Source organism: Narcine bancroftii, chromosome 1 (assembly GCF_036971445.1).
Source record: "Narcine bancroftii isolate sNarBan1 chromosome 1, sNarBan1.hap1, whole genome shotgun sequence".
NCBI lineage: Eukaryota > Metazoa > Chordata > Chondrichthyes > Torpediniformes > Narcinidae > Narcine > Narcine bancroftii.
This window is the reverse complement of record NC_091469.1, coordinates 341,388,800-341,519,961: the sequence shown is the minus strand read 5'-3', so window position 1 is coordinate 341,519,961 and position 131,162 is coordinate 341,388,800. Positions and strand designations below refer to the sequence as shown.

Below are 131,162 nucleotides of genomic sequence, written 5' to 3'. Positions count from 1 at the left end.
AATGAATGGTTCTACATTTTGGCAGTGGAAATAAACAGGCAGAGAACTATTTGGATGGGGAGAAAATTCAAACCTCGGAAGTGCAAAGGGACCTGGGCAGCCTCGTGCAGGGAGACCTAAAAGTTAATGACAAGGTGGAATTGGTAGTGAAGAAAGTGAATGCTATGTTGGCATTCATTTCAAGAAGAATAGTGTATAAGAATAAAGAGGTTTTGAGGCTCCATGGGGCACTGGTGAGTCATCATTTGGAGTACTGTGTGCAGTTTTGAGCCTCCCATCTTAGAAAGGATGTGATGTTATTGGAGAGGGTGCAGAGATTTATTAGGATGATTCCCGGAATACAAGGGCTAATGTATGAGGAACATTTGGCAGCTCTTGGATTGTATTCATTGGAACATAGATGAATAATAGGGGATCTCATGGAGATATTTTGAAAGGTTTTGACAGAGTGGATGTTTTGACAGATAAGATATTACCCTTGGTGGGTGAATCATGGACATGGGGTCACTGTCTTAAAATTAGAAATTATCCATTTTAAACAAAGATGAGGAAGAACTTCTTTACTCAGAGGGTCGTGGATCTGTGGAACTCACTGCTGTATACAGTGGTGGAGGCCAGATCATTGGAAGAATTTAAACAGGAAATTGATAATTATCTAATTATTAAGAGTATCAAGGGATATGGGGGAAAAGGCAGGAAATTGGAGTTCACCTTAGTGTAGAATCATGGAAAAGACTCAATGGGCCTTGTGGCCTGCTTCTGTTCCTTTATATTGTGACCTAAAGGTGCCAGACTTCAGGCTTCTGCATCTTCTGCCTGAAGATGTTGTGACCACGGTGAGGGGTCCTTCATGATGTTGGCTGCCTTATTAAGGCAGCACTTCACATAGGTATTCTGTCCATTGAAGGCATCTATGATGAACATGATTAGGTTTACCATTTTCTGCCATCTTCTGGTTTCCTGGGCACTCACATTTCCAAACTAAGCTATGATGCAACTAGTCTGAATACCTTCCACAGTGCACCTATTGAAGTTTAATGGAGTATTTGACGACATGCCAAATGTCCTCAGATTTCCAAGAAAGCAGAGGCATTTGTGTTGTTCCCTCACAGTTAATTCAGTGTGCTGACTCCAGGAGAGGATGCCCAGTACGTGGACTCTCAGAAGCCTGAAGGTACTGACCCTCTCCATTGCTGTCCCACCAAAAAGGTGTGTAGTCACTCAGCCTCCTCTTGCTCTTTGATTTTACTGATGTTGAGAGAAAAATTGTTGTTCTGTCACCACGCAACCAGATTCTCAAACTCTATTTTACATTCTGACTCATCATTATCCATTTTTCAGTTAACAGCAGTTGTGTCATTAGTGAGGTTATAGATTGGTTTGAACCTGAACTTGACTGCAATCATGAATGTAGGGGATTAAGAACACAGCCTTGAGATGCCCCTGTGATAATGTCAGTGACGAGAAGGAGGTGATGGTGCTGATCCAAACTGATTGAGGGATGCTGATGTGGCAGTCGAGGCTGGTATGTTTAAATAAAGTCATTCTTCTGAAATCTAAACAATATAGATTGAACTTGTCAGACCACTCTTAATAGGACAACCTTCTTATCTCTAGAATAAGCCTGGTGAACCTTCTTAAGACTGCCTTTAATGTTACTCTGGGTAAGACAACCAAAACTAGGTGCAGAATTCCTGTTGTGGGCTCACTAATGCCCTGTACAACTGCAATAAAATGTCAATATTTAAAACCTCTAACCTCTTTTTGCAATAAAGGCATAAATGCCAATTGCTTTCTTAACTACACTTTGGAGTTGCCTGTTATATTTTAAAGATTCATTCACTTGAACACCCAGATCTCTCTGCACTTCAGTCATTTGCTCTCTCTTCCATTTAGATAATAATCTGCCTTTTGATTCCTCTTTCCAAAGTGGTTGGCATCTCTCACTTCCTCACAATGAACTCCATTTGGCAGGTTTTTACTCCCTTAGTCTATCCACCCCGTGACAAAATCACAATGGCCTCATCACAACATGCTCATCTATCTATTTCTGTAACCGTGGCAAATTTGTATCCTTACATTTTGTTCCCCCTCCTGATCATTACTGTATGATTGCAAGTAAAGAACTATTCCCTAGGATACTCCAGTCCGAAAAGGAGCCATTTATTCCAGCACTTTGTGTTCAATGTGACAGTTTTCATTTCATTTTCTTGTGGTTGCAAATTCACCAGAAAATAGACACAAAAAAGATGCCAAATGTTTTTCATGGAAGATTTATGCCTCAAAATATGCAATATTGGATCCAATTAAATTGATATTCTTTTATTCTAGTGATATCTGTGGTATTAATTTTTTTTCAGGAATGACCATTACAATGTTATAGGTCTCTTTTTGAATCTGTTAGTGCTGTGAGTATGTTGTAACTTCTCATAAATTTTGCAATCTGGATGATTTACCTCCCGCTGCTGTGTTAAGTTGATGCTGCTTATGTTTATAGAACTCCCCACTGTGGCCCTTACACAACAAATAATAGGTAAACAATGAAAACAGTCAAAATGCAAGGACTGGTTATTTGACCAGCACGGAAATAATGTGCCACAAAGATATTGGATGTGATTGCTTCACAATGCAATAAAATTAATCATAAGCTCTAAATCAGTGGAGACTTGCAACACTTTATGGATGGATTGGATCTGATTTGCTGAGTAACTAGTTGCAATTTAACGAGGCACACCTAATCTGATGCTGAAACAAAAAGCTACATTGCTTTCAAAAATAAACAGACTTTCAGCATGCAATTTATGTTTGTGCAATGTGGATAATTATGTAACAGTCAGCATACAGTCACCAAAGACTATTGGGTAAAGGAAGAGGATTTTTCTCAATTAATGAATCAGCAAAAGTCAATAGGTAGGTTCAGAGAGTAGATATGAAGGCACGTGACATACTGGCCTTTCTTTGATGCAAGTAGCAAATGTTCAGGAAGGAGCAACCTTTTTCTAACTGCCTTACATCAGCTCAATAAATGCTGAAACTTTTGTCCATATCTTTGTTGTCCAAGGTCCTGAATATTCCAATCGATTTTTCACTGGCATCCTTCATTCCATTCTCTGTGAAATTAACCTCCTCCAAAATTCTGCTGCCTCTGACCTAATAGATATGTTCACTGAGTTCAACTGAAGCATAATCAAGCAAAAACTTGATTTTAGAGTCCCCATGTTTCGTTTCAATGTGTTTATTGCCTTGCACACCCATGCTTGTGATCTTCTAGAGCAGGGGTGTCAAACTCAAATTCACAGAGGGCCAAAATGAAAAACTTGGACTAAGTCATGGGCCAAACTAAATATTTATTGAAAATTTTCAACAACATCTGCATGTTTTCTCTTCTTTCAACATACGTAATGTTAAACTTTTTCTTATTAAAATAAATGTTTAATAATAGTTTTGGTTAAACTCTTTCCAGAAGAAGCATTAACAAATGAGAAATAAATTATAAAATAAAGTTTGCTGTAAAACCAGACTTCTTTTCATCTCCTCCACCTTCTGGAGCTTTTGCTTCTCGTTCAGATCCTTATACCTGTCCTGGTGTTTCGTTTCATAGTGTTGTCGTATGTTATATTCTTTAACTACAGACACACTGGTTCCACACACAAGACAAACAGGTTTGACTTTTAAAATGATGAACATATAGTCTGCCTCCCACCTGTCTTGAAAGGTCCTGTTTGTCTTTCGTTTGGCCATTTTTCGTAAGGGGTTTATTACCTGTGAGTTGGGCGACAAGTCGCAGATGCTAATGAAAGTAAAGAGAGGAGGTGGGGGCGATTAGCGGGCTGACGGGCCAGCGCCAATGCGTTTGCAAAGTATTCTGGGATTTGTAGTATTAGCTGTGCTTGCGCTCTACTGGCATGGTGGCCAGCGGGCCAGCTCTAATACATATTTGATATGATCTTGCGGGCCAAATATAATTATACCATGGGCCAAATTTGGCCCGCGGGCCTGAGTTTGACATGTGTGTTCTGGAGCCTGACAAAATTTATGCACTCTTCCCTTTGGATTCTTGCTTACTCTAGGTCTATTTGTGCTGTCACTAATAGCTGGAGAGCCCAAGGGAATAGTTTTCTCCAAGCCCCCTTTTATCATTTTTTCTCTCCTTAAATTGGTCTTTAATCTCTGACCTATTGATTAACTGTTATAATTGTTGACTACTTCACCTATGTTACTAGCAAGCCTCCTTTCTTGTGATAAGTTCAAGATCAGTACACTTAGGATGGCAAAATAATCCATCTTTCAATTTGTTCCTTTCAACTACAGCTTTCAGCGATGTTAAGCAGTGGGGTATAAGCAAGAGTCTTCAAGGTGATTGCATTCCATCAGGAAAGTAGTGTTTAAAGATTGCCCAAGGTACCCCATGTACTAAATAACTTTTTTCTGGTGATAGATACTGGTAATACTTAATCACATGCCATAGATGGGCACTCACTCCAAGTGTAGGCAGTATAGGGAGTGGGAATTGCTTTTTGGAGCTGATGCTATCTACAAATATCTCTATGATTGGCTGATAGCCATCTCTTGCACCAGCTGTTTTATGTTTTGATTATTTCAAAGCAGCTTTGAGTTCACCATTCAAATATCTGAAGCACAACTGAATAGGCTAAAATAGAAAGGAATTATTGTAATGTTTACAGCATCATAAGTACAGTTTAACAAGCATGCAATGTGTTAGAGAGGGCTTAAATTTAATTCTGAGCCAATCTTAGTCCGAAACAGCTGGAGATACATTGGAAAATATTTTCTCATCTTATCTCGTCTACCACTTTCAGTATTCAAAACATGAATTATATTTTGAAATTTCTTGCATCATCCTTCTGTTCCAATCAGAAAATGCATCAATTTTACTTCAAAACTGAAGTAAACAGGGCTACAATATAACTGCAAACCAGGAGTTGGGCAGATGAGCCACAAGACTCCAGGACAGAGTCATCAAAAAGTTTAAACATTTTGAAGATCAAGCCTCATTTTAACATATTTGGTGTCAAAGTTAATGGACATAGATAAAGTTTCAAGGATTAAAGGTCCAGGAGCAATGGGATGTGAAATTTTTCAAGAAATAGAAAGCACAGGTTGGTGAAGTTATTTTTCAGAATGGAGACCAAGAGACACTGGTTTAAACCCCACCTGATGAAAGCTCAGAACTGTATCCCATTTCCTCTCTATATAGAGATGTTATGCCATTTGGAGTCCCATTAGCAGGGAACATCCTCAATTCAGGATCAAGGAATGGCCATTCATGGGGGCGTGGCAAGATGGCCATTCCTTGATCCTGAATTGAGGATGTTCCCTGCTAATAGGACTCCAAATGTGCCTTCCAGTCCTCTCCTGAATCTATCTTATTGTTTTGTCTAGAAATGCCCGTTAAAATTCTTTAAAAGTTTAGATAATTTCAGTGCTGTTAATTTAACTTATGATGGTACAATTGGTGGAAAAGAGCAAAACAAAGATGACAACAGATCATCAAAAAACTACATTTTCCAAAAGTTCAAGTTTTGGAGCCTACCTACAGGAAAGACACCGGGACTCAGCGTGAAATGGATCCCAGGAGAGAGGTACAGTGTTCGGATGTAGAGCTCTATGTTATATCGGTAGAGCCCCCTAAAGAGGGCGCCAAACAGCCTTTAGAACTAAGAGTTACTCAAAGGCATTTGTCAACTGTAGAGATGGCGCTACAAACTGCATCTCTTGAGATAGAAAAACCTATACAACTTGATGTACTGGGAGAACTTAATACATTATGGACTGGGGAAAACCCCGGCCAGCGTCCTCCAGTCATTGCTGGAGAGGCTGTGGCTGGGGTTTCCACACGCAGTCATACTACAAGGAAGGCAACCAGAATGAAGGAAGGAACAGAAGATCCTTTGGTTATGCAGAAAAAGCAGGAATCTGTTGAGCCAAAATCTCTTCCAATTGAAAAGATTTTTGTGAATCTTGAATCTAAATTATCTTATACAATGCAGGGATTATCCAAGATTATGACCGAACTTGGTACTAGGTTTAATACTCTGGTGAAAATACATTCTCAACAGTTGGCTGAGTTTGGAGCTTTTAAGCTTGAAGTGAGAGAGAAATTTAATTTATGTGAAGAAGATATAGACGAAATACGGGATCAAGTTTTTGATGTGACCAAAATGGTTGAAGACTTACAAACTCAAAATAAAAATTTGGTGAAAAAGATTGATTATTTGGAAAACCAATCTAGATGGAACAATATAAAGATTATTGGTTTGCCGGAAGGTATGGAGGGACCAGACCCAAGAAAATTTTTTTACTGAATGGATTCCGCAGGTGCTGGGTCAAGAACATTTCCCGGAAGGTATAATACTGGAACGTGCTCACAGAGACTTGCGTAGAAGACCTATTTCAGGTCAAAGTCCAAGACCTGTTTTGGTTCGTTGCTTGAATTATTACGACAGAGAAATAATTTTACGAGTGGCTATTAGAAATGCACAACAGAGAAAATCACCCTTGATGATTCAAAATAATTGAGTTTTCTTCTATGCAGATTTGAGTCAAGAAGTTATGTTCCAACGACAGGAATTCAATCCTGCTAAAGAGTTGTCGTGGAAGAAAGGTTACAAGGCAACCTTTAGATATCCAGCTGTTTTGAAGGTTTTCCAAGATGGTTGCCAACCAAAGTTCTTTGATTCGCCAAAGGAAGCTATAGCATTTGCTCAAGAGCTGCCAATTACTCAGTTTCAACAGAGACATAGTCCGCTGCGATCTCTAAGGAGACAAGAGATGGAAGAAAAGAGCCGTGCTCCAAGAAGGAATGATTGTAATGGTGACTCGGCAGTTGGAGCTGATTAAAAGAAGAGTTGTCCTTTTTTTAAAATGTTTTTTTTTTTAAAAAGGGATATTAAATAATGATGATGTTAGTTTAAGATGAAGTGAGAGTTGGGGGAGAGAACTGGATAGGCACTATTTCCTGAAAGTCATCTGCTACGTGTGAGTTATCTCACACCCATTTTTTTTTTGGGAGTTACCGCATTGCGCGGTTTAGATGGGAGGGGGTATTTTTAACCTCCTACCCGTTTTTTTTCCCTTTTTTTTGTATTATTAGATTAAAAAGTGAAGTGTTTTTTTTTGTTTAAATATAAAAAAAAGCATAAGAAAGTATTTGATTGTTTAAAACACTAAAAATTGATGTGGTTTTTTTTGCAAAGTTTATTCAGTAGATAAGGAATATCTGAAATTTAAATGTGAATGGGATGGATAAGTTTTTTTTTATATTTTTTCTTTAACTTTAAGGTGAAGGAGTGGTAATTCTGGTGTATATTATTTTGCTATTTTAGAAGGGAATAATGGTGAAAGTTATAAATTGAATTGTATAATTCTTAATGAGGCTTGAATTTTGTTTGTGGTTTATGCTCCATTTGTTGAAGATATAGATTTCGTTGTAGATGTGTTTTTATTATTTGGATATCTGAATTTTAACATAATGATTGGGGATATTTAAATGTGGTATTGGAGCTTTTATTGGATAACTATTCAAGAGTAAAAGGGAAAAATGGTGGAAGAGTACTAAAATTGAATTGTACAATGCTTAATGAGGTTTGAATTTTGTTTTAAGATGGTGGTTTATGTGACTTATATGATGATAGATGTGAAGTTTGTTGATATTTGGTGAAGGTTTATCTTTATAGAGAAAGTTTTTTTTCATCTTTTTTTCATGCTATAATTTTTTTTAAGAATTGATTATTGTTTAAGAATTTTTGATAGATAATGTTACTAACTGTACTAATTTTTTATATTAAGTTTGAGTTAAATATATGTTTAATCTTAACTCCGTTTGTTAAATATATGCATTTAAGTTTGATTTAAATATATTTTTTAAGTCTGATATCTTAGTATTAATTACTTTTCTTTTTGTTAGTACTTTAATCGGTTATGTTTTTGTTTTTTTTTGTAAGTGGGTTTTTTTCTCATATATTATTAACTTTATTAATTCTTCATTATTTATTTGGGGGGAAGGGGGGATGAACTAATTTGAATTGAGTTATTAATGTGTAATAATTATTGGGCAGGGTATAGTTTATTTAGATTACTGATACTGTATTGTAATTTTATTATTTTATTCTTATTTTTTTAATGTAATCCTACATGTTATTCATGTTATAAAATCTTAAATAAAGTTTAAAAAAAAGGAATGGCCATTCATGAAGAAGATGAAAGCGAACAGACTTAGGACACATCTCTAAGGAAATCTTCAATGAGCTAGAGCTCAGTTGAAAGCAGTCTACAGCCACAACCTTTCCAAACACTTAGAAAGGCTGGAGAGAAAGGAGAATTTTGTTCATGAGTATATTGTATTCGATACATGTATAAGCATACTGTGATCCTGTTTGGGAGGGGCTTGTGAAGTGTGAGAAATAATTAATATTTCAGGTCTGAGGGCCTTCATCTGACAAAGGGTACCAGAGCTGAAACATTAACCATTTCCTTTTCTACAAATGTGATATGACCTACTGAGTGTTTTCAGCAGTTGTTAATTTAACTAAAGCTTTCAGACATCATTTTTTTTTAAAATTCTTTGACTCATGTAATGTGCCTGATTTGTAATAATATAAGTGTCTGACCTTGAAAACTCAGGACATGAAAAAATGTTCTTATTAAGACATTCTACGGTGATGGTGATAAAAAGGATGTTACTGTATTTTCACTCATATAGTGTGCACACACATATAACACGCAGAAAATCTGAAATTATGTTTTTTTTTAAAAAAGAGTTCTCGTTATAGTGCACACACACTTATACCATGTACATTATATGGGAGGAATGGATGCAGAATGGCACTAAGGAGTTCACCCCATCCAGGTGCTTGTAAAGAGCAATCTATACTGAAATTTGAGAATGGATTGTCAGAGTGCGGGTAAGATAACACCTGAAACTATACACAGTTATTTCAGATGTTTTTTTTATATACTTCAATGTGTTTTCCAGCATTTTACTTGTTATTTCAGATGTTATGTGGTTTTTTCACTTTAGCATTTTTTAAAATATTTTTTAACGTAGAACCAGTTGATGCTCAAATAAATTCAATTTTATTAAATGTGTGAAAATAGGGTAGTTATTCTTCTGGCTGATTGAAGGGCATTGATAACCCAGCCTCCCTCTCTAACTGGATCTTGGACTCCTCCAACGGACATCAATCAGAGAAGATGGATAACAACATCTGCTCCATGATCATACTCAACACAGGCACTGTATAAAGGATGTGTACCCATTCCTCTGTTCCCTCTACACCCATGACTGTACAGCCAAATACCATTCAAACTCACTGATAACATTACAGTCATAGGCCTGGTATCAAATGATGATGAAATTGAATACAGAAAGAAGATTTGAAGTCTAGTGCTGTGATGCCAATAGAACAACCTCTCAATAACAACAAGACCAATGAGTTGATGATAGACTTCAGGAGAAGGGGGTAAAGATCACACATCTGTCTACAGTAATGGCAATGAAATGGATGACATAGATAACCTCAAGTTCTTAGGAGTAAATGGTTCCAATGACCTGACCTGGACAAGCATGTTGGTGTGATGGTCAAGAAAGGTCTTCCACTTTTTTGAAGACAAAGGAATATTTTCATTTCCCTTTGTGGCTCAACAGCTTCTACAGATGCACCATCAATGGCTGAATGTATCACAGTGTGGGATGGGAGCTGTCTGCTCAAGATTGGAAGAAGCTGCAGAAGATAGTGAATGCAGCTCAGAACATCACACAAATCTTCCTCCTCTGTGAACTCCATCTAATCCACCTGTCTAGGAAAGGCAACCAACATACTGAAGGATCCATCACACCCTGGACACACTCTCTTCTCCTACCGGGGAGAAGATTCAAGGGTGTGAAATTGCACACCAACAGAAGAAACAACAGTGCTATCATGCAGGCTTTGGTTTGTACTAATTAATATTTCTCTCTGTAATTGTGCTTTATTCCATTATTTTGTCTGGCTGCATGAATATGAGAGATCACCTTGCAGCCAGCTCATGGAAGAACTCTTCTCACTGTACCAGGTATAACATGACAAAAAATCCTGAAACTTGAAAACTTTGCTTAAAAGTTTTTGCTGAGTATGTGGCATTAAAATTGATTATTTGCAATGATTTCCTGTACTTTTAAAAAATTTTAATGTAGACATGTTGCAGAGGAACAAGACCTTCCAATCCATGAAACTGGTACCCAAATGTACCTATTAATCTACAAACCTCATAGTGTTTTGGAGGGTGGGAAGGACCTGGAGCACCTAGAGGAAACCCACACAGCATGAAACTGTGGTACCCAAATGTACCTATTAATCTGCAAACCTCAGTGTTTTGGAGGGTGGGAGGGACCCGGAACACCTAGAGGAAACCCACACAGCATGAAACTGTGATACCCAAATGTACCTATTAATCTACAAACCTCATAGTGTTTTTGGAGGGTGGGAGGGACCTGGAGCGCTTAGAGAAAACCCACACAGACACAGGGAGATCTGCTTATTGACAGCAGTAGATTCAGACCCAGGTCCCTGGAGCTGTAATAGAATTGTACGAACTGCTACACTAACCCTTTTATTCTTGTAAGCGTTAGCATGAAGATTTGGTACAGATGAATTTCTTGCAAGGCCATTTTAGAGGAGTGTCAGCATCAACCTGAACCTGAAGTCACATTCAGATCAGACAAGGTAAGTTTCATTTCCTAAAAAATACATAATTAAATCGTATTTTATCGTGACAACATACTGATTTTGTACTCAGAGGATACTTGCTTATTATGTCAAGTCATTTAGTTAATTGAATTTAATTTTCACAGTTGCAGTGTGGAATTTGAAGTCATACCTTCAAATTATTAGTCCAAATCTCTCGATTACCTGGCAAAGAACAATCAACAGTTGAAAAACACGTGAATTTAAGCATACTTTAAAAATATTGATCATATTTATTTCTACTTCCTATTTAATTTTGTGTTTTCTTGTATGAGTGATCTGCTGATACAAATTAAATTTAAAAAGCGCTGATTTTTATTCTCCTTGCAGTAAAAGATGTGGGCTATAAAATTTAAATGAAGGTGGGGACTTAAATGATTTGCAATCTTTGTCTTACAGGATCAAATAAATCTAAATTGAGAATTCTTCTGATGTAATTGTACCTCAGAACAGTAATCTTCCAGGTGATAAAATGCATTAATAATTATCAAATTTTACCAGGATGGTTGAACATTCTGCTAACACATCAATTTGCAGCAAATACACCAACAGTTGATGGTGCTAAAGGTTCAGTATAAAAGCACATAATTAAAAATTGTGCCTTCCATTTTATTCAGACCCCCTTTCTGCTTCTCTGCTTCCAACGTGAGACAGCGTGAACTTCTGTTTCAAAACCATAATGCCAAAGTTCAGTCTCTCAAAACTCATTTTGCCAAATTCTGGTTTGGAAGATAGAATTCCTTCCTATGATGAGCTGGAGAAGAGAGAAAAAGAAGAATTGGATGATCGACCCAAATGGGACAACAAAGCTCAGTACCTGTTAACATGTGTTGGTTTTTGTGTGGGATTAGGAAATGTGTGGAGATTCCCCTATCTCTGTCAAAGCCATGGAGGAGGTATGTAATAAAGCAGTTTATTATCAATCAGCAAGTGATATAAAGAGAAAAATCTATATTTACTTTTTTTTCTATAATTCTTACTTTAAAAATCTAATTATTAGATGGAAATTAGAGTACAATTTAATATTTATCTCTCAAAGAATAGAATGGGTTCAAGGACAAGTGAATGCATGTCAGAGTAGTTCTTATAAGATCTAAGAACAATAACTTGTCTGATTAAATGTGATTCTTCATTGGTTTATTTATAATAGGATTATAATCTGAGAGTCTATGGGTTTCATCAATATACAGTCAGGTTTTTATGGAAATCCATTTGGATTGAACGAAGATATCTACTTGGATTGAACAAAGATATCCATTTGGATTGCAATTGTTGAAATAACTTTAACAAGTTCCAAATAATTGAAAGACTTTCAGGTGCAATCATTTTCACTTAATCTCCTTCAGTGTTTAAATATTGTCACAGGCAGTTTGTTATTTTACGAAGCACAATTTGATTACAAATAAAGAATGAATCTACATTGGCATCCTGCATTCTAATATGACTGTGATTTTTAGTTAGACTCTCAAAACAATTTTTTATTGTCCAACATCAAATACAGATTTTTTTAATAAATTGGAATTATCAGGTTACCATTCTAATTTTCTAATCCTGCCAAATTTTAATAAATTCTGATAATACTCAACTTCAATATGAACACTTTAGTTCTTCACCAGGTAGAGATAAGAATATTTTGATTTCTAAAAATCGAATAGGAAATATTCTTCTGTTTTATTCACTGTGTCTATGAAATAGTTTTGAACATGTTGAAATTCGGTTTCATATGTTATAATGAACTTTAGAAGTCAAGTTTGCCATGTAATTGGTTAAGTTGCGTTGATATTTACACTGCAGTTTCACAGGAAATAGCCAACTAGCTACATTGTTTGTATCAGGCGAGTAGCTCGGCTTCCACTTTCCCTCTGAGCTCCAAAATGAGTTTAATAGAAGTCCCATAATTTATCAAATGATGATGGAATATATTTAATTCTCTCAGCTTCTTGGCTGGCAGATCCATTGTGGACCATTTAATTTGAATGAGGCCAGTGACATTATAAAAATAGTACATTGTTTTTCTTATTACTAAATTAAAAAAATGTTTTAACAAATTTACAGGGGGTAAATTTATTTTGAATACTTTCTATTTTTAAATTAATTATTTTGATATATTTGAACCAGGCAGCACAGTGGTGCTCTGTATTCTTCTGCTGTCTCATGGCTGCAGTGACCCAGGTTTGATTCTGACATGAAGTTTACAAGTTCTTCCTGTTATCATGGGCATTTCCCCACCCCCCCCCCCCTCCCCGATGCTCCAGTTTACTTTTTCATCCCAATAATGCATTGAATTGGTTCCTCCTGTGCCATTTCAAAATATGATAAATATAAAACATGATACTTATTTTTCAGTGTTCTGATCATTTAGAAAGGGGTGAAAAGACAAAGCCAGCAGGATCGCCTCGGGCATGCCCACAGGATCTGATGCACCTTGCCATTTACCTTCCAAAATGACTATTTGAATGACCCTTCTAGGACATTAAAAGCCCCACAGCCACAAATGATTACTTTGGTCATGGAATTCACAGAGAGAGATATGGGTTACTTTCAACTTAATCCAAGCTACCACTACATCGCAGTCAGTGAATAGAAGGGAAGACAAACTTGAATCACGTGTGTTCTAAAATTACATTGAACAAAACTCTCGATATGCTTGCCTGGAATTCTCTCTGGTATTTTAGTGGTACAAGTACATGATCCTTTATCCGGACATCTAAAATCCAGAAAGGTCCAAAATCCGGCAAGTGGGAACCGGCAGTTGAGGGAGGTGGCCGATGGACCGGTGGTCGGGGGAGACTGCTGGGCGGCCAGCAACCAGTGGAGACTGTCAGGCGGCCGAGAGACCGGCGGTCGAGGGAGACAGCTGGGGTAGACTGCCGGGCGGCCGAGGAACGAGGTTGGGGGAGACTACGGGCGGCCGAGGAATGCGGTTGGGGGAGACTACCGGGCATCCAAGAGACCGGTGGTTGGGGGAGGCGGCCAAGGGACCGGTGGTCGGGGGAGGCGGCTGAAGGACCGCAGTTGGGGGAGGTGGCCAAGGGACCACGGTTGGGGGAGGCGGCCGAGGGACCGTGGTTCGGGGAGACATCCGGGTGGCGAGGGACCAGCGGTCGGGGGAGACGGCTGGGCGACTGGAAAGGGGTGGGGGTGGATACAATTCACGTGGGATTTCCGAAATCTGGAAAAATCTGAAATTCAGAACACACTGTCCCCCAAGGGTTCCAGATAAAGGATCGTGAACCTGTAATGTAAAAAAAAAGATTTCTGAATGATTGCTGCTTCTTTGGGGGAGCTAGGTAATGTACTGAGGACAGGTTCTATGCTCCAGTGTACTCAGATCATATACACTGCAGGAAATTGCATGTCCACATTATGAAATATTGACATTCCCAATGGACAGAGATTGCCATTTGAAAGGAGTAAATCACCCTTTTGAGCACAATTTGCTATTACTTCACAATGGTGTTTTAGCACCCTGTTAGAAGCATTAAAAGCTTATAAATGAGCCAGTTAGTGCTTTTTTTGGCTTCAAATAGTAGGTTTTCAAAATTATGAGGGGTTTAGGTCAAGTAAATGCAAGCAGGCCTTTTTCAAGAAGGTCTGGTGAGACGAGAATTGGATAACATGGGTTAAAGATGAAAGATTAAATATTTAAGGGGATAATTAGAGGGAAATTTCTTCATGCAAAGAGTGGTGAAAGTGTGGAATGAGCTCCCAGCTGAAGTGGTGAATGCGGGCTCAATTCTGACCTTTATGAAAAAATTGGATATGTGCATGGGTATGGAGGTCCAGGTGCAGGTCAATGGCGCTAGGTAGAAAAAGTGTTAGGCATGGATTAAATAGGCCAAAGGGCTGTTTTTGTGCTGTCGTTCTAAGGTTTCAATGATCTCTTAACAATTCAGTTCTAAACATCATGACAAAGCAGACATACTCTTCTGCTCTATTTCCTCTTTTGAAGGCATGAATTCATGTTTGGACTTGAATAGAGTTACAAATATTTTGCGGTCGGTGTCCGGGGCAATGACACCATGTGCCACGATGCATCCGAGAAGGGCCAGACGGTCTGTGTTAAACACATACTTGTCCTTATTGTACGTCAAGTTGAGAGACTTGGCCGTACAAAAGAACTTTGCAAGGTTCACGTCGTGCTCCTGCTGGTCATGGCCGCAGATAGTGACATTGTCAAGGTATGGAACATCGTCGTCAGCTTGTGCTCCTCCACCATCTGATCCATAACCCTCTGAAAAGCAGAGACACCATTAGTAACACCAAAAGGCACCCGCAGGAAGTGAAAAAGTTTGCTGTCGGCCTCGAAGCCCATGTAGAGCCAATCGCTCGGGCAAAGGGGGAGTTGATGATAACCCAACTTGAGGTCAATGGTCGAAAACACTGTATTGTGTGACCTTGACCAAGTCGGCTATCCGGGGTAGAGGGTACGCATCCAACTGGGTGAAGCGGTTGATGGTTTGACTATAGTCAATCACCATCCGGGGCTTGCCTTCCCCTCTGACCACGAGGACATGAGCCCTCTAGGGGCTAGAGCTAGGGGCTATGATCCCCTCCGCCAAGAGTTGCTGAACTTTGGCCCAGATGAATGCCAAATCTCCATGCTGTAGCACCTACTCTTGGTGGTGATCAGTTTACAGTCCGGGGTGAGGTTTGCAAATAGTGACGGAGGGGCCATCCGCAGGGTGGTGAGGCTGCAGGATGGTGCCAGAGGCTGGGTGCTCGGTTGGGGGGGTGTCCCGTAAGCTGTGGGCTGCAAATGGTGAGCAGCAGTTGGAGGGCCCCAGAACACCATCGTCACACTCCTGAACTGACTCTGGAAGTTGAGGCCCAGGAGGATCGGAATGCAAAAGTCAGAGACGTCACACAGTACCCCCGGATACAAGTCGGCTGGTCTTTCGCCGCCTTTGACACCAATCCGGTCATCAGCCAAATGGGGATCAAATGTCTATGGGCCACCTTGGGGTGGATAAAACTTTTGGTACTGCCACTGTCGAAGAGGCAGTTTGACTTGTGCCCATTCACCTCTTCATCATGGAGTTCATGATTGGGTGAGGGTTGGCTTGGTTCAAGGTGATCGATGCCAGGATGGGTGCATCGTATTCGTCATCGGTGGGAGGCCCAATTCCCAAGATGACGTCCTCTACGCAGCGGCAGCCCTCGTCGACGACGTCACTTCCACCCCTGACGACGCCACTTCCGTCGCCTTCATCGACGTTGGCAGCGTGGTCAATATGGAAGAGTCCAGGGGAGAGTGTCATCAGGGGGGTGGGACAGCCCATGCTTTTACCTGCCAATGACTATATACAATCCATACCATTATACCAAATTAAACTAATCTCATCTGCCTGAACATGATCTATCCTACTCTATTCCCTGCTTGTTCACGCGCTTCTCTAAATGTATCTTAAACATTGCTGTTGCAACATCCCATTGTTAGTCTTGCATAATCACAGCCCACATCCTTGCTCCTGTCCCTTGAATTTTCACAGCCCATTTACCACCTTCACTGCTTGCATTTTCTGCATGATTGTTTTCAGTGACCAGTAATCTGTAGTTAAACCACCCCCTCTTTATTTGTCTTAATAACAAAAAAAGGGGGGGGGGGGGAATGTATCCCTACTAATCTATCTCCTCACTCTAAACAAGGTTATCTGTATATATTGTAAATATGAATCGAATAACAGCCCACAGACACCAGACAGGGAGTCCCCCGATTACCAACTTCTGTTCCTTGTTTTGTGTTCTCGAACCACCCTGCAAAAGACCATTTATTTTTACACCTATTTATTCAAACTCTGTTTTCTGTTTCTCAGCCAACGTTCAATTCCCCAAATGATTTTTCTTCTTCATAGGAAAAGGAGTTTGAGTTCAATTACCCTGAAACAAATTACATACTTCAATATAAACCAGAATTAATCGTGCTACATTCTTGATTCGCAGATGTGCACATGCCCCTATAGTTTATCCACTAAGCTTTCCAAATGGTCTGCCTGTAGATGTTTCTTTTCTAATATTTAAATGAATATGTTGTTCATTTAACTGATGGAATACTTTTCAATTTTAAAATCATTCAGTTAAATGGATGAAATATTGGTGATCCTTTGGCAACAATGGTACACTTCTAGGTGGAAGACAAGTACAAGAAATGGAGCCCAGTGCCTTCGATTTCCTGTCTGTACAGATTTTGCTCAAATCTCCAGTGTTTCCAGTATTCTGTTGTACCATCGTTGTTAATGCAATGAAATACAATGGTTTAGGCAGGCAAAGTTCATATTAAATTTCTGGTCAAGTTACAGTGACTGCTGAAGGGGGCGAAGATCAGCAAAGTTATCAATTAAATGTCATGTTGAGGTTCCAGGATGGGACTATTAAATTAAACCATACACATTTGTTAGCTCAAGGTTTCTTTTTCATTTCTATGATTTTTAGTGTTTAGATAACTAATTCTGAACATTTATATTTTATTCAATGGAGTACTGAATATAATTATAATTTGTACATACTATTCAACACTCAAGGAAACCAAAATAAGATGTGGAATGTGGTAGTAAAAATGCAGCGAGATACTAAAACTGGAGATGTTGGAATCTTGAGTGAACAGAGAGAAACTGGAGGAAATCAACAGGTCAGACAGGATCCATGGAAAGAAACGGGTCAGACAATGTCTCAGGTTAGGACCCTTTATTGAGACTTCCACCATTTCAGCTTGGGATCCTTTATTCAGACAGTCTCAATGAAGAATCCTGACGTCATCAGATACAGCCTGACCTGTTGAGTCACTCCACCTTCTCCTTGTTCACATATGAAATAGAGATTAGATTGCTGTTGTGAAAAGTAAAATTCAGTGATAGATAGTGAAAGAAGTCAAGAACATAAAATAATAAACTGATGACAGTAAGTCACTCACTCTTGGACTTCAATTAGATAACTTTTATACATGCCATCACAGAAATATTACTGAAATACTCTGGAATAGACAAAATATAGAAGGTTAAAGTGTTTAGTTTATCTACAACATAAATGGAACAATTCTTCTTTGCATTGGTAACGCAGGATGGTGGTAAAATAGTATCTGGAGAGAAACTCGGGATTTCTGAAATGGAATATAGTGCAGAGATGCTTTTATGTGAAGTTTTTAGCCCTAATGACTTGAAGACAGTCCTTTCCCCTGCATCAATAACTGACAAACTCAAGCTGGGAATAGAGCAGAGAAAGTTTGTGAAGATGTTCAGATTGTTAAAGGGTTCAATAGGTAAGTAAGGAGAAGCTATTCCCACTGCCAGGACTGTTAGTAATTGGAGGACACAAATGTATTAATTGACAAGAGAAAAGCTTTGTAGTGAGTACATGAAAATGAGAGAGATATCTCCAGGCGACTTAATTATAGAATTTTAAAAAAAGCTAATATGCAGAAGGAAGTTGTTCTGCCCATCAAACCCATATAGGCTTCAAGTGGCACAATCCTCTCTGTATCCTTATTGCCTTGTAAATTATTCTGCTTCAACAGAACTCCAACAAGTCAGTTACCACCATTGTCAATAATCAGAAGCATGGGAAAATATGAATAAAAAAATAACTTAAAAGTGAGAGAGGTATATACCCTTTAAAAAAAACTGAACAAAACTGCATATTGCTATTTAATGTATCTTCAGGTAAGAGATGTTTATACTGAAAACATTATGGGTTACATCTCTGAGGTAAATAAAGATTTTCATTGTTGTTTTCTTCCTGTTCTTGCACTGATACAAATAACAACATTGAACTGAATGCATTTTCAGAGTATTTACTTTTGAGGTAAAAACAAATTATCTCAAAAAATTGAAACTAAATTCATCTCTGAACAAAGATCGATAATACATTAAAAGAGAAGTCTACAGATCCTGCGATATGCTGAACATTAAGAACAATCTGTGCAGCATTTTAGACACATGAAATGTGCGCGCGCACGCATACCCATGTTTTGGGGAAATTGATGCTCAGTTAACTTGAAATTCATTGCTCATGTTCAAAATAGACGAACTATCAAGCAAACAAATAAATGTTCAAGCAGAATCTGATCATTTTTCTATTTGTATTTCCAGCCATTTCTATGGTTGATTTAAAAACAAAAGATCTCTTATTGGGGAGGGGGGGTGTGGCAAGACGGCGTAGAGGGCAGACGTGCGATCCCACCCTTCCTCAGCCAGTTTTTTAAGCACCCATCTTTAAAGTTTATCTAAGTGATTAAAAGTTGTATCTTTATTTTTGGGACCATTAATGGGTCATAATGGTGACTAATGTTTAAAAAAAAAACGAAAGTTCAATTACAGAAGAAATTACCTTTTAAAAGTGCTGAAGAATTGAAGTCTACCTGTTCAACTGAAGCCTTGGAATTGTCATTTGGAACCTCCAAGGCACAGAGAACTCCTGCTAGGCTGAGTATTACACCAGCGCCGACCTTGTCTCCACAAGATGGCGCCGGCATTGTGACAAGCTCGGCCAGAGTTGATCCACGCATTCGCGATGTCGGGCGCGTGGGTGACCCAGCTGAGAGAAGAGCCCTTGAGCCCAAGCTGCCGTCTGAAGCTACTGGACCGCATGTGGGCTGTGGGGGAGGGCCCGAGCGGTGCCATCCCGACCACATCGGGATGCCGCCATTGGGTGTGCAGACCCGCGGCTGCACCAGGAAGGGCCCAACAACGCTGGAAGTAGAGGAAGACTTACCTTTAACGAGCAGTTCACGGGAACAATTGGAGGTGGAGTCTAGAGAAGGTAGGCCTCAAAATGTGGAACTGGAATCTGGAATGGAGTCTGTTTGCACAGTTTTGGAAGGGATTGCCTATCAAATGGACAATGTGTTTAAACAAATGACTCAAGGATTTCTGGATGTAACAACTAAAATATCTAATATATCTGAAGATATATCTACAGTTAAGAGGGATGTCAGTAAATGTATTAAATCAGTGGATACAGTGCAAGAAATTTTTTTTAATTGAAACAGCTTTTTCTGAGTGTAAAATTCAAGTTGGACGTAACAAGGAAAAAATAGAGAAAGTGGAAGATTCGTTTGTGGATTGGGGAATCCAGAAGAAAGACTTATTAAAAAAAATTGATTCATTGAAAAATCAAAGTCGGAGAAACAATGTGAAAATTGTGGGTCTTCCAGAAGACACTGAAGGGTCTGATCCAATAAAATATTTCAAGAATTGGATTCCCGAAGTGTTGGGCAAAGAGTTTTTTTCAGAAGGTTTAGTATTGGAGAAGGCACATAGAGTGTTACGAAAGAAACCGTTACTGGGACAAACACCAAGAGCGGTCTTAGTTCAGTGCCTGAACTATCAGGACAGAGAAATTATATTACAGTTGGCGGGACAGAAGGGACGACAAAGTCAATCTCCTATGATGATCCAAAGTAACAGTATTTTTTTTACGCAGATCTGAGTCAAGAAATTATTAGGCGATGATGGGAATTTAATTCAGCTAAAGAAGAACTGTGGCGGAAGGGTTATAAATTTGCATTTTGATACCCTGCTGTGTTAAAAGTCTTTTATGGCAATTTTCAATCTCAATTTTTTGAGAATGTTCATGATGCATTAATTTTTGTTAATTAATTACCGGATTTATGAGGACATGGAAGAGTTTCGCCATTGTCGCCTAAAAAGAGGGGAAATGGAAATGGGCAGAATGGGAAAAATGGAAAAAAAGAAGTTTTAACACAAAGTCTTATTGACATTGAAGATCTGGAACAATCATTGGGAATGGAGACATTGGGTTGAATATATTTACAGTACTGGATTGTATTGATGTGAATGATGTATTTCTGGCTGGGGGGGGGGGTGGATAGCACTGAAATCTTTGATAGTCATCTGCCACTAGTGGGGTTTACCACACCCAGTTGTTTAGGGCATTACTACCTTTGGGTAGTTGTTTTTGGGGGGGGATAATTAAAAAAAAAATTTATATACTTTCTTTTAAAAAAATATTTAGGGAAAGGAGAGTGGTTTTAAGTTACTAGAAGGGGAAAGATATTTTGTAGTAAGTGATTATATTGTTAATTTATAAGGATGTCTAATTTGAAATTGGCAGCTTTTAAAGTTCAGGAGTTAAATAACCTGATTAAGCGAAAGCGAGTTTTGGCTTATATCAAGAAAATTAAAATTGATATTACCTTTTTACAAGAAACACATTTAACTGAAAAATAACATTTGAAATTGAAGAGAGATTGGGTTGGGCATGTGTTTTTTTTTCTTCATTTAATTCTAAGGCAAGGGGTGTAGCAATTTTAATTCATAAGAATTTGCCTTTTGAATTACAAACTATGGAAGGGAATGCTGGAAGGGTTTTAAGGGTAAATTGTAAAATTTTTACTGAATCTTGGACTTTGCTTAATGTTTACGCACCTAATGTGGACAATGAGTGTTTTATTTCAGATGATTTTTTGTTATTAATTCAAGCTAATTAAAATATTTTAGTTGGGGGAGATTTTAATTGTGTCTTGGATCCTTTGTTGGATAGATCCCCAAAAAGTATAAAGAAATCAAAGAAGGTGATACAAATTGGAGCCTTGATGAAGGATTTAAATTTGGTGGATATTTGGAGAAGGGTTAATCCTACAGAGAAGGATTTTTCCTTTTATTCGTCTCGACATGATTCATTTTCTAGAATAGATTTTTTTTGTGTGTCAGCACATTTACAAGGAAGGGTACTACAGGCAGAATATAAAAGCAGGGTTATATCAGATCATTCTTTATTATTTTTTTCTTGCGTAAGTTCAGAAATGGTACGTTCATCTTATAGATGGAGATTTAACACAATGTTGTTGAAAAAACCAGAGTTCGTTACTTTTGTTAAAGAACAGATTACTTTCTTTTTGTTTGAGAATGCTCATTCAGTAGAAAGTCATTTTGTGTTATGGGATGCATTAAAAGCTTATTAAAGAGGACAGATTATTAGCTATACCACTAAAGTTAAGAAGCAGTATATGGTAGAAAGTTTAGAATTAGAAAAGCAAATTGATGAATTGGAGAAGGAATTTCAGAAGGAAATGACAGAAGATTTTAAAAAAAAGTGGCTTTGACTAAACTGAAAGTGCGATATAATACATTGCAGACTTATCAATTTGAATGTTTAATTAATTGATCTAAGCAGCGTTATTATGAGTTGGGTGAGAGGACACATAAGGTACTTGCATGGCAGTTAAAAAGATGGAACAGGTTTCACGGACTATTAATGCTGTAAAAAAGAATTCAACAGTTACCTATAAACCTCAGGAAATTAATGACCAGTTTTATTCATTTTATAAAAAATTATATACTTCTGAGGGGAAACAGGATAGTGATTCTATGATTCTTATTTATCTAAGTTAACATAATCATCATTAGAAGAGAAGGATGTTATGGATCTGGAAGCTCCGTTTACAGAATTAGAGATTAAGGCGGCTATGTTGGAGATGCCCAATGGGAAGTCACCAGGTGATGACGGGTTTTCGGTGGAATTTTATAAAACTTTTTATGAAGATCTATCTTCAGTGTTTGAGGAGGTATTACAACAAGTGACTGAACAGCATGGGTTACCAGAATCTTGCTCTAGTGCTTTCATTACTGTAATCCCAAAAAAAGATAGAGACCCGTTGAAAGTGTCTTCGTATAGACCTATTTCTTTATTGAATGTTGATTATAAAATTTTAGCAAAAGTGATAGCAAATCGACTTGCCAAGTATTTACCTAAATTGATACATGTTGATCAAACAAGTTTTATTAAAAATAGAAATGCTTCAGATAATATTCTTCGATTGATTAGTTTGGTCAATGCATATCGACAACAGCCCAACGTGGTTGCGCTTGATGCGGAAAAAACCTTTGATAGGGTCGAATGGGATTTTTATTTAAAGTACTGGAGAAGTTTAAATTTGGCCTTTTTTTATTGGTTGGTTTAAAGCTTTATATACTTTATATACTCTAGCTTTATATAAGCTAGGGTGGTGACAAATGGTAAAGTTTCATCATCATTTAAATTGACACGTTCAACTCGACAAGGCTGTCCATTGTCACCAGATCTCTCTGCATTGGCTATTGAACTATTAGCTCAAACAATAAGGCAGAATGAACAGAAAAGAGGGATGAGAGTTATGGATGAAGAGTATAAGATTAATTTATTTGAAGATGATGTTTTGATATATTTAACTAACCCAGAACAATCGTTGCCACATTTGTGGGAATGTTTATTACAATACAGAACATTATCTGGATATAAAGTTAACTGGGACAAGAGTGAAATTTTGCCAGTCGGAGAAGGAGACTATTCAGAGTGTAAAACATTATAAAACTAAAATGGTCTGATAAAATTAAATACTTAGGAATAATTGTAAATACTGAGTATCAATCTTTATACAAGTTAAATTATGTTCCTTTATTAAAAAAGATTAAAGCAGATTTAATTAAGTGGAAAGATCTTCCGTTAACTTTAATTGGTAGAGTTAATTGTATTAAGATGAATATTTTTCCTCGTATTCAATATTTATTTCAATCAATACTGTGTTCTCTTTCAAAAGGTTTTTTTCAGGATTTAAATAAAGTCACGAGAGAATTTTTATGGAAAAGTAAATTACCATGGGTAGCATAATATAAACTTACTTGGAAGTATGTGTTAGGTGGGCTCCAATTACCCCATTTTCAAAATTATTATGAAGCAGCCCAGTTGAAATTTATTAGTAGACTGATGGATTTGGACCAATCCCCAAGTTGGGCTAAAGTTGAGAAGGCTTATATTTCTGAAGTCGAGGTGTATCAATTTATATTCTGATGGAATGTAAATTTGTTGAGGGAATATAATATACCAATATTAAAACATCTATTAAAGCTATGGACTAAAAAAATAAGATTTTAGGATCAAAAGGTAAATTATCAATTTTAACTCCATTATATAACAATCAGCTTATTTATTTTTCAATGTTTAATAGTCATTTAAAGAGCTGGGATTCTAAGGGTATAAAAATGTTACAGGATTATTTTGTAGGACAGTTTCTTTCTTTTAATCAATTGAAAGACCATTTTGATATTGCTGATAATTCTTTATTTGTTTACTATCAACTTCGAGCTTTGGTGAAAAATATGTATGGGAGAGAGATGATTTTACCTGTATTGACGGAATTCGAGTCTTTGATTTCTTCTATACCAAGGAAGTGTTATATATCTGTTATATACCAAGTATTACAAGACAATATGGATAAACCGGAATAGGAGAAGTCTAAGCTTAAATGGGAAAATTATTTAGCTTTTGTTTTTCCTGAAGACTATTGGGCAGATACGTGTCATGATAGTGTTACTAAATTGACGAATGTGTGGTATGGAATGGTTCATTATAACTTTCTACATCAGTTGTATTTAACCCAGAGAAATTGAAAAAATATGGTTTTAGTAATTCGGATTCTTGTTTTAGATGTGGTGAATGTACTGGAACTTTTTTACATGCTGTTTGGTCTTGTGTGCATGTACAACCATTCTGGGATGAAATTAAGTTAATTTTGGAAAAATTATATAATTTTAAGTTGCCATTAGATCCATCTATTTTTTTAATGGGTTATATGATTCCTTTAAAGGGATTAGGGTTGGATAAATTTCAAATTGCATTTGTATATTTACCATTGTCTGTAGCTCAAAAATGTGTAGCAAGTACATGGAAAGATAATATAGTGATTAATATAATGCGAAGGCATCATGAATTGAAAGCTTATATTGTTATGGAAAAAAATTACATATAATCTGCAAGATAATTATTCTTTTTTTCTTAATAAGTGGTTACCATATTTGGAATATATGCATTTAGATATATTTTGATTTATTATATATTCTTAGTATATATTTTTGGCACTCCTTAAGAGAGCTGGCTGATGGGGTGGGAAGCTGGGTGGGAATTTGATTTAACTTTTTGTTTTTTTAATAGTTTTTTTAATATATTCATATAAAATTTTCTTTATGGAATGTATTCAGTATTACTACTAATGATCCTTCAAATAAATAAAGTTTAATTTAAAAAAAAACCTTATTTTATGAATAACTCATTGTTATCATATCCTTTATAGTTTTTCCCTTTTCCTCCAGAGATGTCACACTCAAATTATGTTTTAAAACCACAACAGATTTATTGGGAAAGCTATTTGTTTTATTGAATACTTGTCAGTAAATTATTAACTCACATAATCATAAAATTGTTCCAAGTAACATTATATCTTGTATTAGTGCTTTGTAAACAGTTCCCATCTGTCTAAATATTGTCATAAATGCATTTTCAAATGATTTGAGGAGAGTTTCTTTTTTGACAATATCCAGCAAACTAAATGCAGCAAACATATCTTTAATAATCATAATTAGGATATAATAATTCTCACAAAGAATAACAAAACAAAATGGAGGGAAACTACCCCATCCAATTCTATAATTTCACTATTAGCATGTGATTTATGGAGAATTTAAATTAACTGGTGGCCCCATCTCCCTGTTGTCTTCATTCTTCAGACTTTAAAAGTTTTATTCACAACACGTGATTTTCTTCCCCCCTCCCCACCCCACCCCACATACACATCCTGTTTGTTTCATTTTTTAAAGTGAATACTGCCTTTTAGTTAAGTAGTATTCAAGATAGTTTTTTTAACCCAGGCTGAGGTTTATAGATTTTTAAAACACGAGAAGAAAAAATAAAACAATGGCTGTACCACATGGTACAGCCTGGGACATCCAAGTGAATTGCATTGAGTATGGCTTGATAGACCAATAATGGTTTGTTCATATCAACTTGAACTTTGGTTCTAGATTGGATTTTTTCAAAGTCCATTATGATTTAAGAGAGCAGTAGAATGAGATCTAGGTAAACAACAATGTTAAGACAAATAATTAACTGTTGAGCCACCACTCTTCCCATAGGCAGTGAGAATGCTGAATGACAAAAGGTACTGCTCACATTAATCGATCAAGACTCTCATATTCACAAAACAATATTTATTTGTATATATGAAGACATGTCCTGCATGTGTAATGTTTGTCTGTACATGTGTTATATCTGGTTGTGTGTCTGCGTGTTTTGCACCTAGGATCACGGAACACTGTTTCCTTGGGTTATACTTGTGCAATCAAGTGACGATAAAACTTGACTTGAGGTTTATAAACAAGTGCAAATGCCTAAAATTGGAAAATATAACCAGAAAGTGTTGGAAAAGCAAAGAAATGAAAAATGAGGATAAAGCAATGTTCAGCAATAGTTGGGTGCATCTTTCCCAGAGAAAAAAAAACATCCATTACATTAAGACTGAGATGGACAAACTTGAGTATGAGCCAAAAAGCATTTCCCCCAGAACTCGGGAACATAACTTTAAAATTCAGGAAAGTAGAATTAAGTCATAGATAAGAAGGAATTGTTTCTCTCAAAAAGCAGTGAATCTGTGGAATTATCTGCTCAAGGAAGCAGAACAGACTGTCTCATTAAGTAGATTCAAGACACAGATAGATAGATTTGTGCTTAGTAGGAGAATTGAGGGTTATGGGGAGCAGGTGGGTATGTGGAGCTGAGTCCACTGCTAGATAAGCCATGATCTTGTTTAATGGCAGAGCAAACACAAACTCAACCAGCCAGATGGCCTACTCTGTTCCTGTCTTTTATGCTTTTATTTTAAATACTGCTCACCAGTCCTTGGTCAAAATGTGAACAGAGGGTCTAGTTCAGGATTGCTCAGTCATAGTCACCATCAATCCTCAAGCTAATATTATCCTGTCTTGCACAAAGAATGCTTACTTTAGTGCTTTTAGGGAGTATGATGACATGTGCCCAGAAAATGGACTGAACAATTCTGATGTGTTAAATGGGTGCTACACGTTATGCTAAGAGTAAATCAGAACTTGCAGAAATTGAGTGGTTCTTGCTTAACAAATAATTATTGCAGTTTACTCTCTTGAGGTGTTAAATACACTGCTGTTTGTTGGACTTTGCGTAGTAACAGAATTCGCATGCCAACCAGTGAAAAATGGATGAAGTGGTGTCAAAAGCCTCTCTCCATTGGGAACATTAGATACCATGGCAAATAGAGCAAAAGAGGTCAGATTGAGGATATGGGAGAAAGGAAGAAGGTGTAAAGAGATCTTTGGCCTTGTGAACTGAAGCAATCCAATCGTGTAGGGTTAAGTATCATAGTAATTTCAAGGATGACCTGGAACTGCGATCAGGATGGGACTGAGCTGGGGCTGTGATCAGGATGGGACTGAGCTAGGGCTCCAGTCAGGATGGGACTGAGCTGGGGCTGCGGTCAGGATGGGACTGAGCTGGGGCTGCGGTCAGGATGGGACTGAGCTGAGGCTGCGGTCAGGTCGGGAAGGAGCTGGGGCTGTGGCCGGGTCAATGAGACCAGAGATTAGCCAGACCTTTGGTCAAACAGTATAGGCTTGGCCTGAAATCAGGTGGGGAATGTGTCTGTGACTGACATTCTCTGTAGAGTAAAAAGCCTCAGGAGGACAGTGGGTGATTTATTACTGGAAGAATGACATCTCCGTTATATCTTTTTAAGATCAGACATGAATCATCCCTCATTTTATTGTAAGTAAATTACAAAGATAATAGGTTGTGAATTTTGCATCCAATTTCTGCTAAGTACTGAAAATGAGCTGTACTGATTGATGATATCATACGTGGAAAATAAAATGAGGAAATAAAATTCATTAGGATGAAGCGTGACTGGAATTTCCCCAATCCAGTTAACCCATGGGTGTGCCTTGAGTTGATGATGGGCCCATACACATAAAAACAAGTAAATGTTGCTTCTTTATGAATGATTTACACCTTAAAAAAAAAACAAATGGGTTCTGTTTCTAGGAAGTCGTAGTTTTGTTATTTGATTGGTAATTTAGATGTATGGACTCATCAATAAGAGTCATGAGTTTAAATCATGCCACAGATGACAGCTGAGTATCTTAAATTCAGATAACTCATGAGATAAATCTGGAATGGAAACCCTAATGATTCTCTCCACATTATTACTGTATATTTTTATAAAGTCCATCTTGTTCTCTGTTATTCTTTAGTGCAGTAACTTGCCATGTTCGTCCAGTCTGTCCTATTTGTGACACCAGATCTTTTCCAGCCCGCTGATAAAGGCCCAACCAGCTACCTATCTTCAGGCAGCCAAGAATCAGGCAGCCCACATCCTTTGAAAAAAAATGCTATATGTGGAAACATAGCAGTTGAAGAAACCATATTCTGCAAAACAAGTAACTGCAAACTTTGGAAGCCCTTTCAATCCTAAAGCACACTTTTCATCTCCACTTAGCAAGGTCTATACATAATTTATAGCTGAATTCTTTGAGCTAGATCATGTATTCTATACTTTGAACCATAAATGAGAACTTCTTTGATCCAAAGCAGATACTCTGATATTTTGCAAAATATTCTAGCTATTAATTTCTATAATTCCATTCACATCCACTTTTTCCCTCCATTGATAAAATTTATCCATGTGAACATAAAGTTCTATCACATCTTGCAGAACAATGTCTATGAAAATGTCAGAATCCTTCCATTAAAATGTGCAGAAGTGAAAATTGATATAAATTCATCCCTGGTACCTACTTTAACTTACAAGACTCTTTAAAATAAATATTTAACTGAACTGAAAAAAAGCTTTTTGAAGCACCTTGGAGCACTGGTGACCTTTGAAAGGAATGTGTGCTTATTATCCATTAATGCACATGCTTTAGATGTCTCAGAAATATTTATTATCAACTAGTGTAAAAAAAAGATTTAACGAGCAACTGGGGTTGTGTTTGATGCCACATTGTGGTGTTGTGTTGAACTACAAAATGTATGTATATGTGTGTAACTAATTAATTTAGTGAATTATTGAGTTTATCTGCAAACTTCACCCAGAGATGTATGAATACATAGAACATAAAATAGAGCTGCACATTACAGGTCCTTCAGTCCACGTATAAACCTATTCCATGATTTCCCTTCCTCATAGTCCCGGTCCATAGTCCCCTATTTTCTTACAGCCAAGTGCGAATCTTTTTTTTTTTTTTTTAAATTTTTTATTTTTCACACCATAAATCACAATAGCCATGATATACACTTTTTCTTTTCCACACATTTACAGTGACAATGCCCCTATTGTGTCAGCCTTCACCACCACCTCTGGCAATGGATTCCAGCTACCTATCATTCTCCGTTTAAGAAACATATTTCTGACATCTTAGCTAAATTAAAGGCGATGGCTGTCATAAGCTCATGCGTCTATAAAGTCATCTCTCATCCTCTAACCCTCCAAAGAGCAAATTCTTTTTTTGCTCATCCTTTCCTCTTAAGACATGTTTTCTAATCCAGGCAACATCTAAGTAAATTTCTTCTGCACACTTTCTAGAAATTCCACATCCTTTCTATAATGAGGTGACCAGAACTGAACACAATACCCTGTGTGGTCTAACCAGAGTTTTATAGAGCAGCAATGTTACCTCTCAGCTCTTGAACTCAATCCCCTGACCAATGAAGGTCAACGCACTATATTTTCTGATGGACATTGGACTGTATTTTTCTGTGAACACTGTTACAGTTCCTTGTGGACTTCAATGGGCTTTTGATAACATCTGAGTATCATGGCACACCCTAGTGTGCATTGGACCCAGAGGGTACCTTACTGTGCCTACTTAACCAATCCAATTTAATGAGCTGAGCTGAGTCTAAATGTAGATGTTTATGCAAGAGTAATAAATTCAATATCAAATCAAGTGCACAAAGTAAAAAGTAAAGAGGGGATCATTTGAATTGGGTGTGTGTGTGAGAGAGAGAGAAAGAGATGTGAAGGAAAAAGGAAAATGAAACAAATCAAAATAATTATTTTCAAGTTCAGCAAGATTAATTGAAATTAAAATAGAATACGTGATCTCTTCCTCTCTATATTTCTGCTTTTACCAATCTCCCTGGACCATTTATCACCAGCTAGTCAGAACACCACCTTTAAAAAGTGAGGTGGGTAAAGGGCTGGGGAAAGGCAAAGTAATAATAAGATTCCAGACAAAAGTATCCAGCCATGCAAAGCAAGCATGGGAATGGACAGTTGAGGAACTGTTTTTGAAATGTTCACGGCATTAGACAGTGAGTGGATCCATAAGCCCACTCACACTCCAAGGTACACTGGCCCTTTTTGAGAGACCGTTCTTCAGACTGGCATCAAAGGACTTGGAGATATTCAGTTGTCAGACCCTGCCAGCTGACGCTATAAACTGAGGTTCCAATACGATAGCTATGGAAAAAAGAGCTTGATTGTTACTGTGCAATTGCCTGGGACTGTGGGGTGATGCACAGAACAGCATAGGAATGTGATACTTACTCACAGCTCTCTCCATCAGACAGATGTTGACATGATGGCACAGGTACACCTTTCCAACAGAATTGACAGCAGGTACATCTGATGAGAAATGATACAACTTGGGCAAGAAATCAAATCAAATTGTTAAAACACACAATATTCTTGAGAGACCATAAGGCAGTGGTTTGCCCCAAGCATGCAGATGTTGAACATTAAAGAACCCTAAAGGAAGTTGTGTGGCATAGACCCAACAGTTGTAGTAAATTAGACTAGTTTGAGGTGTCCTAGAGGAAATGATGTTCTGTATCCATCATGAGTCAAATGCAACTTTCAATGAAGAGTTCATGAAAGAGATGACAAAGTGACTGGATGAATTTACAGCTGGTTGAATTGATAATTTTATATTGCTACATTGATATAAATAGTTAAATTGTGCAAGAAGTTGATGATTTGTATGAGTTTACATATTTCTCAGTGGGAAAAATACATGCCATTAAATATATCTTTAAGAACAGAATGTTCCATTTAATGTGACTTTGATAATTATTTTACACCAGCCCTACTGTTCACTTAAGAGTTATCTCAACGTAGGACATTCAGTTTAAAGCTTAACTCTATTTGCTTTAAAGATGTTTTACAAGCAGCACAGCAGAACTGGTTTATTGTGGCATTCATGTCAATGTAAACATGCATCAGTTTTAAATTGGTACTTATGGCTCATTTGTATCTCAGAATTATCAATGGCTTTTCCTGCTTTGTTTTGTCTACTTTGTTTCCTAGACTGTAGCACTATGACACATTCAGGGTGGTCAGTGGGAAAACTGTACTCCAGCCACTTGGTTAACTGGCACTGTATGATATCTCCCACTTAACATTTCACGCTAAATTGCTGATTAGTGCAATCACGAAGATCCATCGTCAAAAGACAGAATGAGCTTCTATTAATTTTTGTGCTCAAAGATTTTGTTCTGAGATTAAGCATGAAACAAAGCATAAAGAAATGGTAATATTGTGGTAAACCATTGTATGTATATTTAATTGCCTGGACATGTTCCTTTGGCTGACGGTAACTGTGGCTCCTCCCACAGACTCCTGAATAAAGGTTCCACTGCCCCCTTCCCAGTTCAGGACAGTTGACCAGCGTGGATGTGCCTCCATTCTATTGCTAATAAAAAGCCTGTCAGTTTTACTTTACCTTCTAGTCTTTTGGAGTTATTGATGATGCATCAAATATCATAATTGTTTCAGTCAATTGGCCATTACAGAATTGATATGAGCAGCAGTTGTACTGGGGACCTCTGCCTGTCCACATTGTGATGTTTGGTGTGTGGTTGCCTCCTCATCTGTGCACTGCATTGTGGGTGTCAGAAATGTGCTGGCGGGTCATACACGTGTGTGTATCATTTCCACATTCCTGAGGAAGGGCCCAGGCCTGAAACATTGATCACTACGTGACCTGCCTGAGCTTCTCCATCAATCTTGTTCATTCTTTTTGTATGACTGGTAGTTAGCTACTCAACAGTCTACTGGCAAAGTATTCTGCTTTCATTTATTTACTAGCAAGTACTAGAAGGTCAATTCCTGAAATGAGTAAAGTTAATTTCACAGAGCTGTTTGGTAGGGAGTGACAAAGGAACAGTAATGTATTCCACAAGGTTGTGTAATTTAGAGGAGAGATTGAATGTAGAGGGCACTCTTGCTTTTTCAATTATTGAGTTTTAAAGACAGCTGTCAAAGAAACTCACAAAATGCTAAGTGAATTTATACATTGTTGTTCAGTGCTAACTGATCTCTTGATGCAATATCTTCCTTAATTAGAGACACCCCCGAGACAGTTTTGTGTATATTTGCACTCTAAGTCAATTAGCCCTGCTCTTCACATTTGCAGCAAAATGCAAAGCTGCAGTAAAGTATCTATCGACATTGTCAGCCAATATGTGAACAAAATAACGAGTGGAAATTGAAATCCAGTCCTTTTACCATGGTCTTAAATTTGAGTAACGCATTATTTGAATGATTGGGCTCTGCTAATGGTGAATTATAAGATGATCTCTCAAATGTGAATTTTTTGATTAAGCACATACAATATTTTCTGTGCAAGTAGTTAAGATCCATGAGCAAACTATATAGGGAGCCTCAATCCAATTCATGAGAACAGAGTTTCAATATTGCAAAACATCTGTCTTCATTAACCCATTTTACTTGCAGAGGAAAATTGGTTTGAATACAAATAAAATGCTGCATTGATAAATTAATGAGCTTTATTTCAAAGGTTAAAGTTGAAGTAAATTTATTGGACAGACTGAATTCCCTCTGACTGATGCAAGCTGAAATGAAAAATACAGTAAACCCCCATGTATATGGCAGCTATGGGGATTTGTAAATGCCACATAAGTGAATTTTCCAGTCATTTGATACTGTGTATTGTGTGATTGATAAACTAACCATTAGGGGCACCAATTTTAAACATTCGTATTTTTTACCTATATATTTTCTGCGATTTTTGCTGGTTGCTTTAACTCTAGATAATTGGGATGTTATTGTATTCCATCCCCCACCCCTAAATATTTTTAGTGAGCACAGAATTATTAAGGAGGAACACACATACACGATCTATTAATTGTATCAATCCGTCTTCCTTCTCTTCCAGGTGCATTCATGATTCCCTTCCTCATCCTTTTGGTGCTTGAGGGTATCCCACTGTTGCACCTGGAGTTTGCCATTGGCCAGCGATTGCGGAAGGGAAGTGTGGGAGTATGGAGTTCCATTCATCCTTACCTAAAAGGAGTGGGTAAGTTACATGCATTCCAATCATCAGTGATCTGATTGAAATGATCAGCCTTCCTAAATGTAAGTCTTTAACTAGATTTGAATAAAACATGAAGCAGTACAGAATAGAAACAGGCACTTCGGCCCATGATGTCTGCACCAAATGCAATGCCAAATTAAACTAAATCTCTCTGCCAGTACATGATCTGTACCCCTCCATTCCCTGTGTAACAGGTTTGCATAGGGCAGGGGTCTCAAGCTTGCATCCCGCGGGCCAACTGCGGCCCTCGGGACGATAGTTTGTGGCCCCACCTTAATATGAAAGTTTAATGTTAGTGCGGCCCGCGAGTTTAATATGATTGGCACTTTTCAGTGTTGTGTGCGGAGCTGAACGAACCTACCAATCATGGTGGGGTATATTGCTCTCGGGGGCGGGACATCGGCTGGACTTATTGTGAATGTAAGCATATTTGTGTGCATTTTCTATTTGTCATTATATGCACACGGTACATGCACAATTTCCGCGGTCGCTCCCGCTTCACGCGCTTCGGCGTCCAGTCTGAACCCGAAGTTGTTGCTCAGTGGGACAGAAAAAGAAGCGGAAAAGACGCATCAGCTAAACACTGAAACAGAGCCACATTTCAAATTTTTGCGGACCCCTTCTCCTTTGATGTGCAAGATGCCCCTCCTGTGCTTCAAATGGAGCTCATTGACCTGCAGTGCAACTCTGAACTCAAAACCAAGTTCAGGGAGGTGAGTGGAAAAGCAGACAAGCTTGGGCAATTTTTGAGAGAATTGCCCCCCCCAGCTTCCCTGAGCTTTCCCGAATGTTCAAGCAGACCATGTGTCTTTTTGGGAGCACATACTTGTGCGAAAAGCTCTTCTCTGCCTTGAACTTCAATAAGTTCAAGTACAGGTCCAGACTTACTGATGAGCATCCTCAAACCCTACTGAGGGTCTCAACTGCCTCCTCCCTTAAGCCAAATGTGGCTCGGCTATGCGAGAGGAAGCGCTGCCAGATCTCTAGCAGTAAGAAGTAGGCAAAAGAAGACATGTTCATAACAGTTTATGTTCAATGTTCCATTCATGTTCAGAAAGTTAAAGGTTAAAGAACTGTTAATACAGACATTTGAATCTGAATAATAATAATTACATTTCTCAAGTCAGCAACTATATATGGTTTCTTCAGTCTTCTATATCTGCTGTATTATTATTATTTTCATTTTATTTATTTATTACTGATTGATTTTATTTTTTTCTTATGAATTGTTAATTTATTTATTTTTTCATCTTATTTTGTGTTAAAAAATAAAAATAAAGACATTTGATAACATTGGAATGTTTTTGTAAGAGCTTTTCTTGTGGAAAACCTGATGCGGCCCAGCCTCACCCAGACTCTACCTCCAGCGGCCCCCGGATAAATTGATTTTGAGACCCCTGGCACAGGGCGTAGAAGAAGAGACGACTCATGGGATTATTTTCCAGCTTTTATTCACAGACTTTAGAAGTCAAAATAATACAACCATCCTTCTGGGTTTTCTTCCTTTTTTTTTAACCCTTTTGCTCCTTTAGCAAGGCAACAGCAGTGTCTATCCCATTCCTCCTTTTCTTCAACTGCACACATTATTACACTTTATTACATTTTAATATGTACTCAACTCAGCGGACATGGCATTAGCTGAGAGCTTTTAAGATTTGCCCAGGAAAATATTTTGCATTTTAAAATATTTTCAAACTATTTAAAAAGGTGAAAATTGTGGCACCTGGTGGTCTAGTTAAAAACTGCATAGAAAAATTAACTTGCTAGAATCATACATTTAACAAGGAAAATCTGTACCTTTAGAAGACAAAATAATGCAACCAACTTTGTCTTCTGAATTGTCTTCCTTTTTTTTAAATCCCTTTGCTCCTAAGCATGCAAAATAACAGAATTTACATTGAAATCTCAGCAAAGCTATGTTGATCACATGACCAGAACAGGGTAATGGAGTCAAAACACCAGTAAGATAAAAAATATCCATAAAACTTACATTAATGATTAAAACAATATAAAACCAACTGTAGAGTATAATAGTTTTAGAAATGAACAATATACATTAAGACTGACATGACCAATTCATTTTCAAAGGAAAACATTTCAAATAGCCCAGTAGCAATCTTCTCCCCTACTTACCCTTAGCAAGGTAACAGATGTGTGAGAGACAGGAAAGGAATGCTTTAGAAGCGCACAAGAGATGTGCACCGCCGAACTCATTCCCACCGGAAACATTATTAAAATGACAGTAAATACAAGTAACTCATTGAAACAAAAATTCACAAAAATAGAATTGAGAATAGAAATTATTAAAACCTATTTTTAACTTTGTTACATCTGCATATTCATGTGACTCTCAACCTCTATTATCATACAGCTACAATATCATTACAAGTTGTTGAGTATCATTCTATGGCATCTTTTGCACATGTAAAAGCAGAAAAAAATTCAGAAGCAAGGTTTGTGATGAATTTGAAAAAAAGAAAACATGTTCAGCAAATCAGCTAGCATCAGTTGAGAAGTTAGAAATGAAGCAAAGTTGCATAAAATATTGGGGTGGGTGGGCAGCAGTGAGAAGCAAAGGAAAGGTCAGTGGTAGGGTGGAGACCAAGAGAAACTGAATGGCGTGATAGTTGTGCAAGCTGAAAGGAGGTGGTGAAGGGTGTTGGGTAACAAAATGCTTGCTTGAAAAAGATGCAAGGAGCAGAAGATCAATGAAAAAGTAGAAAAAGAATGGCATGATATGTGATGCAAGTCCAGAGTCGTTGATCTTTCAAAATTATTGAATTCAATGAAAGCATGATGTGGCAAGTTCGAAGATGAGATGCTCTCTTCCTCGAATGTGTGTGAGATTCCAAATGCTAAAATTTTAAGAGAATTCAGAGAAGTGGGAGGAGGAGAATTCAAGTGACACTTAATTACAAATGTAATTTGTAAGGCTGATTCTGCATTCTTATTAAATGGTTTAATTACAGAACGCAAGGCTGCATTATCTGCTTCAAGAAATGCCAGTTGAATAAATACATTTTGTGTTTATTTATTTACTTTTTTTTAAGCATCTAAATTTTTCAAAAGCAAATTTTGATTCTGTACCCCAGATTTTGTGGTAGTGATCTGTGAAGTCTTGTAAGGCCAAATTTTCCAAGACCCAAATTGTCATAACGAGGGAGTCTATCTGATTCCTGGAACCATCAGGAAATACCACATTCTGAAGCTGAATTGCCATCTGTTGGCTTTGCAGTATTTGTATCTGTGGTGATATGTAATTACACCACTAGGTCACCAGGGGTCATCCCTGTGACCTTGTATATAAAGCAGTCCAGAGCTACAGTCTAGCCTTCCAGGTTCATCTTGCAGAGAGACAAGACCTCTTAGTGTACATATTAGTTTATCAAAGCTGTCTTATACTCGTACTGCTGGTGTGGTTATTGTCAGTACAATATCATTTCTATTACTCTTGTCTTCTTAGGTATCGCATCAATGCTGGTTTCATTCCTGGTGGGTTTATACTACAACAGCATAATAGCATTGGTTCTGTGGTACATCTTTAATTCATTCCAAGAGCCATTACCTTGGAGCAATTGCCCGAGGACAGAAAACGGTACAGGTACAGATGAAATTTACAAAAGGCCTTATATTGCCAATAGATTACCCGTACTCAATCTGCAGCAAATGATGCTTGTAGTTTGCTGTAAATGTTCACCAAGGAAACAACCCTGCTTGCTTGCCAGACTAGAACATATTGCTGTAAAAAAAAATAATCTGCTGGAGAAACTCTGGGTTGAGCAGCATCCACGGGGAGAGGAACTGTTGCTATTTTCGTCAAAACTCTGCATATGTCTCCATATTATTGTCACACTCTGATTTCAGGAATAATATTATTCTCAACCATTTTTATTCATGTTTTGATAGCATATGTGGAAGAATGTGCCAGGAGCTCTCCAGTAGATTATTATTGGTACAGAGAAACATTAAACATCTCGACCAGTATCAATGATTCAGGTACTATCCAGTGGTGGCTGCTACTCAGTCTTATATGTGCTTGGACTGTGCTTTATGTGTGCACAATCAGAGGCATTGAAACAACTGGCAAGGTACTGAACAAATTTATTTTACCTATGTTGTAAAAAGTTTTACAATGTAATTAAATAATCCTCAAGAGATGATGCAAGTGTCTTCGTTCAGAATTATCTTTAGGAATATTTAGTGACAGAAAGCAGAATATCTCAGAATTGTTCACTGTCATTCCATTTAATATTTTTAGTGAAACATATATTGTAATATCAAATAGTACTATGAAACACAATTAAAATAATACAAACGATGTTGTCTTACCCATGTACAAAGGCTGCCAAATGCTCTTTCTTGGATCACCATAATTTGAGAATAGGGTATCTTGCTTTAAAGAAAATAAAAATTAGAATCAGGTTTATTGTGATGAATATGCATAATGAAATTTGTGGTTTTGCAGCAGCAGGTAATTGTACAGGACAAGGTGCAGAATTACTAACAATTAAAATTCTGTAAATACAAGTTTTTTAAAAAAAAAACAAATAATGCAAAAAAGGACAATAGTGAGGTCGAGTCCATAGGCTCATTGTCCATTCAGAAATCTGACGGCGGATGGGAAGAAGCTGTTTTTGTAACATAGGGTGTGTGTCTCTAAGCTCTGGTTCATCCCCCCCCCCCAGATGGCAGCAGTGAGAAAAGGGCATCACCTTGGCAGAGAGGGTCCTTAATGAAAGAAAGTGTTTCTTGAGGCACCACCTCTTAAAAATAGCATGAATAAAGTGAAGACTAATGCCCATGATGGTGCTATAGTGAGTTTACAACACTCTGTAGCCTATTCCTTCCCTGTGCATTCTCACAGTGATGGAACCAGTCAAAATGCACTCCGTGGTACTCCTGTCGAAGTTTGCAAGGGTCTTTGGTGACATACCAAATCTCTTCAAACTTTTAATAAAATATATTGATGTTGGTGAGCCTTCCCTCATGATTGCATCGACATGATGGCCCCAGGATAAGTCTTCAGAGATATTGACGGCCAGAAATTTGCAGTTTCTCACCCTCTCCCTTGCTGACCCCTTGTTGAGGACTGGTTTGTGTTTTTCAGGCTTCCACATCCTGAAATCCGCAATCAATTCCTTAGTTTTGCTGATATGGAGTGCAAAGTTGTTGTTGTAACTTCTGGTTATTGAGAAATTGTTGATCCCTTCCTTGATGCTATTATTGTTTTCCCATGGATTGGATCATGCCTAAACTGGTTGCTGCCACTCCCTCTTTCCACCTCACCTCTGTTATTGCCTCGACATATTAATTTTCACCTTTACTTTCTCCTATTGTCCTCTTTGGTTTGTCCAATGAGGAAGATCAACCCACATGAGGTGACTAGACTTCAGGCAGTAGATCCTTAAACACTATCCTGAATTGCTCTGATGGCCTTATCTACCTGCTCCTGACCTTGAATGCTTTCAAACATCTTTAGTGGTGAGAATTGTAAACATTTTATTTCATCTGAATTTTTATCTGACCTCCAGCCCTTTCTGTATTGCATTATTTTAAAATTAATTAGTTTTTCAGACTGTGGATATCACTGATAAAGCCAGCATTTGTTAACCATTCTTCAGTCTCCCAGAGATATCAGTGAAGAGCGACCTATTAAATCTCTGTAGTCTTTCTCGTTGAGGGTACCTCCACAAACCTGTTGGTTCGCAAATTACAGGATTTAAAGACAATGAAGGAACAATGATGTGCATGGGTTGAGAACAGGTGGTGCAACCAGTTTTATGTCATAATTAGGAACAATGCAATCTTGGAAAATGCTGAAATCAGCCCTCAAAGTTCAGAGTGTGAGTTGTTTAACCTCGCACACAAGAAAGTTCATGTTGATATCAAACGTGCAATAAGTAATTCAATCAGGGCGTTGCAGTAAGTCTCAAAGCAGCTGAATATGGGAAGGGAAAAATATCTGTTTTGTGAATGTCATTTCAAATTAATATCAATATCCAAACAGGACAGTCAGGATAAATAATCAGCTGGTGCATATCCAATAATCCAATAAGAGCAAGCTAAAACATGCAGGATCCTTCCAGGGTTTGGAGGGGGGGAGGGTGAAGAAAGGAAACAATGAACAAAAATCTCAGAGTGAGTTAGAAGGATGCTTCTGAAAAATGTATTTCTAAGCCTCTTAGGTGACTAGAAACCCATGTTATAGCACAATTGACTACAATACATCTGTTTTATTTCTAATATTATGATGGAAATATTCTTTCTTTCTTTGGCTTGGCTTCGCGGACGAAGATTTATGGAGGGGGTAAAAAGTCCACGTCAGCTGCAGGCTTGTTTGTGGCTGACCAGTCCGATGCGGGACAGGCAGACACGATTGCAGCGGTTGCAAGGGAAAATTGGTTGGTTGGGGTTGGGTGTTGGGTTTTTCCTCCTTTGCCTTTTGTCAGTGAGGTGGGCTCTGCGGTCTTCTTCAAAGGAGGCTGCTGCCCGCCAAACTGTGAGGCGCCAAGATGCACGGTTTGAGGCGTTATCAGCCCACTGGCGGTGGTCAATGTGGCAGGCACCAAGAGATTTCTTTAGGCAGTCCTTGTACCTTTTCTTTGGTGCACCTCTGTCACGGTGGCCAGTGGAGAGCTCGCCATATAATACGATCTTGGGAAGGCGATGGTCCTCCATTCTGGAGACGTGACCCATCCAGCGCAGCTGGATCTTCAGCAGCGTGGACTCGATGCTGTCGACCTCTGCCATCTCGAGTACCTCGACGTTAGGGGTGTGAGCGCTCCAATGGATGTTGAGGATGGAGCGGAGACAACGCTGGTGGAAGCGTTCTAGGAGCCGTAGGTGGTGCCGGTAGAGGACCCATGATTCGGAGCCGAACAGGAGTGTGGGTATGACAACGGCTCTGTATACGCTTATCTTTGTGAGGTTTTTCAGTTGGTTGTTTTTCCAGACTCTTTTGTGTAGTCTTCCAAAGGCGCTATTTGCCTTGGCGAGTCTGTTGTCTATCTCATTGTCGATCCTTGCATCTGATGAAATGGTGCAGCCGAGATAGGTAAACTGGTTGACCGTTTTGAGTTTTGTGTGCCCGATGGATGTCCCCCAAAGTTCCTCAACATGATTATCCAACTGCACGAAAACCAACAAGGTCGGGTCAGATACAGCAATGAGCTCTCTGAACCCTTCTCCATTAACAATGGCGTGAAGCAAGGCTGTGTCCTCGCACCAACCCTCTTTTCAATCTTCTTCAGCATGATGCTGAACCAAGCCATGAAAGACCCCAACAATGAAGACGCTGTTTACATCCGGTACCGCACGGATGGCAGTCTCTTCAATCTGAGGCGCCTGCAAGCTCACACCAAGACACAAGAGAAACTTGTCCGTGAACTACTCTTTGCAGATGATGCCGCTTTAGTTGCCCATTCAGAGCCAGCTCTTCAGCGCTTGACGTCCTGCTTTGCGGAAACTGCCAAAATGTTTGGCCTGGAAGTCAGCCTGAAGAAAACTGAGGTCCTCCATCAGCCAGCTCCCCACCATGACTACCAGCCCCCCCACATCTCCATCGATGGAAATATTAATGTATTATTTACCCCACATTTTTAAGTTTCAGCTAACACAATAACTGCAATTTAAAATGTGGTGTGAGCAATGCATGATTTCCACCATATAACTATGACTAGAAACTACATGTGTTACAAGATCAAACCAGCAACCACAAAGAAGGCATATCACACAAGGGTAAAGATGAACAATTATTTTATTAACAAAAAATTCACCATCAAACTTTAATTCAAAATCCCCCCTTTTATAACAATGCCCACTGGTTACTATGCAAATTTCTATAACAGTGTAAAACTAATAAATTCCCCAGCCTAAATATAACATATGTAATTAAAGTCTAAGTTATATTTTCAACCAGCTCACAGAAAAACTTAGACACAAAACACACAAGACTCACAAAACTTCGATCTCAACTGAAGCAAAGAGTGGTAAACTGAAGCAAAAAGATCTTTGAGAGAGAGAGAGAGAGAGAGGGAGAGCACAAAATTCGAAATTGTCTGGCTGCCTTCGGAATGTTCATTCTTTTTGAAATCCCAACATTCTAAACTGTTCTCTAGACCATGACTCATGCTCTGGGCCTTCTTCCACTCCACAGCACCACCCAGTGGTGCTTTATCATCAAAGTCCAGAATTTTCTTTTCATTTTCTGCACATGCTCAATCCGTCTCCCACTCTCTCAGCAGTCCACCTTCACCATGGCTCTCTAAGGCAAACTGTCACTTTTTAACATAAAACCACACAACACATAGGCCAATACACAACACAGAACTCTGTAACACTTCCCTGCTAAAAATAATTGGTCCACAAGAACAAATTTTGAACAATTAATGGAAGTATTGCATAAATAAAATAAATACTCAATTTTTTTTTACAATAAGGATATGAATAGATTCATATCTACCCAGATTAACATCTTGACAAACAATCTGGTATTACATTATCCATCCCCTTTATGTGTGTAATAATTAAACCATACTCTTGTAATAGTAAGCTCCAATTCAATAACCATCTGTTCTTATTTTTTCATTTTAGACAGAAAAACTAATGGATTATGATTAGTATATATTATTAACAGTTTTTGAGCCGTACAAATATACACATCAAAATGTTGCAACGCTAAAACAAGTGCTAATAACTCCTTCTCAATGGCTGAATAATTTTGTTGATGGTCGTTAAAATTTTTCGAGAAGTACGAAATAGGAGGTTCTACTTCATCACCATCCTTCTTCTGTAACAGTACAGTACTAACTGCTTCATCATTGATGTCCACGGCTAAAGAGAATGGCTTTTCAAAGTTAGGGGACACAAATACAGGCTGATAGCATAAAATGGCCTTTAACTTCAGAAACGCTTCCTGGGATGCATCTGACCAGATAAATTTTTCTTTCTTTCCAAGTAGTTTTGTAATGGGAGTGCAATTTCTGCAAAGTTTTTACAAAATCTACGATAGTAGCCAATCATACCTAGGAATCTCCGAAGAGTTTTCTTATTACCGGGGATAGGGAACGCAGTGATAGCCAATACTTTTGCTCCAATTTGGTGCCACCTGTCCCTGTCCTGCCACATAATCCAGATAAATTACAGTGGCATGTCCAAACTCACTCTTGTGCAAATTCACTGTGAGATGTGCTTCCACTAGTCTCTGAAATAACTGCTCTAATTTAAGCATGTGTTCTTCCCATATATCCGTATTAATTACTAAATCATTGATATAGGCTCCTGCGTGCTCTAATCCCTGAATTGCTGCATTAATCATTCTCTAAAATAAGCCAGTTGCATTTTTCATCCCAAAAGGCATAACATTATACTCATACAATCCCAAAAGTGTAACAAATGCAGAAAACTCCCTGCCTCTCTTTGTCAGTATCCTTTTAAGAGATCAATCTTTGTAAGAAATTTAGCCTTCCCCACCTTATCTATGCAGTCATCTATTCTGGGAATAGGTAACATATCAGTCTTTGTCACCATGTTTAACTTTCGATAATCTGTACAAAACCTAATTGAGCCATCTGGTTTAGGCACCAGAACACAGGGTGAACTCCAATTTGAACTTGATTTTCAGATGATGTCATTTTTGAGCATATAATCCACCTCTTGATCCAACAATCTGCTCTTTTCCTGATTAACTCGGTAAGGATGCTGCTTAATAGGCTTAGCATCACTGACCTCCACATTATGACAAGCCACAGTAGTTCTTCTTGGAACATCTGGGAATATATCCTTAAATTTCATAAGTAATGTCTTCATTTCTTCCCTTTCTGATTTATTTGAATGCATTAACTTGGTGTCTAAGTTTTGCATAACTATATAATTTTCCAGCCTGGGGCTTATCACTTTCTGTGCTCCATGACCTTCCATGAAACTTATCTCTTCCTTACTTTCCTCTATAACTAGCACCTTGGTTGGAATCCTAGTCTCCTCCTCAGTCATTTTCTCAAAGTAAGGTTTAAGCATGTTCACGTGACAGACCTGTGTCTCCCTTCGACGATCAGGCATCTCAATGACATAGGTGACCTGGTTAATTTTTGATTTCACCTTATATGGTCCTGAAAACTGAGCTCTTAAAGGGTTTACTGCATTGGAAACAAAACCAATACTTTGTCACCAGGTTTAATGTCCCTAATTTTTGCTTTTTGATCATACCGAATTTTAATTTTTCCCTGAGCAGTTTTTAAATTTTTCCTTGCATCTCACAAGCCTGATGTTATCTGTTTTTAAATTTGAAAACATAATCCAACAGATTTGATTGTATATCATTATGTACCCACTGTTCCTTCAACAATGGACCCCTGACTTCATGACCAAACACTAACTCAAATGGACTAAAGCCAGGAGACTCCTGAGTTGCCTCTCTAACAGCAAACAATAACAAATGGATTCTTTCATCCCAATCCTTATTATTTTTCATGCAATAAATCCTCATCATATTTTTCACAGTTAAATGGAACCTTTCCAAGGCCCATTGATTTTCAGGATGATAGGCAGATGACACAATTTGATGGGTTCCCAATTCATACACCACCTGTTGAAATATTGCAGACATAAAATTGAATTTCCCTTGGTAAGCCAAACAGTGTGAAAAATTTTAGCATAGCCTTCACAATCATCTTCCCTTTAATGTTTCTCAGGGGAATAGCCTCTGGAAACCTTGAAGCTGTGCACAAGTGTTAACAAATATTTATTTCCCGCCTTGGTTTTTGGCAATGGGCCAACACAATCTGCTATCACTTTTGAGAAGGGCTCCCCGAAGGCAGGGATGGGTTGTAAAGGTTCCACTGGTGGACCTTGAGTAGGCTTGCCCATCAGTTGACAAGTGTGACAGGTTCTACAAAAGTTTATAACATCCATTCTTAATTTCAACCAATAAAACTGTTTCCTTATCTTTTCTACCATCTTCTTCACTCCAAGATGACCTCTTAAAGGTGTACTATGAGCCAACTTTAATATTTCATTCCTGTAAGTTTTGGGAATTACAACTTGCCTTACTTCCACCCAATTTTCACTGGCAGGTATCACTTGTGGTCTCCACTTTCTCATCAATATTCCATCTTGAATCTACTGGCACAGTTTAAATTTCCCGGTTAGACAGTATCTTATCTCTTCTCCCAGCAAGATCAGGATCATGCTTTTGTCTTGCTATTAATCTCTTGACAACAGCAAAGCTGGATCCTTAGGTTTGTCCTCAATGCTTGCCTCCACTGCAGGATCATCACAGACTTTCTCTACCTCTACCTTTTTTCTGGGCATGGCTCTAGTAATGGCACATGCAGGGTAGATTTCCAAATCCTTTTCAGACTCACAAACCAATGGCTTACTTGTGAGTTTCACCGCAAGTATGACTTTACCCTCTGCTTAATCATTCCCTAACAAAAGAGAAACTCCATCCACTGGTAGACTTGATCTTATCCCTATCGTAACCGGGCCATTAATTAAGTCTGGTTTCATCACTATTCTATGCAAAGGTATAGGCTCTGCTTCACCACTAATGCCTTTAATTAAATTCATATCTTCAGTATCGGTCTCCTCACCAAAATTGAAAATGTTGCTCCAGTATCTCGCAGGATTTTAGCTGGCACTTAATTGGATCCTTCTTTAACCAAAATGAAACCTTCAGTCATTAATGGTTTAAAAATATCCCTAACTTTCTCACTCTGAACACAGGCAGTTGGTACCACCCCTTTCTCTTTCTTCCTTTTCAGTACAGGACAATTTGCTATTATGTGTCCTGGCTTCTTACAATAGTGGCAAATAACACTCGAAAATTTTTCCTTCACCCATTTATTTTCCTCTCTTCCTTTTACCTCACTTCTAGATTTTCTTTCTACTCTAATTGGATTATGAGCAGTATTCCTTTGAAAGGTTTTCCCTGGTGTCCATTTAGACTTGTGGGTTAAAGCATATTCCTCTGTGAATTTAGCCAATTCTTGCCAAGTTTTTATATTTTTCTCTGCCAAGTACACTTGAATATTGTCAAGAACACAATTTTTAATCTCCTCAATCAGAATGATTTCTCTCAATAAATCAAAGTTATTTTCTACTTTCATCGTGGCACACCACCGATCAAAACACACAACTTTCCTATAAGCAAAATCCAGGTAAGATTGGGTTGCTGCTTTTTTTTAAACTCCTGTACTTTTGTCTATAAGCCTCTGGGACTAGTTCATAAGATCGGAGTATAGCCTGCTTTACAAATTCGTAATCAGCTGCTTGTTGTACTGTGAGACACGAATACACTTGTTGGGCTTTCCCTTTAAGAACACTTTGTAGCAGGAGTGACCACTGGACTGGTGGCCATTTTAAATTTACAGCTACTTTCTCAAAATGCAGAAAATACTGGTCTCTTTCAGTTTCCTCAAATGGAGGAACTAACCTCACTTCTCTACTGACCAGAACCCTCTCCTCCTGACCAGAATGTGGGTTTTGGGCTTCTCCCTCTCCTTACGTTACGGTCAGCTTTAATTTAGCTAGATCTAGCTCATGCTTCCATTCTTTCTCTCTCTCCTCCATTTCTGCCTGCCTTACTGCTTCCCATTTGGCTTTCCTTTCTGCCTCTCTTTTTTCTTCCAACTCTAGTTTTCTCAAAGCCAACTTTACTTCCTCTGAAGTTTTCTCCTTTGGAAACTGTTCTAATGCAGCTTCTTCAAATGCCCCCTTTCCTACATAGTGCTTAACAATCTTTTGGGCAATTTCATTTTTTTAAATCTCAGTTCTTATTGTAAGAAGCTTTAACTTGCCAATTATAACCATCAGTTCTGACTTTGTAGCCATTTTTTAATTAACCACTGAAGGGTTTGCTATGAACTGATCAATATTCATAGTTGCTGGTTTTTCTGCTGGTGATTTATATACTCACCATTTATTTTTAATTTCAAGCTGGAGTTTGAGTCAAACTCAGACGAATGATAACTAAGCACAAGTCAATCGCCCCTAAAGCTTCCAAATTGGTTTGATCCTGGACGATGCCCCTAAATTATGTCACAAGATCAAACTATATCACCCAGGGTTAAGATGAACAATTATTTTATTAACAAAAATTCACCTTCAAACTTTAATTCAAAAACCCCCCTTTTATAACAATGCCCACTGGTTACTATGCAAATTTCTATAACAGTGTAAAACTAATAAATTCTCCAGCCTAAATATAACATATGTAATTAAATTCTAAGTTATATTTTCAACCAGCCCAGAGAAAAAACTTAGACACAAAACACACAAGACTCACAAAACTTTAATCTCAACTGAAGCAAAGATCATAAACAAAATTCAGTTTGTTTTGTAAACTGAAGCCAAAAGATCTTTGTGTGTGTGTGTGTGTGTGTGAGAGAGAGAGAGAGAGAGAGAGAGAACAACATTCGAAGTTGTCTTGCACCACAGCACGTTTATCATCGAAGTCCAGAAATTTTTTTCATTTTCTGCACATGCTCAGTCCGTCTCCCACTCTCTCAGCAGTCCACCTTCACCTTGGCTCTCTAAGGCAAACTGTCACTTTTCAACATAAAACCACACAACACATAGGCCAATACACAACACAGAATGCTGTTTCACATGATATTAAAGAGAATGTGTAGCGCGATTTGAATTCACTAATGCACTAGAATAATCTTTTTCCTTTCCTTGCAGGCTGTGTACGTTACTTCTACCATGCCTTATCTGATACTTACTATCTTTTTAATACGAGGTCTGACATTAAAAGGATCAGTTAATGGAATAAAATTTCTCTTTACACCAAATGTAAGTATTGCTTTGTTTTTCACTTTCTTGTCTGATTTTGGCAACTCGGTAATTTCCAACCAAAAATAAAATTGCAATCGGGGTGGTTATTTTAACTCTCAAAAGTACATAGTTTGTGGTTGGGAGGATGAGAATGTTTTAAAAATCTCAAAGCTGACCCAAACCAAGATAAGAGTTGAGACAGATGAGGCAGATTTAACCCCAGCCAACATCTCATGTTTATTTTCTGAGTAGGATTAGTTAACTAGCTGGAATTTTTGTGACAATCTAATAGCTTCAAAGTCACATATATTTAGCTGATAACATTTTCATTTTCATGTGTAATTTAATTTGAATTCATTTTTTTCAAAATATCAAATTATTAGTCCAGCATCATAGCCTTTCTACCATCGCTTCCTGGACTGATTTACAGTTAGTGACCTATTGCCATGCTCCCTCATCAGGGTGCTACTGCTACCATGTAACCCAGTACTATCTGTCGCATGGTCAGGTGGTCGGCAACAATGCCGGCTCCCCCATCAGGCTTGCCTGGTGTGGACGGTGGGTAGACGCTATGCAGTATGAAAAGCAAGACCCGTGAAAGGATGGGCAAACCCTCTTGTGGAGTCATTGGCCATCAAGAAAACACGTGCCATTAAGCACGGAAAGGCCACACCTTGCATCGGTTTAGTCTGACCATTCACTGCATTCCCCAGGCATCTTGGACTTCACCCTCCCACTGGATCCAAGAGGGTGGGTCTGGACCTGTGCAAACCCATCTCAGCTGTTCCCTTCTGAAGAGTAGGGTTTCCTCATATCAAACCCCACAAACTGACTAAAAAGAACCATCATCATCCAATGGGATGGATAGCCAGAAGCCATATTCCCTTCAAAGTATTTCCATTAGTTTTATTACTTTTTCCCTTAATATCCTTTCAAAACATATTGCCTCCTTCCTGCGCATTCTGCTAAATTACACTAGACAATGAAGATTTTATTTCCTGAACACTTCTGGATATATTTTATAGATTTTGGACTGCTGATAATAAAAATCACCTTAAAATTTTCCTATCATGTACCTTTTTTTTTAATATAACCTATTTTGTGATTTCCTGCTACATTTTAAGTCTATTTGTATATTGCCCATAAAGCAAGATGTTTTGGTCAGTCCACACATGCCTGGGTCTGCATTCAATGCAGGTGCTATGCAAAAATGGTCTTAGGCCTGGATATGCATAGTCAGGATAGATGCAGAGAGGCTATAAAATCAACTCACATATCCAGATGCTGTGCATTACATTGATATAGATTGAATGCATAATTGATGCACATGTTCTTTAGGCAGTTGCATTTATTGTCTTCAGGAAGATTCAATACAGCAGAAATATCTCGTCAGCTGCAGAAGATTCTGTTACATTTGTAACGAGGATACGCTAAATTCTAAATTCAATAAAAGTTAATTTAATGTTTCTCCAACTTCTTTCATAGAAACATAGAAAAATAGAAACATAGAAGATAGGAACAGGAGTAGGTCATTCGACCCTTCGAGCCTGCTTCGCCATTCAACGAGATCATGGCTGATCTTAAAGTTCAGTACCCCGTCCCCGCCTTCTCTCCGTAACCTTTAATACCCTTATACTGAAGAAATATATCTAATTCCCTCTTAAATATATTTAATGAACCTGCCTCTACTGCCCTCTGTGGCAATGAATTCCACAGATTCACCACCCTCTGGGTAAAGAAATTCCTCCTCATCTCGGTCCTAAATGGTTTGCCTATTATCCTCAAACCATGGCCCCGGGTTCTGGATTTTCCCATCCTTGGAAACATCCCATCTGCATCCATTCTGTCCAGTCCTGCCAGAATTTTATATGTCTCTATGAGATCCCCTCTAAACTCCAGCGAGTACAATCCCAATTTGCACAATCTTTCCTCATAAGTCATTCCTGCCATTCCAGGTATCAGCCTGGTGAATTGCCTCTGCACTCCCTCCATTGCAAGAACATCCTTCCTTAGATAAGGTGACCAAAACTGCACACAATACTCCAGGTGTGGTCTCACCAAGGCCCTGTACAGCTGCAGTAAGGTATCCTTGTTCCTATACTCAAACCCTCTTGATATGAAGGCCAACATACCATTTGCCTTTTTAACCGCCTACTGTACCTGCATGCTCGCCTTCAGAGACTGGTGTACAAGTACCCCTAGGTCTCTCTGCACTTCCCCATCTCTTAATCTATTGCCATTCAAATAGTAATCTGCCCTCCGGTTTGTATGACCAAAGTGGATAACCTCACATTTATCCACATTGTACTGCATTTGCCATGGATCTGCCCAGTCCCTCAATTTATCCAAATCACACTGGAGCTTCCTGACCCCCTCTTCCGTGCACAAAACCCCTCCTAGCTTAGTGTCATCTGCAAATTTGGAGATATTACATCCAATCCCCTCATCCAGATCATTAATGTAAATTGTGAACAGCTGGGGTCCCAGTACAGATCCCTGTGGCACCCCACTGGTCACTGCCTGCCACTCAGAAAATGAGCCATTTATCCCAACTCTCTGTCTTCTTCCTGCCAGCCAGTTCTCAATCCACATCAATACTTTGCCCCCAATCCCATGAGCCTTGATTTTGGAAGCTAGTCATTTATGCGGGACCTTATCGAAGGCCTTTTGGAAGTCCAGGTACACCACATCCACTGGCTCTCCCCCATCTATTTTTACCTGTCACCATCTCAAAGAATTCCAATAGATTTGTCAAGCACCATTTACCTTTTGTAAATCCATGTTGACTCTGTCCAATCCCTTCTCTGCTAGTCATATGCTCCGCTATTACATCCTTAATAATGGATTCCATCATTTTGCCCACTACTGATGTAAGGCTCACCGGCCTATAATTCCCCGCTTTTTCTCTACCCCCCTTTTTAAATAGTGGGGTAACATTAGCTACCCTCCAATCCATGGGTACTGATCCTGAGTCTATCGAGTTCTGGAAAATAATTCTTAAAGCATCTGCTATCTGAATGCCCACTTCCTTAAGTACCCTCGGATGTAGATTATCAGGCCCTTGGGATTTATCTGCCTTCAATCCCATCAATTTCCCCAAGACCATGTCCTTAAAGATACTGATTTCTTTCAGTTCCTCCCTTGCATTAGTCTCTATGTTTCCCAACATCCTTGGGAGGTTATTTGTATCCTCGCTTGTAAAAACAGAACTAAAGTAAAAATTTAATTGGTCTGATGATACAGGAAATCAGAAATTATCTTTCAGCTTGAAGTTGTCTATCATAATCCCCAATTTTCTTTTTCAGAAAGCAAATCTTTTGAAAAAAAATGTTGTCCAGTATTATCTGCATGATGTTTTGACCTTCTTTCCAAAAGGCTCCACAGGTGATCCACAAGTGTCAGCAAAGACATTTCAAAAATATGTTTTGAAGAAATAAAGTTCTGGTGTTTTTGTGGTACACCTCTTTGTGCTCTGGTTTCTCCCACATTCCAAAGACGTACAGGGTTGGTAGGTTAATTAGTCACATGGATATATTTAGGAAGCACAAGGCTCATGGGCTGGAAGGGCCTGTTACTGTGTTGTATCTCTAAATTAAAATTAATTAAAAACCAAAATTTACTGTTGTCAAATCCTTCTTTGGTGAAGATAATGAGGCTTACTTTTCTTTAATTTCCAGATAACAGAGTTGGCAAATCCAACTACCTGGTTAGATGCTGGAGCCCAAGTATTTTATTCCTTCTCCTTGGCTTTTGGAGGACTTATATCCTTCTCCAGTTATAATTCTGTTCAGTAAGTAGCCTCTGCTATGAATTCATAAGTGAGAAAAAAAATTGCAATCCATGTAGCACATCAATAACTACAAGCAGAATCGAAGCAAGTGATTAAAGGCTTTAATATCCTGAAAGATCAGGCACGTCTCTACATGCTGCTGGCTCGGATCCAAGGCTAGTATGGAGGGAGGAGACTAGAGCTATCATCCTTTATTGTGAATCTACAGGGAGGAGTTACAGGGTGGGAGGCAGGCCTGCTTGTACAGTCTAATGAGGTCACACCTACACTACAATGTTCTACCACATTCACCCCTTCTTTTTAGATAGAGCCCAGCAGGGTGAAGTGGGACAGTGTCCATCATTACCAGTTGTGCAGTCTTTAATAATTCACAGATACAGCTGGTCTGTTGGCTTTATCGACCGCTATGATCGCTGCAGCACTCGTTGCGTCGTTATCAGTTCCTGCAGAACAGTGAACTGTATAGCGAGCTGAATGTCTGGGGGCTGAACTATGTTGGTCCAAATGAGTTCCAGGGAGTGTGGGGTGTTGGTGGTTCTGTTTGTGGTTGTCGGTGTTGAATGACTGACTGTATAACTCTTTCCCTTAGCAACAACTGTGAGCAAGATGCAGTGCTAATCTCCATCATCAATGGATTCACATCCGTGTATGCAGCCACAGTAATATATTCCATTATTGGCTTCCGAGCAACAGAGCAATTTGATACCTGTTTTGATAAGTAAGTTGTCTGTGAATAGCATTGCTTATGCACTAAATACTGTACTAATCTTTCTAGATTACATTACAATTCAAATTATTGAGTAATTCTAATATTTTACATTTAAAAACCAAGTCAGCAGACGATATTTGAAAAGAAATATCATTATAATTCTGAACATTTATTTTATAATGTTAATTGAGGTTGTGAAAATCAACTTTAATGCTTTTGTCTATATTTGAACGATGTACATTACTGGTTGTCACCCATCTATTTGCCTTTGGGTAAGCCTTTTCTATGAATCACGGCAGTATTTCTGGTGAAGTGCCTAATCTTGGGGGTGGGAGTTGCAGAATTTTGACCAAGCTACTCTGAAGGACCATCCATACCTGTCCAGATTTGGAAGGTGGGGAGGATTCTGGTGCTCGTATCCACCTGCTGTTTTTGCCCTTCTCATTGGACAAGGTGCCAGCTTTGGCGAGGTTAGTTCAGAGGTTACGTAAACTGGATTCATAATTGATTGTGTGGGAGAAGAAAACAGACACTGGTAGTGGATGATTGCTTCTCAGACTGAAGCCCTGTGACTAGTGGTGTGCCTCAGGAATGAGTGTTGGGACCATTGTCGTTTGTTGTATATATCAATGATTTGGATGATAATGTGGTAAATTGGATCAGCAAGTTTTCTGATGATACAAAGATAGAAGGTGCTGTGGACAACGAGGAAGATTTTCAAAGCTTGCAAAGGGATCTGGACCAACTGGGAAAATGGGCCAAAAAATGGCAAATGGTGCTTAATGCAGACAAGTGTGAGATGAAGCATTTTGGAAGAACAAACCAAGGTCGGACATGAACAGTAAATTATAGGGCACTGAGGAGTGTGGAGGAGCAGAGAGATCTGGGAATACAGATGCATTGCTCCCTGAAGGTGGTGTCACAGGTGGACAGGGTTGCAAAGAAAGCTTTTGGCATCTTACCCTTTGTAAATCAAAGTATTGAGTATAGGAGTTGGGATGTTATGTTGAAGTTGTTTAAGACATTGGTGAGGCCAAATTGGAATATTGTGTGCAGTTCTGGGTGCCTAACTACAGCAAGATTATCAATAAGAGTGAAAGAGGACAGCGAGGTCCACGATGTTGTGTCGACCAATGTAAACCTACTCTATAACAATCTAATCCCACACCCATAGCCCTTTATTTTTCTTGCATATGTAAAAATCTTTTGAATGTCTATTGTACCAACCTCCACCACCAGGCCTAGCATTGCATTCCAGGCACCCATTACTCTCTCTGTTTTAAAAAAAAAATACAAACTCTAACGTCTCCCCTAAACTTTGCTGCATTCTCCTTAAAATAGCCTTGGTATTTGCTACTGTCATCCCGAGGAAGAGGTGGTGATTCTCCACCGTTTAAATGGCCCTCTATTAAGTTGCTCCTCATACTTCATTGCCTCAAAGAACAATAAGAAATATGAGCAAGGGTAAGCCATCTGGCCCATCGAGCCTGCTCCGCCATGCTACGAGATCAAGGCTGATCTGATGATAGGCTCATCTCCACCTACCAGCCTTTTTCCCCTAGTTCTGCTTCTTAAGACAGGTATCCTATTGCAAGAATTTTCTATTGCACTCCTGAGTTGTGTCTTGTTGATGAAGTTTTGAGGGTTGAGTGATGAACAACATGTGACAATAGCCATAGTAATTACCTGCCTTGTCCTTCTGAGCTTGTGACCAGCAGTAATCTTTGGGTGTTGATGGTGGGAGAGTCAGCAACAGTAAAAGTTAAAGTAGTTGGGACTCTTTCTTCTTGGAACTTGTCACTGTACATCATGACTGTTTCTGCCCAATTTCACATTCTATTCTTCCCTCCTTCCTTTCATCCTTTCATCTTGGCGTGAAGAGAGAACCTGTACATCACGATCACTGATTTGATTTCCAGACAGTAGTGTACAAGTTAGGAGATATCTGTGAACACAGCAATCTGCTGGCAGTTGTGAAACTACAGGTCAGGTCCTATTTGTTGAATGGAAGGAAGTCTTAATTTCACAGTAATTTTTGACCTTCACAACCTGGTGTGAAGCCGAATTACAGCACTTATTTGGTGTGGCGTGCTAGCATTGGGTGAAATGTGATTTCTGGGACACTGTGAACCATGCAACTTTAAGTATTCATCATTTCTCTATCTTTAATCTTTTTGCAGGAATATCCTGAGTTTGACCAATGCTTTTGATCTGCCAGAGACAAATTTAACCCAAGAAAACTATGAAGAAATGCTTCAAATGTTAAACAACACATACCCACTAAAAGTATCTGCGCTGGATTTGAAAGAATGTAACCTGCAGACACTGTTGAGCCAGGTACGTCCCCTTCCACTGGATTGTGCAGTATATTACCTCATGACCCTGTTTCATCTCAGGGTGGGGCTGCAGTCACTGCAGAAAGGCTTTCTCCCACTTTGCTACCATCAGATGCCATTAACTGCATGCCTTGGTAGTGTCTCTTAATCTAGCAACATAGCACATTAATATACAGGTTCATTCACATCCACATGTTGTTCTAGCTTGCATGACCTGTTAGCAACCCCTTGTTAATTATAGAAAATTTTCATCATAACAGATTCAAACCTAAGCAAACAATATTGTTAGAAATTAATGTCATTAACTCAAGATTCCCATTTTTAATCTAAGTAAAAACTGTGAGGTTTTGTTGGTGCTATATGGCTCTATTAGAATTTACCCACATTACTTCTATAACTAGCACAGGAACCAAGATGTATATTCGTACTATAATGGAGATTCAGCCACTATTACCCTTGATCAATATTAGACTGTGGGGCTTCATGCTGGAGCATTTAATTCAACCCTATGTCCAACCTTTATTGAGGAAATTTTTGAGTGCTAGAGTTTGTATTCAAACCCATTGAGCTATTTTCAATCTCCTTTGATACAGGGCGTTGAAGGCACTGGATTGGCCTTTATCGTTTTTACTGAAGCTATTACAAAAATGCCTGCTTCTTTTATATGGTCCATTGCATTCTTCCTTATGTTGTTCTGTCTTGGACTTTCTTCAATGTTTGGCAATATCGAAGGTGTTTTGGTGCCACTGAATGATTTAGAATTAGTGCCAAAAAAATGGCCCAAGGAACTTGTAACTGGTAAGCATTTATTGAGTTATTAATATACTTAATATTAACCTGTGCTCTTAAAAAGATCTCTTTTTAGACACTCACCTAATAATCTTATGATTGAGCATATTCATCAAAAAAATTTTTTTAAATTTCCATATGAAAATTTCACAGCCTATTAGTATCAAATTTGTTCTGCCTTGTGAGAGAAAGAGGGTATTGTCATTTACATAAGTGCAACATATGTATTTTGTCCACACAATCATTGGGTGCTCTTACCCAAGGCAAGAAATATGGAACTGCTGCTACGACTATAACCAGCATTAACTAAAATTCTGCTACAAAACTGGGAGGTGAGTGGGTGGGTTATGGTGGTTTTTGAGGAATATACGTTCCAAGAGTTTGTAAGAGCATTTGGGGATGGGCTGTGCCTTTTGATTAGTGGACCAGGTTTGATCACACAAACTCTCTGGCTCCCAGTTAGGTGCTTTCTGCTCCACCGGCAGCACTGACTACAAGTAAGTGAGCTTGGGAGGTTTCCAAGTTTACAGCCATAGAATCCAAGGGCCATGCAGCATAGAACTGGGCTCTTTGGCTCATCATGCCAGTTTCTACCATCCATGGCTACTGGCGCGGGTTCTAGAACTAGGAGAGTTACAGCAATTACAGAGATCGCTCTTAGCGGGATTATGGCTAAAAACATGAACCTAGATGGCTGGGTGCACCAGATCCCCCATCCACCCACTAAATGACTGAGCAAGAAGCAGCTATGAGTGAATCTGATTTGTCTATGATGTCAAAATGCTTAAAATCCAGTTTGACCATTCTACATTTCTTTGCACCTAACATGCATCTGATCTCAGGTCTGACCCATTTCAAGCCTCAGTGGATAGACAATCTTGGGTTGTATGTGGGCCCCCAAACCTTAGTCTTCACGTTTCAGGTCCCAGGTTGTAATTGGACAGTATGAACCCAACTTTGTTAAAAGTAAAAATACATGGAAAAAGATAGAGATAATTAATATTCACAATTACTCTAATAATTGAGTAATGGGAGTGTATTAAAGAGCACTTAATGGAGTGAGGCAAATTTGTAAGAAGAAAGGATATATGTGTCATAAACATAAGGTGGTGATTATAGGAGATTTTAACTTTCCGCACATTGACTGGGATGCACATACTGCAAAAGGACTGGATGGATTGGAGTTTGTCAGATGTGTTCAGGAAAGTTTTCTAAATCAATACATAGAAGAAGTGACTAGAGAGTGGGCAGTATTGGATCTCCTGTTAGGGAACAAGATAGGTCAGGTGACAGAGGTTTGTGTTGGGTAACTCTTTGGGTTTAGTCATCATAATACTATTTGTTTTAGGTTATTATGGAGAAGGATAGGGCTGGGCCTAAGGTTGAGATTGTTGATTGGAATAAGGTAAATTTTGAGGAGATGCGAAAGGATTTTGAGGGTGTGGATTGGGATTATTTATTTACAGGGAACAATGTAACAGGTAAATTGAGGATATTCAAAGGGGAAATTTTGATAGTTCAGAGTCAGTTTGTCTCTGTGAGGATTAAAAGAAAGGTTAGAAAATTTAGGGAGCCTTGGTTTTCAAAGGATATTGGGAATTTGGCTCGGAGGAATAGGAATGTGTACAACAAGTAGAGACAGCAGAGAATAGATGATGTGCTTGAGGAATAAAATGAGTGTTTTAAAAAAATTTAAGAAATTAGAAAGGCTAAAAAGAGATATGAGGCTGCTTTGGCAGGCAAGATAAAAATAAATCCAAAGTGTTTCCACAGGTAAAAGAATCATGAGGGATAAAATTGGGCCCCTTAAGGATCAGAGGGGTAGGTAATGTGAGGAGTCAAAAGAGATGGGGGAAATTTTAAATGATTTTTTTTTCTTAGTATTCACTAAGAAAAGGAATATTGAGCCTGGTGAAGTAAGTAAATCTGGTAGTGAGGTCATGGATAATATACAGATTAAAAAGGAAATAGTATTAACTATTTTAAAGAGAATAAAGGTGGATAAATCTCTGGGTCCTGACAAGATATTCCCTAGGACCTTGAGGGAGGTTAGTGTACAAATAGTGGGGGCTCTTGCAGAAATATTTAAAATGTCACTGGCCACGGGGGAGGTGCCAGAGGATTGGAAGGTATCTCATGATGTTCTGTTGTTTAAAAAAGGCTCCAAAAGTAAACCTGGTAATTATAGGCCTGTGAGTCTGACATTGATGGTGGATAAATTAATGGAGAGTGTTCTTAGAGATGGTATGTGGCAAGATAGGGATTGATTAGGAGTAGTCAACGTGGTTGTGTATGTGGTAGATCATGTTTAACAAATTTTATAGTTTTCCAGAGGTGGTTACTAAGAAGGTTAATGAGGGGAGGGCTGTGGATGTTGCCTATATGGACTTGAGTAAGACCTTTGACAAGGTTCCATGTAAGAGATTAGTTAGGAAGGTTCAGGCATTAGTATTAATGTTGAAGTAGAAAAATTGATTCAACAGTGGTTGGATGGGAGATGCCAGAGAGTAGTGGTGGAAAATTGTTTGTCAAATTCAAGGCTGGTGACTAGTGGAGTGCCTCAGGGATCAGTACTGGGTCCATTGTTGTTAGTCATATATATTAATAATCTGGATGATAAGGTGGTAAATTGGATTAGTAAGTATGCAGATGCCACAAAAATTGGTGGTGTTGCAGACGGTGAAGAAGGCTATCAGACTTGCAGTGGGATATAGGATCATTAGAAAAGTGGGCTGAAAGATAGCCGATGGAATTTAATACTGCTAAATGTGAGGTGCTACATTTTGGTAGGACTAATTAACAAAGGTCATACATGTTAAAATGATATACAATTGAGGTGTGCAGTAGAACAAAGAGATTTAAGAATTATGGTACATAATTCCCTTAAAGTTGAGTCACATGTAGATAGGGTGGTGAAGAAAGCATTTGTTATGTTGGCCTTCATAAATCAGTGTATTGAATACAGGAGTTGGGATGTCATGTTGAAGTTGTGTAAGGCATTGGTAAGGCCAAATTTGGAATATTGTGTGCAATTTAGGTTGCCGAATTATAGGAAGGATATAAACAGAATTGAGAGAGTGCAGAGGAGATTTACAAGAAAGTTGCTTGGGTTTCAAGGTTTGAGTTACAGGGAAAGGTTAAACAGGCTGGGACTTTATTCCCTGGAGAGTAGAAGATTGAGGGGTGAATTAGTAGAGGTATTTAAAATTATGAGGGGGCCAGATAATAAATGTGGACAGGCAATTTCCATTGAGAGTGGGGGAGATTCAAACAAGGACATGGATTGAGATTGAAGGGGGGAAAAGTTAGGGGGAACAAGAGGAGAAATTTCTTCACTCAGAGGGTGGTGGGAGTGTGGAACAAGCTTCTGGCCGAAGTGGTAGATGCGGGCTCATTTTTAATATTTAAGGAAAAGTTGGATAGGTATATGAATGAGAGATGTGTGGAGGATTATGGACCAGGTGTGGGTCAATGGGACTAGGTGAGAGAAGGTGTTCAGCATGGACTAGAAGGACCGAACTGGCCTATTTCTGTGCTGTAATTGTTAGATGGTTTTACATGGTTTAAAAAGTGATTTTGCAAGAGTATAGGTAGTCCTTTAGTAGGAGCTAAGCAGTTTATGATTTGTGTACAAGAGGAGGATCAAGAACCCAGTAGTTGCTGGAAAGAAACTGTTCTCAAATCTATAGGTGCTGGTCTTTAGGTTTCTGTAGCTTCGATCTGAAGGTTGCAGCAAGAAGTTGTGACCAGTGTGATGGGGATCATTTATAATGTTGGCTCCTTCTTGAGGTAATGCCTCACATAGAGGCAATCAATGGATGGGTGGTTAGAGCCTGCGGTGGACCTGGCATGGCTTCCCACCTTCTGTACCTGGCATGGCTTCCCACCTTCTGTGACCTTCTGTCATTTGAATTATTGAATTGCTATTGTGACAAAGTATATAGAAATGTTTTTTGGGAGATAAATTGCGAAAGGTTTGTTAGAGTAGGTCACATGTAAACACTTTAAAACAGATCTTATTTGAAATACTGGAGGCATAGTGGCTTCTCACATTTTTTTTTTGCAAAAGCTTTGAAGAGTGCTCAAAAGACGTCACTAATGGATTATTGTTTATCAAGGCCACAGATGAAAGAGCAGGCTGGATCCGCTATTGTCTGCAGGAGAGTTTTGCTGTTGTAAGAGGGTCATGTGGTTTTACAAGTAGAGAGAGTCAAACAGGCTTTCTCTCAGTCTCAGTGTGAATGAGAGAGAGAAAAAGCAGAGATCACTTGACAGTGTCAGCCAGCAGAAGTTGCTGGCACTGGAACAGGACAAGCTGGCAAGCTTTTGGAAGACAGCCTGGTTGAAGCCCTTGTGGCTCATGCAAGAGGAGAGGACTGGCTGCCTAATGTTTCAATTGGAATAAGAGAAACAAAAAGGAACTCTGCAATGACCTGAAAGAAAGAGGTTATTATTTGGAGAACCCTGATGGGGCAAGTTTATTTGGCAAGACACTGAGGTGACTGATGGAAGTACATCAGTTGTGGATATCCTGGAATAACATGTTAAATTCTGTGCACAGTATAAGAATTGCCTGCAACCAGTGAACTTGGAGACATGAGAAGTGAGATTGGACTGTGAACCAAAGAACTTTTCTGAACTTACACACACATGCACTTAGAATTAGAAGGGGGTTAAGTTAGGTAAAGTAAGTTAATAATGATAAGTTAAAGTTTAATTCTGTTTTCATGTTTAAAGATAATTAAAATCAACTTTTGTTTAAGTAACCATTTGTCTTGGTGAATATCTATTGTAACTGGGTTTTGCAGTCCTCTGGGCTCATAACACTATTAACTACTGAACCCATATTTTATTAATTCATAAATTCAGTTACCCTTTTCTTGTGAGAGCTCTTTATCTGTTCCGTGAAACTGCGCAAAACAAATGCTTTTGTTTTCTTTTACAGGCCTTATTTGTCTGGTATGCTTTCTACTTGCTTTCATATTTATCTTAAATTCGGGCAACTATTGGCTGGCTCTGTTTGACAGTTATGCTGGCTCCATCCCTCTACTGATTATCGCTTTCTGTGAGATGGTGGGTGTAGTCTATATTTATGGAATTGACAGGTAATGACTTTAATCATTTGGATTTATTTTAAATGGGGACAGTAATTGGGCACTGAAAGGGAACACCTTCCTAATATTTCTGACAGGGAGTCTTGGTTTGTCTCTTTGCTCGCACTCTTGCCTTGTCAACCATTTCCTAAAAACAAATGGACAAACTTCTCTGCCACAGAGTAATTGAGCTGAACAGCTCAAAAACAGACCCTTTGGCCCACAATATCCATGCCATTCCTTGCACTATCTGCAGTGATTCCATGCCCTGAAAGTTAAACTACTTACTGGGGTCCATCTCTCCAGGCAATGGATTCCAGACTCCAACTACTTTACATGAAAAGAATTCCACTCCTCCCCCCACATCCCCTCACCTTCCCACCTCTCTCCTCAAATGCATGTTCTCTTGACTGTAACAATCCCACCTAGCCTATCTCTTCCCATCATCATTTTATGTATCTCTATCCAGTTACCCCTCAGCCTCTTCTGCTGCAAGAAAACCAAACCCAGCCATCCAGTCTCTCCTTGTCAATGAGCTCCTGGTCAATTTTCTCTGCACCATCTCCAGGGAAATCACATCCTTGCTGTAGTGAGATTGTCAGACCTGCATATAGTACCCCAAATCAATGCTATATAGTGGCAACATGATGTCCCGGCTCTTATGTTCCCTGCTACAGAGGATGAAGGCAAATGTCCCATGTGTCTTTATCACCAGCTTATCTATCAGGAACTTATAGACATCCTTATGTTACTCCCTTGTGGCTTTACCATTTACTCCCTATACATCCAGTCATTATTTTCATCACTTGTAACCTGTTAAGATTAAATTCCACTTGACTTTCTAGCTGATCTATATCCGGCTGTATACTTAGACAACCTTTCCTGCTTGCCACAGTACCACTAGCATTGGTCTCATCTTAAATTTATAAATTATATTTCCTAGATTATTAATGTACATCACAAACACCAAACTGATCCTCGTGGTACACCACTGGTCATAGGCTTCCAATCAAAAAACTACTCTCCACCACTACCTTTCTCTTACCAAGCCAATTTTGATCCAAATTTACTAGCCTGCCTCAGAATCCATTAGGCCCTTACTATTTAGACTAGTCTATCAAGTGAGATTTTGTCAAGTTCCTGTAGACAACATCTGTCCCTGATCAATATGCTAATTTCCCCCTTCAAAAGATGGAATCAACTTTCTGAGACAGGATTCCCCATGCACAAAGACATGCTGATATCCTAATTAATTCCCTGCCTTTCCAACTGAAGATAAATCATGTCCCTTCATAACTTTCCTCACACTCAGGTGAGACTCACTGGCCTGTAGTTACCTCGCTTATCCCTGCTGCTCTTCATGTATAAAGACACCACATTTGTTGTCCTTTAGTCAGCTGGTTCTTCACCTGTGGCTAACCAAGAAGCAAAATTCTCTGTCAGTGCCTATTCAGTCTCTTCCCTTACTTCCCATCATGGCCTAGATGAGATACTGGAAGACTGGAGAGTAATTAATTTTGTTTCCATATTCAAGAAGGGTGGTAGTAATTGAGCCAGGAAACTACAGCCCAGTGATCCTTTTGTCAGTAGTAGGGAAACAATTGGATGAAGATACTAAAGATAGAAATTTTGTTCACTTTGGAAAAATAGAGACTGATTTGGGGAAGTCAGCATGGTTTTGTGCATGGGAAACCCTGCCAAAATTGAAGAAGTCACTAAGGAAAACAGGCAAGGCAGTAGGCATAGATTTTATGAAATGGCTCAAGTCCAAAACGTTGGTTATGTATTTCTATCTTTTCTATATAAAGTGCATTGTTTGACCTGTTGAATTTCCCCAGCATTGTGTTTTTACTTCAATCGTGGTGTCTGCAGACTTTTGTGTCTTATACATGGGATTTTAGCTTTTGATAAGAATCCACATGTTAAGCTGTTCCAGATTGTTCGTGAACATTTGTCCAAGGTATTTTGACAAACGGGATCCAAAGTTAGTTTGGTGAAAGGAGACAGAGGGTCGTGATGAAGTGTTGGTGTCTGACTGGAATTCTGTAACCAACAGTGGACCACAGGGATTGGTGCATGGACCTTTGCGGTTTGTCAAATGACTTTTTATTTTTAATTTTATTTTTAATTCATGCTTTCTTCTTGTGTGGAGGCAGTGTTGTTTAAGCCAGAAAACTAAAATGCTATTCTTTGGCTGATTATGTGATTAAATACTTTTATTAATACACAACCAAATTAATGCTTCTATCATTTGCATCATTGAATTCACTAGAATGTAAGTCAGACAAATTATAACCAAGGCTCAACAAGCATCAAACTGTGTGGTGACCCACTTACCAGCAAGCAAACCAGCTCCCAGAATGGTTGCAGAAAAAATGGGCCAAATGACTTAAATGAGAATGCTGCTGGGCTGATGAGCAAGTTTGCTGATGACACAAAGATTGTTGGAGTTGTAGATCACAAAGATAGTTGTCTAAGGATAGAGAAAGACATAGATCATCTGGAAAGTTGGGCAGAACAATGACAGAAAGAACTTAATCCAGACAAGTGTGAGGTAATGCATTTATGCTTGTCTAATACCAGTTGAACAAGGGATGTCAGAATGTTGATGTAGAGAGGGACCTTGAGGTACAATGCCATAGCTTCCTGATAATGGTAACAAAAGTGGATTGAGTACATGGATAGGGGTATTAATAAGAGGAGTTGGGACATCAGGCTGCAGATGTACTAGACATTGCTTCAACCATGCTTGGAATATTGCGTGCAGTTCTAGTCACCTTACTGTTGTGATAGAAAGAGGTTGTAGAAGAGATTTGTCAAGGTTAGCTCAAATGGAGGCCTTTAGTTACAAGGAGAGATTGGACAGGCTAGGATTGATCTCACTGGAGTACAGTGACTTTAAAGAGATTGCAGTCCTTTTTCCAAGATGGAGGAGTCTAGCTTGCTTCGGGTTCATTCCCCAATTCCAGTGGAACCACTTCTCTATGGTATTAGCTCAAAAAACTCTCCTGAAGGTACTTCACAATCTTCTTCCCATCTAGGTCCTTCATTACTAAAGACAATGGTCATCAATATTCAGGAAGGAAGTTAACACCCCAAATGACTATAATCCTACTGTGCTCACACCTTTCTGTGAGTTGTCTGTACATCTGCTTCTTTATCTCCTGCTGACAGTGGGGAGGGGGGAGGGGGTGGTCCATAATCCCATCAAAGTGATTATCCCTTTGTTATTGCTGTGTTCTATCCATATGGCCTCATTAAATAGAAGTGCCTTCCTCCCAAAGCACTGCCATGATTCTCTTCCTAGTATCTTGTGCACGGCTCCTTCCTCTCTGGTTTCTTCGGGTTTAACAGAATTTTTTCAAATAATACAGTAAAATCCCTTTTATTCAGAATTCAAGGAACCAGCAGCTTCAAGCAACCAGCAAAAGAATTGCAGAAAATAAATAGTTTTTTTAAAATGAAAGTTTAAAATTGGCACCCCCTTGTGGTTAGTTTGCTATCCACACAACACATAGTCTCAAGCAATTCACTTATCCAGCATCAATCAGACCCCATCAATGCTGTATTAGTTTTAGCAATGCATTTAAGGTTATTGATTCTGGTGAACACAGTACAGGAGTTCACTTCACCGAACTTTCCAGTTCACTCATCCCTACACAGTCAAAAAGCTACTCCCTCCTGTTTCAAATACTGTATTCCAAAGTGTCATATTCAAGGAATATGAAAAAAAATATTCTATAGGTTTTTCTCCTGGGAATTTGGAATTATCGATGTAGAAATAAATTCATGATATCTCTATCTGGTTTATATTTGGGAAAATCACTTTAAATTGATGATATTTGTTTAGAGATTAACAGTTTCTCTATCTCTTCAACCTTCAGGAGCAAGATTCAAATCCATTAGTGAAAAAAGGAATATTATCAGCCACCTTTGCAATATGACATTTTGTTTCCATCTATTGAAATTCCCCAGTCCATGCACGGGAAGCTGAGCCAATAGACAAGATTACGGTTCATGTGCAACCAAATGTGCTGATTATATTGGGGTCTCCTTTAACTCCTGCCCTGTGGGAAGAATGACAAATGAATGAGTAACCTGATCTCAACTCACTTTTGGTTGACACCTTTTTATCTTTACCATCTTCCTGGGCTACTAAAGCTCTTGTATCTCTTAGGATGTGCAGTTGGTACCAACAGAAAATGTAATGGCTTGGCAGCCAATCTGCAATTAAACCGTATTGCATTGGAATAAAAATAAACTAATAGTTTATGGACAGTGATCACAAAATCTATTAGCAATTAGCCCTCTTGCCAGATACTGTTAAACACTTCTTGTATGCATACAGCTATGTTTCTGCATAATTTTAATCTCCAACTTTACAGATTCAACGAAGATATTAAATGGATGATTGGCCACAAGCCAAATATCTTCTGGCAAGTTTCCTGGCGACTTGTTAGCCCGCTCATAATGCTGGTTATATTTGTGTTTTATTTTGTAATAAAAGTGAGTGAGAAGCTGACATACATTATTTGGGATCCAGATTATGTAAGTAACTATAAAATGATATTGAGCAATGTTTCTTAATAGCATGTGCTATACCTTGCTCTCTCATTGCAGAGATAGAAAGGATAAAATAGCTCTAGACCAGCCATTCTCAACTTACGCTCCCCCCTTCACAGGACTCTGCTTAAGTTTGGGCCCACTTTCCTGTGAAGCCATCAGATTTTGGTTTCATTTATGTTTCTACTGACTACGAAAAAAAATCAAAAATATTTGTTACATGAGGCGAAAAGAAAACAATGCTTTTATATGTGCCATGCCCCTCCCCCCCAAAATGTATTGCAGGGGGGTAGGGGTGGAAGCCGTAGGGCCTCTGTTGAGAATGACTGTTCTAGACATTTGATTTCATATATACTTACTATCCAGTCATAATGTACTTCTTCTTGCAAGCCCTTTCAACATTTGTTGTTTGAATTTGTGATGCTAATTGTACCGCTGAGTTCCTCTAGCAGTTTGTTTTTTTTTTAACTTTATTTATTCGTTCAAAATACAGATAATAAGTAACATACATAACAATAAACTAAACATGAATGATATATTTTATATATATAAAAGAAAAAAGAAATGAAAAAAGAAAAAAGAAAAAAAGAGAACCCCCCTTTCAGCCAACTCTCCTAAGGAGAGTCATAAAGAGAAAAAAATAAAGAAAAATTAAGCATACATATTAAGATCTAATCAATGTAAATCAAAATGTAAATATTCTGAATATAACAACCACTTATTAATAAAAAAAACTATAGTTATCACGTGAAACATATGTGATTTTTTCCATTAAACAATATTTCATCTCATTATGCCATCTATTAATATCAATCATATTCGTATCTTTCCACGTACTGGCAATATATTTTTTCGCTATAGATAATGCTAAATACACAAAAGCAAGTTGAAATTTATCTAATCCCAGATCTTTCAAAGGTTGCAAACTACCCAATAAAAATACTGTCGGATCTAAAGGTATTTTAATCTTATACAAATATTCCAGAAACAATTGTACTTTCTTCCAAAAAGATTGTGTATATATATATATATATATGACCAAACTGCATGAAAAAAAAGTTCCAACAGCATTACCACATCTAAACCACAAATCTGATTCATGAAAACCATATTTTTTTTAGCTTTTCAGGTGTTAAATATAATTGATGTAAAAAATTATAATTAATCATTGCATAAAGTGCATTTATCAGTCTAGTTACACTATCATAACAAATATCTGACCAATCATCCTCGGAAAAAATAAAACCAATCTCTGCTTCCCATTTATCTTTAGAGTTATCCTAACCCTTTTTATCCATACCATCCTGTAATATCTGATACATAACTGAAATATAACCCTTCTCGGGTACTTCATAAGAAAAGTCTCAAATTTAGTCATATCAGGTAAAATCATATCTCTACCAAACACACGCTTTACCAAAGATCGAACTTGATAATAAAGAAACAAAGAATTCTTATCAATACCATAACTGTCCCTCGTCTGATCAAAAGATAAAAATTTACCTTCTTTAAAACAATCTCCCAAATTTTCCACACCTTTAAATCTCCAATGTAGTAAACTTTGATTATCTATTGAGAAAGAAATAAGTTGATTATTATACAATAGAGTCAAGGCCGACAATTCACCGCTAGAACCTATCATTTTATTTTTCTTTGTCCGTAACTTCATTAAATGTTTTAGTATAGGCACATGATGTTGCTGTAACAAATTTACATTCCATTTCAACAAAAATTGATGTATTTCAAATTCAAAAATACTTGCCATCTCAATTTTGGCCTAACTAGGCGGCCGTTCCAAATCCATCAACGAACTAATAAATTTAAGTTGGGCTGCTTCATAATGATTTTGAAAATGTGGTAAACGAAGTCCCCCTAGGTCATATTAGCAGTTTGTTTTTGTTAGCTCTTTATTTAGTACATCACTTAGAAATTCTGACACAAATCAAAAATTAGATTAAATATGTTTAATGAGCCTCCTAATCGCACCACCCAACCAACAGTGCAATCATATAGCAGTTCGCTGCAGAGCTGTCACATGGAAACAGGTAATTAAAGGGTTGAATGCCTCTGATTAGGAGTGGTTGCTGAGATCAAGTGCTCAGGGAGGGATCAGGACTTTTCAGCAGCAAGTCCAGAATTCTCACTGTCATGTCAGGAATCTATTGAAAAAACACTGGATGGGTTGAATCTGTGTCACTTACAGTACAGAAGTCCTGAAAAACATGGTGCTTCATAGTACCTTAATTATATACATCTTTCTGATTGATTCACAACAAGATAGATGACTCCGATCTTTTCACTAAATAACTTTATTAAAGTTGCAGGTTATCCCACCGATTAATGCACTTCCCTTTATTACAAAACAGCCACACTACTTCCAGCACAGTTAGCATAGCGGGTAGCACCAGTGACCGGGATTCGAATCCAGAGCTGTCTGTAAGGAGTTTGTACATTGTCCCCGTGTCTGTATGGGTTTCCTCTGGGTGCTCAATTTTCCTCCCACCTTCAAAACGCACCTGGTTTTAGGTTAATTGGGTGTAAATGAGCATCAAGGCACGTGGGTCGAAAGGGCCTCTTCCTGTGCTGTCGGGTTAATTTAAAAAAAAAAGAAAATAAGTTTTAAACATCACTTAGACGAACCTTATTTCAACTATGTTCCCCCCCACCCCCCCGCCCAGGACTCTGCTCAAAGTTTATGGGAAGCAGTCAAGTTTTGCTTTCTTCCATACCTGACTACAAAAATATCTAAAAATATGTTACACGAGGTGAAAAGGAAAGAAGGCTTTTACTTAAACATAGAAGATAGGAGCAGGAGTAGGTCATTCGAGCCTGCTCCGCCATTCAACGAGATCATGGCTGATCTTAAAGTTCAGTACCCCGTCCACGCCTTCTCTCCGTAACCTTTAATACCCTTATACTGAAGAAATATATCTAATTCCCTCTTAAATATATTTAATGAACCTGCCTCCACTGCCCTCTATGGCAATGAATTCCACAGATTCACCACCCTCTGGGTATAGAAATTCCTCCTCATCTCAGTCCTAAATGGTTTGCCTATTATCCTCAAATCATGGCCCCGGGTTCTGGATTTTCCCATCATTGGAAACATCCCATTTGCATCCACTCTGTCCAGTCCTGCCAGAATTTTATATGTCTCTGTGAGATCCCCTCTCAATCTTCTAAACTCCAGCGAGTACAATCCCAATTTGCCCAATTTTTCCACATAAGTCATTCCTGCCATTCCAAGTATCAGCCTGGTGAATTGCCTCTGCACTCCCTCCATTGCAAGAACATCCTTCCTTAGATAAGGTGACCAAGACTGCACACAATACTCCAGGTGTGGTCTCACCAAGGCCCTGTACAGCTGCAGTAAGGTATCCTTGTTCCTATACTCAAACCCTCTTGATATGAAGGCCAACATACCATTTGCCTTTTTAACCGCCTGCTGTACCTGCATGCTCGCCTTCAGAGACTGATGTACAAGTACCCCTAGGTCTCTCTGCACTTCCCCATCTCTTAATCTATTGCCTCCGGTTTGTATGACCAAAGTGGATAACCTCACATTTATCCACATTGTAGTGCATTTGCCATGTATCTGCCCAGTCCCTCAATTTATCCAAATCACACTGGAGCTTCCTGATCCCCTCTTCTGTGCGCACAACCTCTCCTAGCTTAGTGTCATCTGCAAATTTGGAGATATTACATCCAATCCCCTCATCCAGATCATTAATGTAAATTGTGAACAGCTGGGGTCCCAGTACAGATCCCTGTGGTATCCCACTGGTCACCGCCTGCCCAGCAGGGGATGTAGGGCCCCTGTTGAGAATGGTTAATATTCGACTATTCTACATGCCAACTTCTTTGATAGTTACTCCTCTAATTGTCAGCCTGGGACAAACATACTTTCATCAACTGACAGGAACAGTTCCTCCATCAGTTTCAGTGTTCACACTCACACATCCTGCTCTTTATCTTAATTGCCCACTAATGTCATCCCAGCTGGTTGGCTGCTGTGAAAAATCTATGGACCCTGCTTTATCAGTCTAAACTGTCCTTCATCAGTCATCACTGTTTCTTCTTAACATAACACGGAAGATTTAAGGAGGTAAACGAGAAGTCTGCAGATGCTGGAAAGCTGGGGCAGCACACAAAGTACTGGAGAGACTCATTGGGCAGCATCCATGGAAGGCAATAACAGACACTCGACATTTTGGGCCAAAAAGGAAGAAAAGTGTGGATGCCCAGATGAAAAGGGAGAGAGGAGAGGAGCATAGGCTGGCAGATGATAGGTGTACAGAGGTGGAAAGGAGAAGAAAATAAAGGAGCTAAGAGGTGATGGGCAGAGGGCTGACAAAGATGCACTCTGGTAAGAGGAAGGAAGTGAAAGGGATGGGGGCCTTGAGGAAGGAAGTGAAAGGGTTGGGGGCCTTGAGGAAGGAAGGTGTAGAAGACAGGTAGGGAGAGTGGAGGAGGTAAAGAGAAGGAAAAGGAGGAATGGGGCCAGCAACAATGGAAAGTAGAGTGGGGCGATGATCTGATAAAAGGGCATGAACATCAACCTCCAATATCTGATAGATTCTTTCCCCTTTCCCCTTCACGTTTTAATTCGGGTTCTTGCTATTCCTGATGAAGGTTTTAAACTCAAAATGTCCACTGTCAATTGCTTTCCATGGATGCTGCCTGACCTGCTAACCTCCTCCAGCAGTCTGTGTAATGCTACAGAATATCTAAAATCTCTTGTTGGGTAATTTTCAACAGAGGGCATGAGTTGAGAGTTAGGGGGCAAACGTTTAAAGGAAACATGAGGGGGGTCTTTACTCAGAGAGTGGTGGGTGTGTGGAATGAGCTTCCAGATGAAGTGGCAGAGGCAGGCTCAATATTAACATTTAAGCAGAAGTTGAATATGTATATGGATGGGAAAAGAATGGGTGGTTACGAGTTAGGTGGGAGAAAGTATTCGGCATGGACTACAAGGGCCAAGTTGACCTGTTTATTTGCTGTCATTGTTGTATAGTTTTATTTATATAAATATATATATATAAAAAATATATATATATTTTTATATATATATATATATATATATATATATGTACATCTAGACCGAGAGATACTTTATAACTTTTCTATTTAACCATTGTTTCCAAGAGGATAATTAACAAAAAAAAACTTCATCTGTGTTCTGTAGAACTTCTCTCCAGAACAGATAGCATTAGATAATATTTACTGATGTGACCAGTCACCCTTCAAAATAATGGTAGAATATTTCTGGAAAATCTTATACTGTAAGAGCCAGGATTGTATGCTCCTCTTGTAGCTAACAGATATATCTTTCTCCATCCTTGACAGGAATATTTTCCCCAACTTGCTAAAGTGCCTTATCCTGGTTGGGTGACAGTGATCATTGTAATTTTGGCTGGAGTACCCAGTTTATGCATACCTGGCACAGGAATCTACATGTTCATCAGAAGCAGATGCAGGAAGAAGGATGACAAGAAAGACCTTGTCTCGTCAGCATCTGTTGCCTCAGTGAATGGAATAGTCAATAATGACATATAAGAGAACTCTGCAGAACCACAGTGGCATTTTCCACTGCAAGAATTCAATTCAAGCAAACAAAACACAGGACAATTCTAGAACATGACAAATATCTAAATTTGTTCTTATTTTCTATTTTAATAAACTTTGGTTTGTTGTTTATATGTGGCAAATGTTTGGGAATTATTGCAGACTAATAATCCAGAAGCTCGAGCCAATAGCCCTGACTTTTGAGTTCAAATCCCATATAATCTGATATGGAATTTAAATTCAATTTATAATATGGAATAATAAATTGCTGGTAATAATAATCACAAACCTATTGGATTTTCATAAACAACTTACCTGCTTCACAATGATCTTTTGAAAGAGGAGATTTTCCAAATCTTACCTAGTTTATTCTGGCTTGCATGTCAATGTGTGCCTGACTTTTTAATGAAATGGTCAGCAAGCCACTTAAATCAAAATCGTTTTCGAATAGGCAATATGTAGTAGTCTGTATTTAAATATATATATTAAAGAAAAAGCTAACACGCATTTTTAAAACTTCATGGTTTATGTATGGCTTAAAGAGGAATTGTGATAGATGCAGACTTTAAATGTTCTGAAGGTTTTGATATGGCATTCGTGAAATGGATAACTTAATATTTTTTGTGCTCCAGCAGTCACTTTATGTTTGAAGTAGTAATTTCACACCCATGTCTGTTTTTTTTTGGGTTTTAACATCTACTGGCCATAAAGTCAGAAAAGCAAGAGATAAATCTTGAGCTAAGATATAAACATTCTTTTAAAATTTAATTGTTTCAAAGGTCATGAAAGGAATCGCTTCTGTTCTACATGTCAATTTTCTGTGATACTGAAGATCTATTGCTTTGAGGAGGAAGTCTTCACTGTGTAATTTACTGTTTACTTATTCTACTAGTTTGATATGAGGAGAAGAGGAGTTATTGGTAATTAGTTCACTCATACTGTACATACATGAGAGTAGACAGCTGGCTAATATACATTATACATGATCAATAAAAATTCGGCAGGTATTGGAATTAGGTTTTTTGAAAAAAACAGGAGATGCTGATCATATTCAAAAGGTCAGTCACCATCGGTGGGGAGAGAAACAGATTTAAAGTTTCAGGACCACAACCTTCCACCATGAAACATTTTGTGACCATTGCAGCCATTTGAGCTGATTATAAATTTCCATTAATTTAAAAAGGTAATCATAGGTGTTAATATTAAATCCCATATCATAATCTACTCCAGCAGAGAACCAACTTAATTCTGAAACTGCTGTACTCTTCTCACATTCCAGCTGATATCATTGGGCATTTAGGTCTATTAATTTTAGTGGAAAACTTCAGATGTGGGTGTTTCAAAGTGAAAATATGAAAAAAACAAATTTAAGGATACATGAACTGATTGATTAAATTCTTCCACTGCACTTGCCTAAAGTCTCTTCAAAATATCTCCATAAACGTCAGGGGAAAAAAAGACATGTGCACATCTGCATTTGCTTTTATATTTGCTGGTGAGTAATGAAATAATGTGGAACTTGAAAAATATGAAAGGAAATAGTTTTAAATAGCTCTGAAATGGAAATTTCAGAGCTATTAAAATTGTTAGCTAACTTTTTCTGCATGTGAAGAAATTTGCACATTTCTTTCTTTCATGTTTCACAAATGTTTAGATGAAATTTTGGGACAATGTATGTGAGGAACTTTAAATGCTGCTGAACATAAAATCTTTCCCTTTGGAAAATAAATAGGCAATAAAAAGAAAGTTGTATTTATCTTGCTTTACCCAAATTCAAATGATATTTTCCAAGCAGTTTCAAATGCATCCAACTTACTAGAAACTTGCATATTCTTTTTAAAAGGCTGTTCAAAAAAATATATTCTACATTTTGTCTGGGTACTTTAGTATCACCTTATGCTTCAATCAGAGAGCAGAACTCCATGGTTTCTATTTTGGGAAGCTATATTCCTTAATTTATTTTAATAACTGTCGTGATGTTTGTATACTGGCAAATAATTTAGCATTTATACAGTGGCAATAAATGATAACCAATAATCTGATCCAATTTCAAAGTTACCTCTCTAGTTAACTGATTAATCCATCCAAAATGGCGTGAGGATGTGGAGATATTGCTTTCCTTCCCTGTTCTGATGAAGGGACTTTGACCTGAAAAGTTAACTCTTGTTTCTTTTCCCATGAATGCACCCTTACCCGCCCAGTCTTTCCAACATTTTCTATCTTTATTTTAGATTTCCAGCATGTGCAGTTTCTTTTAACAGTGGTGATATCACCATGGTGATTGAAAGGCCTATTCATAAACATCAGTTTAATCTGCCATGAGCCAAATACTTGCCTGTGAGAAACATTATCTTCATGGAAATCCACTGAAGAAATCACAGCTGTTGACCAAATGGACAAAAGTTAATCTCAAATATAATGGGCTTGCCAATAACTAATTTTCAGTGGAAGATTCCAAGGAATTTCCATGGAAATTAATAGAAATTAAATCCAATGGCACTCGCAAATGACACTTGATCACTCCTGCATGTCTTCATTCCCCATTTCTCTGTTTTAAAATATAGTGGAAATAAGGAAAACCTAGCTAAATATTTGTAGAACAAACAAACAAACATGACAGACTCCTAGCCTATCCGCATTCAATATGATCTCTTCTGTGCAATTTCCCTGTAGCTCTCAATTCCCTGATCACTCAAAAATGTATCTACTTCCTCCGTAAATTCCCCTAATGATTCAGTTCCACAATCCAACTGGTTAGCGAATTCCAGATATTCCCCATCCTTTGTGAAAAGGACTTAAGAGAAGGTGTTAGACATTTAGTCTCTGATCTCTTGCCTCAGCACTGCATTCCCTTCATGTCCTAAATTCGACCAACCTTAGTCATGAACAATTCTTTAAGTGAACATCCAGACTCTTAACGGAATAGATAATTTGAAAATAAACTTTTCAGAAAATTATCCTCATCTGATTAACCCTTATTCCAAGGCAGAGTCTCTTCTTTTAAGATTGTGCCCTCTTTGCAGATAGCTTGTTGAGCCAAAGAATTTGGTGTCAATGAGATTAAATTGAAGTCTTCCAAATTCTAGACAGCTTAATCTTTCTGCATCCAATTATGATATAAAAATTTTACCTTATTTGCTCAGATCTGCAGTTAAAAGTAAGTGGTAAGTTTGGTCTGTTTTGGTGTTCCATTTTGAGAAAACATTATGAACTAAATGAATTATTGGTTCCGGATTTTTTTCCCCCTGAATTTAGATTGTGACATTGTGTCTTTCATTTAAGGTGGTTAAGGATTACTTAGATTTTAACTTGAAAGCTAACTACTCTAGTCTTGAATTGGTTTTCTGCATGGTGCCTTCTGTAAAAAAAAATTGAAAGCATTCATTTGTAACAGTGTTCAAATAAATTCCATCAAATAAAATATTCATACATAAACATATTCTATGTGACATTTGAGGAATGCTTGAGAAATTGGGAGAGCTTGCTGATGCATACTGTGAATGAACAGGAACTTCAGTGATGGATTTGGGGTCAATGACTGCTGATAAAGAGGATTTGGGCTTCAGTGACTCTCCTCAATTCACCACCCCACCCAACCCCCCACATATTGTGCACACATTGAAGTCAGCATGGAACCTCTCCCCCAGAGCTTCTCCAACATGTGCTGTACTGAGCAAGAGAGATTTGCTCCGAGCTCACCAGATTTGATCCCAGAGGTAGATAAACTCAACTAAGATGATGATGAGCCTTAAATATCCCGAGGTCAAAAGGAAAGGTTCAACCATGGGTTTCTGTCATTGCATTATGCTTGTTGTTGGAAGGTAAGGCTGAGTATGCAACATCCACTCCACTCGAAGACTCAGGCTTTTTTTACGCTTCTTGTTCAGATTTATCAAAAGACTGGTTAGTTGGGTGGGTTAAGGATGAGCTGTCATCACCTTTGCATCAATACAAGGTTAGGAAATGTGGAGAAAAAAATCCACTGTATGAACATGAATGGATTGATTGGTGTTATTGTTTTTAAAACATAGAGAATATTCGGGACATTTTTACTGTTAATTTTTTAAGGGATCATGAAAGCTAAGAATATCTTTCTGTCTTTATTAAATAATGTCTGCATCGTTTGCACTTCACTTTCAGTCGCAGGATTACTTTAAATTCCTGTCTCCTTGTTATCGATTAACAAAATAGGATGCATAATTCAGGCAGACTGCATCAATTCACGGTGTCTCACTTCTCTGTACTGGAGATCTGATCGAGTGGCCGTTGTCCTCCAATATCTGGCACGGCCCAGTTCCCCTTCAGCTGACCCTGACGTGGTTTCCCACAACACTAGATTATCCATTACGTTGTGTTAAGAAAATATATCACATATTAATTGAAGGGGTTATAGAAATCACAGGGAGACTCAGAAACTGAACATTTCCCTCCAAGTAATCCCAGCTAAATGATATGGCAGCAGGCAGAGTGAGGGCTTGTGCAGTGAGTGATGACAATGAATGTCAGGAGGAGAAGAGGGCAAAGTGGGACAATAAATTACAGTATGTCCTAAGTTGTACTGGATTTGCAGTGGGCCTTGGAAATGTGTGGAGATTCCCATACCTCTGCCAGACCTACGGAGGTGGTAAGTATATTTCACAGAGAACTCTTACATATGCCTGTAGTTTACCTTCATGGATTTCTCTGCGGTCTGAAAATTCCCTAGTTTGAGAATTATTATGCTACCAGAGAAAGAGCTTTAAATATATGCAATAATATACACCATTATATTAGCACAAGTATGGAAGTGTTTAACAATAAATAGTTTAATGTCTGCATGGAGATAAGTAATCAAAAAATGTTAATAGAACATATTCAATCTCTGAGCCATCACTTGCAGTGATCGTGAGTATAGTAGATGTCATTCATTGGTTGATTTGGGCACTGATTAAAAACTAAAATAAATCATTTCATTTCTACTTGAAGTGACACCAGTCATTATTGGAATGGAAGAACATGATTCAGTACTTCTGTCAATGAGCCCCAACTTCCTCAATTATTTCCCACTTTGGAGGAACACGAGCAGAGATTGATAGGTTCTTGATTAGCCAGGGCATCAAAGCTTATGGGGAGATGGCTAGGCAGTGGGGCTGAGTGGAGGGGTGGACTAGATGGGCTGAATTTCTGCTCCTATGTCTTCATATCTTACAGTCTTATATGACACTAAAGCATTATTATCGTGTCAACTGGGAGGTGAGTTGGTACAGAATTTTTAACCTTTCAACAAGATGAGGAATCTCCACAATAAAATGGGAGGAGAATGTCTGATTATGTAATGCTATGGGGGTACTGTCTCTCAATATGAGAGAGAACTCTTGCTCGACATGTCAGAAAGAGGACCCTAAGATAAAGTGAGGAACAGTATGATTATTTTTTTTTAAATAATTGTTATAACATCTCAATTTAAGTGTTACAAAGCATATTTGGATATGTCGCACATGTGAAGTCCCATTTCACTTTTGCCTGAGAGTTCAATTTCATGGTAATCCCACCCTTTCAGTTCTCCCAGCACGCTAAACACAAAGCAATCAGTAAGAAGAGCCCAGGGTTTTTCAATGCACACATTTTGTTTCATCGCCCACTTTCTGTCAGTAACAGTGCAATTCATGTCAACATTCTAGACCAGAATTTACAATTTTTTGAGCAGTGAAACTATTGGTATTCACTGCATTTATCTCACCAGCAGACATCATTTTCACTGCAACCCATCAGGAATTAAATTACAGGCCACCAAGGGTGAAGTCGGGCAGCACAGTTAGTGTTACGGATAGCGCAACACTGTTACAGCACCAGTGGCTCAGGTCCGAATCGAGCACTGTCTCTAAGGAGTTTGCGTGTTCTCCCAGTGTCTGTGTGGGTTTCCTCCCGGCATTCTGGTTTCTTTCCACCCTTCAAAATGTACGGGGGTTGAAGGTTAAATGGGGAATTTGGGCTCGTGGGCCACAAGGGCCTATTACTGTGCTGTATGTCTAATTTTTTTTTATTTAAAAATGCAGAGCAAGTAAAGGCAGTCTATTGTAAATTAAAACAAAAATCCTCAAGCTCCTTTGTTCTTTCCTTCGATCACAGGAGCCTTTTTAATTCCTTATTTTATTATGCTAATTATTGAGGGAATTCCACTGCTTCACCTTGAGTTAGCAATTGGTCAGCGCCTCCAGAGAGGTAGTATCGGTGTCTGGAAATTTATTTCTCCCTACCTGGGAGGTGTGGGTAAGATATTACTTTTGAAATTTAAAGAAATATGTTTCAATTTAGCAAATGGGCATCATTCATAGCCTAGAATATATTGCATTTATAATCTGCAGATCTTAAAGTTTCCAGTGAGAGGCTGTGTTGTAAAATAGAAATTGACTTTTGGTTTAATATCAGCCTATATGCCATGATATTGATTGTTGATATGAACAGTTTTTGTTTTAATTGGGTACAGGGAGTTCATTATTATAGTAATATTAACAAGCTGCTAATCGTGCAAATGATTATTAAAAAGTCTAAAATCAATTCTCATTTCAATCATAAGAAATATGAAGATAATGTAGTGTAAATTTGTGTCTGACATTTTTCTGATGTGGTTTTCACTGACACATGGTAGCTCCCTTGGTTGAGGAACAAATATCATCCAGTGATTTATCCTTCTCTATTATCCCTACCTGCTGCAAACTGCAGGGTTCTGAATGCATTAATAGCTTGCCCCAGCCATAAATTTTTAAATTATTTCTGACCCATCATTTGAAAATAATAAAATGGCATTGAAAGGTCGAACTGTGCAAGAAGTGATTCATCTGTTTTTCTTCCAAACTTGCTTGCTGACAATGAAGCAGATAATACCAGGGAACCTCATTTCACCTGGTGGTATTGACAACCGATCTGCCTTTCAAATCAACCCCTGAAATTTCAGATGCTTCTCCTTTCTGTCCACTTGGTTTAGATTTTGAACTCCATGTTCTAGGCTGTGTCAAGAAGAAGTGCTGTAGCACCCATACTTTTTACCTCTTCTTTCCTCAAATCCATTGGATCTCTTCATGAATATCAATTTATCTTCATCTAGCCTTTTTGAATGTGCATTTTGATTTGCCTTTTCAGTGTTTTTAACCATTCTTCGATGATTCTAATTTCATAATATTGTAAAATATTTTTCATAAATGAATAGATTGTCATTTCAATTCTTGTGCCTGGTAAATTATGAAATGTGAGCTCAAAATATACATATAAAGAATGTATATCTTTGTTTCTGGACCGTTTGCAACAGTAATGAGACACATAACTAGATATTCATTGCTCATTCATTGATATATTTTACAATCAAGTAACCATAGTAGGGCTGTAGAAGACCAGCTTCACATCTGCTGAAGTAAAAGGCAATTTTGTCCTCAGCATTCTTATATTTGTAGATTTAATTGTAAATTCCAACACAAACTCTTCTGTAACTTCATTATTTTATGACCTAAATTGGTTAACAATTCTGATCAATGTGCTTTTTTTTTGTTTTGTCCCAGGCATTGCTGCCATGTTGACTTCTTTCCAGCAAGGGCTATTCTACAACACCATCCTTGCGTGGACACTCTGGTACTTCTTTCATTCATTTGAGGAACCACTACCATGGAAAAATTGTCCTTTAAACAACAATCAAACAGGTTAAAGATAAAGAGTTCAATTGTCTTCTGACTGACTTGCTAACAATATCTCTTTCTCACCAGATGTAACCGGGGCAGCTGACCCACCTCCAGTCTATTTTTGCTTTTACTTCCTCTGCATTATCTACTTTTGCTCTTTACTTCCTTGGTTTAGCTGGTTAATGAAGGGTGGTTATGGGAAAGATAATACAATCTGGCCATATATTCGAAACCGGTCTTCTTCATCTTGAAGTCCAATGGTGAGATAAAAGTTCCCCTCTTCTTGCAATTTGCCTTATTAAATCATTTGACACAACTGCACCCCTAAAATGGTAACTCCACCAACGACAACAAATGCAGAAAAAACCCTTTTATCTAAAATGCAAGCAACCGACAGCCTCAAGCAACTGGCAAAAAAAAAACGAAGAAAGTAAATAGGTCAAAAACACACAAGTTTAAAATTGGCACACCTTGCCATTAGTTCACCAATCACGCAATATGCAATCTCAAACAACTGAAAATACATTTATCTGGCATCTACTAATCCCCATCAGCGCTGGATACCAGGGGTTTTTTGACTGTAGTAGGAGGTTTGATATCTGTCTCGAGATGAATGTTCACAAACAGCGGCAGCGTACATAGAACAACTATTCTCAACCTTTCTTTTTAGCTATGGCCTCCTTAGGACTCTTCTCAAAATTTATGGGCCCCCTTTCTGAGAAGCAGTCAAATTTTGATTCCTTTTGTATTTCTTTCCTATCAACTATATATAAAAAAAAACATAACAATATTTATGTTACGCAAGGTGAAAAGAAAGCAAGGACTTTGCTTAAAAGTGCTGCGGTCTCCATGGGTGGGGAGGGGGGGGGGGGCTGTAGGGCCAACATTGAGAAGGACTGCCTTAGAGGATAGCCTGACCTGGCTTTCACATGTCTGGTTGTTCATTCCTTTGCACTTCAAGACTCACTATCAAACCCTTCACTTCCAATAAAGGAAGCTTGCTGTTATATAAATGATTAATTTCACTGAAGGTCATGAAACTCTCACTGTTAACTGGAATAATAACTGAAAGAAGTTCTAAATTGCCAAATGTACTTTTCTTGATTTGTATTTTTTTGTAAAGTATTTTCTTTTACTCTCCAACTACTCAACATCTTATCTTTCACAGGTTTCACCTATGTGTTAATGATTAGTCACATTACATGTGATTGAGATCAAAAGCCACATATGACCTTCCCATGTCCCCTTCAGAAAGGCTTCAGAAACCAATTTTGGGTTTGGCTTGCTGAAAAGCTTATCTCCAACTTAATCTGAATCCAGTGAAACTAAATCTCACTGAAGTTGTTTGCTTTTATTCTTATCTGCAAATTTCAGCGGTATAATAAAACACTGGAATCCAAAACATATGTTGTTGGCTTGTCAGCGTTATATTCTTTGGAGCTGAATGTTGCCTTGTGAGAAACACTGAAAGTTGAGTGTGGCTAACCATTTCACAACTAGCCTTGCAGATCCCATGAGGGGAAAACTCTTTGGAAGTTGAGTTTGAATTACAATCAGGTCTCAATGATTAAAGTGAAGGATGGTTAACCAGTGTCCAGCCATTCCTTATGAGAAGTGAATATTTAACAGATGTTTAGGTTATTGCTCAGTTAGTCTATTGTTTGTAATGTGGAATACCTCTCAGCATTCTATGTCTAATTTAAACTCTTTCATAATTATCACCACAGAATTATTGTGGAATTATTTCTGGAACTGGCGCATTCCAGCCAAATCTTCAGGAAATATAATTGGAGTTGCTTACACTGTACAGTTCTAGTGTTTAAACCTTTCTGTGGAAGGTTCCCAAAGCAACAATAAATTGTCTTGATTATGGCAGAATCGGGGATCAGGGAGGGAGAGAGAGGCAAGGACCTGGCTTATATTAACTGAGAAGCTGTTCATAGTAATTGACTATGTCTCCTGTATTCCTCTCACCTTGGTTAGGCCTCTTCCTTTGCCCTCCACCAGAGATGTAACTACTGATACTCCCGTGGAACTTGGCGCTTCTGTGGCTGACTAACTTGCTTTTGGTGATGATTGTCTGGTGACTGCAGCTTCTGCTCTTGAATCGTTGGATTGTCTAAATGGGTAGCTAAAGGGCGGCAGGACTCTGGTGGTATCCTGTGGATTGTTCAATGCAACATCTGATATATTTTGCCTTAATCACATCAATTCTGTTCTGTGCCTTTAGAGGCTTTGGGATGGTCTAACGGCTAATTCTGTGCCTAGTCTGACAATCCATATTTCAATGAAAAAAAGAGAAATACAATCAGAGGAAAAACTTTATTCTGCAAGTTACTTCATTCCCTCATCAATGAAATTTTGTTTCATAATTTGAGCAACATCGCCAATTAGTCTGTGACTTTAACACCAAAGCCAACAGAAGCTAGATTGTGACATACATAAGCATGGCAACAGGCCCTTTTGGCCCACAAGCCTGAGCTGCCCAATTACACCCAATTGACCAGTACATTTTTGAACAGTGGGAGGAAACTGGAGGAAATCCATGCAGACTCCTTCTAGACAGCACAGGATTTGAAGCCCAGTCCCGATTGCTGGCACTATAACAGTATTGGGCTCACCACTATGTCAACCATGCCACACGATGAAATATTTCTGTGATATATCCACTCAAGATTATTAATGGTGTTTCAATCAATATTTATCTTCAAGTACAAACCATTAGTACTTCTTTTTATCAAACTAGATAAAACAATGACAGAAATGCATTCTAATATATTTCCTGAAAGTACACAGCATGTTAACATAAATGCTAAAAGTATATATGGATCTTCCTTGATTTTATCTGACTTGTCTTGCAATTTCAAAGACCTGTGATATTACTCAAATAAAGCTATGTTCCTCGTATATTTTATTAATGACATTAATTATATACTTCTGAGCTATCACTGCAGCATTCTTTAGATATTATGTAAGAAGTGATGATCAGCAGACCAATCAAGGACAACATCAAAGTTGGTCATTCAAGTTATTCAGGTTTATTCACATTTTCATAGAGTCGTAGAGTTAATAGTTCTGAGCAAGCCCAACTTATCCATGCTGACCCATTAGGCATTCTGGACTAGTCCCGTTTGCCTTTATTTGATCCATATCATTCTAAACCCTACCTATCCATATATCTATCCAAATATCTTCTGAATGTCATAGTTATACCCTTTCCTGTAGTTCCCTCTGACAGCTCATCCCAGAAATGGACCATCTTTTGAATGGAAAAGTAAACCCTCTTAAATCTCTCCCCTCTCATCTGAAAGCTATGCCCTCTACCGTCTACACTGGGAAAAAGACTCCACTATTGTTTCTACTCTTGAACTAGTCTTCTGAGCAGATATCAAGGATGCCACTCAAAATTGGCAGATCAGTGTCTGATGATGTCATAGAGCTTGACACGCAATTTTACTGAAAGTGCTCATGCAAGAAGATAGGGTGGTAAAGAAGGCGGAGTGAGTTGTTTACACTGCCAGTAAAAGAAGCACGTGTGAGGGTAGCATTCAAGAGGTTTCTAAATAAACATATAAAAATGAGGGGAATAGAGGGATGTGGATCATGTGCAGGCAGAAGAGATTTAGTATAAGTTGGCATCATGTTTGACGTAGACACTGTGGGCCAAAACCAGTACCCGTGCCGTACTGTTCAAAACTGTACGTCTAACTGGTGGCCTGAATAGACCACTAGCCTTTTACTTGTGGGAGGAAAGCAATAAATTGAAGCATTTTAAGTTTTTTGTTCTTTATCTTTCACTGTAAAGCAGAAAGATGAGGAAAATTAAGCTTTCTCTTGCCCAGGATCCTGGATTGCAAGGCCTTTCTCTATAGGTATCTGCTGGGGGAGAATTTCCTGAGTTCCAAAACTTCATTGCTGATGTCCAGACTTAAGCTCTTGTTCATCAACCAATAAGCACTCCTCAAAATTTTAGGTTAGTTGTCAGAGGAAATAAAGAAGGGGCAGAAGCGTCTCAGGCCTCATTCTCCCAAGATGGGGTAGGCTGATGTTTGTTGCCTTCTGTCTGGGAGATTCACACACCCATAAGTAAGGACTCGGAGAATTCTATGTTTAAACTAGAGAAAGAAGGGAGGGATCAATTAAAGGAATTTTTTCGATACAGTGAGCAATCATTCAAGTTATGTTTCGTAGGGTTGGCGAACAATGCAATATTAACTTATGTTACTTCTTTGAATTCCAGGATTATTCACACCAGTGAAATTCAAACAACCAAAATGCTCTAATTTGCTGGCACGTTAACACTTCTAATGACTTTGCATGTTAATTGTCCACTTTGTTCCACATCTAACCTTATTTGTTGTAATGCTTTCTACACATTGCATTTGTGATATTCTAATTACCATGTTTTGTTTTGTTTTTGTAGCCTTTGTTAAAGAGTGTGAGCAGAGTACTTCTGTAGATTACTTCTGGTACAGAGAGACCTTGAACATCAGCCCTGATATGAACATGAATGGAAGTGGACTGCAATGGTGGATAGTTTTGTGCCTCATTGCCGCTTGGTTGATTTTGTATATTTGCATTCTCAGAGGAATTGAAAGCTTTGGCAAGGTGAGTTTTAAATAAAATACTCTTTGGCATTTTTTATTTAATATTAATTAAAGGATATATAGTAAGAGTTATATTATATCCAGCTCATTCTTTTCTGAGTTTTGGTTTGATAGCAGTCTTCCAGGTAGCTTGAGGTGGTAGTGATCAGGATCCTATTTCAGAGCCTTGATCTCTGAGGGATTTAAATCCTACTAAATGGAGCAGCTAATAGCATTCACATCCTTGATGAAGGGATTGGCTCAAATCCCATGCTGGAGAAATTTAAATGTGTCATCTAAATTGCGGCTTCAGTGCTGTTTTTTGAGAGATGCTGCCCTTTGAGTGAGATGTCAATCTGAGAATTTGTCTTCTCTCAAATAAATACAGAAATAAGGAGGTGCTCTCTCAATGTCCTAATCAGCAGGTAACTCTCCAGTCAATTTAACGAAGACTGATTATCATGGTGTTGATATAGAGACTGGATGTTTACAAATCAGCTGCTGTGATAATAGTGCCCAGTGCTTTGGTAAATTGAGCTGCATTATATACTTTCCTTTAACCTGGGTTTCCTGAACTGTATCAGCAGTTTCTTCCAGGATTATTATCTTCTGTTGGCATGTTTTAAATCCATATGAAATTAAATGGGTGAAGTAGGATCTCAACGACTGTTACCTCAATTCCAAGTCAACACCAGGCCATCCGGATTAAAAGTCAGAGCTCTTCAAGTAGCTTCCTACATCAACAAAAAGCTATTATTTACCTAAGTATAGCAATTGGAAAGCTTTAAGTTATAGGGTAGCATGGTTAGCGCAACATTGTTAGAGTGCCAGAGATCCAGGTTCAAATCCGGCACTGTCAGTAAGGAGTTTGTATGTTCTCCTCGTGTCTGCATAGATGTCCTCTGGGTGCTCCGGTTTCCTCCCACCCTCTAAAACATGCAGGGTTGTAGGTTAATTAGGTGTATTGGGCAGCATGGGCTAATGAGCCGGAATGGCCGGTAACCATGTTTTATGATAGTGTATGTCTACATTCAAAAAAAAGTTTAGAAAAATAATAATTGCAACACCCCACATTTTCTACATTAATGTACATTTTTTGCATTGAAGTCCATCTAGAGTTCCACACAACTTTTTGCAGATTTCAAGCAGCATATTGATAAGCCCTCATTTAGCATTTCTGTCCAGGGTAAGAACTGAGACCTTTTCATGGCAAATAGCAAGCTGCAAGATGGAACTCACTGTGTGGATCTGCCAAACTACACCTTACTGCATGTTATTTATCTGCCCAATGAACCCAGACATCAAAGGTACACTAGAGTTGTAAAGCACAGAACCATGTCCTTCAACCCATTGTGTCCAATCAAACACTAATCCCATTTAAACGACAATAGATCCATGTTCAACTATACCTTAGAGCAGTGATTCTCAACCTTTTATTCCACTCACATTCTACTTTAAGTAATCCCTGTGGCATCAGTGCTCTGTGATTAGTAAAGGATTGCTTAAGGTGGGATGTGGGTGGGAAGGGAAGTTTGAGAATCACTGCTCTAGACCCAATTGTTACTGAAATAGTTTGCTTGAGAAAAATGATCATTGGCCCATTTCCTTTGGAGTTATGAAACCATGCACATAATGAGCCAGTTAGGTACAATTAAAACAGTGGTTTTCAAACATTTTCTTTCCACCCACATCGCTCCTTAAGCAATCCTTTACTAATCACAGAGCACCGATGGCACCGATGATACCTTGCTTTGGGAGGTGATTTTATAAATGTCTCTAAACATTGTGGTATCTGGCTCCAACAATCCCCTCTGCCAACACATTTCAGATACTGTGTGACAATCATTTCTCTCAGATCTCCTTAAAACTCTTTCCATTCACTTTAAAACTATGCCCTCTTGCTTTTTATATTCTTACCAGAGGAAAATAATTGTCCCTCTCTACCCAATCTATGCCTCTTATAATCTCTCCCCATAACTAAAGTCCTCCAATCCAGACTATCATCCTGATGAATCTCCAATTGATCCTCTTCCATGCAATGTTGGTCACAATTATCCATGGCCAGTAATCAAGTAGGTTCTAATGTCAAATGTAATTTTAATTATTTAAAATTCTGCTAATTTTGTATTGCAGGTTATTTACTTCACTGCAATCTTCCCTTATCTTGTACTTCTCATTCTTCTTGTACAAGGATTGACACTGCCTGGAGCCATTGATGGCTTGATATACCTCATCACTCCAGAGGTAAGTAAGCACACCGTGGATTACTAAAACTGATTGTTGTGGTGTTGATGTGGAGACTGGTTTTCTACAAATTGGCTGCAGTGGTAACAGGGTACAGTGCTTTGGCATATTGAGCTGCATTAATACTTTGCTTTAACCTGGGTTTCCTGGATTGTTTGTCTCAGCAGTGTCTTCTGGGATAATTATCTTGCTATGCTCCTATGAAACGTTTTAAGAGACTAAAGATATTATGAAAAATATAATTTGCTTTTATTACAGTGACTACCATAAAGTAGCAGTCTGAGGGAAATTTCAAGATTCCTTTATTGTCATGTAATGGTGCAGAACATGCAATATTACATGAAATTGCCTTTTGCCTGCCATAAGGCAGACAAAGGGTCACCGTTGGTATCACCCATTGCCTCTTACAATAAGAGAGAAAAAGAATCAAAAGAGAGTCCCTTCAGAGTCACTGTGTCCATGGATTCGCCTCCAGTGCTTCCGCAGCCTCTGCCGCTGCACAGACTCCTGTTTGATTCATCAGTAACTCGAGCTCCAGATCCAAATCTCCAACACAATCTGGAAGCCTTCAGCGCCCAAGGCCCTTGTTGCTCTCAGCATCCTCTCAAATCCCAGCTCTGGTACCTGGTTTATAAAAACAGCTGTCGAGGAGTATGTCCCCACCAAATCATTCAGGGATTTTCCCAACCAGAAACCCTAGATGAACAATGAAATCCAGGACCTGCTGAGAGCCAGATCACAGGCATTATGTACGTAGATCCAGATTTGTACAGAAGGGAGTGGTATGATCTGCAAAGCTATCTCCCGGCCGAAGTGGCGATTCCAGATGAAAATGGAAACAATAAGCGATATCCGAATTTTTTGGGAAAGAATTTTTTCCGAATGGTCAAACTCCATGTTCTATCCTGATTCGATGTTCACGCAAACAAGATAGAGAAGTGATTTTAAGATTTGCTGTTCAGAATGCGAGAAGTAATCAAGACCCTTTGGTAGTTAAGAATTATAGATTTTTTTCAATGCTGATTTGAGTCAAGCTGTTATTAAACGTTGTAAAGAATTTAATTCAGCTAAAGCTGTTTTGTGGAAGAAAGGATATAAATTTGTTTTCTGATATCCTGCTGTCCTTAAAGTTTTTTTATGGAGACTTTGAATCTCAGTTTTTCAGTGACGATGCTGAAGTTCTTACATTTGCTAATTCTCTACCATATAATAAAGAGATGGAAAGTCAAGAAAGGTTTCTTAAACAGCCCGTTCTAGTTCCAAAGAGGAAGAATGGAGGGTGAGAGAAGGAATCTCAGCAGTTGATTGATATTGACATTGATGATGATCAAGTTAATAGAGATCTGGAGGAAGCATATACTTGAAATGATTTGTTTATAAGGTGGTTATTGAAATGATTTGTAATTATGGCTAATTTAAATTTTGCTGCTTTTAATGTTAACGGGCTTAATAATCCAATTTAAGAAAGTGTTGACATATATTTAAAAATTGAAGGTTGATGTTGCTTTTTTGCAAGAGATGTATTTGTCTGTGTAGGAACATCAGAAATTGGAAAGAGATTGGGTTGGTCAAGTTATCGCTCCTTTGTTTAATTTGAAAGCAAGTGGAGTAGCTATTTTGATTAATAAAACATTATCTTTTAAATTGGAATCAATTATTGAGTCAGTTGGTTGACTTGTTAATTGTAATTTTTTTTCTGAGTGTTGAACTTTAATGAATATTTATGCTGCTAATATGGATGATGAGAAATTTATGGTGAATTCTGTTCTTAATTTAAATCAAGCATACAAAAAAAAATTATGGTAGGAGGTGATTTTAATTGTTGTTTGCATCCATTACTAGATAAATCTCCAAAAGCAGTAGTTAGGACTAAAATGGCAAAACAATTGATGGTGTATATGAAAGATATGAATTTAGTAGATATATGGAGAAGGTTAAATCCTAAAGAGAAGGATTTTGACATGATTCTTATTCTAGAATAGATTTATTTATAGTATCAGCACAAATACAAGGCTGGGTACTAAAGACTGAATATAAGAGTAGGATTCTTTGTTATAACATGGACTGGTCCTGAAAGAATTGATAATGTTTATCATTGGAGATTTAATTATTAGAGGTTAAAAAATCTTGAATTTTGTAATTTTATAAGGGATCAAGAGCAGCTTTTTTTGAAAATAAATATGGATTCAGTTGATAGTAAATTTGTTTTATGGGATGCTTTAAAAGCTTATTTGAGGAGACCAATCATTAGTTATACTGCTAAAATGAAGAAACAGCATGTGGCCGAAGTAAGAAGACTGGAGGAGATAGATTTTAGAAAACGATTTACAGTGAAATTTTACAGAAGCTAAGAAAGTACTTTTAGTTAATATGAAGTTATGATATATTTTGTTAGAAACTTATAAATTTGAGAAATTATTACAGAGAAACAGACAAAGGTATTATGAATTAGGGGAAAGAGCTCACAAAGTATTAGCTTGGCAGTTAAAAATGGAAAAAGCTTCAAGAACAATAAATGCTATTAGATATGATTCAATTATTACATACAAACCTCGGGAAATTAATGGCATGTTTCAAAAATTTTCTGAAAAATTGTACACTTCTGAAGTATTGGAGGCTGAGGATAATTTTTTTCTGATTTGGATTTACCTTTTATGAGTGATAAGGATATTAAGGATTTGGATGCTTCTTTTACTGCTAAAGAAGTAATAGATGCACTTCGATCTATGCCTAGTGGGAAGTCTCCAGGGGATGATGTTTTTACTTCAGAATTTTATTAAAAATTTCAGGATTTTTTAATCCCTTTATTGATGAATGTATTGAAGCAGGTGACAGAAGTTCATTGTTTTCCGGATTCTTTTTCCAAAGCAATTATTACAGCTATTCTAAAGAAAGATAGGGACCCATTGAAAGCAGGGTCTTATAGACCTATTTTTTTTATTAAATGTTGATTATAAAATTGTGGCGAAGGTTCTGGGTAATAGGTTAGCTAAATATTTACCAGATTTAATTCATTTGGATCAGGCGGGTTTTATTAAAAATCACTATTCGGCAGATAATATTGTGAAGTAGATTTCTTTAATTAATGTTTCTTGAGAGGAATATAACCTACAAAGAGTTGTTTCTTTGGATGCAGAAAAGGAGTTTGTTAGAGTAGAGTGGAGTTTTTTATTTAAAGTTTTGGAGAAATTAAAATTTGGCCCCTTTTTTATTGGTTGCATTAAGGTTTTATATAAAAGTCCCACTGCTAGAGTTGTGAAAAATGGACAGTTATCTTCACCTTTGATGTTGACCAGATTGACTAGGCAAGGCTGCCCTTTGTCACCAGCTCTATTTGCATTAGTTATTGAACCTTTGGCTCAGGTGATTAGACAAGATAGTAATATTAAATGTATTAAGGTGAAATCTGATGAATTTTTAAAAAATTTATTTGCAGATGATTTTTTTAATAGAACCTCTGAATTCTGTGAAGAATTTATATGATAGATTGGAACAGGATGATGAGGTATCAGGTTATAAAATTAATTGGGAAAAGAGTGAGATTATGCCTTTAACCATAACCATATAACCGTTTACAGCACAGAAATAGGCCATGTCGGCCCTTCAAGTCCGTACCGGTTCACTTGAACAACTCCACTAGCTCCTCCGCAAACCCCTGAGGAAGTAGAGGCTTTCTTCATGATGCCATTGGTGTGTTGGTCCAAGATGCTATATTATTTATTTGTATTTCTTTTTCTACTATATATAATTTTTATATGCATATATTAATTTTAAAAGGGGAGGGGTGCTGAGAGGTTGGGGGGCTGAGGGGTAGGGAGAGGGAGGGAAGGGGCTATAACCATCCAGTAATAAATTAAAATTTCTTTAGTATGAATACTTTATTGCATAATGATTTATTAATTGCATGTATGGAAACAATTTTCAATAAAATATTAAAAAAATGGATACACAAGGTTGTGATAATAGAAGATTTTAACTTTCCACATATTGACTGGGACTCCCATACTGTAAAAGGGCTGAAATTGATTATTTTTTTTGAAGGCATATTGTGAAATTTAAATGGTCAGATCAGATTAAGTATTTAGGTGTTAAGGTAGATTGTAATTATAGTCATTTATATAAAATGAATTATTTGCCTTTATTGTCTAAACTTAAATATGATTTGAATCGATGGATTTACTGATTACATTAATAGGATGAGTTAATTATAACAAAATGAATATTTTTTTCCTCAAATTCAATTTTTTTTTCAACCTATTCCTTGTAAGATTCCTCAAAAAAATTTAAGGATTTAAATGCTTTGGTGAGGAAATTTCTATGGAAGGATAAAATGGTAAGGGTATCATTACAGAAATTAACTTGGAAATATGAATTAGGAGGATTGCAACTTCCTAATGTTCAACATTATTATGATTCAGCACAGTTGAAATGTATTAATAGGATTTCTGATGTAGATAAACCTTTGATATGGGCTAATAGTGAACTATCTCAGATTGGCGAGAAGGAGATGGATAAATTTATTTACGGATGGAATCCTAAATTATTGAGTAATTATAATTTACCTGTTTTGAAACACTTAATGGATTTATGGTATATAAAAAAAATGAAGTCATAGGTACTCAAGGTAAGATTTCAGGTAAAACTCCTTTGTATCAAAATAAACTTTTCCCTTTTATACTTAAAAATCAACATTTGAAGTTATGGAATCAAAAGGGTATTAAATTTGTGCCAGATTGTTATGAAGTAGGTTATTTCATTTATTTTCAGGGAATGAAAGAGAAATATGATAGATCTTCAAATACTCTTTTTTCTCATTATCAAATTAAAGCCTTATTGTTGGATAATTTTAAATGTTCTCTACCATTTCCTAGATGATCTAAGTTTAAAATTTTACTTACTGAGGGTGGTAAGAAGGAATTTATATCTGAGATGTATGCTTTATTACAGGATAAAATGCTTAAGCTGGATTTTTTCATAAATCTAGATTGAAATGGGAGAAAGATTTAGGTTTATGTATTTCTCAGGTTGATTGGATGAATTTATGTAGGGATAGTATGACTAAAATTGTAATTGCAAGTTATCGATTGGTTCATTATAATTTTATTCATCAATTATATTTAACTCCAGAAAAATTAAGGAAATATAATTTTATTTCTTCAGATTTATATTTTAGGTGTCATAAGGAGGTAGGTTCTTTTTTACATTCTACTTGCTTCTGTGAGACGGTGAAACCCATTTGGAATAAACGTAAGGAATTTCTAGAAATTATTTTGAAAGTGAAATTTTTATTAGACCCTGTGGTGTTTTTATTGAGTAATATTAAGAGGATTAGTTTAGAACTGAAATTAAGTAGATTTCAAATCACTTTTTTGAGATTGGCTTTAGCTGTGGCTAGAAAATGATTGGCAATTACTTGGAAAAATGTGATGATTTGAGTATTCAGAAATGCCACATGGAGTTGAGGTATTCCATTGGAAAAGATAACATAACACATAATAATTATTCCTTTTTTTAAAAAAAACTTGGAACCCGTATTTGGACTATATGGGATTGAATTATTAAACCCCCTTTGTGCACGTTAGTAGTGTTGCTCCAAACTATGGTAATTAACTGACAAATTTTTATGTTATGTGATCGCCTCTTTCTTTCTTCTTTTCATATTTTTTGGGTTAGATTAGAGGGGGATGGGTGGGTTAAGGAAGGCGTGAGGGTTGCAGGGGATTTGGTTTCTAAAAAAAATATCTTCTATGTATTTTGTGTCTTTTTAAGTTTTATTCATTAATTGTATGTTTAGCATATGGATCATGATTTAATAAATAAATTTTTCAAAAAAATTTAAAGTTAATAAAAGAGGTAATTAGTGAACCAATTACATTTTTTTCTCTCACTTAGTTTCTTTTTATTTCAGTTGACTGTTTTGAACCAACCAAGAGTTTGGTTAGATGCAGCGACCCAGATCTTTTTCTCATTGTCTTTGGGTTATGGTGGACTAATTGCCTTCTCCAGCTATAACTCAGTGAAGTAAGAATGTTATTTCTCAAGTAAAGAACAAACAGAAATAAATGAAGAAAGTGAAGATGTAGTAAGAGTTTATAAAGGTGTATTAGATGAAAAGGAGATAATTAATTTATCAATGTTGCATACAATATTTCAAATGATTATTTTTGCTATGTTAACAGCTACTAGCCAAGCATTCAAAAGAGCAAGCATTAAAATTGTGTGCAAAACAATTAAATGTAACTGCATTAATCATCCTCATACTAAAGATTGCAATAAACTAGTACGTGAGGGGTTGTCTGTGAAAATAAGAGCAGGAGTAGCTATTTGATGTCCAGACACTGAATTCTTCAATGCGGCAACCCCTTTCTTGAGTACCTGGTTTCTATTTCTGCCCATATTCCTTGATCCTTTTAATATTAAGAAATATATCTTCCTCCTTCTTCTTGAAGAGCTGGGCCCATTCCCTTCTGTGATCGAGATTGTGACAGGTTCACCACATTCTGAGTCGAGAAATTTCTCCTAATCTTGGTTCTAAATTTCATACTGAGGTAATGACCCCCTGGTTCTGAATTCTCCAGAAATCAGGAACATTTTCCCTGTATCTAAACTATATAGCACAAGTAAAGTTTTAAGGGTTTCTATGAGATCCCCTCTTATTCCAAACACCAGTGAGTAACTGACCCAATATCACCTTGTATGTCAATTCTGCCATCCCAGGAATCAGTGTGGCAACAAACATTACATTCTTTGCATGGAACGAACATTTTTTTCTCAGATGAAGAGGTGAAAACTGCATTCAGACTTCCAGTTGAGGTTCACTGGAGCCCCCAAACAGTGAAAAGTTATCTTGGATTCCTCCTGATATTTCCACCATCAGAGGAACTCCTGTTAAACCACTCCAAATTACAATCTGGAAGCAGCCGAGGACAATGGTCGCAGTAAATGTTGTGGGACCAGACACTCTAGCTGCTGTACTGAAAATTTGCATTTCAGCAACAATTGTGCTCTAACTAAACTGTTCCAGAATACTGGCAATGCTAACATAGAGAAGTACTCAGCTGTGTGCTGTCACAAAAAGCAGTGCCAATCCAATTGGGCTAATCACCAACCTATCAGTGTACTCTCAACCACCAGCAATGTGATGGAAGCACATCATCGACAGTGTTAGCAAGTGGCATTTACCCACCAATAACCTACACACTAATACCCAGGTCAGATCTCGCAGGACTGCTTGGTTCCAAAAGGCATCACAACCCTTGGTCCAATGATAAGGTGTGAGTAACTGCCCTTGACATTGAGATCATGTTTGGCTAAGTGTGGCATTAACAGGCCCTGGTAAAATTTAACTCTCTATGGATCAAAGGAAAAGCACTCTTGCAAATGGCATCATACCTTGCATAAAGGAATATGGTTGTGGTTGTCAGAGGTTAATCATTCCCCCTCCCAGAATATCAGTGCATGGGTTCCTCAAAACTTTGTCCTAGACCTCATCATCTTCAACTGCTTCATCAATGACCTTTCCTCATGTTTATGGGCTGAACTAGATGTTTACTAATGATTATACAATATTCACTTTCATTTGCAACTCCAAAGCAAATGAAGCTGTTGTTGCGTGAATAAGGCAAGACCTAGTAGACCCTACAGGTGGCAAGTAATATTTGTACCACCTTCAAGCAAGAGAGTGCATCAGTGCATATTCTTGACACGAGTCATTATCATTGCTGAGTCCCCTACAAATATTATCCTCAAGGTCACCATTATCCAGAAACTCAATTAGACTAGCCGCATACTCTAACTACAAAAGCAGATAAAAGGTTGGGTATTCTGTGGTGATGACTTCCTTTCTGATTCCTCAAAACCTTTCCACCATCTCCAAGGCATGATGGACTACTCTCCATTTGCAAGATGAGTGCAAAGTTCATAAATCTGCACAGCAATCCAGGACAAAGCTAGCACCTTGCTCGATTGGCACCCTATTAACCACTAAATGCATATTCCCTCCATCACCAGTGGCCAGTGGCCACAGTGTTTACATGATTTAGAAGGAGCTGGGTGAAGAACTACACTGCATTTAGTAAAGACTGTGCCAGTTCCTCCCAAATCTGCATCCTCTACTACCAAGGACAAAGATAGAAGGTGAATGAGAACATAGTTCCACTGCAGCTCAACACCATCTATAACAGGTTCTCATTTTAACCTGCCCTTCATCCTGGAACTCCCTCCTCATTAGGATTGTGAGTGTACCTTCATTAGAAGGACTGCAGTCAAAAAGTCAGCTCACCGTCACTTTCCCAAAGGTAATTTAAATGCTGAATCTGGATCCCAGGAATGAATTTTATTTGAAATGGCAGCCAGCGTTTTACCCCAAGATGCTAAATGAAATTAGATTCAGAGATGAGGCTACTAGCTTTGCTGAATAAGATAAAGGAAGTACCTCTAAAATTAGATAATGACTTGCATAGCAAAAACATTTCTGCCAATTCTGAATTAGGATGCACGTATCAAGGGCTCAGAAAATTGAACAGGTGTTTTGAGATAAATGAATATATTGGTAACTTCTGGACTATTATTTGAACAGAAACCCCAATTCATTCACTAGTGGAACCATGACGAGAGATTATATATATATATATATATATATATATATTATATATATAAATTGAAATCATCAAATTGTTAAATTATATAGCTTGCAATTAGTCAGATAAATACAATACCCCTGCCACCTATCTTCCTGTCTAATAGCTTTAGTTATCCTCAGCTGGTATAAATCAACTGACTAATATAAAAAGTTCTGCTTTTTAGGAATGACTGTGAGGTGGATGCTGTGACAGTAGCTGTTATTAACAGCTTTACTTCGATCTTCGCTTCCATTCCCATCTTCTCCATACTTGGATTTAAGGCAACTATGGCTTATTGGGATTGCTTGGACAAGTAAGTGGAGTTCTACAAGCTGTTCTGCTCATTGTAATCTATGCTAGTTTAATAAAAAATGCACTGTATCTGGACGTAGTGTTATATATTTCACGACATATAAATAGATGTGTGTTGTGCACCTCTAAGAAGTTGCTGCTCTAGTCCCCCTTAAACCTCTTCCCTCTTATTACAAGCTCCTGTGTTTTAGTGAGTGTCAATTTAAAGGTTAACACAGGGTGAAAACCTTTCACAGCTCACAGACAGAAAGGCACAATTAAATATTGACTATAGATTAAATAATGCTCTGGTAGAAGACAAAACCGCAATGGTGTTTATTTAGGAGAAACCGATGGTGACTGCGATGTGATTGAAAGTCATGTGATTGGGAATCTTGAAGAATCATCTTTTCAATATTGATCAGAAAGTGATCTGAAAAAACAGAGGTGAATGACTCTGTGAAAATGGACAATTATGTTGATTCTCCTTTTTAGGGGAATTATTGTTGAACCACTGTGACCATTGTTATGGTCATTTTGATTGACCTATATCTGGGTAAATGAGCAGGATCATTCCTTCATTTGGATTGTAACCATTCTGATGGTCATTTTATTTGACCTATGCCTGGGTTTTGGAAGCATTGTGCAAGCCACATGTTTTGTATCCCCTTTGCAAGGAAGAGGGGAGTGGTGACAATCATTCATATGAAAAGACATTTCTCTGGAAGAAACTCAACAAGGATTTGTGAGTTTCCAGCAGACTAATCACACAATTTATCTCTCTCTCTCTCTCAATTCCTTTATGATTACTTCTGTACAACAGTTTAAAAGTCTGAGTTTCAAAATAGGATTTCTAAGACTGAACTTTGAATTGACTTTCCAGAATTATGCCAAAGCTGTAATGTTTTGGGGTATTACACACACACATAGGTATATTCGCGCATAGTTGGGGTCAAGTTTAGTTAAGTTGCTATATTGTTAATAAATATATTGTTTTTAAAATAATATTGTCTTGGTGAATTTCTATTGCTGCTGCTCTGTGAAGTAACACTCTCATCATAAATCTATGCTAGTTTGACAATCATCTACCTGGGAAAAAGACTGTGAACATTCACATTAGCCCATAGGATTCAAGTTCGACTGAGAGGAAGGATGTTCTAATTGGAGGCCTGTGATTAGTGGTGTGCTGCAGGAGTCAGTGTTTGTTCAGTGATGTTTGTTATCTAGTTTAATGATTTGGATGGCAGTGTAGTTAACATGATTTGTAAATTTATGGATGAAACCAAAATTGGTGATGTAGTAGACAGTGAGGAATGAACTTTATATGAGGATGTTGATCAGTTGGGAAGGGGGACCAGGGCACGACAAATGGGATTTTAACACTGACAATAACGTAAATTGGAGGTGCAAATCTGTAGAGAGATAATAGCTGCAGGAAACATAAGGGGATTTTAACTTTGCACATATTGACTGGACTCCCATGCCGTAAAAGGGCCAGATGGCTTGGAGTTTGTCATATGTGTTCAGGATCTCCTATTAGCGAATGACACAGAACAGGTGACAGAAGTATGCATAGGGGAATATTTTGGGTACAGAGAAGAATAGGTCTGAGCCTTGGCAATTTTGAGGAAATGAGAAAGGATCTAGAATGCTTGGATTGGGATAAATTGTTTTTGGGCAAGGATGTGCGAGGTAAGTGGAGGACCTTCCAAGGTGAAATTTTGAGAGTACCAAGTTTCTATGTTCTTGTCAGGATCGAAGTTGAGGTTAGAAGGCATAGAGAATCATAGTTTTTGAGGTATATTGGGGATCAGGTTCGGAAGAAGAGAGAGAGCTGTATAATAGGTATAGAATACATGGAGAAAATGAGGTTCTTGAGTATAATAAATGCAAGAAAAACCTCAAGAAAGAAATCAGGAAGGCTAAAAGAAGACATGAGGTTGCTTTTACAGATGAGGTGAAGGAAAATCTTAAGGGTTTCTACAGGTATATTAAGAGCAAAAGGATAATAAGGGTCAAAATTGGTCCCTTTGAAGATTAAAGTTGTTGGCTTTGTATGGAGCCCAAAGATATGGGAGAGGTCTTAAATGTCTTATTTGTATTCTCTCAGGAAAAGGGCACAGAGTCATGGGAAGTAAGGAAAACAAGCAGTGAGGTCATGGAACCTATACAGATTAAAAAGAAGGAGGTGCTTGCTGTCTTAAACCAAATAAGGGCAGATAAATCTGCAGGGCCTGACAAGATATTCCCTTGGACCATGAGGGAGGCTAGTGTAGAAATTGCAGAGGCTCTGACAGAAATATTTTAAATGTCCTTAGCCACAAGTGTGTTGCCAGAGGATTGGTGGGTGGCTCACATTGTTCCATTGCTTAAAAATGGTTCCAAAGTAATCCTAGAAATTATAGGCCAGTGAGCCTGACTTCATTAGTGGGTAAATTATTTGAAGGTGTTCTAAGAGATTGGATATACAATTAATTGGATTGCCATGGACTGATTAGGGATAGTCAACATGGTTTTGTGCATGGTAGATTGTGATTAACCAATCTTAGAGTTTTTCAAGGAGGTTACCAGGAAAGTTGACAAAGGAAAGGCTGTGGATGTTGTTTATGTGGACTTTAGTAAGGCCTTTGACAAGGTCCCACATGGAAGGTTAGGCAGGAAGGTTCAGTCGTTTTAATGGTGAAATAGTCAACTGGATTCGATATGGCTAGATGGAAGAAGCTAGGGAGTAGTGGTAGATGATGGCTTCTCAGACTGGAAAACTGTGACTAGTGGTGTGCCTCAGGGATCTGTGCTAGGCCATTGTTGTTTGTCATCTATATCAATTATCTGGATGATAATATGGTAAAATGGATCAGCAAGTTTGCAAATGACACTAAGATTGGAGGTGTTGTGGACAGCGAAGAAAGTTTTCAAAGCTTGCAGAGGGATCTGGACCAGCTGGAAAAATGGGCTGATAAATGGCATATGGAACTTAATGCAGAAAAGTGTGAGGTGTTGCATTTTGGAAGCACAAACCAAGAAAGGTAACGGTAGAACATTGAGGAGTGTGGTATTACAGAGGAATCTGGGAGTACAGATACAAAATTCCATGAAAGTGGAATCACAGGTGGTTAGGGTTGTAAAGAGAGCTTTTGGCATATTTGCCTTCATAAAACAAAGCATTGAGTATAGGGTTTGGAATGTTATGGTAAAGCTGTACAAGACATAGGTGAGGCCAAATTTGGAGTATTGTGTGGAGATTTGGTCACTTAAGTACAGGAAAAATATAATTATGATTGAAAGAGTGCAGAGATGATTTACTAGGATGTCGCCCAGACTTCAGGAACTGAATTACAAGGAAAGGATAAACAGGTTATTCCCTGGAGTGTAGAAGAATGAAGGAAAGATTTGATGGAGGTATTTAAAATTATAAGGGGGATAGACAATGTAGATAGGCTTTTTTTTTCCACTGACAAATGGTGAGATACAAACCAGAGGACATGAATTAAGAGTGAAAGGGGTAAGGTTTAGGGGGAACTTCTTCATACAGAGTGGTGAGGGTGTGGAATAAGCTTCCAGTTGAAGTGGTGAATGTGGGTTCAGTCTTGACATTTAAGAGAAATTTGGACAGAAACATGGATGGGAGAGGTATGGAGGGCTGTGGACTGGATGAAGGTCAGTGGGACTAGGCATAATAAATGGTTCAGCACAGACTTCAAGGGCAAAAGAGGCCTATTTCTGTGCTACAGTGTTCTTTGGTTGAAGTGGGAGGTCTGGAACTTCACTAAGTCAAGCAGGGCAGAATTTACACAATGGATGGTAGGGGTCTGGAGAGTGTTGTGGAAGAGAGAGACCTTCAGGTACAGGTGTATAGTTACATCAAAGTGGTGACTCAGGTGGACAAGCTGATGAAGAAGACACTTGGCATGCTTAATTTCATTGGGTGGTCTACTGGGTACAAAGGTTGGGATCTCATGATTCAGCTGACCAGACTGTGTGTAGGTCTGGTCAACTAGTTATAGGAAGTACATTAATGAGTTGGAATGGGTGCAGAGGATGTTGCCAGTTCTGGAGGTATATGATAGACTGGGTTTTTATATCCCTAGGTCAGAGGAGGCAGAGGGGTGATCTTATAAAATCATGAAGGGCATGGATAATAAATGCTCATGATCTGCTTCCCAAGGTAAATGATTCTCTAACTAGGAGGTTAGAAGGTTAAAGACGGCTTAAGATAAGAAGGAAGAGAGTTGAGGGTTCTAAGGGACAACTTTTTTGCTTAGAGAGTTGTCTGTATCTGGAATGACCTGCCAAAGAAAAGTGAATAAGTTGGTATAATTACAGTGTTCAAAAGGCATCCCTACACAAATCAAAAGGGCTAAGAAGAACCAAGTGAAGACAAATGGGACTAACCTAGAATATCGAATTAGTCTGCAGATGAGTTAGGCCAAAGCATTTGTTCCCTGCTGTGCAAATCTTTGATGCTCTGGATCTATTTTATTATGCTGTTGATCATTTTAAAAACCTCTAAGTTCATTATTCACCCTCCAAGGGATGTAAATCCAGCCTCTCCCTATATCATGAACCCTCCAATCGCACCAACATCCTGGTAAATCTCATGTACTCTTTCCAACTTAATGGCATTGTTTCTATAGCTGGGCAACCAAAACTCAACAAATGTACTCTTGCCAATGCTCCTTGTGTCATGATATCCCAATTTTTGCACTCAATATCCCTCTGAATAAAGGCAAGTGTGCCAAATATCTTCACCACCTTGTCCACCTGAGCAGGAGGCATCTGTATGGGGCATCGTTTATTTCATGGGCTTGCATGATATTAAACAAGTTGGGTCAAGGGTTTTGTCAACTGATTTTTTTTTTACAAATGTGGATTGTTGATCATTCTGCTTGATTTTACTTCTTTCAACAGGAATATATTACTCATAACAAATGAATTTGATATTCAGGATGGAAACATTACAAAAGAAAATTATGATGGTTGGTTAAATGATCTGAATGCTACCCATAGTGACAGAATCTTGTTTCTCAATTTGAAAAATTGTGACCTTCAGAACTTACTTAAACAGGTATTTCAATTTAATTTCTATTAGAGACACCCTTGTTTACACTACATGAATTGTATGAAACCAGAATCCCTTGCACTAGGAGATTCAGAGGTTGTTATGCTTTCCCAGTACAGTACTTCAGTCTGGCTTTTCAATCATATGATCACCTTTGCTGACAGTTTATGAAAAATCTATTCAATTGCCCTCAAAGCTCTACACTGTCTCATTGGCTGATGTTTTATTCCCCACTACCTTGTCCTACAATTCTCATTTTAAAGTTATTATTTGATGCTTCCACTATTTTTTTTTGCCCTGGTAATCCTAGATGATAACTGTACTTTTCGCCATTTAACCATTCCGATTAACTCCCTCATTTTTTAATGAATGCTTTGATAACCTTTGTAATATATGATTCCCTGAAGTGAGAATCATATTCCAGTTGAATTCCAACTAATATTTTATAAAAGTTCAGCATTGCCTTGTTCCTATTGTGATCTATTCATCCCTTCTGTATCTCCTTGGCGTAGTTTTCTTGTCCCCTTCACAAAGGCTTGCTTTTATGCATTCTACTGCCTCAGATAACGCACTTTAAAATTAGTTTACAGTTTGTATCATCTCTCCCCATTCTTCATAACAAAACAAGTCACTGTTCCCCTTCTGTGTAATCCATTAAATCTGCTATTTGTAGGAGCTCTCCTGAAATCTACCCTGTTGTCAACTGTGTTTCTGCATTTTAGGATACCTGTAAACTCTCAAATATGCCACAAGTAACTTCATCAGTACTTCATCCCTCACTATTCTAAAGTGGAATTCAGAATCATAAGTCCTTTTCACGCTTGCAAGTGATTCCCTAGTACAATCTTCGGTGTCTGCAAATGTCAGCGTTGAGATCAGGCAAGTGTGAAACGGGTAATTGCATTGTGGGATTGAAATGAGCCAAGTTTTTGCATGAGTGCAGAAACGTGAAGGAAGAAAAGATTAAAATGAAGATATAAACTTTGCCATGTGAAAGTTGCAGTGAGAGAGAGAGAGAGGAAATAAATAGCAATAGCAGAAAATATTTAAATAGCGTTGGAAAACTATAGCGCACAATTTATAAAGATCATGGGGAAAAAGGAATAGCAAACCTGACTTCCCAGAATTCCATGCAGCAGAGAAACTCCTCTATGAATGCTCCATGCCTGTTCAGCCTTTTCTCTGCCGCATGGAATTCTGGGAGGGCAGGTCCGCCTTTGCTTTTTCCCCACGGTATTTATAAATTGTAAGCGATAGTGCTACCAACTTTCCCATGCTGAATAAATTGAGCACTATAGCACTACCAATTTTCCCACCCTGGTTAAAAATTGTGCTCTATTGCTATTTATTGCTAACACTTTCTCATGGTCCCTTGTAAAGGTTTATATAGGTTGGCACAATATCAACAGGGGCTGAAGGGCTCACACTGTGCTGTACATAAAGTTTAATAATGTTACAATTAGGCATGATTAATTTTGTTCCAATATCCCATTCTCTAAAGGTAAGGGTAAGAGGGCAAAACTTTAGGAGAAATATTAGAGGATGCTTCTTCACTCAGAGAGTGGTGGCAGAATAGAATGATCTTCCGAATGAGATAGTTGCAGCAGGGTCCCTTCTGTCATTTAAGAGAAGGTTGGATGTGTACATGGAGGTGAAGGGGTTAGATGGATATTGGCAGAGAGTGGGAGGATTGAGCTAGTAGAGTTGTCCTAGTGAACCGGTGCGGACTCAAAAGGCCAACATGGCCTGTTCCCGCTCTGTAAATGGTTATATGGTTATAAGATCCTAATACATTGATCAGAATTTAGGGCACTCGATGTGTCATGATGTCACCAGTAGTAGGTAGAACAGTTTTAACCCCAGGGATGGCTCCTTGCATGTGTGAAAGCATTCAGTGTCCCAGTTAGGAGTGGTCAAGTGTGAAAATCCAAACCTCCATGCCTATCCTGAGACACAGAATGGCCAAGTGTGAAAGGGGTTATTGTGAGATTTTGCTCACATTTTGATGGCTACAAGAAATCTGTTGAACAACCACCTCAACCTAACTCCTCTAAGAACAGGAAATAACCAGTGACTGTCTTGGAAGCAACTATTTGTAGGTAATGTCAGAAGCGAACAATGCTCCAATGCAGAACCTGAGAGTAAAACAGTTTACTATGTTAAGTGAAGAGTGCAAGAGATTTCCACCCACATAAAGATTGAGAATGTGTTCTATTTCCTAGTTTTACATTTCCCAAGCCATGCAAATCAATTACTATACATTTACAACCACATAGAACTTTAAACCATGCATATTTTTTTTTAATTCACATTTTGCAATCAATGTAAATAAAGTGCATGGTTGAGAAATAGGAAATAGCCATACCACTAGTTAAGTGTTAAGGCAATATCGTAAACCATGAGCAATGGTCAAATGTCATGATGGATCAATTAATTTTATAACATTATTACAATGTATATCAATGTCCCTGACTAAGCAGATTTTATCTCAGTAAAACAAAAACTGCTGATAGTTAGAAACAGTGACCAACACAGCATGTCATCAGTCTATTCTAATAAAGGCTTATGATGGAGTGAAAAGATGCATTTTTAGGGATACAAAACGCAAGAGGCAAAGAATAAATGAGAAAAAGCCGAAACTGCATTTCATCTATGTTTTCACATCAGGGAGGAATGGCAAAATATAAGATTGGTTCAGCATATAAATGTAAAGGAAGAGGCCATGGGCCATGAAATTGAGACTTCTGCAGTGTTGAGAAAATATTTTGAAATGAAGTTAAACTATTCCTAGGAAAGATCTCATGACACTAGCAAAAAGAAACAATGAAAGTTCTCTTGATGACCTCAATATGACCTCAAATAATTTCATTAAAATATTTTGTTTTCTGGTCACATTATTGACTGTGCCTAATTCCAAATGCTTCTCCAGTCAGTCTATTGACCTACAAAAGTGGTTCTCAACCTTTTTCTTTCCACTCACATACCACTTTAAGTATTCCCTATGCCGTAGGTGCGCTGTGATTAGTAAGAGATTGCTTAAGTATGTGGGTGGAAAGAAAATGTTTGAAAACCACTGATTTAATCCTACCTAATTGACTTGTCATGTGTACAGTTTCATAACTCCAAAGGAAATGGGCCAATGACAATTTTTCTCAAGCAAAATATTTCAATAACAATTGGGTCTAGAGCAGTGATTCTCAACCTTCCCTTCCCACTCACTTTAAGCAATCCCTTACTAATCACAGATCATTAGGGATGGCATAGCGATTACTTATAGTGAGTGGAAAGAAAAAGGTTGAGAAACACTGCTTTTGATAATAATCACTTTTTGATTCCCAAGGTGTATGGCTACACAGTTCCTCACATTTAACTCTATTAATCAATCACTCAGTCATCACAATATCCTCATCCCACATGTTCATCCATCTATTTTTGTCTCAATTCAAATTTGATCAATATGAGGATTAACAATTCTAATCATCTATTGCCGGGAGTGCTACACAAGAACTAATCCTTGCCAAAGCATATATTTTTTCATTCTAATACCTTAAATACTGTATGTAATAATTGTTTCTTCTGAATGATTGCTTGCACTAACCTTTTCAGATGTATCTGAATTGACAAATGTGCAGTTCAAATAAACATGGCATTATGGACTAGAAAATCTTTATTTTTTTTAGCCAGGAGTTCTGGGAGGAATCATTTGGCTGATCTAGTGCTTGGGAGAATTTATTCCTGACCTCTGTACTTCTGAATTGAAACACAGAGTTCAGGAATGAGCAACTGGTCAAATAAGAGTACTGTATTTTCACTCCTATAAATGGCGCACATGCAATAACACACATAGAATCATAAATAGTGTAAAAATATTTTCATATAGGATGCATGCATAGACCACATTGGTGCAGTATTCTAAATTCTGCCTGACGAGCAATTTGTATTTAATTGGGACATGAGACAAAACACATTCCCATGGTCCCAGTGTCTGCCACAGTTAATCTGCACCCATTCAATTTACCCAAGAGGTGTCAATCGCCCATTATCTAGATGATATAATCCTGCAATCTTTTTGGAGAGAAATCAATTAAATAGATGGAAAACAAGTTTCAGAGTTAAGCAGGATTTTAATTCTGTCAACATTTCTTTTAAAGAAGTTTTTTTAAAAATAATAATATCTTGTTAATCTCGTCCCTCAGGGGATGGATCTGGACAATTAACATTGATAAGGTGCAGTGCCCTAGCCAGAATATCATGTTTCACAGAATACCATGGCATTCAGGCCAAAGAGATATTCCCAAGATCTGAATTTTGACATTTTGTATGCACCCATTTCCCACACCTGCTTTAAAATGTGCACATTCTCTCACTGCTGCTATTGCAATTCCCACACTTGCTTTAACATGTGTGCATTCATTCATTGCTGTTATTCCATCCCTACACCAGCTATAAATGGAGTGTGTTCTTTTACTGCCGCTATGACATTCCCATGCTAGCTATAAATTGTGTTCTTTTATTGCCACCATTACATCCCGACGCTAGCTATAAATTGAGTGTGTTCTTTTCATGTGCAGATAACATCGTCAGCCTATGATCTAGCCTAATCAGTATAAAAACCCCTCGCATTTAGTGCTACCTTTGAGATCTAGCATGTCAGTTGTTTTCACAATGTTGGAAGTCAAATGCAAATCTTACACTGCTAATTTCAAACTGAAAGTTGTTACCAGAGCGGAAGAAATTGGCAACAGAGCAGCGAGAAAGTTCGAGGTTGGCGAATCCTCCACTCATGAATGGAGGAAAGAGAAAGATGCACTTGAGAGGATGAATTCACGAAAGCGCACGTGTTGTTGCCCAAAAGCTAAATGGCCACAGTTAGAGTCTGACTTGAAGGAGTGGGTTCTTAGTCGAAGAGAATAAAATCAGGCAGTATTTACAGTCGCCATTCAGATGAAAGCAAGGCTATTGTCACGAGAAAGAGGCATCCTGGATTTTAATGTGGGGATATCCCCTGGATATCAAAGTTCATGAAGTGAAACTGTTTGTTGGTAAGAACTAGAACAACTATAAGTCAGTGACTTCCAGAATATTGAGAACAAAAAAAAGCATTGATACCCACAACTTCATTGCCAATGAACAATGCAAACTTAAAATCACCCCTGTGGATGTCATTAACATGGATGAAGGCCCAACGGCCTTTGACCACATGAACCGTGGCTGCTTCTGGAACAAAAACTGTGGCCATAACCACAACCAGACATGAAAAGTCATGCTTTACATGGTTGCACTGTAAGTGGCACTAAAATGAAGCCAATGATCATATTTAAAAGAGAAACATTGCTGCGAGGGGAAAAAATGCCCAGTACTGTCATTGTGCACTGTAACAGAAAGAGCTGGATGGACTCCAATGTTATGAAACTGCGTGGAAAGGTGTTACAGGCCTAAACCAGGCAGATTTTTCCCCTCAATGAAATCATTACTCCTATTTGATCCATGGCATTCACAAAGAGCATTCAGCACAAAAGTCTCTAAATTCTATTGGCGTCTACATTGACATGTAAACTGCAGCCACTCGATATTTCTGTTAATCATCCATTCAAGATGTTCAGCAGATCAGAAAGGAATGGATGCAGAAAGCACTCATGAATTCACCACAGCCAGATGGCTGTAAAGAGGAACCTATATTGAAGTTTGTGAATTGGTTGCCACAGCGTGGGATAAGATTATGCCAGAAACTATCTGCAGTGGATTCAGAAAATCCGGCCTAGTAAGTAATGATGATGGTGATTCCACCACTGATGACTAAAGCAGTAACAGCGATGACATGACAATATCGACCATGGTGACTGAAGAATGCTTGCAGGCAGTCCTGACGTATTTTTAATGAAGAAAATGAATATCAGACTTTGAAGGGGTTACAGATGGTAATGAAGAAGACTTACACAGGCAGATATGTGGTAACCATTACTGTTTATTCACTAATTGTTGGTGTCTATCAGGAGTTTGTCTATTCCCCCTGTGTCTGAGAGGTTTTCCTTCAATCCTCCAAGCATGTATAGCGGTTTGTAGTTTAATTGGTGTATTTTTAGTTCTTGTATTTTTTTTAAACTTTAACATGTTGTCCAGCTTTTTAAACATTATTTAACATGTTATATGATCATTTTAAGTGATTTAAAAAAACAATTTAATTTAGAGCCAATGGCTGGTCAATTAAGTTCACCTTTTTATTCAACATGTAAAAAAAAAATTATTGTATACTGTGCACACGCATATAATGTGCAGTGGGTAATCTGGTTTGTAAAAGAACGCATAATGAACATGTTGTATGTGTAAAATGATGGTGCATCTGAACTCGTGCTCTGTTGATGGACTCTGCAAGTCCAGGGCAAAGGAAAATGCCCTGAACCAAGTTATCAGTTAGATGTGTAGTGCCATAGATGACTGATGAATGTCATATAACCTCATTCATTTACCAGTAAGTGCTCTGGGATTTTTGATTTACTTGATCCGAGTGCTTCAATTAACGTCTTCTTGAAGGTGCATTTAAAGTAAATTATTTAAAAATTGTGGAATGATTCTTTTGAACTCTGTTAAAAATGTCTAGTGACCATGAAATATTTTAAAATGAAAACAGTTCAAAGGCCTAAGAGTTAGATTAGTACTTGGGACTAGGAGGATCAAGGAGTATGGAGAGAGAGCTGGAATAGGGTACTGAGTGAATGATCAGCCATGATCAAAATGAATGGCGGTGTAGGCTTGAAGGGCCAAATGGCCTACTCCTACACCTATTTTCTATGTTTCTATGTGGGTGGGGGGAGTGAGCTGTGGGTGAGGAGAGTGAGCTGTCAAAAGGCCAGCAGGAATTCTGGGCATGGAGATTCAGGATCTTCAGCATGAGAACTAGTTGCTTTGTTTTGCAGTGGAGGTTGTGGAAGAGAGACTTCCAGTTTAAGTGAACATGCAGGACCACAAAAAGTAAAGAAAGCCAAGGAGAACACAACAGAGAGCATTGATCATCAATGACTCTTTAGATAGAACAGTACCAAAGTACTTCAAATCTTATGCAGGAGCATGGAAAATTACTTCAAACACCTCAGCTGAGACTCAAATCATTTCTATTGCCTCTGTATTTTTTGAGATTTATCACATAATGATCAACCATTCATGCCTCCCAACTTTCCAATCTTCACTCTACTTGTGTGCCATTGAAATATTTTCAGTCATATTGGTGTTATCAAGTATTGCTTGATATCACCAATTGTTCCCTTCCCCTTGGATAAGAAAAAGGTGAGGACAAAATTTTATTCATATAAAAAAGCTTGGTCAGGAAGAAAAAACAAGGTGAGCAATGCAGTACAATTTCTGATACTGATGTAAGGAATTTCAGTAAATATGAAGTTGTGCATCTTGATCAGTTATTGAGTTGCACAGCACAGAAAAAGACCCTTCAGCACTATGTCCATATTATCCATCTACGCTGATCCCATAAGAGTTTATTCTTCCATGTCTTGCCTCTTCTAGTGTCTCTCTAAATGTTTCTTAAATATAGTGATTGTCTGATTCCACCACTTCCTCTGGCACCATGTTCAAGATACCTACCACACACTGCATGATTTTTTAAAAATAAATCCTTCAAATTCTCTTTAGAACTCCCCTCTCTTTCTTCAAGCACTTACACTTTTGCTTTGATACCCATTCCATGGGGATAAATGTTCTGACTCTCTATCCTACCTGTCCCTCTCAAATTGTATTCATCTCTATCAGATCACTCCATAAATTCCTTCCAGGAAAATAATCAAGACCTATTCTAATGGAATTCCTTCCCACACAGTCACATCCTTCCTGCAACATGGTGACCAGAACAGCACTTCAGGGGTGGCCTAATCAGTATTTTATACAACATCCATACTTCTAAATTCGGCAAGTATGCTAAGTGTCCTCTTCATCAGTCTGTTTATCTATGTTGCCACTTTCATGGAACTACAGACATTAAGCCCAAGGATAGCACACTATCATTTATGGTACAATTTCAACCATACTAATAGCAGTGATATGACTTTAAATAAAATGGCAGAATTTAAATTTAATCTTCAGTCTATATGGACAGGTTTGATATTCATCTGCTATCATTAGTGCTAAATATCTGCCATTTATACTTAACTGTGAACACTTGCTTCTCCGGAATGATCAACAACTCTCCCACACCCATTTTGTGCCAGTGGCTAAAGGGCAATTTCTCCCCTCTGGGATAAATTGGATAGATACATGGATGGATGAGGCCTGGAGGGTTATGGAATTGGAGCAGGTCAGTGGGACTAGCAAGATGAATGTCAGCATAGACTAGAGGGGCCGAATGGCCTGTTTTCTGTGCTGTAACGTTCTATAGTTCAAACCTCATTTGGAATTTTTTTCCAGATCTGTGAGCTCAACAATGCAATAATATTATGGAGGATAGTGTGTCAATTCACAAGAATGTTACCAACAAGACAAAGCATAAATGCAAGGAAAGACTTGTTTTACATTCATTATGACAAAAATATTGATTTATGGTATTCCTTTTAAAACCAATTGATGCCCATTGGGAAAAAGGGAACCAGTTTTACTCATATCTTTATTTTTTTTAACTAATTTTTGTTTGAAAAGGAAAACTGTATCATTATATTTCCTCTTTATTTTCTCCTGCTTAGGGTGCCTCAGGGACTGGACTAGTGTTTATTGCTTTCACTGAAGCCATTGTCCGAATGCCTGTCCCTCAACTTTGGGCCATCCTGTTCTTCTTCATGCTCTTCAGTCTGGGTCTGTCATCCATGTTTGGCAACATAGAGGGCATTCTGACTCCTTTGTTAGATCTGAAGGTATTTCCAAAATGTGTTCCTAAAGAGATGATTGCAGGTATGTGGATATTGTGCAGTTTACTGAGTATCATTGCATTGCTGCAGGAGAGGCTGGGTATGTGTTGGTTAAGGTAACACCTGTTAAATATTCACAATTCTTTGCTGCAACTCTATTGAAATAAATAAGAACGAACTTCAGAAGTGGAGTTCAACAAAGATGCACTATTCACATAAAATGATAAATTTCTATTCCTCATAATGTCAAGGCAAGATTCATTATCACCATAACATATTTGAGTCCAAGAATATTTCCAACGAATGCCCTAATTTTTGAAAGTAATAGGGTAAAACTTAACATGTATCATTTGGAAAAAGTAAACTAAGAGTAAATTAAATGGCAAACATTTGCAACATGCTGCAGTGCAGAGTGACTTGGGAGTGCTTGTGCATGAATTGCAAAAGGTTGGTTTGCAGGTGCAGCAGGCTATCAAGAAGGCAAATAGAATACTCGCCTTCATTGCTCAAGGAATTAAAGATTAAAGGAGAAGGGATATAATGCTCCAACTGTACAGGGTACTGATGAGGCCACACCTGGAGCACTGCATGCAGTTCTGGTCTCCTTACTTGAGGATAGATCTTCTCGCTTTGGAGGTGGTGCAGAGGAGGTTCACTGGTTGATTTGAGAGATGGGAAGGAGGGTTAGCCTATGCAGAGATATGGAGTCATTGGGGCTGTACTCACTTGAATTTAGAAAAAAATGAGATGGGATCTTATAGAAACATATAAAACCATGAAAGATAGAGGTAGGTAAGTTGTTCCCATTGGTGGGGGAGACCAGAACTGGGGGAAATAGCCTCAAGATCCAGGGTAGGAGATTTAGGATGGAGATGAAGAAGAACTGCTTTTCCCAGAGGATGGTGAGTCTATGGAATTTGCTCCTCATTGAAGCAATGGAGGTTACCTCAGTGAATATATGTAAGACAAGGTTGGATAGATTTTTACAGAGTCCAGGAATTGTGGGCTATGGGGGAAAAGGCAGGTAGGTGGAAATGAACCTATCATTCAATCAGCCATGATCACCTTGAATGGTGGAGCAGGCTCGACAGGCCAAATGGCCTACTCCTGCTCCTATTCTTATGTTTTAAGAGCTTCAGTAGTTGTGCCCAACCTGACATTGCCTTGGTCTTGGTCAATATGGGGCTGATGCTTTAACAGAGTATAGAGAGAGGGTGATGTTGTGAGATGAGATGTTAGTTACTTTGGTGGCTATAAAATAATCCAATTGCATTATTTAAATAAGAGCATTGAAATTCACTTGCATTCAATCTAATTGTTGCCAGCAAAGGCATCCTTGTTTACTTACTTTAATTTGTAATAAGCATGATGCCATTCAGCCCATTGGGTCCATGCTCCCTTCCAGAGGAACAATCCCATTGCTCCCACCCCACACCTTTTATCCAATATTTCCCTCTCCACATGCCCACATACTCCCCTTAGGGTAGGTTAATGTTAAACAGAATGTATAGAAAAGTTTACTGCTGCCAGTTAACCAACATGCACAACATTGGCAGGTGGGATGATAATGGAACTGGCAGAAGAAACCCCACATTGCACAGATTTGTAGTTTTAGAGATCTTCTTCATACATTAACTGACTACAAAAACAGATCAGCAGATGTTAAAAATGTTCAATGTATTGTGGATGTAACCATATAACCACTTACAGCACAGAACAGGCCAGTTCGGCCCTACTAGTCCATGCCGTAACAAATCCCCAACCTCCTAGTCCCACTGACCATACCCCTCCAGTCCTCTCCTATCCATGTAACTATCCAGTCTTTTCTTAAATGTAACCAATGGTCCCGCCTCGACCACGTCTTTCGGAAGCTCATTCCACATCCCCACCACCCTTTGCGTAAAGAAATTTCCCCTCATGTTCCCCTTATAATTTTCCCCCTTCAATCTTAAACCATGCCCTCTAGTTTGAATCTCCCCCACTCTTAATTGAAAAAGCCTATTGTTAGGTCTGCTTTGTTCATGAATGAGTGAGACAAACACCAGGCTGAGTCGAAATCAGGGTTCTTTGTTCTTTATTACCGGATTGTAACACTTGCGACCAACCATGTTAGTCGGAGAATGCATTCTGCCGTTATCAGCAAAATGGTGATTTTTTATACCCTTGGATATGTGCTTAGAACATCATCATATCATTACTTGTCCAATGACTAAAACTGTTGCTATCCTTTCCCTGCTAGCTTCCTGCCTCTCAATCCATCAATGTCTCTCTTATCTTGTAAGTACAAGGATGCATTCACATCTTGTTACAGCCCTGTACATTCCCATCTCATGATGTTTTACCTAACAGGAGTACAAGGACACCTCCCCTTCTTGTTACAGCCCTGTACCGGGTAACTCCCTACACATTCCCATCTCATGATGTTTTACCTTACAATCCCTCCTTTGTCCTCTTTAGAGGACAATCTCGCCCTGACTATGCTACCACCGCATTACATTAGTTCGCCTATTATTGCCAAGCTCTATACGGGTTCTGTTCACAGGGCAGTTCGGCTGGTGGGCGAGGGCTCCCCCAACCCTCCTTTGCGTACACCCCCCATCCGTCACCCCGATCCCATTGCCCGTTTACAAGTTTCATCCCATTTTCCCCCAAGCAAAAAACTAGCTAACCCCCCGTACATTAGTAAATTCCCAAGTTAACATATGGTCTACAATCTAATTCATAATACTTGTTCTACAATCTGATTAATAATGTTTGTGTTACAATCAATGTTATAATATTTGTTCTACAATCAAGGTTATAATATTTAGGTTACAAGCAAGGTTAAAATTATATGTGTAACAATCTAATTCACAATCCCTCCTTCCCATCACATTCCCCTTCAGACTCCAGATCGATCTCAGCAACTTTCTCCGCCTCCTGTAATGTGAGATAGTCTTGCTCCACAGCCTGCACAGCTTGATATTTTGGAGGCAGTTCATCACGGTCAGCAAAGGCTCTCTCTATGGTCCTCGTGACCAGCGTTCGAATGCATGGAATACAACAACAGCCACAAGTGATAAAAATTGATACAGAAATGAACAAACCCAGCAAAAGTTGTCCTAACAATGTGCTCCATCTCCCAAACACTCCCTGTAACCAGGATAAAACAGGATTGGAGACTCCAGACTGGGCTTTTAATTCTTTCGCCAATGCCCTAAGTTTCGTTAACCCCTTAGTGAGTGATCCATCTGGCCCTGTGTTATTAGAGATAGAAGTGCAGCATAGATCTCCAAACATAGCACACACTCCACCTTTCTCTGCCAGGACCATATCAATCGCTATCCTATTCTGAAGTGTCATAAGGGAAGTTTCTGACAGTTGTTGATGTATTGCCTCAACAACGTCCCTGGTCAAATTTGCAAGGCGCTGGACATTATAGTGAATAAGGTTGATCCTATTAACATTCTTATTTACAGTGATGGGAAAAATTGCACTAAAAACAGGAAAACTTTCAAACCCAGCTGCAATCTCATCGGCTAATTTAAATTCGTCCGGAATATTCCGGGCTTGGCCAATGGCATCAATCCATACCCCATCAGGGTACCTTCCTCCCGGCCCCAAGAGTCCAACACTCCTCCTTTTTCTCCACAGCCAACTCTCTGTGTGGCGCAATTCTAGGGAATCCTCGTCTCCCTCCTGCCTTTTGACAATCAGCACTGGCGCATTAAGGGTTACTAGAGCACACCGACCATCCCAGTTAGCGGGGAGCCAGTTGTACAGCACTCTTCCTCCACAAAACCACCAAATATCCGCCCTAGCCTGGGTCAAGCGGGTTGCACTACTGCTATGTGAGAGATCAACATGAGTCCTGCACGAGTCGCTGGGCAGCCAACCCACATGGAAAACGTGCGCTGCTGTGTTGTTGTTGGCAAAACAAGTAACATTAGTTATGCCTGTGGATCTAAAGACAGGGGGAGCTACATTAGCCGGAGCTATGGGAAACGTCTGTTCCCATATCAGACACCTATTCAGTGGGTTGGATTCTGACATTAGGTTCAAGGCGCAGTCCATAGCATCTGTCTCCTCAAAAATTGATCTGCTCATCCGTAATAATGGCCTTCCTCGGGCACAGACCCAGCAGTTCCCATACCCTGCTTAGTCCGCATATTTACCCATCTGATCTATCCAGGAGTTTGACTCATCAATACCTGTCTCAATTGCTATCTTCTCTCCCCTGGACATCTTCGTACTGTTGAATTTTCTCACTTCCCCCTCTTTCGAAGTGGGTTTAATTATGTCCTTTGTGTATGTTTGTAAGTCGAACCTCACCACTCCCCAAGGATCTTTTCCACTAATAGACACTCCAATCATTAGATAGAAGAGGTCTCCGACACCATGTTCTCTCCCTGTGCCCCCCTCGCATGTCCTAGAGCTCCATCCCTTCATATTCCACGGGTTGCGCAGCCCCGCCTTTACTGTCAAAATCAGGGGATTCTCTCCTTTCATTGAATAGGTCACAGCACCACGTATCAGGGAGATTTTAGTGAAAAAATTATAATAAGGTTTGCTGGACCCTTTGTTAAGGGGTTTTTTTATCCATCTAGTGTCGGGTCCTGTCCACCACCAAACCTCACCCCAAGACGGACAGACATGTAGACCCCATTTAGGATATCCTATTTGAAAGGCACACATGTAAACATCATATCCTCTCCAGGACGCCTCATTCTAACCACACGCTATTATACTGCATAGATCGAACTGGAAGGTGTTATCCCTGTCTATGTCTACCTTTAGAATAACTTTGGCCCCGCAGGAATCCGAGCTATTCTGCTGACTTATCTGGCATCCCATTAGTAGTACTGCCCATAGGGCCCCCGGTATCGTCTGCATGAGTCTCATCAATTCTGTCAAGGCTGGCTACGTGCTGTTTTGCCTTGGAACAGTAGGCAAAATGATGCCAATTATGATCCCCTGGTTTGTCAATTCTTACCGACCTATCTGTTACGGCGGTAACAGTGTATGGTCCAGACCACCTAAATTCAGTCCAATGTACTTTACCTGGTTTACGGATATACACCAGGTCTCCCTCCTTTACTGGAACTCCTTCGGTGTCCGGGTTCTCCTTACTAGCATTCGCCACCTGTTGTGAAACTAAAGCAACCATATTACCCAGCATCTGCATATAATGATCTGGTTCCACTTCCCTTTCTTCCCACAACTTAACCCATGCTGGATCAGTCTTTGGACCGGGCATGGGTCGACCCGTTAGAATCTCATGCGGTGACAGGAAGGTATCTTTGGCCTTCTCTTGTCGCATAGACATCAGTACTAATGGCAATGCCTCAACCCAATTCAACCTGGTCCCCCCTAAAACTTTCCCTAATTTAGATTTTATCGTTCTGTTTGCCCTTTCTACTAACCCCTGGCTCTCAGGCCTATAGACACTACCAAAACGATGTTTGATCCCTAGGTATTCTTCAACCTGTCGGATCAGCTCATTCTTAAAGTGAGACCCATTATCAGAGCATATCCTGCTGGGGACTCCATAGCGGGGTATTAACTCTCGCGTTAGCCAGCCTATTACACTATCCGCATCTTCTTTCTTTGTTGGAATAGCCTCCACCCATCGTGAGAACCTATCTACTGCCACTAAAAGATATCGGTAACCCTCCTTTGTCCTAAGGTCAGTACCCATATCTGTATAGTCAATATAGATCTCTTTCCACGGGGCTGTCGGTACTGGAAATCGTAAAAGCGGGTGGGGTAAGGTGATCCTTTGGTTATGCCCGTTGCAGATAGTACATTCAGCTCTAAAGTTGTCAATGTGCTCGCGTAAGTGGGGATTCCACCAATGTTGTTTAAGCGTATTATAAGTTTTGGTGGTGCTAATGTGAGTCGGCCCATGTGCTTCTTCAAATAATAGCGGGAGTAATTGACGAGGGGCAACTATCGTACCTATAGGGGAGCGCCAAACATGTACTGTCTGATTTTCATAGCTGATCTCCTGTCGAGTGGCACCGCGTTTCATCCATTCCTCTTTCTCACTTGGGCTAGCTTTTTCCTGTATTTCTATTAGGTGCTCAATATTCGGTGGGGGTCCCTCTCCCTTCTCATCTGTGTAGTCATTCAATCTGCTACAAGTCTCCTTAGTTTCAGATTCATTTTTTTTGTTATGGGACCTCAAAATCATCCCCTGTATATGTTCATGATAACCAGTAACCTGTTTGGCTGCCCTGTCAGCCGTCGTGTTTCCCTTCCCTTCCTTTGTGTTATCTGGGGAATGGCCCGCCACCTTAATTAGGCTCAGAGCCCGGGGAAGCATGACCTGTACTGTAGTAGGTTTTCGATACCCTAGTATCTTTTCTCTATGTGCCTCAGACATGGCCGTACCGTTTTTACCCACGAGTCTTCCTAGGAAAGTTACCACCCTCCTTCCGATCTGACATTTCGACCTTTTTACTTTAAATCCAGCCTCGCCTAACCCCTTGAGTAAAACTGCTGTCCCTGTCAGGCACTCATGTGGCGTTTTCCCTGCTAATAGTAGGTCGTCTACATACTGAATCAGTGTAACATCTTCCGGGAGCTTTAATTTCATTAGGATTTCGCTAAGGGCCTGATTGAACAGTCCTGGACTGTCCTTATAACCCTGAGGTAATCTAGTGTATGTGTACCGATGTGCTTGGTAAGTGAAAGTGAACCAGTCTTGGCATTCCTCAGCTAATTCAAGCAGAAGAATGCGTTTGCCAGATCAATGACAGTATAGTATTCGTGCTCCGGACTCAGAGCCCTAAGTGCTACGTATGGGTCTGGGACTGGTCTCCCGATGGTCTTGGTAGCCAAGTTAATCTCCCGGAGGTCGTGTACCATCCTCCAGTCTTTTCTACCCTGTTTGGGAACAGGCATGATGGGCGTGTTCCACATACTGTCAGGTGCCGCCCTTAAAACCCCTGACTCCATTAACCCTTCTATCGTTCCTTTAATACCCTCCTCCTGACTGGGCGACAAGCGGTATTGTTTTCTCCATATTGGTTTCTGCCCGGGGTTGGCCAATTCTAGAAATACCTCTCCTTTTATTACTCCCACATCATAGGGCCCCGTTGTCCATATATGTGGACTCAGATTAGAAAGATATTTGTCTGAGTCTCTGTGATCAATATTTTCTCCTTCTATGGCTCGGTCTCTTTCTACTTTCTCATTCACAACCTGGTCCCATGCTTCAATATTCAGTCTGACAAATTTTCCTCCCTCCGAGGTGGAATATCCCGGGATTTCTGTCTGCCTGTATTCACACCCTATCGCTTCCTTTACCATCGGACCCAGCTGTCGAGCGTGATGATCTTTGGCAATACCCAAGGTCACATGAGGCACACTTTCTACTCCTAAGCAGAACCACTCCATTTGTTCTTCTGTCATGACAACCATAGCAGCTATTCCCTCCTTACCTACAAAGATAAATGGACAATGTATCGTTTCTGTCTTCCCTTCTTTTAGAGAGTCCCACCTCTCCTCATATTCCTGGTCCGGGTGGATGGTGTAGTTTAATGTAACATGCATAGGATCTAGTGGATAATGGTAATCCCCATACCGAGGAATACTGGCCCTCCACTCAAAAAACTGTTTAATCAGCCCTGGGCCTGGTTCATCATACAGTAGCCGACTCCAGAAAATACTAACCTCCACAGAGTCTTCTGAAGCGTTAGATGGGGTCATTACTATAAACTGTCCTCCCCTTCTTATTGTATCCCCTGGGTATGTTAACCGAAGGCCCTTCTCAGAACATTGTATGGTTATTCCTAGTTTGGTAAGAATGTCCCTTGCTAATAAATTAATGGGGCAACTTGGCACAACCAGGACAGGCGTTTTAACCCTTTGTCGTCCAAATGTCATGTCGATGTTATCTGTATAGGGCTGTGTTTCCCTTATCCCGGAGAATCCTATTGTAGATAATGTTTTGCCCGAAAATGTGCTCCCTGGGGGTTTTTTAATCACTGTCGTAACTGCTGCCCCTGTGTCAACCATAAATTCAATTTTTTCTCCATTTACCGTCCCCCAAATTTTTGGTGGCTCCCAGGGAGGCGTGATTTTTGATTCTCCTGGGCACCGTCAATAATCAAATTCAGCACCTTCCTCAATATAGTCATTACACTGAGGTGCCTGGACTTGTTGATCACTCTGCCACCCCCCGATTCTCTGGGGCCCATCAATGTGTCCACCCCTACCCCTTGCTTGTCCTCTTAAGTTTCCTCCTCTTCCCCGATAGCCTCTAATAGAGGGTAATCTTTTTCCCCTTGCTCTCCCAGCCTCCGGACAGTTCCGCTGGTAGTGTCCAGGATTTTGGCAGTACCAGCATACTGCATGTTCCCCTCTATACATTGTACCTAGCTGTCTTTCCCAACCATTTCTTACTTGGGGTCCCGGATTTATCACTGGCCCCATGACCTGTGGGACTATCTGTTAGGCCGCTAATTTAACCCCTATATGTTCTATGGCTCTCACCAATTTATCGGTTGTTTTGTCCACCTCCTTCTGGGACGCACTTTCTGACTTAGCATGCTCTGATTGACGATGTCGTTTGATTGCATGTGTCAGGTGTCTTTTCCACAAATCCTCTGACATTGTCTCTAATCCCACAATGTCCCTTAATTTTGCTTGAACCGTAGCAGGTAGTCCGTTTATTATCCCATTACGAAAGTGAGCCCTTCCTAAGGGGCTGTGGTCGGGTCTTTCTCCAGTCCCTGTTTCCCATAAGTCCCATGCTCGAGTGAAATACTCGTGTGCAGTCTCTCCTTCCTTTAGTTGAAGGGTTACCAAGGCATCCAAACTATAGGGTGTAGGAAATGTTTCTCTAAGTGCTTCCCAAAATTTATTCCGAAGTGGGTTAAATTCTATTTCATCCCCCAATTTACTGCTTCTTACAATTCTCTCTATTTGCTTCAGGGCCCCTTCTGCCTTTAATCTTATCATGATAGTTCTGACATCTGCGAGTGCTAATTGTTCTTGGCAGGTTTCTCGCTCAAAACAAGAAATCCATGGACTAGCCCCATTACTCAACAGAGGTAGTTTTTTCATTAAACTCTCTAAGTCCATTCGTGACCAGGGTACATATTTTTGAGTTCCCCGTCCCGTGATCAGTAATGGGCATTGATATCTCAATTTTTGGGGATTTCTGCTCCTTCTTTACTCTTGGCATGCATTTATTTATCCCACCTTGTTCTGACTCTTCTTCGTCACTGTCACTGTCCCTATCAGCTTCCAATGTCTCAGGGTCAAAGGTATATTGGTCACGTTCATCTCTAAGATAATCTTTTCGGCCATAGTTTAGTTGTTTCACATCTTTCTCTTTTGTCCTAACTATGTCCAGGTAGGCATGTCTATTTTTCTCCCTCCCGAGTCTTTTCCTTTTACTTTCCTCCCATGGTGGATCGTATCTCGTTTCCTCATCTGTACTACACTTTTCGTCCTTTACTCCTATTACCATTCCTTCAGCTTTAATTTCTCCTGACAGTGTTGTAGTTATCTTTTCCACTTCCTTCAATACACCTACCATTAATTCTTTTTGATCCTCACTGATCTGCCCCAGCACATTAATATCTCTGTTTAAGTTTTTAATGTTATCCTGAACCTTTTTCATGTTCCATTTCTGTATCTCTAACTCCTTTTCTATTTTCTTGGACTCCAGAGGGGTCTCCACATCTATTACTCCCCCTTCTATTTTTATTAAAGGGGCCTGTACCTCGTCTGATGTGTCCCTATTCCCGAGGTTCTTGTCACACCCCCGTGTCTCAATATCTGGATATAAGGGACGTGACTCCAGGATCCCATCTGGGGTGCCAGGGGCACCTTTTGACTCCACATATGTATAGGGCGGGGGTCTACAAGCTATTTCTACAGGGGCCATAATAGGTGGGTTATCAGGGAGACCAAATTCTTCGAATATAGCTAGGACATCGCAGTACTGCATCTCCTTGTCTCTCACCCTCTTTTTTGCTGACTCGCTATTAAAGATTTTGTTTTCTGTGTCCCGTTTTGTTTAATAGTATAAGACTCACTTATAAATGATTTATTGTCAGAGTACATACATGACATCACATACATCCAGAGACTATGAGAGAGAGAGAGAGAGAGAGAGAGAGAGAGAGAGAGAGAGAGAGAGAGAGAGAGAGAGAGAGAGAGAGCATAGCGAGAGAAAGAGATAGAGAGGCAGATACACAGAGCACAAGAGATAGAGAGAGAAAATGCCTTGCACTGGCCCCACTGGGAGAAAAGTCTTCAGATTAACACTTTCGTTTCAAAGGTTTTAAAAGGTTCTCATCCTGTGATCACTGGTCTGGATCAGATTGGGTCTCCCACCACTGGGAACTATCACTCCTTCCTTCCCTCCCACCTCGAGTGAGCTACACGTCAGCCCACAATGTCTGCCCTGATCCCGCAATGGTGGGGGTGCGGGAAAGAGGGAGGGAGAGAGGATAAAACAGGATCCCATTTGATGCGGAGCTGGAATTGTGGGCACAAAATTAAAACCAAATTGTATTTCTCTGCCCTGCCCAACCTGGGGATTTCAGGGCAGCACCGCCACAGATTGGGATTGGGAGGGGGAGTGGGTGAGAGAGGAGGGGGGGAGAAGAGAGAGAGGGGGAGAGAAGAGAGAGAGGGGAGGGTGAAAGGAGGGAGGGAGAGAGCAAACCCGGACACTTCGTGGCTGGAAACTGGAAACAGGCACTTTTCCTTTCCCTTCTGTGTTTTGTTTCTTCCAGCTTATCTAAGCCTCTACGTTTTAAAATTTTTTTTTTTCACCTGTCAGGAACATCTCAGTGCCCACGGGTAACCAACCCCTCTTCCTCCAGCGGTCTACACATTTTCGGAGCATTTTTTGTTTTTCCAATGCCGCATTACTGGTATTTCGCTCCTCTAATTCCTGATTAATTTCCTTAATAACTTGGTCAAAAGTCTTAGCAGGCAACTGTACAGCCATAGCTGCGGGACCGCTTTCTAATGCCTGTTTTAATTTAGGTTTTTGTCCGTTTAGGGGATCTATGTCAACGAAAATTGCTTTTAAAAATGTCTCCTTGCAAGCTGGATGACTAATATCTTTTAAAGGAACAGTCTCTAAGTCTTGTCCTCGAATTGACTTCAGACTGTCCTGTATACTCTGATTGCTCGTTTTCCACTCTCTGTTTTCCCAAAGGGGTCTGAAAGTTAAATTACAACTAGAAAACCAAATATTTGGGCTATACTTTTGTTCTGTTTCCCTGTACCAATCTATGAATTTACGTAACTTTATCTCCTTGGTGATGTTGGGAATACCCTCATTTAACTTATCAAAAGTATTTCGAATAAACTGGGTGTCTCTTAGGAGTTTATCAACTTTTTCATTAATATCTCCTACCTGATCCGGACACAGCTGTCGCAGCCTTCTGTCGTCGTTCTTGTTCACCAAGCAGGCGTCCCTGAGTACTTTTTTTTGTTGTCTCAAGGTCTCTAGTGTCTGCTGTGGTATTCCACCACGGCGAATTGGGGAAATAAATTCTTAACTTCTCAAGTGTACAGACATTATCATACCTACCGGACATTTATAAGTCAGTCTCTCAGATACAATTGAGGCCAATAAGCCTGAACCTTTGTTTTCTTTCAAAGCCCAACCTTCACGTGGGAGATTTCTCCTCTTAATAACCAGTTTAGGGCAGAAAACTCAGGTCCTCAATTGTTTATAGACCACCTTCTCACTCTATTGGACTTTGCAACGACACAATAAAGACTTTTAAACTCTAGTAGTTTCTTGCGAAGCACTTAATAAATGTCATTCAAACACCTTAAGGACTTTTATCTTGTCTGTAATCACTTACGTGTTACAATCCTGGCATGCGACCTTCAATTGTGGTCGTCTAATTTGTCCGATCTCCAGTTCTTACTGACAATCATAAAGATTTTTAAAAAAAAAAGAGAATTTTGTTAAAACAGGCTTCTCTGGACCTTTTTATCAGCCGGCTGAGATGATTGTCAGAAAAAACAGAAACCGTCGTCCAGTGTTCACTCACCCATCACGTCGGGGTCACCAAATTGTTAGGTCTGCTTTGTTCATGAATGAGTGAGACAAACACCAGGCTGAGTCGAAATCAGGGTTCTTTGTTCTTTATTACCGGATTGTAACACTTGCGACCAACCATGTTAGTCGGAGAATGCATTCTGCCGTTATCAGCAAAATGGTGATTTTTTATACCCTTGGATATGTGCTTAGAACATCATCATATCATTACTTGTCCAATGACTAAAACTGTTGCTATCCTTTCCCTGCTAGCTTCCTGCCTCTCAATCCATCAATGTCTCTCTTATCTTGTAAGTACAAGGATGCATTCACATCTTGTTACATCCCTGTACATTCCCATCTCATGATGTTTTACCTAACAGGAGTACAAGGACACCTCCCCTTCTTGTTACAGCCCTGTACCGGGTAACTCCCTACACATTCCCATCTCATGATGTTTTACCTTACACTATCCACGTTTACTCTGTCTGTCCCTTTTAAAATCTTAAACACCTCTATCAAGTCCCCTCTCAATCTTCTACGCTCCAGAGAAAAAAGCCCCAGTCTGCACAACCTTTCCCTGTAACTCAAACCTTGAAATCCTGTCAACATTCTCGTGAACCTCTCTGCACTCTCTCTATTTTGTTTATATCTTTCCTATAATTTGGTGACCAAAACTGTACACAGTACTCCAAATTTGGCCTCACCAATGCCTTGTGATGGTTGAAATATAGATGGACACTCTTCTCTCAATTAGTTTAACTTGCATTTTAAATGCAAGATTATACCATGTTGATGGAGTAAAGCAATCCTGGTATTTCATCCATTTCATGTCCTACATACATCATCAAAGAAGTTAAGAAAAAGAATGTTGTTCCCAAATGCTAAAATTAAAAACTGGTCTCAGACGAGCCATTGGTGGGAGACAGGACCTTCAGCGTTGTCTTTCTGCTAACATGTTAATCACTTGCAATGCAATATTCCCTCAGTACTGAACTGGGGATGTCAGTCTAGTTTTTTTTTGTGTGGGCAATTTTCTATTTCAATTTAAATGTATTGCACAGGCGCAGACCCTTCCAGCCCACGAGTCTGTTCCACCCAAAACAACCTCATGTTTTTAGATGGTGGGAGGAAACCAGAAAACCCAGAAGAAACCCACAAAGTCATGGGGACAACGTACAAACTCCTTACAGACAGCCCCAGATTCAAACCAGGTCACTGGTGCTGTTTTAACATTGTGCCAACCACAAAGTTAACTGTTCTAACTCTTCAGATAATCCTTTCAGTGGACAGTCATCTGACTCTAAGATTAATGTGAGCCATTATGTCATAGCAGATTTCTAAAATAAATTGGTCTGGAATATGAATAGAAACAACAACAAAAAAAACACCTCTCTCCATTGATCTTGCTGGATATTAGCTTTTATTGTTCATTTCTCCTTTATTACCAACTGCCTTTTTAGTTGTGACCTTGTCAATGATGGTTCACCTCTATCAATTATTTCCTTTGTTCTCTCCAGTGTTTCACCTGTCTCTAACTTAATGCACTAGTTTTCTTACCTATACTGAACCTCGACGTATTTTTCTATTCACTCTGGCTGTTGAGAACTTCTTGGAAACCCATTTTAATGTGCTATCCTAGTTTTGATTCAGCGACAGGAAATATGACGTTTTGTGTCCTCAACCAAATTGTGAATATACAGTAGATTGTGAATCACCAGCCCCCAATCCTAGCTCATTGCCAACATTATTTTTATTCAGCACCAACAAGGCTACATACACATGATCTTAATTCCTATTTCATCTGAAGGGATTAATTCTAGCACATTAATCCTTTGGGCCAATTATCCATGGGAGGTTTTCTGATCAATTATTTGCAAACTCAATTTTCTGTGTTGTTCTCTTGAGCTTATAGCAATCGAAAGAATACTCAGAGAAAAGCATCTTCATTTTTTTTAGGATTTGTTTTATTTAAGCTACTTCATAGATAATTGTGAAGAGAAATGTTTTGAAAATGTACTAATTTTTTTTAAAAATCTTCCCTTCAGCTGTAATATGCTTGGTGTCCTTTCTGATTGCACTTATCTTCACCACTGCATCCGGGAATTACTGGCTGGCGATTTTCGATAAATATGCGAGTGCTTTTCCTCTTCTGATCATTGCTTTCTTTGAACTCATTGGTATTATTTATATATATGGCATCAATAGGTAAGAGGAAAACTTATTATTTACTATTTGCTATTTTGATTAACTTAGTGGTCCCAAAATAAGAACTTTTAAAATCTTACATTTACCATATAATTCCATTTTTGCTATTCTTAGCTTCTGTTAGGCATTTGCTTCTTCAAGGATAAATGCCATTGGTTCAGTGTGTAGGGTAGTGATGAAGTTCAAATATATTGTCACTTGTTCCAATGTGCATTAGGACTTTTTTTTATTTTTGCAAAGATTCCAGTTAGATATCCCACCAAGTCAAACAATGCAGAAGGGGGCCTAAACAGACAAAACATAATTCTACTATTGTGAGGTTCATTCAGGAGTCTAATAACAGTGAGAAAGATGCTGTCCTTGAATCTGGTGGCATGTGATTTCACACTTGTGAATCATCTTCCCTATGGGAGGAGTTGAAGAGAGCGTTTCCAGAATGGGATGAGTCTTTTAACATGTTGACTGCTTTTCTAAGCCAGCAGAAAGTATAGATGGGAAGATAGTAGAGTGATGATTGTAGAAGCAGTCACACAGTTTATTAAGGTCTTGGGTGGTGTGGTTCATTGACCATGCAGTGATTCAACCTGACAGGATATTATCTGCAGAAGTTGTTGAGGGACCAATTTCCTCAGGTTTCTGAGGAAAGAGAAGTTTTGGCATACTTTATTAGCTTTTTTGTTGATATGGGTGGACCAGGACAGGCCACTGCCGATGATCACCCCCAGGAAATTAAAACTGTCTACTATCACCACCTCTGTAGTTCATACGCGTAGGGGTCTGAGCTAACTCTCTTCAGGAGGTCTGACCAGCACCCTAGTCTTGCTGCCATTGATGGAGAGGTTGTTGGTCTGGCACCAAACCACAAGTCCTCCAATTTGTCATTGTTAGAGATTCAGCGTCCAGCAGCAAATTGTGAATTGCCAGGTGGCATCTGCGAATTGGAGCAGTGTTGAGGCACTTGTGTGTACAGGGAATAGAGGACTAAATACACAGCCTTATGACACTTTTGTGCTGGAAGTAGAGCTATTGTCAATGAAGTGACATTCTCAAGAAAATCTACAGTAATATCCAAAGTGATAACCACTTTCACCAAGGCTGCTGAATCAGGTGCTGGTAAAAGGAAACCCTGATAGTGAGCAGTTGTGATATAATCAAGTGGTGAGCAGGAAATAGCAGCAACAGATTTCAGAGAAAAGAAAGAGGTTCTAATCAAGCTTTTAAACATTAGTCAGAGCTAAATAACAATTGAATCATACTCAGATGACTAAAGTACAAGTTGAGATATAACTTTTAAAAATGCAAGATACTTTAGATTCAAGTCAGTAAATTATGACACACACAAAATTAGTTTATTTTTAATTGCAGCATTGTTTGTGAGAGGGATTATAGTTTGTGCACTATTCAGGGCAATCATCAGTAGAAGGTTTTAATTTTGTTCAGGTTGTTTCATTTTGATAGTGGTAGGAAACTCTACAGGCCCACACAATGCAGGGAAATAAGACATTCTAAAGATGGTTACAGAAAACACTGGAAATATTCAGCACAAATAACTGCATTGATGGCAAGAGAGGCAGAGGTAACATTTCAGGATGAAAGCCATCTGTCAGAGCGCCTGAAGATGCTGTCATAGTAAAAATGGTGACTGTTACTGCCAAAGCTTCTACTTCAGCCTAGGCCAATATTTTACCTGAAGTTATTTACTTTTTCCCTTACACAGCTATTCAATATTCTTTATCTGAGGAGGAAGGTAAGAAACCTGTCATTGCCCCACAGCATCCTTGGTCGTCCAATATGATTTATTCTCCTTCCAAAATAAAATTTTGTATTTCATCCTAATTAAATGGCTCATTTTGGAACCTAAAATAAAATGACATGGAGTTAAAAATAATATTGAAACTGCTGGAAATGAAAATCTGGATAATACTCAACATTTGACTGCAATTCCCTGGACCATAGAAGGAAAAAAAAATTAACCCATTGGTTGTCTCATATCCAGTGCAGATTTTTTCCCAGATAAATTATTCAATTTTTCATATATTATACAATCACTATTTTATTATGCATTAACTGATGGCCACTAACTTCAAAGAACTTGAATTTAATTTATCTCCTTATCACACTGGTAACTTGCTTCTTTCCCTGACCATCAAGTTCATTATCATCTGACTGTACACGTATAACCAAACAAAACAGCCTTTCTCTGGGGCATGGTGGCACATACACATGCACAGCATGTAATAATCATATATATTCAAAGAGATACAATTTAAAATACATACAAATATTTTGGAATGATTTACCCAGTTACAGAATAGTGTTCACCAATCTCACAGCTTGTGGTGTTACAAGCCCAGAGGACCCCAAAACCCAGCAGCAATAGATATTCACCAAGACAAATGGTTACTTCAACAAAAGTTGCTTTTAATTATCTTTAAACATGACAACAGAATCCCATTTTAACTTATCACTATGACTTACCAACCTAATGTAACCCCCTTCTAATTCTAAGTGCACTTGTGTATAATGTGTGTATACGTTCAGAAAATTTCTTTGGCTCATAGTCCAATCTCACTTCTTATTCCTCCAAGTTCACTGGTTGCAGGCAATTCTTATACTGTGCAGAGAATTTAACATTTATTAAGTTCACCAGGCTTTGGTGCTTGAAAGGTAAATGATTACCACTCAGGAAGGTTCTTGTCAGTTTAGAGAGACATTTCTTGATCCAGGACACCCACAACTGATGTACTTCCATCAGCCACTTCAGTGTCTTGCCGACTAAATTTGGCCCATCAGGGTTCTCCAGATGATAACCTTTCTTTCACGTCATCACAGAGTTACTTTTTTGTTTCTCTTATTCCAAGTGAAACATTAGACAGCCAGTCCTCTCCTCTTGCATGAACCACAAGGGCTTTGTCCAGGCTGCCTTGCAAAATGGGCTTTCCACAAGCTTGCCAGCTTGTCCTGCTCTAGTCCTAGTTACTGCTGCTGACTGTAACACTGTAGAAGTGATCTGTCTCTCTGAGAGAAAAAATCCATTTGACTCTCTCTGCTTACAAAACCATATGTCCGTCTTAGAACAAGTTTGCTTCCAGACAATCTGTGGCTCCAACAAGATCTTTCATCTGTTGCCTTTTGTAAACAACAACCCATTAGTGAATTCTCTTGAGCACTCTTCAAAGCTCTTGCAAAAGCTGTGGAGCCAATATGTCTAGCAAGGGGCTGAGCGCCATTATTTTAAATAAGATCTGTTTTAAACTGTTTGTATGTGACCTATTCTAACAAATCTTTCCCAATTTATCTCCCAGAAACACTCTGTCACAGTGGGAAGAAGCTATTTTCCAGCCTGGCAGTTTGACTTTGATGCTTTTGTACTTCCTTCTTGATGGTAGCAAATCAAAGATGGCATGTGCAGGATGTAAAGGCTCTCAATAATCTTTGAGCCCCATTGAAGCAAAACTCTCAGTGAAAGCCATCAATCAAGGAAAGGGAGACTCCAGTTATCTTTTTGGCCATTTTGATAATTTGCTGTATTGATTTCTAGTCCAATGCTTTGCAGCTACCATACCAGGTGATAGAGCCAGTCAGGAGATGTCCTTTTAAAAATATTTTTATTGAGTTTAACATAATAATCCTGCATACAAAGTCTACTAATATAAACAAAAAACATGACACACACACACACAAAATATATAAATATCACAAATTAATATAAATGTAATTCTAAGAATACATCCATAATTGTTATTTAACATTTCATAAAAATAATTGTGATTAGAAACCAATTGAGTAGGATTATACCAACTCTTGGTCAAAACACAGAGTAATATCTGTCTAATTTTGATGATATGATCTAGGACAACCATAATTAAAATTGTATATTACCAAGTTATTTAAAAAAATCAAATCTACCCCTTCCCTCTGGTGTCTGAAGGTCGCTCTTTGATCCATATCTTTATTTTTCCACAAGGTAACCTTGATCAGGCAGGAAACTTTCTATTGTGTTTCTGTAAATGGTGATGTGATTCATCCTACCTCTATTAATCAGTTATTTTATGCCATTAAATTTACAATAATACTTGGGTTAAAGGTTGAATAGGATGGTATTAATTTTCAATATTAATTTTCATTAATCCTGAAAACCTGAGAAAACTCAATTTCCTTTTTCTTAGATTCTGTGATGATTTGGAATTTATGACTGGTCGACGACCCAATCTTTACTGGCACATGACCTGGAGGTTTATTAGTCCTTTACTGCTGTTTGCTATCTTTGTGGCATTTGTAGCTATTGAAGAGCAGCATCAATTATCCTATGGAGCATGGAACCCAAACTATGTATGTACCTGTTTATGCTGCTTATGACAGCAGTTGGAGTCTTTTTTTTAAACTTCTGGCCCTCCTGCTGCCTAAACACGTCATTAACCTACAAACCCTGTATGTTTTAAAAGGATGTTTTTGTTCCAGATGGACAAACTCCTTACAGACAGAGCTGGATTTGAACCTCAGCTGTGGCTCTGTATAATGCTTGCCTTTCTTTTTCTTTTTCCATGAAACAATTCACTTAATTGACTCAAACTTAGTTCACAATTATTTTCTGTATTTTATCTGCCACCACAAACACTGACATTCAACCTGGCTTTAGAAAACACAAACCAGTGGGATTTCTGTTGGAGTTCCAAATGCTTGCCCTCCATCAGTTTTCCATGCTCCAATGCATAGTGCAGCAGACCTAATTCAGTGGGTTAGGATTGTGTGTGTGTGGGTGGGTGGGACCTGTCTTGGCTTTCCAGTAGCTATAATGTTGACTTCAGTCTTTTGACAATCCACATCTGCAATGTGCACCTCAAAGCCTCCCCTGCTCCCTATCAACACCATGGTCACTCTTTCAGTCCCCTTCCCATTCAATTTCTGTCTGTCCTTCTGCCTTATCTAGTCCTGCTATCTCACATTGTAAAATGCATCCGTTTGATTCACCACAATCCACTCAAATTTATGATCCAATTGTACAGTACAAGTAAAACCCGATGAAATAGTGTTCTCCGGTATTCAGTGCAAAGTCTGCAAACACATGCATGGAGATGATATACATGCACACTTGTGCACAGTGCTTGTATACAAATATTAAAATATTTATTATTGTTAAATAAATAAGTTACGGAGGGATTGTATGAGCATTTCATCAGTCATTCAGAAGGCTCACTGCCCATGGCAAGAGGCTGTTTCTCAGCTGGGTCATTCTGGCTCTGATACTCCTGTAGCTCTTTCCTGTCAGGAGTAGCTGGAAGATGCTGTGTGCAGGGTGGTACAGGTTGTCACTAATTTTGCAAGCCCTCTTTAGAAAATTATCCCAGGGAATCATATCGATGAGGATGAGGAAGACTTTATAGCTATATAAATGAAACATTCCCTAACCTTGAATCATCTTTTGTTTCCCCTTCCTCCACCCATCTCTCCAAACAGTCCTTTCTGTTTGCCTTCTGGGACTGCAGAGGTTTCTTCTCTTGTCGTGAATAGGACTTTGTGGTTGACCTTGATGAATAATCACATTTGGTCTGTCAGATTCTCAACATAACAGCTCATATGACCACACACCATTGCACTAACTCAATGGTTAGAGTTGGGGAGTCTGGCTGGAGGGTGTTCTGTGATGGCTGATGGCCCTGCAGACATGGGGTAAACAGATGAGGTGCTGATGTTGGATGAGATTGATTCCTGGTTTAGACACCAGAAAATGGTCACCTTGGAAGTTCAAAAAGCAATCAAAAAAGAAGAATTGGATTCTAGGTTTTAACACATGGAATATTCAATAGAAATCAACCATTTATAGTCCACTCTGATTTGTAAAGTGAAGGTTTTAAAGAGGTCAGAGAAAGTCCATAAGTAGGGTTAAATCCCATTTGCTAGATGACAAAAATGTCAGGGGAGGTCAAACAGGAAGCTGAATCACTGCATGCTCTGGATTGTGAATGAAAGATTGTATTCAGCTTGGATGAAAATATGGTTGAGCATGGAATATCTCTTACCATTGACTTTAAACCAACAGGTGGATTTCCCAAAGAAAGAAGAGAAAGAGTACACAGGCTGGGTAATCTTTGTGTGTGTTTTCCTGGTCACATTTCCAACAGTTTTTATTCCACTTACTGCTTTACATCAGTTGATCAGATCTAAATTTGGAGTCTGCTACCAAGGGAATCCAACTATTGAACTGTAAAGAATTCCATGTGCTAAAGAAACTTCAAATTGCATGTACCTTCAATTCTACACTGAAATTAATGTTGTGCCAAATAATAAACAATTTATTTAAGTAGTTGTCTTGGGTAAACTTATACCTCTCATTTTGTTCGTTTTAGATTGGTCACAGTGTTTGAGCTACCCGAAAGAAAATACACACCGAGAGCAGTTCAGTTTATACAAATGTTTATTGCAAATTCAAAAGCTGATTTCACACTACAATATGCAAGCCCTTCCCAACTATACTTATCAATGCTTGGACTGATCCCAACTGCTTAAGCGAGGAAATGACTGCACACTTGTAGTTGGTTGTCAGGGCGCCGGTAGCAACTTCTCCACCTCCCCTGACCGGGACTTTGGTTGGACTCCAGAAGTTCTTCTTCTTGCTGAGAGATGTTGCCACCTCTCGGAGAGTCTCAAACTTCAGCAGCGGGATCATGACTTATATTACCCAAAAACTGCTTACCCAAGCACCTATTCCCAGCACAGCAAGAAAGATAAGCAAGCAAGCTAGCATGCTAGGCTTCTAACGAATAACATAACTTTCAGCTTATCACTTTGAATACAATGGTTTATTCTGCATCACAGCTAGGCCTCTGACAGTCTGTGATCAAAACAAGCAGGAAGATTAAATGTTCTTGGTACACAGATGTCCTTTCTTCAGATAACAGCATCTCTGGCCCCTTGGTGGAATTTAGCTTATGTCTGCCGAGTCTAAAACACAAGCAGGTACTCAGCCTTGCAGAACCCAGAGCTGCAAGTTTAAAAAAACAGGTTAGAATCTTCCATTACAGTAGTTATTCCATTAATTTGTAGTGACCAGTTTCTCACCATGTAGGTCAGATATGTATCTTATCTGTTCACTGTACAGTTGTGCATTAGATTTTTATTTACTTGACTTAACCCATCAAATTCAATGGAACAAGGGCATGTTGGTGGCTATTTGAAACAATTCAATTGTTCACTTTTTAACCATAAGCTGTATAATCATAGAATGATATTGTGATTTATGTAGCACATTAGTTTACCATCAATAAAATCTTATTCACATTTCAGCATAAACTTTTTTAAAAATCTTAAACATAACACCCAACAATTTTAAATAAGTGGCATACTTTTTACATTAGGAATGAGTGGTTTCAAGTTATTGTAAAATTATAATTGATAATCATCAGCCATTACTTTAATGGTGGAGCAGATTCTGGTCCCACATCATAAACATTTTCCGCTTTCTAAGGCTTTGCCAATACTTGACAACTGTAATGTAATTTTTAGTTTTCAATGGAAAACACAAATTTCTGGGGTGTATTCACTGCAGTTGCAACATGATGCACAATCATTTCCAAAGTTGTGTTTGCATCTCAGTGAAAAGGCATGGTAACTTTTGGTGTGTGATTTTGAACAAGTGTGTGTGGAGGAAATGTGCCTGTCTGGATTGTGTATTGTGGGTAGTCACGTGTTCTCCCTGTATGAAACTTATTTAGAAGTCATATCATCTGTCAATCAAGGTTGGACTCTGACCACCCATTAATGCACACCTTGCCGTTGGCTAATTTAAATCTCTGAGGGTCATTATTGGCTAGAAGCACAGATCAGAACCGTATAAAACACCAATGCATAGCATATTTTTTTTCCTCTCTGCCTCGTGGTCAAAACCCCAGATATCGCTCCACGTTAGGTAACTCTGTGGACATCACTGGAAATGTTGCAGGTAAGATGTGCACGATACCAAAGCTGAATCATAGTATTGCGAGAGATTGATACTTGCAAGAGCCACACCACCATTGGTAAGGGAACAGGAGTCCCTGTTTGTAGTGTGTCTGGGTCAAGTACAGGTTCGCTATTGTCGGAGTCCAACTTGGGTCTGAGGTGAATGTCTATATTGTTGCTTAAATTAAATAGTAATCGAGTACCATTTAATATTCTCCCATTCGTCTCCCGTGATAATCAAATTTATGTGTTATTGTAACACTTGTGTCCAGACTTGTCTCTTTGTGAATCCACCAAACCTGATACTCTTCCCAACATACCAATCTACCCATAAAGGACTAAAAAACCTTCAATGTTGAACAATATTCACACAATCACAGATTTTGTCCCAAGACTCCCTTTCTCCCAAAAGACACTAGTGGTATTCCTACTGAATTGAGAAGGATGATTTGATACAACAGAGGAGGGTAGACATTTTTGGTCCACTCTTTTGCAATGATCAAGGAATTTGTTTTATGAAAGCACATGTATTAAGAGAGTCAACCACTGCTCCATGCACAAGACAATTTTCAGAGTGGATTAGTTGCACACAAGTTTATATTTTTAGCATTTAAAGACTATGAAGTTGTCATTTATTTTAAATGTTAGAAACTTGGAAAAAAAATCTCCAGATAGAATCATAGTACTCCACAAAAGATGACACAAATGTCCCAATTTTACAAGGGTAAATACTGAAAAAGACATTTCAAGTGAATGCAAATATTGGTCAAAATGGCAATACTGAAGTATTTCTGCCACAAGCTGATCCAGGCTTTGATTTGCAGCCATGACATGAAGTCAGTGCAAGCTGACACCTTTATGGTTATTGAAAACCATCTTTTCTAACAGGTAGCCAGCAGTGGTCATTAACATAATCCTGAGAAACCGAATGTGAAAGGAATCAAACAATCATGGAAAGCAACCAGTTTGTAGAGATTTATGCTCCTGCAATGCTGATCTAAGCCTTTGGTTGAAAAGGGAAACAGTTTAAACTATAGCAGCTCATCCATACAGGAAGTTCTCTTTTATTCAAAAATTAAAAAATACTAAATGCCTAATATATCAATTTTTCCCTTCATACAGGTGCCAAACCCTTTATCCAGGATCGTTAGGAACAAGCACCTGCCATTGTTCAGAATCTTCTGGATTTTGGAATTATTGTGATTTCAATCCCTAGAGCCTCACCTGCCCAAGTTGCACTGCCCTTTTGCTCTTTCCCCCACTGCTGTAGCAGGTCCAGGAGAACAGCCCACTTCTTGGTTGCTGAGCCTAGTGAAAGCACCACAATGCTGGATGGGCTTTAGTATACGGCGATTTAGAGGTGCTTATAAAGTAGAAGAACATGGGATATTCCAACAAGAATTTAGGGAAGGTCATGCTCGATGGGTAGGGAGCTGAGAAAGTAAATATTACCACTAATTAGTGATGCGGAACACAGTACAAGACACGGGAGTTGAGCGAGGGTCGCGTCAGGTCTTGCTTGGTAACAAATTCCATCTGCATGCACCAAACACACGCGCACACAAACTCACTGATACACACTTCTCCAAACCAAAACTCCTGCACACATGCTCCTTCACACAGACTCACATCCTCACACACAACTTCTATGCTCAACACACATACACTCACTCACAAACATATCCCACATACTCATTATCACCTATATTCACATAATCACACACGCTCACTATAATCTATGTTCACCAACACACTCTCCCACTCTATCAAATGCACGCTCACTCTTTCTCTCACACACACACACTCATACGCTCTCTCACACTAACCGTCTCGCACACACTCTGACGCCCACATTCTCACATACTCTCTCAATCCCTCTCTCTGGCGTGCGTCCTGTCTCCCTCTATCTCTCTTGCGCTCATGCTCACTCGCATATACACGCTCTCTCTCACAAACCCACGCGCTCTCTCTCTCTCACACTCTAGCATTCCCTCATGCACGCATTCTCTCTCACCCTCACACTCTGTCTCTCACACTGGTGCTCTCACACACACTCACCTTCACACATTCCCTCACACTTTCTCAAACACACTTGCACACTCTTTCACTCTCATATCCCCACTCACGTTCTCTCTCTCTCAAAGAATCTGTCACTCTCTCACGCACTCACACCCCCCCCCATGCATTCTCACGTGCCCTCTCTCTCACACTCTCTCTCTCATGCAT

At 38.7% G+C, this 131,162-nt stretch overlaps 2 protein-coding genes across 4 annotated transcripts; both read left to right on the top strand.

Annotated features, from left to right (window-relative positions):
• Positions 1–11,366: 11,366 nt before the first annotated feature.
• On the top strand, positions 11,367–69,758 carry LOC138749026 (sodium-dependent neutral amino acid transporter B(0)AT1-like). The gene is made up of 12 exons (XM_069910050.1): positions 11,367–11,641; positions 32,717–32,857; positions 36,339–36,476; positions 36,782–36,963; positions 46,556–46,666; positions 50,326–50,438; positions 51,028–51,156; positions 53,328–53,484; positions 54,077–54,281; positions 59,218–59,377; positions 63,751–63,913; positions 69,275–69,758. The coding sequence occupies exons 1-12, from the start codon at positions 11,425–11,427 to the stop codon at positions 69,482–69,484; spliced, it is 1,926 nt and encodes a 641-aa protein (XP_069766151.1). The 5' UTR covers positions 11,367–11,424; the 3' UTR covers positions 69,485–69,758.
• Positions 69,759–73,881: 4,123 nt separating this feature from the next.
• LOC138749032 (sodium-dependent neutral amino acid transporter B(0)AT3-like) lies at positions 73,882–128,288 on the top strand. Of its 3 annotated transcripts, XM_069910062.1 has the most exons (12): positions 73,882–74,117; positions 75,602–75,742; positions 77,026–77,163; positions 81,566–81,750; positions 83,862–83,972; positions 89,881–89,993; positions 92,778–92,906; positions 97,793–97,949; positions 106,625–106,829; positions 120,839–120,998; positions 125,168–125,330; positions 127,039–128,288. In XM_069910062.1, the coding sequence occupies exons 1-12, from the start codon at positions 73,946–73,948 to the stop codon at positions 127,204–127,206; spliced, it is 1,842 nt and encodes a 613-aa protein (XP_069766163.1). In that variant the 5' UTR covers positions 73,882–73,945; the 3' UTR covers positions 127,207–128,288. The 3 variants fall into 3 exon arrangements, with proteins under 3 accessions (XP_069766163.1, XP_069766171.1, XP_069766179.1); XM_069910070.1 differs by lacking the exon at positions 75,602–75,742; XM_069910078.1 differs by lacking the exons at positions 75,602–75,742; positions 77,026–77,163.
• The last annotated feature ends 2,874 nt before the right edge of the window (positions 128,289–131,162 follow it).

What these genes read in the sequence shown, in the direction of transcription:
- LOC138749026 (XM_069910050.1), top strand. Translation starts at nt 11,425, where the DNA reads ATGCCAAAGTTCAGTCTCTCAAAACTCATTTTGCCAAATTCTGGTTTG. An exon ending in GCATTGAAACAACTGGCAAG is followed by an intron (nt 36,964 to 46,555) that starts GTACTGAACAAA and finishes CTTTCCTTGCAG; the next exon opens with GCTGTGTACGTTACTTCTAC. An exon ending in AATTTCTCTTTACACCAAAT is followed by an intron (nt 46,667 to 50,325) that starts GTAAGTATTGCT and finishes TTTAATTTCCAG; the next exon opens with ATAACAGAGTTGGCAAATCC.
- LOC138749032 (XM_069910062.1), top strand. Translation starts at nt 73,946, where the DNA reads ATGGCAGCAGGCAGAGTGAGGGCTTGTGCAGTGAGTGATGACAATGAA. An exon ending in TCCCTACCTGGGAGGTGTGG is followed by an intron (nt 75,743 to 77,025) that starts GTAAGATATTAC and finishes GTTTTGTCCCAG; the next exon opens with GCATTGCTGCCATGTTGACT. An exon ending in TTTAAACAACAATCAAACAG is followed by an intron (nt 77,164 to 81,565) that starts GTTAAAGATAAA and finishes TTGTTTTTGTAG; the next exon opens with CCTTTGTTAAAGAGTGTGAG.